The sequence below is a fragment of the Anser cygnoides genome, chromosome 5 (genome assembly GCF_040182565.1).
Source record: "Anser cygnoides isolate HZ-2024a breed goose chromosome 5, Taihu_goose_T2T_genome, whole genome shotgun sequence".
In the NCBI taxonomy this organism is placed as follows: Eukaryota; Metazoa; Chordata; class Aves; order Anseriformes; family Anatidae; genus Anser; species Anser cygnoides.
The window spans coordinates 53,124,353-53,268,531 of NC_089877.1; the positions used below are offsets into that span (position 1 = coordinate 53,124,353).

General features: G+C 37.7%; 1 long non-coding RNA gene across 9 annotated transcripts; it reads right to left on the reverse strand.

Annotated features, from left to right (window-relative positions):
* Positions 1–1,887: 1,887 nt before the first annotated feature.
* Positions 1,888–120,736, reverse strand: LOC106036140 (uncharacterized). Of its 9 annotated transcripts, XR_010831997.1 has the most exons (8): positions 120,260–120,736; positions 119,434–119,493; positions 116,491–117,627; positions 115,471–115,565; positions 60,586–60,691; positions 3,617–3,803; positions 3,104–3,205; positions 1,888–2,109 (listed from the first exon to the last, which is right to left on the reverse strand). It is a non-coding gene; the product is annotated as an uncharacterized lncRNA (long non-coding RNA). The 9 variants fall into 9 exon arrangements; XR_010832002.1 differs by lacking the exons at positions 1,888–2,109; positions 3,104–3,205 and having other exon boundaries at positions 3,220–3,803; positions 116,498–117,627; XR_010831996.1 differs by lacking the exons at positions 1,888–2,109; positions 3,104–3,205 and having other exon boundaries at positions 3,220–3,803.
* Positions 120,737–144,179: the final 23,443 nt, after the last annotated feature.

Consider the following 144,179-nt stretch of genomic DNA (forward strand, 5'->3'; position numbering starts at 1 on the left):
ACACAGGCAAATGTTGGCCTTCCTAAACAAGGTGGTTGGATGACATGTTTTTTTGTGTCAAAAAGAAGTCCTTCTTCCCCTCCAAATGGGAAAATGGGAGAGAGAGACAGAAGGAGAGAGAGAAAGAGAGAGAGGAGAAAAAATCCCTAGCATAAAGCAGTGTTAATACACATAGAATAAATTGATTTTGCCAAGGATAAATTTGTCTAGTGGAGCCTATACTTGAGATCATTCAAGTGCTCTCTTGAGTTATCTCATTGTATCAGTGTTTGCAGGACAGGGCCTTGAATTTGTTTCTGCCACACAAAGTTGATATATAAGAAGAAAGGATTTAATTGAAACATCTCGAAGGAGTTTTCAATAAGTCCTGTATTTCTTTATCAGAATAAACTTTTTATTATGAAAGAAGAATCAGAGTGTAAGGAGCCTTTAGTAGAGATCTTGATATAAAATGCACCTATAGTCTGAAATAAATGTGACTATAGTCTATAATAAATACTTTTTACTATTATTATTATTTTATTTTAGAGGGGGAAAGCTTTCTGAAGGGCAAGGCTTTGCTCATTAAACCTAATTTTTAATTCATATTGCATATTGAATTTTAGAAATAGTATTTGTATCATGAATTTGATGCAGACACACCATGAGTTTATGCAAAGTCTTTAGCTGCCAAAGACCCTGACCTGATAGAGGATCACCTTTGTTGGAGTGCTGTCTCTAAGCAAATTAAGGACAACTCATGGTTAAATAAACTAGCACTTTGGAACAAGAACTATGGAGTTCCATCTAAGGTTGTTAGACGTTTCTCTATGTCCCCATCTCTTCTTCAGTAAATATGCACCTGACTTACCTTTACCAGCATTTTAGCGCAATAGGGGTTGAACCCAAATCTTTTGTATAAGAAACTAATGCTCAGGTTCTTCCCACCTAACTTGAGGAAATTAAGAAAAATTCAGGAAACCCATTCAAGTGCACAGTATGCCCTGTTGTTCTTTCCTGACCTGAGCATCATGTCACTAGACTGGAAGTTGTCTCTTAGCTTCCAGGAATGGGAAGTCCTGGTAGCCAGGGTACCTGGGGCTTTCACTGCCTGGGAATCAGTGGCTATGACTATGAGAAATTCACCCTGACAGGCCAGAAAAAGCAAGAAAAAAATGGTCATCCAGGATTACATTTCAAGAGTCCTTTCCTACTCCTTTAAGTTTTCCTTTACTATGATATCACCCTTGCCATACCCAGGTCTGTACCTGATAGCGGTTACTGTGCTGTATATCGAGAACTCTATTAAAGTCAAAAGGGTATAAGGTATAAAACTGGGGAGAACAAGCCTGTTGTCTAGTCTCTGTAGGTAGATCTGCAGGAATTAATTATGTCTTCAGATAGCCAATTCATCTGACATTTGACAATAAACAATACATTTAGAAGATATGAAATATTACCTTTTCTTTGTTCATTTTAGAGGAAATGTAACACAAAAAGAAAAAGCTTTAAGCTTTTCTTAAGCTTAGTGTCCAGCCCTATCTTGCAAATTTAGCTGTGATTACGTGTGAAAAAAGTACAACTTATCTTTAGAATTTAGCTTTATTAAACTGACTCTCTTCTCCATCTCAGCATCCGTTAAATTATTGCTCTTCTTCTCCTCCTCAGCTCCCCCCAAAATACTATTCATTAAAATGTAGAGAATAAAATCTCTATATGTTCATTTTTGCTTATTAGCTGCACTTGGTGCCTCATCGTTTGCTAAATTCATATTTGTTGAACAAGGAGGGCAGAAACAATGCAAAATCAATCTTTTTTGCTTGGCCAGATAAACATAAGACACAATAAGAGAAAGAAAGGCACAGAGAAAGTAAGACAGGGAGAGAGAAAAGCAAGAAAACAGAAACACTATCCCAATGGTGATGGATAACTGAAGTGAACGTGTCAGGACGGTATTATGTAAATTACCAAAGCAGCTGAGCAGTGCACTGATGATTACAGAAGATGTGAACAATGTTGTGGTCCCCAGGTGCCACCATGCCTTGTTATTTTTTCTTCCCTCCAACTACCCTTGGGGTAGATTCTTCCTGACCTGAGTCCTTGAAAAAAAATCATCCAAGAAATGCGTTCCTAAAAAAAAGGTTAGAGGACATCTATGACATTTCTCTAAAGCAATAACTGCACTCTGTATGTTGCCGGTTTAATATTCTAAAAAAAATGCCTTTTACTTACACCACAGATGGATTTGACTTATCAAACACCTTGATTACTGAATGGGCTCAAGGTCAACACAATTTTAAACAGAAAAGGGAAGCTGAGGGGTGTGGGTAGAATTTAGCATTCATTAAACTATATTTTAAAGTTACTCTGTTACTAGGAAACAACTTTTCTTCCTCTCATTAGACATTCCGGCTGTCTTTGAATTTGTGTGTTTGTGTCTATGTTAATCGGTCTGTATGCATTTTCTTTCTGCTTTCGGTGAGGGTTGCTTTAAAGAACTGTTAATGACAATTGCACAGTGATGATTTGCTAATTAGTTCTCATTTGAAATTAATTCTTATTTGAGCTGAATGTAGACCCAAGGACCAAAGTCCCATAGTCCATTGATATGCTCACAAAATACTCAGACAAACATCTGGATCTTCTGTAGTTTGCTCAGGACTGAATCTTGGAAAATAATAAACCTCCATTGGCTTAGGTTATGCAAAAAAACTTTTCAACCTGTCAAGAATTTTACCCAAATACTTCCTTGCAAACAATGTTAGAAATGAAATAAAGCCTAAGAAAACATAAGAAAAATAGAGAAATCTTTTCAAAAAAAATCTAAATTTCAAAAATATTTTAAAACTATATTATTTTTATCAGGCTCTTAATCGATTTGCAATCTCTTTTCATGAGTGGATGAAATTATGCTATTTTATTAGCAAGGTGCTTAGAACATCATTCTACTTGACCTAGGTTAATCTGTACTGATTACACAAAGTGCACATTACAATCATTAAAGTTGCATGGAGTTTAGGTAGCCTAAGCCCCTTCTGTAGGTTCTACCCACTGAAGAACAACACAGGAGATTAGTTTCTTTGCTTTGTAGGTCAGTCTAGATGACTAAAATTGTTCATCTTACCTTAAAATTCAGCAGAGACATGCAGCCCTGGCCGTTCTTTGTGTTGGCACAGCACCTATTAAATCAGGCCCAATCTCATGTCTGAGTTCACTGGACTCAGCACTATCAATAATGAATAAGAATCATTAGTGTTTATTCCTTCAGTAGGAGTTTCTTGGTCTAAGTACTGTAATGTCTGCAGAGCAGTGTAATTCCTAGCACTGCTGTGGGCAGCCTCATGGGACTAACAGAGGAACGTGATAACTGACACTTGTACAGGTCTACATTTGAAATTGCAATTTGTATGTCATTATGTAATTGAGAACATGGGCCTTTAAGGTAAATATAGCAAGAAACGGGCATCCTTTTAAAAAAATATGTGCAATACAACAACTAATTTAATGTGTTTCATATCCCTGGAGACTATTACAAAGGCCTTTTCATGGCAGGTGCATTTATTTGTTTAACATGTGTAAGAGGAGGACAGTTCATGCATGAGGGTACGTGCGAAGTGGTGGAAGTCTAGAAACTCACTTTTGGAGTGAGAATTGCTTTTCAGGGGGCAGGGACAGCATGAGCAATGCAGAGTTTCTCTTGGATTCAATGCTGCATGCAGCTCTTCCAGGAGTGGAATTTCTCAGCAAGGTCAGTATGGCTTCTTTGGAGTCCTTTCTTGACTACCTTGGTTGAAGCCTCTGTAGTTGGCACCAAATATGTCATTCTGTTTAAATTCAGAACAAGGAAAAATAAACAAATGTGGAGTTAAAAAAAAAAAAAAACACCAAACCATCAAACAAAAAACTCAACTGGCTATGTAGAGAAATTTTATGTTGCCAACCATATCTCTGGCCTCATTGCTAATATACAGCAGTTTGTTTTCCCAAAACATCTTAAAAATACCAGGTGATAGGAATATGATTTTAATGGAAAAAATTACATTACATAATTGACTTCAATTAGTTTGTATTTTGTCACATTGCCTAGCTTTCTGTCTGGCTAGGCTCCTTCTACATTCCTGAACTCATTGGTGAACAGCAATATAAGCTATGACATAATGATTGCTTCTTTCTTGGATCTCTACTACATGTAATTTGGGCTTTATTTATTTATTTATTTTCATATGAAAATATGAAATATCTTGTATAGAAAGAACATGGAAACTGAGGTCTCCTTCACGTGACTTTCTCTGTGCTGTATTGTATAAAATCTCCAAAAACCCTTAAGAGCACAAGTCCTACTAATTGTTAATTGGGACATTCAATAGGACTTGAGCACCCACTTCACTTAATTGCTTTTGAGCAGCCAACACAGCTCTGAGAAGTGGCAGACATTTGTGACCAGATTTACTCCTATATCCTGGGTCCAATTTGTCAAGAGGAAAAGCATCACTTACATATGCCACTGACCCTCAATTGTTTGGATTTTTTGCAGAACCTGGGCTACCTATTGTTGGAGTTGTTCTGTTCCACTTGGCTTTTCTTTATAAAGATAAATAGATATAATTTATATATATATATATAGATTAATTTTCTATTTCTTTCATCATAAAGCATTTATTTTAACGTGATTTTTTACTGGCGAAAAAAATGGTACTTCTGGTGGTGTAATAATAACTTCCATTTGTATTGTACCTTTCATCTCAAGTGATCCCAAAGCACTTTACTAACTTAACAAGCTGAAACAAACAATATTAAATACTACACATAGGGATCACTTCACCCACCACTGCAACAACCACTTATGTGGTGAAACAAGCCAACTGTTTAAGGGCTCAGTTCTGCAAGGTGTTGAGCTCTATTAGCCTGGTACAATGCCCACTGAAGTCAGTGTAAAGTCTCCTAAATATTTCATTGGGCTCTGGATTAGGATTTATTACACTTTTCCATCAAAGCATTTAGAAACATGCTTAACTTGAGCACTCGAGCAGTTCCATTGACATTAATAGAGCTTTAAGTTGCTCAAAGTTGAGTGTGTGAATTTTTGAAGTAGGACTGGGTGTCTTACTGCTATGTAGTACAAATCACAGCAAGTACTTTAACACAACATAGAAAACCAGAAAATAAGAACTGAGAAACACCTTAACTTATTAAATACACTGAAGAAATTAGGTGGCAACATTTAAACACCCTTACTGAACATACCATCGAAAACAACATGAAAGAATAGTTAGTCCACTCCTTAAAACATTTATGTATTCACTACATGCCAGTAAGTTTATGTTTTTACCCCTGTGCTTTATTGGCAATGCTTTATTATTTGGAGACTGTAAAACTATGAATCATTTTGTGTTTGCAAGTCATAGATTCCTCTCGCTGTAATCTAGTAATTTGTTACTTTTCTTCCTGCACTGGTAGTTGGATTAATAAGCATCCCCTACATTAATTTATTAATTAAAATACTGTAAGAATTAATAGGCCTAAGAGCAAAGTGACTGGAAAGGACTATAGCAAAGCAGGTGGAGGAAAAAAAATTGTGGCAGCTATGTTTAGTATCAGACAGATCCTAGGATGCTACTTCTAAGTCCCAAAGACAGTAAGGTTTTGTGATACTAGAAAAGATAGTAAGTCCAGGTCAGAGCTGGGACAGTAATAACCCTTCTTCATAACCTGACTGCACCCTTCCATGTTAACATACTGTGAACTGAGCACAAGTGACAAAACCAATCCATCACTGCACCGCCAACACAAAGAAGAATAGAGAGGTTAACAGAAATTGATGACATCCCCGCTCGAATTTTACACTGATTCGGCCAGCTCTACGATTGAAACAGACAAAGATTTATAGTCCGAGCTAGGACGCTGGCTCTCCTTGATTGCCTTGATTTTTTTATTTTTTTTTATGCGCTTCTGCATATTTATTTCCAAGCTCATCACGGGCTTGTAGCATTAGAATGCTGATTTGATTTTACATTCCAAGAGGAGTAGACATTATGCAGCCATTTGCATGATGTGAGAGAAATCACCATAACGGTTTGTAATATCGGCGACCAAAATGATCGCTAATGTTCACCTGCATAAGCAGGATTGTGTAATTTTTTTATTTTTTTTTTGAAATTCAGATTTTTTCCTTTTGCATCTCTCTCAGTGAAAAATAAAAAAATAAAAAGAGGAAATTATTCCATATCCTGTGGATGAGAAATTGTGTTTTGTCATGCCTCCGAGGGCTACAGTGGTATTGAGCTTTTATGAATTCGTTTGATATCAGGGCTGAGCATTACGAGTTCCAACACAAATTTTTTTCCCCATGACATTATTACTGAAAGCTTTTATCAGTTCATTGTGACAAAAAATTGATTATTATCCTTGACATTTGATGGATAGCTTTCATAAAAGTACTTTTTGTGTGTGTGTGTGTGTGTGTGTGTGTGTAACTCTAAAGTTTTTGTACGAAGGTTCTATTTTCTGGAGAGGAAAAAAAAAAAATCAAGCAGCAACCACTTACTCCATGAAGCATTCTTGTGCCACTGCTATCTGTGAAAAAGTTGGAAGTGAAGTGACAATCCTGCTTCCTTACAGCTTTTTCCATTTAAACATTGGAAAAATGTACATTCACCTGTTTAGCCATAAATTTGGATTAGTAATATAGCTCTTCCATTACCTGAAAAGGGGATTTTGAAGTAATTGTGACAGAGGCATTGGTAGCCACTCTGTCATTAAAGTTAATTCAGACCTTTGTCTTTGCCAGATTCTAAGGCTTCTTTGGAGTTAACTATATTTTAAACAAACATTCAGCAGGTGTCTGACAGAAGAACAAAACTGCCTTTAAATAGTTTCACTCTTGCTTATTGCATTCTAGCAACAAGAGGCAATGGGACTCAACTCATTCTAAACAACGCCAGGAGCTGAAGCTAATGGTGATTCAATTACGGTCCCTCACAAATGGGAATATTCACCTCTGAGTGTGCATTAGTGTTGATGGGAGCTCTGTGCTTGCCTTGGGAGGAGAATATACTTTAAGAGAATGTGGCATAACAGTTTGCTTCTGGAGGAGTGGGAAATGGCTGCTCTCCCCAGTTGCCATTCTCAGTGATAGATTTGTAGGAGTCTTCCTAGGGACCCTTGCTGAAATGAAAGGTGGGAGGATAGGGAATTTTAGAGAAATTTGTGAAGACAGAAAGTCAGCCAGAGGCCAGACCAGATATTCGCTAAAGAAAACGGGCTTTAGAGAAGATACGATTAGTTATAGGAACAGATTTTAACCTTTTGAAACAAATGCTGTTAAGTGTCAGATCAATTAAGAAATAAAAAATAAGAGTTTTCTGAACTGTGTGCCAGTTTCAGACATTTGGTGGTTATTGAGACCAGGGAAGTCAACACTGAACAGAAAGAAGACAATTCAGCCTTGCTGTTACTGTTGCTCAGATTACAAAGTGATTCTTGGTGATGGACCAGGCCAAGGACAGTCACAACATGAGGGTGAAAGAGAGGAAGGAGGATGCTGCACAGCTGGGCTGAGAGGCCTCAGTCCATCATATAATCTGTGATATATACCCTTTGCTAAGAGCAGTGAATGAACGGCTGCAGTCCACTTAATTCCATCACCAGACTTTCAACTTCTCTCCACTCCCAACAAGTTTGTCCTGGGTGTAGGTTCTGGGCCAAGTTAACCAAATAGGGACAATATAAATGTCAGTAAGGCTGTTGGAAGGAAGAACTCTCCAGTGTATACTTTGCATTTGTTGTTAAAAAGAAGGAGGAGATTTATAACAATAATGAAACAAGTTTTGTTCCTGTATTACTGAGAGGAAAAGAAAAATTAACATTTTAAAGAAAAAATAGCTTAAATTAATTATGATGACATACTTCAGACATGAAAAATTGCAAAAATATTCAGAGGAATGTCAGACTAGAGGATAAATCTTAGAAGAGTGAAAAAATCTGTGACTGGAGAAAACTGATCGTTGCATCACTGTTTAAGAAGGATGAATGCTTTGGCTTTAGTAAACTGTAGGGTGGGTAACAGGATACAGAGCAATTAAGTCACGATGATATGGCATGAATTCAATGAAGAATTAAAATGATAATATATACACTGTCAATCAAAATAGCTTAATGGAAATAAATGTTGTCAAATAAACATATTTTTTGATCGAGTTTATGATTTCATTGACAAAGATTTCCATAAGATCTTTCATTTCATTATGATTTAAAAATACTACAGGTAGTGAATTCATTAAAACCTTTCTTTGTGGTACTTTTTAAAAAGGAAATTAATGAAAAACTAATTCAAATGTTATGTTTTGTTTTTGTTTTTGTTTCCTAGTGGCTTCCTTATAGCCTGATTCGACTCAGTCTGAGCAGCAATGCAGAAAAACAACATAAAATCATTCTTGTTAGAATTTGCAGACAAAATATATCAATATGGTTAAAAATGAGAAAGACATATCTGAAGAACAACCTGGGTATTACAGTAGACTGGACTTATTTGAGTAAGATTTATTTTAACATTTGCAATGGCAGTATTACATACCTAGGAACCAAGACTGCAAGTCACGATTTCTCTGTGCAGGAGAAATGCATTTTGAAAAGTATCTTTCTTAAAGAGCTGAAAATTGCCAGGGATTCATAAGATCTGGCAAAATTTATGATCAGTAAGCTAAGAGAGCAAATATAGTCCTCAGATCTGTGGCCAGAAAGAGTAAGGAGTTGATAATTAACCAATGTAATAATTTATTTAAGGATCTCATGAATTCTCCAGCTCTTGGTGTTTAACACAAAAAGATTTGAAAGGTATGTTCTGATTTACCAGCAGGCCTGATACAACAGATACTAAGGGTCATAACTGTTCCCTGTACTGCTGAGCTTAAATAACTTCTGAATCGTCAGCTTCATCAAAAGAAAATTAAAAATATGTGTTTTTTGTTTATGAAACCCATATGACTATGGGTCAAAAAGGATTGCATAAATTGAGAGGCCCAAATTAGGCACTGAAGGCACTGAAAAGTGCTATTAGAATACCTAAATGGCAGTTTCAGATCCAAAGACAAAAGTTCTTCTGAGCACTCCTGTCTGAAATGTTGTCAGTTACATGTGCTATTTTGGATTTTTCAGTTGTTTTCTTTTGATGATAGAAAATCAGGATTTTGTATGCAGCTTTAAGAGGAGAGAAAAAGAAAAAAAAAATAAAAAAATAAAAAAAAACAAGTTGGCCACTACTTTCCCTGTGTTAAAATGATTTCACACTCTGAAAACAGGAAGGTACTACTGTTGGAATCTTGGCTCCATTTGTCTGTGCACTTGCTACTTGTGGCTTTTTTCAGTTGGATTGTATATACCTGGTGGTTTATCCTTGGCAAACAGCCCAGTTCCCACCCAGCCGCTCACTCAATCCCACTGCTTAGAAGGACGGGGGGGGAAAATAGGATAAGAAAATTTGGGGGTTAAGATAAAAGCAGGGAGATTGCTTACTATTTACTGTCACAGGTAAAACAGACTCAACTTGGGGAAAAGTAATTTAATTTCTTGTCAATTAAAAAATATTTGGGTAGTGAGAAACAACAGAGAGACATTAAAACAACACCTTGTCTTCCCTACCTCCTATCAGAAAGGCCACCTCTGCAGTGTTCCCACTACCAAAAGATTGCCATGGACACACAACACAATATAGTAGAATATATACTAGTCTAACAAGTGTTCTAATATTTAAGTTGAATGTTGCTGTTGCATTTCTATTTTCAGTTACTTTGTAGTAATTATCCTGGATAATTTTCCAGTAGGAATAGAGAACCCACTTTTAACAAAACTTGATGGGCATGATTCTACCTGCAAAATCTGTTTGGATTGTTCATTTGAGCTCTCACAATGCGATGAAAGATCACACTTTTATTTCACTTCTCTCACAATGACTGCATTTGTAATAAAACCAATAAGACAAACAAAACCCTATCTTGGTTCTAGATATCATTTTATTTAAACTGTTAAATTGTTGCTCTATATATCGAAATGAATTTTGTAGAGCATAATACTAGATTCCTGGCTGGACCTTCCTGTCAGCAATCCATTAGCTGTAATGAATCTAGTAAGAAACTAATGTACTATCCATATTAGAAATGTGTCGAGACTAGAATATCTGCAGTATAAAAGCTTTTCAGGAATTTTAAAATTTGCCTGCCAGCAGGAGTGATTTCACAAAAAAGAAAAAGATGGTAGAGGACAGAGGGGAACTTTGGGTCATTCAGATGTCTTGTTTCAGAAAATTAGATGGATTTGTTTTGATTTCAATGTTTGAGTCTTTGTTATATTAGAGCACTTGTTATTCTGTTATGATTATAATATGACAAATTATTTCTAATTGGAAAGTCATTTTCCATGAAAAAATGAAATGTTTAAAATAATGTTAAAACAGCCATTTCAAAATTGTTAGAAGTTTTCCCTACATTTGCAAAAGAAATCCTAGAAATATAACTCCCATTTAACAAAGTATTTCTGTTTTGATAGGAATATTTTCCAGTGAATTGTAAATCCATCAAAGTTTCTCTGAATACTTCTAGTCTTTTTCTCATAAATTTCCATAGTCTTTGTTATCAGTTGCCAGTTTGATTAATTTGGAACACAAGGAACTAAGCTTAAAAAAAAGTAGGTTTTAATATTAGTCCTAAACACAGAAGCAAACAGAATACATTCATTATTTCCAAATTAAAGGTTTTTAATTTTGTTCGTTTGTTTTGAATTGGAAGACATTTAGCCATTTCAGGATAAATTAGCTAGTTAAATGAACTTAAAGTCATGCATTGACAAAATGACATTGTTTTACACTTAGTTTGATATCCATGCAGATCAAATGTGGAAACAGGTAGGAAGATACCAACAGCCTGAAATATTTTCAGTGAGAGGAATAATGAGTTCATTCTCACAAATAAAAATAAATCAAGTTTAAACTGTGAAGTTGGAGTCTATCCTGACAGAAAGAACAATAAACTAAAAAATAAAAAGATTGTTCTCCATTGCTGTGAGTGAATTACGCACATTACTCCAAAGAGATTTAGCTATAATCCACTTGTTTTGCACTTGCATGCCTAAATTTTATGCATCATACATACAAAGATGGATAAAATAATATTTCTGAGTTATAAATATGCATATGCAAAACCAAGTACTGTAAGATTGAATCCTCTCCATATATTCTGTAACAGGGAAATAAAAAGATGACAGAGAGCATCAAATTAACTTATTTTACTAGCTTCTCCCTCAAACACATTTTAAAATGTGCAAAACAATGTAATTTGTTGTGGCATGCTACTCCCTGTGTTGCTATTAAGCTATCCAGGTGATGCTCTCTTGGGAATCCACTCCGAACAGAGGCCTAATTCAAGACTGGATCACAACATCTGCACTAGACAGAATTTGTCATCTTCTGTCTTCAATCTCATTGGCTGTTGCTTAGCAACTGGTCAATCTCACAGAGTATTTGCCATGACAAATTAGTAGCGTTGTTACTATGACAACCAGCTTTGTTACTTAATTAAATTGATTTGAATCAGAATTGGCTTTCGGGGAAACAAGTGTGTTGTGTGAAGTAGTAAACACAGGCTTGCAGCTAACCATTCATGCTTTGATGTAGTAGTCCCTAAAATCAACACCGTCAGGACAAAATCCACAATCAAGTCCTGAAATCACTGACGGCAGATTTGCTCAAGATTTTCATTTCCTTTTCCAGATTTTTAGAGTACTCAGAACATATTTAGCAATGGATGAAAATATATATATATATATGTATATAATAATAGAAATAAATAAATGCATAAATAAATAATAATTCTAAAAGACATCTCAGAAAAACAACAACAACAAAATCTTAGGTTGCTCCACTTTCAAGATTAATACTTTGGTAGCATTCATAGGGAATGTACTGCTCTTCACTGATTGTGAAGCCATGTTGCAATATCATCGGAGAATGCACTGTTTCAGAGAAAAAGGAAGAGAAATTGGATTATGTGGGGTAAAGAGATAAAAATGGAATTTTTTGACAATCTTCTTCTTTCTGCCCAAGTGTCATTTTGACTACTACCTTGAGTGTAGCTTACCATAATATATGGCTTTGCCTCGTTGCAGAAGTGAGGGAAATCCCATCTTCTGATACTTTTGGGCCCAGACATCACAGAATTAAAATATGGCAAGCTAGAAATTCAAATTTCACACTACTGGTAAATTTCTTTTTACAGAAACACCTACACACTTTTAAATTATGTTTTCTACCCCTCTTATCCTGTTTGCAGACTGACAGAGACACCAGATTAACATATTTATATCTTACATATATTTAATGAATGAAATCTACACATTAAGTATGAATACAGCTATGGCAGATTTTAGATATGCAATCTCACTATTTTCCAGTTTATCTCTGTTTTATCATGGGTAGTGTAGGGGTGGCTGCTGTTGCTGTCCTTCCCGATCTTCTTGTAAATTTAACTGCACAACTCAAGTTGTATTTTCCTTATAAAATATTAAATGAATTGCTTGGAATGATTTGAGATTTCTCATTATGTGTGACTGATTTAAAGCTCGAATGTGCTGTTTTGCATGGATGTTCCAAAGCTTAAGCCTATGTAAACAATAAATGGGAAACATCAACCAAGTGGTGACTCACATGGGAAACTGCAAAATGTTGACAAATTCTAAATTACAAGGTGCTGTGTGGCCTTGCTACATTGCTTGTGTGCTATCTGTAATTCACACTGCTATCATTAGAATATGCAGACAGCCCACTGAATCTCTCTGAAGTAGATTTTTATTTCTTTAGACTTTATTAGCAGAGTCTCACTTTTTAATGCACTTGTTTTGAAAGTTTGTCTTTGTTCAGAAGCTTCTGGAAAAATAAATCATTTAAAGGAAAGAGGAAACATTTGCATATGTATTGCTGGCAGAAACAGCTAAGATGATCTGGCACACCTTTGAATGAATTCATTCAAAGCACTTTTCTCCTTAAATCTTTATATATATATATATATATATATATATTTTTTATATATATTTTTTTACCAAACTTAGTAATTGTGAAACATGATTTACAGCAATATAAAGGAAAGTTTCAAATACTTTCATATCTTCTCCCTGGTAAATATTATGCATTATATGTTTTACCCTGGTATAACGATTTCATCTTCAAAAATCCTGTACAAATGTCATATTGTCCTTCTCTTTGTTACAGCAGAATTAATAATAGGAACTGACATCTTTATTATACAGAGGGGGAAACTGCAAAGGGAAAATTAAGTCATTGTCACAAGTTCAGAACTCACAGTCATTGTTCAGGTGTCTCCTATGTACATCAACCTTAGGCTTCAAGTTTGACCAGCTAAAATCTCCATACAGTAAGCTACTTCCAAAAGCTGATTTTCAAGTATTTTTTTTCATTAAAAGCTCCTTTATATTTTTGTATGACTAGAGGATAAAAATAGACATTTAGGAGAAAAGGGCAACACTGATTAGTGTTTCCCTTTTGATATATCCCTTGTACTTTTCTAAGTCTGACTGCTGAAACAATAAATCATTGGAAATATGTTTCCTGAAGAATAGCACCAATGTTAGTAATAGAAAAGTCTACAGAATTAAAATGGAGAGGAAGTGTGGAGTAAAAGCATATTCAAGGGATATGTGCAAGTCTGAAACAGTGTAGTTGTTCAGGTAAATTGGAGAAGCTGGTAAGCTATGCCAAAAAAGTCAGGAACAGACCAATTTGGAAAAACAAGAAGAGATTATCATTTTTGCTACATCAGTGTAGCAAGCAGACTGGCAATGCCTCACCTGTTCCATGTTTTGCTACTTGTTTATACAGTCATCAGTAGCAACCTGTATCATCCAACAAATGTATAGCTTTGATAAGATAGTAATTTCTCTCCAGATGAAAGGAACACTTCAGCATTTTTTAGCTATTCAAAAAAGAAAAAGGCATCCATAGCGTAAATACTCTGATTCCTTCCTAGGTGTATTTGGCCTTCAGAGGTCATGAACTACAGAAAATATCAGGGGATTAGCAAGCAGAAAAAAATAGTAACTGAGGAACCTGTATATACACCATTCACTGCAGCATGGGGCTGTGAGATGCTGGTACAGAGTGGAGAACGATGCTGGGTTTAAACACACAGTTTCATTACTGCATCCTCTCCTGCAATATACATACAGGGGTATATACAGCATGCCTGATACATTCAGTGATGGTGTGGTCCCAGAAGCAAGGCTTCTGGCAGAAAAGCATCTGGCTACATGGCTGGAACTGAGTCCTTTAGTTTGGTGGCCAGTTCAACAACATAAGGGGTTAGGTCAGCCCAAGTGTGACTCTTACCAGTAAAATATTTGTCCACCCAAACTGTTTAAATAATACTACTTGCCTTCAGGCAAAGTGGGTAGGTACTTACCAGACTGTCCATTACTATTTTAGAAGCTTTGTTAAATTGTCAATACAAATACTTTAACTTGACATGGCCACAGCTAACGGATGTCACAGTTCTATAATGTTTTACTCTTTGTTCAGATCTTTCAGGGATAAGTCAAAGCAAGAATTTATACATATGGCACGTTGTTTTCAGTAGTTTGTCATCACTTATTACTGTTCTCTGTCCCTCCAAAGAAATAAAAAGATAGGAGCTTATTTTCCTCTTCAAGGTTAATGAGTGTTATCACACTGAAGATGAATGCCTTAAGATCCTTCTATGTTGATTAACTTCATATTCCAAGCAAGAAACTTTTCCTTTTGGAAGTGTTTTAATATTCTTCTGTAGCTGACCGTCCTCTTCTAATTCACTTTAGGAGATGATAGCTTACTGATACTTTATCTACCCATGCCTTAAGATTAAAGGTACAATTGGGCTATTGAAAGCATGTCCCTTCTTTCCTTCATGAGCAGTGACACATCTGAACCACATGAACATCAATAGATGCAGCAGGACTAATTCTGATTTTTCTTAAAGCTAGGTAGCTCTGGTATAATTTCAGGGAATTAATGTTACAATGTATCAAGATTCTTATCATGAACTCTACTGTACTAGGCAGTGTACAAACACAGAATAAATGTACAGAGTTACAAGTCAAAATTAAGATATTGGTCATATACATAAGGGGAAAAAAAGAAAACAATGAGATAATTGTTAGTCAACATGTTATGCTTCAGTCATTGCACATCACAGGATTAATGTTTGAAAAGTATCATGCTTAAAGAGTAATAAATGTCATTAGGGGTTACTTAGAGATAATAAATAGGTAAGAATAAGTTTGTACATAAGGATAACATAGTTAAAGGTGTGGGCTCTAAAAACACTTGTTTTAACAGAATAGTCAGTATTTTTCAGCAGGGTAAAATGGCAATTCTCAAAGCCAGAGGAAAGGATATTGTAGAAACTGGGACGAAACCCGACAACAGTTTTAACTGTGGATGGATAAGAAAGGTTGTGTCTCAGATAAATTATGTAGAAAGTAATTGGATGTGAACATTGAAGATCTGTCAGAGATGAACCAGCTTATAAACCTGAAGGACATGCAAGATGATGATGAACTTGATCAGAAGACAGAACAGAGAATTTCTTTCTTACAGTTGTTTGAGGATGAGTAAACCTGAGGTAATAGTTACATCAGTCTAAGTGAATGAAGTGACCAAGACCTGTGACTTAGAGGAAAAGAAGGATATCAAAGAGTAAGACATATGGTACCACCATAATAAGCTGAATAGAAGCGTGAAACAATGGACCAGAGAACAGATGAAAGAGAGGATTAGAGGAAACAGGAAAACAAGAGAGAGCCACGGAAGCCCACAGAATGCAAGAGTTCAAGCATGGGACTGATTATGCTGACAGGATGAGAGTGGAGTACTAACTCTGATATTTGACTAAGAATCCTTAAAATCTTTGGTGGCAATTGTTTCAGCCGGGAGGAAGAAAATTTTCCAGTGAAGGTAGAAGTAAGAATGAGAATAGAGGAACCCCAGACTCATGCAGTGATAATTTCTTTGAAAACCTAAGAAAAAAAAAAAAAAAAAGATCAAGATCACAAGAGCTGTGTACTGGAAAAGCAAGAGACATTATTAACAGACTTTCTAAGATGAGATAACAAAGTTATGTTTGCATACTAAGAAAAAGAAACATGGCAGGGAGGGACAGAAATTCATGGAAAATATAATGAAGATGAGGAGATTCACTGGAAAAAAAATAATCAATAAAAAATCATGGGAGCAGGAAGAAAAAGTCAATACTGGAAAATCATACAGTAATTCCAGTAATTCCAATATTAAACTGGAATATAATGGCAAGATTATTTCCTGATAGAAAACAAACAAACAGACAAAAAACACCCCCCCCCAAAAAAAAAAAAAAAAGGATTTTTTAAATTGCTTCTCAGTTTTCTAGAATGTACATGGAAAACCATGCCAGATTTGTATGCACCTGGCAGTTTAGGAAGAAATTGCTAGGGTTTTTCAGTGGTATAATTCAGATCATAATTAATTAGATATTTAATAGAACAAGTTTATGAACGTAATAGTGTAAGAGAAAGCTCAGTCTAGCACAGGTCTAAGTCTTGGCTGGAGAATCAGTAAGAAACTGGAAAAAGTGACTATCCCTCTTGTAAGACTTCATCAATTAGGGATTTTTTTAATGCTACTATCCTTTAACATTAAAAAAAAAAAGTGCCAATATCAAAATGCCACGTTGCTAGGTTACAAATTCCATTTCCTACTCCCATTGCCTATTTGTAATATAACCTTACAGTAACACACACACATGCATATATATGTAAATACATATGCATGTATATACACACACGCTTCACTATAAAGATACCTTGCATATCTACAAATAGATATCATATTTATTAGGGTAGTAAATATATCCAGGCAGACCTATCACCCCATTTGTATTTATTAATTATAGCTTTTTCTCCATCATACTGTACAAATATATAGAAGCTTGCAATTTCTTAATGAACCTCAATACTATATATTTTTTCCACATTCTTTACAAAGCACTTAATAAATATTGCATTATATCATGAGAATACATCTAAGGGCATACTTTCCTAACAGAGCAAAACAAAGGACAAAGTTAAGGTTGAATGCTTGACACTGAAAGGAAATGGTGTTGAGTGATGACGGATTATATTGCAGTTAGGAGAGGATGCGTGTTTTCATTCACAGAATCACAAGGCTGAAAATGACCTCGAGAGGTCAGCTAGCCCATCCCTCTGCCCTAAGGCAGAAGCAACTACACCTATGTCATTCCTGACAGTTGCTTGTCTAATCTGCTCTTAAAGACCTCTAATGATGGAGATTCTTCAGCTCCTAAATAATATTTTCCCAGTGCTTCCCTAAGCTTTCTGTTAGAAGACATTTCATAATGTCTGACTGTTTTTTGCCCCAGTTAAAGCTAGTCTAGTCAGTGGGGGATATGTTCATTTCCATATTTTTTTAGAATTTTTTCCTCTACAGTATTTTTTTTTTAAGAATAAATTTGATACGGAGTATTAATTTTACATCAGGGCAGGACAGAAAAGATCTATTAAAATGTTCTGTGTCTTTACAGTTATTTTAAGAAATTATTTGGAGTTGGGAGCATAAAGGTGAAGGATGATAGATTGATTTCTAGCACTTATTTTTTCTTTACTCTCATTGAAATAAACTTCTGATCAGTTGTGTGAATGTAGTTAGCATACATTCAAATGTGAGATAATTAGGAGAGGACACTTTATATGAAATGTAACATTTCAAAGCATTCGGGACAAGGGCTTCATTTTGCAGTGAGGTCTGTATCCATATCTCCAGCTGATACAGATCACTGCCCACTGGAAACCACAGAGAGCAAAGAGCACCCTGAGGAAGTGTTACACTTCACTGTCGCGGTCAACCAAAAGTCTAGCGGTGGTGACCTCATGTTTAACTTTTTAGGTTCCTGTGGCTGTAATTAACATCACAGAGCCTTTCAGCCTCTGAACAATGCCTTGGGAAACAATGACTTATAAAACACAATGAGTTGGAAAAAGCAACTCTAAATATGGAGGCGATGAAACAGACTAAACTCGTTTATCTCCTCATATTTTGCTGTTGTTTTTGCTGTTTGTTTGCTTGTTTGTTTTTGTTTTGTTAGGTGTTCAGTACCAAGTATCAAGTCTTCGCCTGATTCTTGACAATTCTGAGAAATGATAAGAATTAAGGCAAGGAGTTTCAGAAATCACATTATTAAGAAGAAATCACACAACATGGGACTGCACTAGCAATAGTAACTGTAAAACAAAAATATAAAAAGTGAAAATATTTCTAATTAACCCTTCCCCCTCCCATCAAGATACGAAAAATCCAATCGTTATCCAAAGAAAATTATTTTTTCAACCATCTCTGAGTAAAATAGAGTTAGGAAGTTCTTACTGTACCCATTCTCTTTTGAAATGGCTAATCTGACCCTGTCCAAAGATTTTCAGCTATTTTTTTTTATTAAAATCTTTTATTTTTATTTGCTTTGATTTTTTTTATCAGTTCATTCATGCCTAATATGCAAAAGTCTGTTTATTGCGTGGTTATTGGTTTGCACCATTTATCAAGGAGGTTGCAAAAAACAATATTCCCAAATGAACACTTTTGCTTTTAGGCCATATTTTTTTCAGTTATTTTATACACTAAACTCTTCTGATCTACATGAAAATAATGTAAACACAATGAAGTGATAACGTATCACTTAATGAAAGTTAGGGTACAGCTTCAATTTGATGATATCTCATTTACAAAGGATGGAGACTGAATAAGTAGCAGAGAAAGAGAAAGGAGCAACCTGAGAAAACTGGAGGGTGGCAGGGGAGTGGGATACTTTAGCTAGTGCCACTAATATTCATTCTCCAAACAAGCTGGGGGATTACTGATCTTATACAGAGCAGTGAGGGCAGATTTCTTACAGCCTAGAGGGCACACAAACTAGCTTGATTTTTCTTTTTGTTCCCTGCACAATCTGTATACCACAATCTAATCTGGTGTAGCCAACAAGATTTACTGTCATGTTTAAAATGTGTTTTAAACAGTGATTTACCATCTCTTAAAATAAATATCATTTGTAGCAGACAGTCTCTGGTTTAGTTCTGTTTTCCCTATCTGCCATGAGGATCCTATTTTCCCTTTAGTATGCTGACAACACAACTTCGTTAAGGCTGGTTGGTTCCATTTGCATTGGACATCTCTTCTGCATGTAGATTGATGAGTTTAATCAGCGAATCAGGAGAAAGACTTGGACATCAATCAGTGTCAGTTTTCTTTCTTTCTAATTTCTGATTTGTTACTTCTAGTTATCAGTGTAATAAAATGATGCCAATTTAAGATAAAATCTTAGAAATAATGCAAAGGTAGTGTAAAATGTTCAACTGGCCCAGGAGCTCTACTGCATTATGATCACTGATATTTTGAATAAAAGACACCGTATTTAACATCCAGGACAAATGATGAATCCATTGTTCAGAGTTCAATAAAGAAAAGACAATCTAGTAGTGTACTGATTCAATCGTGTATCTTCTTTTGTCCCATTAGTAAAGGAAAAAATAATCTTATGCATGTCCATGGCCTCCTAAAGAATGGAAAAGTCAGTTTGTGCATCAAAAAACAGCCTCTTTTTTTCTTTGAAAGTAATATACTTGGTACAGTTTCATATGCCCAGTGTAGATGAAATATCTCACAGTATTGTCTTATGTGTCTGTTTTCACGGGAAACTTTGGAAGTAGGAAATATGTTTCTCCATATTTTTTTTTGGGGGGGGGGGGAGGTAAAGTAAGACTGAAGTCTGGACACTCAAGATCAGAATGGTCGTATCAAGTATTTGGAAACTAATTCCAATCAAGTCAAATTAAGCTTCCCAAATTCCTCTAAGTATTGCTCAAGGTCCTGTGAAGGCAAAGAATCAAACTAGATCCCCCAGGCTAATTCCAAGCATTGCACTGTTCTTCCTTTGCTGGAAAATACTGCCTAATTTATAGACCTTTGCCAATAACAGATTATTTTCCTCACTGTGGAGAAGATGGAGCTGGTGTTTCCTTATTGCTAGACCACCTTTACTGTCACACGCTGGCATAAGGAGAAATGTATGGGGTACTCCTCCCATACCTACAGCTTAGAGATGGAGGGATAAGGAAACTGGGAGAGAGATCAGTCCTCCTCATGCCCTAGCATGGCCATGCAGTTTTGGTCCACAATGTGGGCCTAATTATGGAATTAGACTAGCATCCTTTTTTACAGGGATATAGACTAAAAAACAGTGTAGTTAGACCAATTATGCCTATACATCATAATATGGTAAAAAAAAAAATCAGCTCAAAGGCCAGCCACCCAAGAAGATAAAATGTCTCATATAATTACACCTCTTGAAGTATGTTCCTGCTTTTATAAAAGCTACTACGTGTTAATGGAGATTCTTCATTACTTTACACGCTAGATAGCTGTGGTTTTGAAACAGTAAGTATTGAGATTCCTCCTTCAGCACTGAATGTTTCTGATTTAGTTATTTACAACATTTTCATTACAAGTGACAATCACACACATATTTGTAATATCAGTCTTATTTTGTTTTATTTTTTTTATCTATGGCTGAGTTCTGTTTCCAGAAATATCTGAGGAAATACCCATTTGCTTGTATGTATATGCAGGCAATCACAGAATCACAGAATAGAATCATAAAATCTTGCAGTCAGATAAGCTTAAAATGGAAACCATTTGCCTCACATTTTCATTCATATTATAGTATGCAATGTGGCACAGACTGAATGTGTACTAGTGTACTTTGGATAATAATTTTTCAAAATTTACTTTCTTTTTTTTTTTTTAAATTCCAACTGATTCATTCATTGAGAATAATAAAGTCAATAATAAGTAACAATTATGTTCATGAAGTGATATGAATATCTGCACAAAAGCAGATGTACTACCTTGTTGATGTCATGTATTTACATATATATACATACAAATGTGGACAGGTAAATGTATGTATATATATTTACATGCATGTATATAGAAATTCACATATGTGTATACAAAACAGTCTTAGTACTACATACATTTCAATACATATGTTTCATGGAGAGACTGGGAGAGGATTCAACTGGTCCTTATTTAACAGTTATGTGATCATCCTTGTCTGGAAAGAAAATTACATGATTATATAAACCAAAGAAGCAATAACAGAAGAACAAAAGCAACCATCTCAAATGATAGAAATTAAGCTATTTACCCACGGTCGTAATGGTTACTGAGGAATTCCTGCCTATCCAAATGGCAGTGTAGCTATGCTTTGGTACAACGATATCTGGTATATACAGAAGGCCTGCAGATAGGATTTGTAGCCTTATATCCACCCTGAAGAGGCCTGAAAACATGCTGAAATGCAGGTCCATAGGACCAATGTTGTCTAGACAGGAAGATTTCTAGTAGTATCTGTTGTATTCCATGTGGGTTTATTTAGCACTTCTGCAGCCACAGAGGAGTAAAATTGGGATTTCTGAATGCAAAATGATTTGACAGTGATTTTTAAATATATTCAATGTGGTGATACCATATCACCTAACAGAGCAGTAGGTTTTCAGGTGCTCTGGATTCTACCTCCCAGCATCTGTCAAGGTTGCTTGATGGCTTTCAAGCTACCAAATGATATTATGCGTCTTACGTATGCACGCTGTGCTTTGCTATCTTCTCCAACTCCTTTTCTCATAGAGACAAAGCCAGATAGATGCTTAGGGCTCACTTCTACAGGCATTGAGCATTGCAAAGGCACTTAGTGTCATTTGAGCTGCCCTAGGATATTCCTGCCCAGCCTCAGCTGCCACTTCAGAAAGGCACAGGTCTCCTGTAGGTGCGGCATCCCATTTGACAGCCGTATGTGGATGCCTTAGGGTTTATCAAGCAATACTAGATGCTAGTGCATGGAAAAGTGAAATAAACCCTCCCAAAGATATGCTGCAACATCAAGTCCTGCAACCCTGGGCAGGCCCCTCAGGCAGCAGAACCCCAGAAGTTTCCCCTGGAGGGGCAGGGCAGGCTAGCTGGCTCCTGCAGAAGCTACGCTATGAGACTTTTACCACTGCACGGGGGGGCAGTGGGTAGGAAGTCAGTGAAGAAAGGCTGCCTGGGTCTGCAACTGCCATTAGAGCCCCCAGACTGCTGCTGCAAGCATTGTGTTGCAGTAGGCTTCCCAGAATGCTTTTGCAGTCAATTCATCGCTCAAGGGAAAGATTTTCCTTTTTCCCTCATAGCCTGCTTTGGAGACACTTATCACCCAGGCTATTCAAGCTGGCCCAGGGGTCCTGTTTAAAAACAATCAACTGCATAAAATATGGAGCTGACTGCACTTGTACCAACATCTAACTTTAAAAAAAAGAAAGAAACAGAGATTTCAGAGGAAGCCAAGTTCTTATTTTAGGGCAAGTTCATATGGAGTAGGCAGTACCCAAACTCCTTGGCCTAAAAATCCTTATTCACAATTAGCTGTATTAATTGAGAAGACACAGTTGTTCCGGAACTGACTACACAAGAACACCTGATCAAGTGAATGCAGAAGCTGGAGAAATCTCTAGGGATCTACACGTGGTTTTCACACCTCCCCGATTAGTAACTGAAGCCAGACCCTTTCGCTTGTGATAGATTAATCAAACATTCTCTCAGCCCCTAATTGGATGACAATCAGGTTCTCAGGGTATGCTGAATGGGGAAAAAAACTCTCCTTCCCTTATATTTTATGTGTCTTTCATTTCTGGCCTAGCTGTCTTTTTTATACCTTTTTTATGTGATTCATTTACTTTGTTACAGTTTCTTCTCCTTTAAATGAGCTGCATATTTTCACCCAGCATTACTAACTTCCATCAGTTTTCCACCGAAGACACAACCTTTTCTTCTTATTATAACAGCACAGCTTGCAAAGTGATAGTTAGGAATCAGATTGTGTCAGCACTCCCATTACAACCCCCCATTTTCAAGGAATCATTTTTAGTGTGGCCATGGAAATATACTCGAGAATTAACGCTGCTATCTAGGTCTTGTTCAAAGAGTGAATTTCTTTTTCCTCCACACAGCTGAAAAATAAAATATTTGACCACTTTTAAACTCCAGGAATATAAACAAATCAGCACAGGGGAGAATGTGACAGATTTATGAGGCCAAGGTTATTGCAGTGTTTGTCTGGCCAGTCCCTTTTCTGCCCCAGCACTTGCTAACATTAGATGCCTTATCTTCCCTCATAGTGGCTGTGCATCTAGACAAGGATGCATGAAGTTCCCTATGAATGAATGTTCAAGCAACTTCTGAGTTCAGTTTGCTCCCATGAAGAACTGAAGTTCTTGAATATTTATTCAAATTTTAGGCATTTCCATTTAGTTTTCCTCCTTGCTCACCAATGTCAAGTCAAGATGAAAGGAACATCAAGTTCTCTTTCCCAGACTTTGCCTGTTTGGTCTTTTGTTTGTTTGTTTTCCTTGCATTGATTGCTGAGGATTTGGAGCTGGCTTGAGATTATTACCTGAATTTAAGAAAAAAATAAAATAGCCTTCAAAGAGGTCACCCCCCTTATTAAATGAGTTTTTAAAAATATGACCACCCTTAATTCAAGAAGAAAGAGAGTGAAGGTATCCCCCAAATTACTCTTACTGCTTTAGAATTAGCAACTGCACTGAACAAATTTACTGAATGAATTTTGATTTCACAGTCATGCAAAATCACTTCTACCCACTTTCACGTTCTATTGCAGCTGAGCAAACACTATGAAGAAAAAGTGCCTCTAATTGTATGTGTTATTTATTCTGTCCTAATTTATCCCAGGAGAATTGAGGCATGTAAACTACAGTGCCTCTGACTACTGAAGTCTGCCTATACAGAACCTATCTGTGATACACAGTTCTGGCTCATATGCCAAACTCTAGCGATGTTCTTTGTCTGGTCTGCTTATATTTTATTTAGTGGAAGCCCCTTGTACCAGCTCCTGACTCCCTCTTGCGTGAAGCCTTAATACCACACTCACACTGTCTCACCTAGAGGTCTACCTAGGTCACCTTGGTCCTTTAATCCAAATCCTATTCTCTCTTCAACACCACTTTAAGTGTAAACATGTTCCTGTCTTTAAGGTTTCACCTAACCATGCTCCTCTCTTTTTTTTTTTTTTTTTGACCAGACTTTTTAGGTTATTTTTACACTGATGCTTTAACTATACACCTTTCTGCACAGTTACAAAGGAAAATCATCAAGCACCTTTTTCACCACTTTGAACTCATGTTCACGTACTTACTCTGAATTGATTCTTGCTAGAATTTCCCAGCTAACAGACAGACAGCAGTGATCAATTGCCTCCTGACTACCTCCCACAATCTTCCCCCCAGAAACATGAGTCTTCCTATAAGTTGGCTGTGAAAGAAGGCTGGTGTGTCAGTACAAATGTTGCACCAGGAAAACTAAGTTCTTCAGCCTGTTTTTCTGCATCACTTCTACCTTTCTGTAATAAATTAAATGATTTTCTTAACTCAGTCTGTAACACCATTTCAGCTGTGTGTATTCAAATCCATTTAAGAAGCAATTTCGTTTTTGCTGCCTGCAAGAACTAGTTCATAATTGTGTGAAGGTCATCCTACATGAAAATGTATTAATGAACCAATTGTGTTATTAAAAAGTATAGCTTAACAAGTACAATAATTATCCTGACCACTATGGCTGTATCTTGCACTCATCTAGACATCTTTACTCATTTAGGCTGTTGCTTCTATGATACAAGGATCTTTCTTTTGGATGTGATGAGTATATATCCAGAAGGCTGTAGGACATAGTTTACAAAACCTTAATCATCATAGTTCATCTTGGTAGTAATAGGGAAATTGTCCTAAACTAAGTTCTTATTCTCAACAGCCCAATAATTTTTTATCTGAACTTTACAATTGGTTTTATATCCAGTATTTGTCACCTTGGAAATCTCTTCTAAAACAAAACAAGAAAAGTTAGTTTGTATTCTGTAATTTTTAATTTTACTGTTAAATTTACCTTTTAAATGTCTTAAATATTATGTGGCTTGCTGATCTCAATTAAACACCTAAATGCACCTGGACTTATTACTGTCATTCTTTACAACACTGTTCAAGCACATTTAGTAATTGTGTTATGGGGTGGGTTTTGTTTATTTGTTTGCCTGTGGATATGACTCTTTATTTTAAAACAAAATTGAAAGTCTACTCTCAGACCTAATTTTTGAGACTGTTCATCTGCTGAGTGATGGAAAGTAAGAAACAAAGTCAAGTGACAGGAAGATAAATGCACTAATGTAAATTTAGGCCTCTTCAGTACCCAAGCTTTTCCCACGGAATCCAGTGTTGCTACAGATCTACTGTTGCATGCACGAGAGCAAATTTAAGAGGTGGTGCTTATAAGTTTCATTATTTGGGGAAATGATAATGAATTTTTTATCACAATCAAAAATATAAGACTAGAGAACAAATAAGCACATAGTTGACATAGGCAAAGACTTTGTTCTTCAGTGACTAGTGGCTACTGGAGAGAAAACATGGCAAATTACAGGAAGGAAAAGATGACCACTGAGCGGCTCTTCCTTGAGACAATCTGCATTACAGCGGCCAGAGAGGTCTTTTACATATCAGATGGTTAACTAAAAAATGAATGGCCAGTTTCTGGCCTCCTCAGATACCATAGGTCACCTTCTTTTGCTGTCATATTTGCATAATATCATCTTTGACTCAGAACTATCTAAAGACATAATTTGACTTCCGACTCCAACATTCCCAGGTGTAGCCTTCAGGGTATTTGCCATAGGTTATACTCATATTATATTCCTGTGCTTCTGAAGTTGACCTTTTAGTCAATTTTTACTCCATCTTATTTAGCAGCTTTGCACATCTATAACACCTCTCCTCCAAAGGTCTCAAAGGGCATTACAGCCATCAATAAAATAAAGGTGAGATTTTCAAGAGCACAAAGGGCACTTACAATGACTCTTCCACCTGATTTTCAATGAGACCTACACATTTATTTTTCACTTTTATACCTTTGGATATTTCCATTTAACACACCCGAGAAGGATGTGAAGAGGCTAAGTGTTATTATTCCCATTTGCATAAGGGGAAACTGAGGCACCATAGAGGTTAGTGGTCTAGGTGAGATTCACAGATGCACTTTCTTGGAAGAGCACCTAAGGGAGCTGAGTACCAGTCTGCTATCCTAACTGTTAGAGTACTTGTCTAGAGAAACCTTCCCATTTCCTTCTGTTGCCTCAATTCAGATGACATCCGTGACCTGAAAAGAAAGGACCCTTCTTTAAAACTATGCCAGTTTCTTCAAGTCCATTCTAGGTTCTCAGATCTATTTTTAAAGCTGACTCCATGGAATGTACCCCCCAGAGCCTGGAGCAAGCTTTTTTTCAGCTGTTCTAGTCTATTGGGTTCATATGTATTCAGGGCTTCAGGCATTTTATGTAGCCAGTTGATTAAATATATATTTAGAATTTTTTAATATGCATATTAATTACCCAATAGACTAGAATGACTCTTTAGGAGCAATTTCAGCCTATTGTGTAAAAGTATTATAAAAATCCTTATGAAAAATAGCAACTGCACATGCTTAAATGCTTCTCCTCTCCCTATGCCGGCCCCCTTCCCTTCTCCCTAACATACCAAAAACAAGTTGTATCATATCCTGGATTAATCACGATGAATTTCCATTATTGTATTGCATTGATGCAAAATCTCATCTTAAACTGGAATTTCTTCCCCTAGACTACAAACTAGCTAATGTCCACATGTGAAAATTGCTACAGGATCAGGACCCTTATAAAGTAGGAAATAAATACATCTTTATTGCTGTTATTCTTCTCATATATATATATATTTAAATGAAGGATTTTTTTTTGGGGGGGGGTTGCTGAGCACTTTTTTTATACACATTTCTCTTTCATTATAATTTGTACACACATATGAAGTGGCGGAGAGGGGAACAAGGGGGAACAGAACTGGACTACAGATACTGATAAGACCATAGGTATATCCAGACAAGAACAGCCAGGCAGAGAAAAAGTGGGGGGCCGTGGGGGATTGGTGAAAAGATTAGGAAGATTTTATGCCACCTGCCTCTTGCCCCAGACCTCTTACTCCTTCCCCAAATCTCTAGACTATGGTGCATGTTCCCACTTCACCCACCATGGACATGATTGACATGACTGTACGTGCAGCCTTTCCTGTCTAACTACAGGAATACTCCTGATGTATCCTTCCTGGCTATACCTCCCAAATACTGTATTTTTTTTCTCTTTTTTCTCTTTTTTTTTTTCCTCTTTTTTTTTTTTTTTTCTTTCACTTCTTATAGCCCTGTAAGTGTTTGAAGTTGCTTTGGGACAGCGTTTTACAGAGAACCAAGAGATGAAGAAAGGCTGGTTGCAGAAAAGCATTATAGGGTTGCCTAGATCCTAGCAAATACACTTCTGTTCTGCAAAATTACTAAAGACCCAACAATAAAGATCATCTTTCCAGCAAACAGGTAACAAGTTCTCCCTCTGCTCACTGAAAAGACTAACTTATAAGGAGCATAATGCAGCATGGGTGATTCGGCACTTAACCCATTCCTTATTAAATTACAGGAGGAAGATCCCAGCACTTTATACTTTTTTCTTTTTAATCCAGTTCCTAATATCACTTCTCAAATTATGTTTTTGCATATGAAAGGAAATTTCTTGGATGAGATGTAAATGCTACTCAGTCACTTGCAGCTGAAAAATGAGGTGCTGTGTACCTCCTCTTGGAAATCTAGTGAAGCATGCTGGGTTTAGTCTCAAACCAGTGTCTTGACATTCAAGAGTTAAGTCCTGCCTGCTGGCTTACACAAGTTTACAGCGATTTCTCAACTGACTGATCTGTTGGAAAAGCTTCAAAATGAATCCTGTGTTGTTTTAAAGCCCCCCTGTCTTTTTCCTGAGGGCAATGGGCAGAGCAGCACACTGTTCCCTAATACTGACTGTAAAAGCTGCACCCCAGCAAGTCAACTATCAAGGAAGATAAATGCTCTGTTAACCTGCTCTGCTGTTATTAAAGGAACGCAGCTGAAGTGCGCACTGATGGACCATGAAATCTAAGGAGAGACACAAGCCACTCAAGGTGAGAAATATGCGCTGGGAGGTCACACACCATCTTTGATGTTTCTGTGAAATTATCACACCATAAACTGACAGACTAAAATATTAGATTTTGACCTTTTAAGTCAATCATATCACTTTTTATCTTGAAGATCTTTCATTTGCAACTTGGTCACATATCAGAAAGTTTAACGTCCTTTTCGTGGTAAAAAACAGGTGCAAGCAAACTCTCTGGGAAAGGGTGAGCTATGAAAGCCATTCGTAATCTTGTACTCTTGCCACACTATCTCACTTCAAATGTGGTATGTATGTGTTAAGTTAAAGCATAAATAATACCACTTGTACATCTGCCTGAAAAACTTCGAGAAGATAGTATGCACTGTTTTTTTGCAGGCGTGTTCCTTTCTGAAGTGCAAACTAAAGCCCACAGTGAAAGAGACTGAATCCTCAATAAATAATTACAAACACTACTTCTCAAATAAACATGGAATCCAAGAAGCCACTAATCTGAGTACAGAATAAGAGTAGGCAAACACCTTATCTTTTATATGCCTGAATTTCAGTTAAGCTCATTGGTTGGAAAATACAGGAAACTGATTAACACTTCACTTTTTCTTTGACTAAACTTAAGATGGTTCAGCATCTCCTCCTATGTCCTTAAAGAACAATCAGTTAAAAGCATCTTCAGCATGATTAATTCAGATCTGTAGTATTAATATCATTGGCACCATGATGGTCTAAGATTACAAACAAAATAAAAAAATAACAATAAAAAACTCTGTATTCTAAAATCATACATTTTACAAGAAAAATAAATTATTTCATTATACAGATGAGATAAAGATATTAGAACTACATAAACTGATTGCTGCTAAATAAAAATTCATTTTGGGAAAATGAGTGTGCACCATTATTATGTTGTCTTATAAGAAATTGACACTTTCTTTTCCCGTGAATACCCAGGAGGAGGAAAATGATCAGCAGGTGGTGATGATACCCCTGTGTGATCATCACTCTGACCACTGATCTGCTATGTAACTCTCACCAGCTTTCTTCCCCCCTCCATGACAGGGTAAAGTTGTAAGGCTTCAATTGCTGTAAAATGGAAATTCTTTGATCATGAAACCAACCAGAGGTCACTGGCTTAGAATTCACTTATTTTATGATGGGTCAGTGACTCTGTAGACAAGGAACATTTGTCTCAAAACAAAGCCTATATTCACAATCTGTATCATGATGCTATAATGTAATGTCAGAATAGGAAGAACTATGTTATATATGTTGTGTTTTGTTTTTTTTTTTTTGTTTGCTTGTTTTTTTTTTTCCTTAGATATCATAGCACTTTAAGGATCCTTTAGTCTCTGACTGAATTACATCTGAAATTACACAATTTCAGACTTGGAATGAAATCTTGAATTTAGAGGGGAAAAAAGGGAAATTTATTTTTGTTGGTGGCTCTTGAGTAACTAAAAATGAAAAATTATAATATAAATTTGATGGTTACAGTATAATTAAGAACACTGAAAAGGGGAGAGGAGGGGAGAGGAGAGGAGAGGAGGGGAGGGGAGGGGAGGGGAGGGGAGGGGAGAGGAGGGGAGGGGAGGGGAGGGGAGGGGAGGGAGAGGAGAGGAGAGGAGAGGAGAGGAGAGGAGAGGAGAGGAGAGGAGAGGAGAGGAGAGGAGAGGAGAGGAGAGGAGAGGAGAGGAGAGGAGAGGAGAGGAGGGGAGGGGAGGGGAGGGGAGGGGAGGGGAGGGGAGGGGAGGGGAGGGGAGGGGAGGGGAGGGGAGGGGAGGGAGGAGAAAAGAATAGCTATTCCATAACTTAGATTTCATTCAAGAGTGGGGACAAATGATCAACATGTTGATAGTTCCATAAGTCTCTGTTGGATAGAATGACATATAGGACCCACCATGAATATTTGGCAGATGCCACCACTAACCATTATGTGCCTTCCAACAGGAGTCAGAGACATGCATTATAGGCAGGAATCCTACAGCACTGCCCTATCAGCAGTTCAGAACCAGCAGATCAGTTCAGAATCCAAAATAAGGTAGTTCTGTTTATTTTGGGGTTAGCAGCACTCTATATACTTTGTAAACTTGTGATCTAATTAGGTGTGCTTTATTTTTAAACCATTTAAATTGGCATTATTTGATCAGCCACTCGGTATTCACTTTTCATCATTCTTTCTTCGTTTCTCGTGTTTAACTCTCCTCTAGTTTCTGTGGCTTGTGGGCTAAAAAAAAAATAATAATATATATATATATAATTTAGACAAATATCTGCTTTTCATAAGTTTCACAAGAGTTTGTTTTCCATCCTCATTTGAATTTTCCTTCATGGCTTACAGCATTAAATGCCTTCCATCTCATACATGATTCATAGCTGCCCACAGGACAGTCCTGAGTTTTCCCAACTCCTACTGAGTGATTGCCAGTGTCCTGGGACTGTGTGACAGCACAAAGCAGTAGATTTGTCCCTTCCCAACAGGTCTGCAGCCTACATTCAGCAGCAGCACTTCCACTGGTCACGGCAGGGGTGGGTGAAATCTAGCTGCTGTTGAGACAAAGAAGGCTAGACTTCAGGGAAACAAGGGTGAGTGCTTGGCCAGGCAAAGCACTTGCATGGCTTACAGAAAAAAAGCAGAAGGTCAAATGGTGACAGAACCTAAGTTAGAGAAGTCATGGAAGGAGGAGTTGAGGCACCAAGTTAGGCACAGGAAAAACAGGCAGGAAGGAGGAAGGTGGAAGAGAAGATAAGAAGGAAGGGGACATCACAGCTCCTGAATATTCAGGGACATTTAAAGGAACTGACAGAGAGATGACCAAAATATTTGTTGGCTTGAATTTCAGGCCCTATAAAACCTTAGGGTAGCCTTGTTGGCTTGTAAGTTCATAACACACATGCATTGTGGAATAATTCCCCTTTAAGGCAATTAAAGTTGTCTATGCAAGTATCAAATATGGCATTCAAAAGTGCTATGTACTTTTGAAAACTGTGATCAGTGAAATCATTCCTTTGTTGTATCAGGCTTGACACTGAGACAAGGTGCTTGGGAATTCATGCCGTGGTGTCTTCCCCATACAATGAATGCACACAGGCCTTGTCAGTCTGACTCAGAATGGCATGAGCTTTGTCATGAGTGAGGAATGTTGGATGTTCATCTCATAGGTGTAAGCCCAGGTGTGAAATTAAGTGAATAATGCACCTCATCACTTTGAGGCACCAGCTTTAGGCCTCAAGTGTAGTTCCATGATTTACAGCGGAGGCTCAACTCCACTGACCACAACAATAGTCATATATACCTTGCTATTAAATTAAAAAACAATGCAGAGGAGAAAAAAAAAATCAGCTTTCACCAACAATTTCCTTTCAATAGATGAAGAGAAAATTCTTTTTCTCTCCCAATCCAATCCATAGGTACTGTGTGAATGGAAGTAGAGATGAATGGTGGATGGCATTGCATTCTCCATCTGATCTGAGTTCAGGGACAGGAAGTGTGAGTCCTTTTTGTTTTGAGTTTGCTATTACATCTTTAGAATAGGATCTTAGGTGCTACAGCCATAGATCCTGGAAAATAAAGCTAGTGATGAAGAAACCTGAAAGCCCATCTGTTACATACAGATGTCACATATTGTACAGAGATGAGAGGCTTTGCAGGGTGTACGTCTTTCCTTTAAACTAGCGGGAGGAGTTTCTTATAATTGAGAACAGATGGGAAAAAGAAGGGAAAAGCACCCAAATCATCCTGTTTACTGTCATTCTTCAAGAAACATGGTTTGTAGTTTGCATTTTATTCGTGTACCTGGGCCTCTACCTGACAGTGTGTTGTCCACTGTTTAATAACAACAGATTTTTACAGAAACTCCCTATTTTAAGACACATGAGAAACTCCTAATACACTGTGTAAGGTGCATAAGTGTGGTTTCACAGGAAGTGAGCTCTAGCACAAACTAGGAAGTGGTTGATCCACCCTAAGCAGGGAAACCTTACAAATTATTACTGTATTTCTATAAACTAAACTATATGAGCTTATTTTAGCCTCTCTAATATGACCTTAGATTGGTGCAGACAGCATTAATAATGGATTTAAATTGTAGGAGAGAATTTCTAGTTTTTTCAATCTGTTTCCTTGTGGACTTCTGTCCCCATTGTAAAACCACGGAAGCCACAATCTCATTTAACAATACTGTGCAAATAATTGTTATTGCACCTGTGGCTTGTTTCTCAGAGATTATTGCAGACAGTAGAGCAACTTCTGACTATAATCTCTTCTGTTCAAACATTTTGGTTTCAGCAAAACTACCCCAAGTTATCACGTACTACATCAGGCACAAAAGCTGTCATTCTGTAGTGCTGGAATAGATATCTTCATTAAGAGTCAAATGCATCAAGCTCAAGGGCTGGGTTAATAGACGGGTGAGGCACTTACAGTGTGCAGTAATTAAGGAATGTGCAAACTCAAAAAGATTCTCTCCCTCTCTTCCTCGTTTATTATTTAAGCACAGTTTTCTGCCTTCTTCAGTGCAAAATAGCCAAAGCAAAGCTATGCTGTCCAAGTGAAATCCACATGTGAGAACCAAACTGTTGTGTAGCTTTTCAACACATTAGCCGGGTGTTCACAGTGACGTACACAAACACACACAAAGAGCAATGGGTTCATGACAATATTATGTAGTTATCTGGTGGCAGGTAGGACACTGGAATGAACTATCATTAGCTCCTGCCATCAGTGACACCTTCTCTAGCTGCACCAGGGGCCTAGCTCTGCATGGGTGTTCATATTTGAAGACATCGTGGTACGCGCTGGTGAGCATGGAGAGTACCCCATCACAGCCATACCACAAGGAGCCGTGCTAGATTTGCTGCTGGAAGTTTCCCTTCACACTGCTTACATCAGCTGAAAATAATCATACTTAATCCAAACAGGAAATGGTTTGCTCACACCACCACAGCCAGCATGCAGGGCAGGGCGTTCCTGTCAGTGCGGAGCTCAACAACAAGGTTCAAAATAAAGATAGAGGAAAAGATATGATGCATCACCTCAGGTGCAAATATATGTGTCAAAAGAAAGCAAACGATCATACTAGTTCATTGCAAAGTCTACCTGTGCAAATGTGGCCATAGCCACTCATGCTCCATTTCTTCACGTGTTGTAAGCCAGGTTTTGTCCTCTGCTTCTGCAGTAGGGAGCATCCTGCTACAGGATGGGTTTTGAGACAGATACCATGAGGTGAGGTGGGTAAGCAACCATTTGCAAAGCAATCAAGGTTTGATTACTAAAAAATAACCCTTAAACAGTGTATCTGGAGTGAGGACAGATACAGAAATTTTCAATAGTTATCTGCATTTCCCAAATCACCTTCAAGTCACCAACTACAGCCACTTATCAGGATACTTACTATGCACACTACTAAACCTGTCTTATGTAGACATGTCCCTGTCTACACAGGCTTACTGGGAAGATGAAGGTCCTAACTCTCACTTCATTCTCATTTCAGTGTGATTGCACATCTTGTTATTCATGGACTGCATGTATACAATTACAATACAATATACAATACAAGAAACTTTTTTTTTTTTTTTTTTTTTTTAATAAATTGAGATGCTTAGGTACTTATGTAGGTACATGCCAAGCTTTAGGATCCTTAGTAAATTTTCTGCTTTGTAAATCCTGTAGAACAAGTTCCGCATCTACTAAGACCACAGAACCTTAAAAATCTCTATCTCTAAGCTACCTCAGAATTTAGGATTTCATAATCCTCTGAATGTGCAAACTCCCAAACTCTTAGATACACATGAAATTATAGTCTTTCTCAAAACTATGGATGTTCTGACAATCTAAAGGACAAACATTTCTGCTTTCTACTAGGCACAATCAAAATAGTTAAAGTCCCTGACCAAGCAACTTTTCTTCCTTTTGATAAGCAACTGACTCAAATGTTCTCTATGTCCTGCTGCCTGACCGTGCTCATTGTCAGTTTTATTCATGGAAGAAAGTGAGCTTTAACATCACTGTTAATGAGAGAGCTCAACTGCAATAATTCCCTGCATGATCAAAACATTTAACAAGCTTTTAAGACAAACAGGACTATAGATCTCTGTTTACATACACTAAATTAGGGATCCCTTTTTTTTTTTCTGATCTACATAAAAAAGTTTTTTAAAAGTTAAAGTATCTTCTAATTCTGTGGGAAATGCTAGTGTCCATAATTCTTCTGGTTATGACCTGCTTTTTCAATTTTTATTGTACCCTTTGAGTCTTCTTTATCTCAGGAAAGATTGATAACAATGGTTATCAATCAATGGGTTTAACAATGGGGTTAAATATTACATTTTAATAGCAAATAGAGCTGTATTTCCCCTGCCAGACCTAATGTTTATATCCACACAGGATTCTTACATAACGATTTTAGCATTGTTTTTTTCATGTCTTCTGTTTTCTCTATAAGATTTTGTATTGTCAAAGATGTTTAAAAGTGTTCCTTCTATAGATGGAATGAAATTTTACATTATGTATATTTGTGTGTGAGAGAGAGAGAATAAACTAAAAGAGTCAGGAGTTTACTGAATTAGCTTCAGAGACAATATCTATGCTTGCAGCCCAGAAAGCCAACTGTATCCAGGGCTTCATCAAAAGCAGCATGGCGAGCAAGTTGAAGGAGGTGATTCTCATCCTCTGCTCTTGTGAGACCCCACCCGGGGTTCAGCTATGGGGCCTACAGCACAAGGACATGGAGGTATTAGAACAAGTCCAAAGGAGAGCCATGATCAAAGGGCTGGAGCATCTGTCCTATGAAGATAGGCTGAGGGAGTTGGGGTTCAGCATGAAGAAGAGAAGGCTCTGGGGACACATTATAAAAATCTCCCAATATCTAAAGGGAGCCTACAGAAAAGGTAGGGAGGGACTCTTTGTCAGGGAGTGGAGTGATAGGACAAGGGGGGATGGCTTTAAACTAAAAGAGGGTAGATTTAGATTAGATGTTAGGAGGAAATTCTTCACTCAGAGGGTGGTGAGGCACTGGAACAGGTTGCCCAGAGAAGCTGTGGATGCCCCATCCCTGGAGGTGTTCAAGGCCAGGCTGGATGGGGCTTTGGGCAACCTAGTAGGAGGTATCCTTGCCCGTGTCAGGGGGTTGGAACTAGATGACCCTTAAGGTTGCTTACAACTCAAATCATTCTATGATTTCATGATTAACTGAATATATTTGTCTGATTTTATTGCCTGTGCTTCAAGGGAACTCTATTTCTTGGCATTTTCATTTATTCTGGAGAATCTTAACCGTCCTCTAATAACTCACTCTGTTCTGTATCCCGGATAAAGCCCCCTTGAAATCATTGAATCCCTGGTTCAATACCGGTGAACATGGACCAAACTGCAAAATTCTGTTTTTATTTACATTGACAAATTTTCTATTTAGGATCTTTATTTTATGAGCTTTCTCATTGAATAGTTTGATCTAATTTAATTGTTGTTTTTTTTTATGTATATCATTTGTTTATTTTTCAGTTCTAATGAGAAATTTTATATTACTCATATTTAATGATGAAATTTCAATATGTGGATGGCAACATTGTTGTAATTATTTTATGATTATTTTAACTGTATAATTTGGACAATGTGAAAATAGTTTTGTCCTAATTCTTTTTTTTTTAAAAAAAAAAAAAAAAGGTAGAAGCAACAATTTTTCATGCTTTTTTTTTTCTTTATCCAAACAGTCATTTATAGATATCACAGAAGTGTTAAGTTATGCCCTATGCCCTTCTGCATTTTAAATGGAATTTTAAATACAAAAATACAGTCACACAGCTGCAGAGGTGGCTGAAAATAATATATTTTTTTGTAATTTTTCAAAAAATTCATCTCATAGTTTTCATCCATGTTGTCATTTCAATTACACTTTCCAAACATTTTCAAAATTCATAAAACTTCATTCAGCTTTTGTATTAGTTGACATTAAAACAGAATAGTTCCATTTTGCTAGTTTTTGGCTATATGTCGCTATATTGTACATATAAATATGTAAAAGATATGCATATTTTAAGTAGAACTTAGCGTAATCATCTTTTTAAAGCAATATTTTAAAATTGTTCGCTATTCTGTTTAGTAACAACACGTCTCTGAAGGCATGATTTTTTGAGGTGTATCCAGAACCATAAGGTCCTTATTTAAGAAATCCAAAACCATGAGACATTTGGGCAAATCTTAGCTGAGCCACTAACCTCTTTGAAGTCAAAAAAGAAACATCCTTTAGTGACATCACTTGTCAGAGCTCTTCTGTACTCAGTGAGTAACATTTTATACGTTTTACTGCAGACTATTCACCTAGGAAATATCTTTGTCAGAATATCCTCTTCTCTGTATGCACACAGATTTTCTCAGAGCTGACTATTGTTTAAATGTTGAACACTAAATGCAATGTAATTTAAAGCCCAGAAAGACATTGAACAGAATATGACTGAGCATCTTGTGATGCAAGAAGCAGAGGCACCAGAATGATATATTACCAGTGCAAGCTTTAGACATAGACCAAATAGTTGCTTTTTCCCTTCCCAAGCAGAAAAAGCTGGGTGTTGGCTTTTCTGGAGCAGTATGGCCCCATTCCTACACCTCTCTGCTCAGAGGCTGCTGGAGGACAGAAACCAGTGGGGCAGGCAGAGTGGAGTTTCACTTTGGAAAGGATGCAAATACTTGTGAGGGGGGAAGGAAGCTGGAGAGAATGTTTGCTGAAAAGCAAAGGTATATAGCTGTGCAGGGTGAAGAAATGAAGGGAAATGAGGGGAAAAAAAGATGAAGGAAGAAGAATCCTGTGCTTTAAAATGTTCTGAGGAAGGGAAGGCTGCTGGGAGATGTGAACCTGAAAGAGGTGAAGAGAGAGGTGAAGAGAGCGATAAATCCTTGCTGGCACACATGTACCTCCAAAACTTCCATAGCTCTCTACAGTATTTAGCACTATTTTAACAATTTCTAAAACTTTACTCGGGTACCACAACAAAATCAATTTTACAGTCTAAACAGGAAGAAAACATGCTCTTTTGTCTGAGTCTTTGCTATGACAAACCTCAGCTTAGCCTGCACTGTGAACAACCTGGGAACTCTGCTGCAGGTCAATGCCTCATTTCTCAGCCTACCCTTGGTGCACTCACAGAAGCAAAACAATACTTAGTGAATAAGGAAAAGTTCAGGAAGAGAAATCACTGCCAGAAGAATTTGAGAGGGAACAATCTGCAGTCCTCCAGAAGAAATACTGTGTGATTTTCTGGGTGGGAACATGCTTTCACCTCAAGTACCTATATTCCCATCTAAATTCCTAAGATCTCACCCATGGATTTAAAGACATAGGCATTTATATGATAAACAGAAGGAATTTTGTCTGATACAATGATAGATCAAATAACAGTTTCAGAACCCTATTTTATAATATTGCATTCACTGATGGATAAACTGTGAGGTATTGAAGAAAACAATCAAAGTCCAAATGGACTGAGATTAAGAAACAGAGGATAGCAATTTGAGAGTCTTGTTTTCCATCTGCTCATACCAGAAGGATAAAAAGGAGAAGGTAGGGATCATGTACACTAAACAGTCAAGCAAAGGGTCAGCTTACTCATATTAATGCATCTGAGATTAAAAAACAAAATTTAAAAAGAAAAAAAAAAGTATGGATGTCTTTGTTTTTAAAACCAAAAAGGCAGATCTGTTTGAATAAATAACTAGTAAGTAAAATTCTGCTGTTTTTGTTTATCAAATCAAACGTGGTTTTGCAAAGGCATATCCAGTAGCAGTTAAAAAATTTTTAAAAGAGAAAAAAAAAGAAAAAAAAAAGATTTTTAACCTAAAAATATTTTTACCCAGAACCTCGTATTTAGTTTAACAAAGCATCAAAAATTGTAAGAACAGCTTTTTGGTCAGGGACCTTTACTATTTTGGTCATGCATGGTGCAAAGCAGAAATGTTTGTTTGTTAGATTAGCAGAGGGAGTGCAACTTTACTGTACCTAAGAGCTTGGCAGTTTGTACATTAGGGAGGTTTTGATGTCCTAAGTTCTGAGGTAGCTTAGAGAGAGATTTTTTAACAGAGCCCATAGGACTTGAAAAACAAGGGGGCCTTGAGATCAGAAACATGAAAATGGCTTTAAAAATATCAAATGTTTACCATGAGTTGTTTTTTGTTTGTTTTTCCTTTAAGCTCAAACAATGAAAATATTCAGAGTGGGTATATCTGTTATGATGAAGACCCCAAACCTCCATTCTGGTAAAATTACATCAAGTCGAAGTTTAAACTGAGTCTCCCTCTTTTGCACAATTGCTCAGCCTGAATCTAGCTGGGATAAGCAGTGTCTTATCACCAGTTTGACTTGAAACGGGAAAACATGTGAAAGGACCTAATTTTGCCACTCCTTAACAACAATGCAGTTTAGCTCTGTCAGCTGAAGAAGATATTCCAGTAAAACAGGATTAGTGAAAGGAAATTAGCATTTTTTTCCTACTAACACGTTGCATTTTGGGTTAGACCCAAATAAACAGCAGAGCTCTTTCCCAGTTGTCCTAGGTTGTACAGATTTGACGTTCATGGTTTTGAAATCAGCCAAAGCAGTTTTAAAGTTTAGCATGCACTCTTTTCACTGTATCAAATATATTCATAAACTGAAAAGATCTGTGAGAAATGAGCAAACTTAATAATATAAAACTTTCCAGCAGCTTGAGGTCAAGAAGACAATGGACATAGTTGATATAAGTAGCTTCATTACTCTCTCATAGATGGCTGTTATCAGATATGGGTCTGATAATAATTATGAGATTTATCAAAGAGCAGATTGACATCCTAACAGTCATTATTTTCATTTCATGTTCAGCTGGGAGCCTCTGGAATACATATTGTTAACCTCTTTTTTTTTTTTTTTCCATTATCTCTCTCAACTCTATCCTCAAATTATTCAGCCCCTATGTATGCTTTTGTGGGAAAATCTTAACTTCATCTGTATAGCAGATGATGCAGACAATTCTTTTGTGTGTGTGTGTGTGTGTGTGTGTGTTTTAACTGGTTTTAATCCAAACAAATCACAAAATTATTATCTATCATCAGCAGTTGGGATGGAAGCTCAGAAAACAGATGCATACTATAAGTTTGTGTTACTTAGCGTAAGCTGGGCAATGATCTAAAGTAAACCTTCTTCTCACGATGAAAATAAATGCACTTTTCTGTTCTGCATAGCAGTAAGCACTATGTCTTTTCTTGAAATACTGCAAAGCATAACACAAAGTGTGGGCTTGACAGAAACTCTATCACTTTTCTCCTGGGCCTCAGGTGCTTGAAATGAATTTGGATTGTTTACCAGAATACAGTGTTTTTTACAGTTACAGGGACATCTACTTTCTCAAGTACATCCCTGGTGTTGGTTGGAAGGCAATCTGGATTGTTTCTCCCTCTGCTATTTTTTCATTTGTACTAGGCTTTACAGATAGGTGTACATGGTCCATAGTATAGATCATTTGTTAATGTAAGCCTCAAGTACCTGCTCCAGGCTAACAGGCCTCTATTTCCTCCAACATGACCACTATTTTCTCAATCATGTGCTGATTCTACCCTAAGGCTGAGTTAAAACAAACAAATAAAAACTTATTTTTACAACAGGGTAGGGATCTCTGGGTTTAGGCCAGAAGAGTGTATAGCCGTTGTCTAAGTCAAAATCCTCCTACCTAATATGGCTGGGGATGTTTTACTTCTGTAAAATAAATTTTATATCTGATAAAGAGTGTGAGATAGGTTGATTGCTTTGGAATTTAAATTAGGAGTTGCTGTGAAGCCTGGAACATCGCTTTATGAGTGTTCACTGAAGTTTACAAACCCATTCAGCAAAAGTCGTGGCTGGTGAGTGAAACTGTGCCCCTCAGAGCTTCAACCCACTGCTGAGACATGAGGAGCTCTATGAGGCACACAGAAGCATTTAGTAGAAATGTTGCTGGTATTAATTACTAGAAGAAAACCAACTTGCATTTTTTAGGTTAGATCGTAAACCCTCCAGCTGCTGAACACATCTATAGGTATCTTCCTACTGCATTTATTTGCCTCCTAAAGTAGCACAATGCTGAGAAAATGGCAAGAATTAAAATGAACTAAAGTAAGTTCTTGCATCTGGATGGCAACTGAGAGTCCAGATAAATAAAGTCATGAGGGGTTTTTTAAAGATTCAGCTTCTGCAGTTGTTTATTCAGTGGCAGTTTAGGCACCAGGCAAACTAATTGTTTCTCTCTAATGCCTTAAATTAAACTACAGACATCACTGACCTCAGGGTAAGGAAGAGACTTTTACCAAACTTGCAGACTCCAGAAGTGAAAAGAATTCCTTGCTGCTGCTGTGAAGGAAGCTTTATGCCAGAGTGCCACACTCAACAGGAGTTTCATGAGAAGGAAGGAGGGGAAGGGGAGGGGGAGAGGGAGAGGGAGAGGGAGTGATGAGGGGAGGGGAGGGGAGGGAAGGGGAGGGGAGGGGAGGGGAGAGAAAAAAAAAAACATTGTTTCTAATTAGGGATTAATTCTGGTTTATTAGAAGTAGGTTCAGAACAAAGAAAAAAAAAAGAAAAAAGAAAAAAAAAAGAAAGAAAAGGAAAAGAAAAAAGAGAAAAGAGGAAAGAGCAAAAGTTTGTTAGAGATCCAGATCTGTCCTCTCACTCCCACCCTGCACTGAATTTTTCAGTCCTTTCCATCCAGCTTTTAAAGCAATACAAATGAAAAATCTATTCATTTTCACAAAGCAAAGCTGTCTTCTTGCATCCCCCAGTTATGGCTGATATATGTAGTAAATGACACCAGAAACCCTGCTACTCGGCGAGGGGTAGAGTTTCTCGGTCTCCCCAGAGTGTCCCCGTCCTCCTCCAATGAAAACGCAGGAGCAGCTGAGTGGGATCTGCTGCCTTTCTGTGAGTGAAGCCAAATATCTGCTTCAACCAGGCAGTTTTGTGTGCCGTCCTGCAAGCACTCTGTGAAAGAAGCCCCTAGAAAGGGAGTCAGGCCCAGATTCTAGATGTAAGATAAGATGCTTAGATAAGAGCATAACCTTGTTTCTGCTGCCCACTTGATGATCTTACATAAGGCTGATCCTCTCACTTAACAGTGATGAAAATTTCATCAACAATATTTGTTTTGCTTTGCCAAGTCATGACAACCTCAATTGGAGCAGAGCTAGAGAGGCTTTTGGGTGATTACATCAGTCCAACTGGATGTCCTCTTCTCCCCGTGATGGCTCTTTCTATGCCATCCTTTGGGTATTTGATCTTCCTATCCGGATTAGGGCAGCTGAGGAGTGAGAGGAAATACAGAGTAGCTAAAACATTTCTAAAGAATCTGCCCACAATCATGACTTTCATTCTTCATTCATTTTTTAAGCTGTAAGTAAAACATGCTCTAAACCACATGGCAGTCAGATCCAATTTTGCTAGGTCTTTGTTGAAAGCTTGATAATTCTGATGAATGCAACAAAGAAAATGCATTATATAAAGCCTACCTTCCTCAGAAGGGTCTGCATTGATGGTCAAGTGATCTTATTTTTCTTTTCACTGCTATCAACAGTGTTTCCTTAATCTTTTCTTGTACTTAGATATTATGCTCTGTTAGTTCATTTTAGAAGTTCCATTCCACAAAGCATTTAACAGTACTGAATATTTAGCTTTTAATCAACGGTTTATATGAGGGTCTAGTGAAATACTGACACGTGGAACAGAAGGTAACAGAAGGATTAGAGACATTTAGATTTCTTTCTTGTAAACAAACCAGAGAAATAATGATTTGTAATGAAAAATGAATGAAGTGATAGTCATCAACATATATTTTAATTTAGTGTTCATCTTTAAAATTGTAATTATCTTAAAACTGAGTGAACCTCAAACTCATGAGAAGGTGTAAATGGCAAATGAGAGAAAGAGAATGAAAGAGAGAAGCTGAAGAAATTTGCTTCAGATTTCTTTGCATTATTCTTTCTTTATTTTTCATTTTATGTCTGCTTTACTAAAGAGATGAGACTAATATGGTCAGCCTTATGTCTGTTCCTGCACAATAACCTTAAATTAATCGATTGAGAATTTCAAATAAATTTGAAAGATGAGGTGAAATTTGAAAGATAATTAAATTCCTACAACTTTTGTGAAAATTCACAAATAGCTAGGGGAAAAAAATACAAAAAGAAATGCCTCTACTGAAGTAAATACGGGTACAACTCAGCTATTATACCTTCTGTCAGAAACAATCAGCCAGCCAAGGAGTAGAAAAAAAAATAGGCTAGTCAGTCAGGGCATGTATGTTCATACTACTGCAGTTACTGCATTGTCACGGTACACAGGTGCATTTATTGCAGGTAGAACAGGGAACATTTTTAGAGTACAAGTGACATGCATTCTTAGGAAAACAGGTTTTAGTAGTTCAGATGCTTGCAAAGTTAGTCTTCTGTCTTCACAGCAGCACATCTGAACATTCTTCTATAATAGAAATCTTCTATCATATCTTCTATGATAGAAACTGGATTTTTCTTTTACCACAGTGCTTAGGTTTTCATTTGAGTCTCTGTGAGGAAAAGAGCCATTTGTAAACTTGCATCCCCAAATCTGTGCTTCTGTTCTTACAGAGAATTCTGTTTTTCCTAGATTTGATTGTGACACATGAGTAGCTCTTATAAGGACATTACAAAACCAAATTAATAAGTGCTGTGTCTTACAAATCACTTGTCACTGTGGACATCTGGACGGGGTAAAGAAAATCTAGTTCTATAACCACATTTTTAGAAAATATTTTCCTCAGGCAAAGCTTTTTTGGAGCTCAGATCTGTACAAATCACAGTAACTGCAGTGAGTTGCACCCACTCTTAAGCTCCAGAGTTTGATGGGCTTATATTTACAGTTATCTTACACAGTTGTTTGAAATAGCCATTGACTGGGCTAGGTGACTAATTAGGTTCATTTTAGATAAGTTAAAGAGGCTCAATGAAAAGCTGAGGTAATGGTTAAAGTATTAAAGAATGGGTCTTACAGTGAAAGGTTCAAGAAGCTCAGTCTGTTCCATTTATAAAAGGTTAAAGGGCCTTTTGTTCACAATCAATCATTCCTTTACATAGGAAAAATAATAACAAATTACTTTAATCTTAAAAAAAAAGAAAGAGAGAGATAAAATGATCTAAAGGTTGAATACTGTAGTTATGTTACTGAGACAGAAATAAAGAATGCTTTTAAAATGCTGAAATAATTAGTCACTTCACCAAAGACTACTGCTGAAATACCAGATACTGACCTGCACCCAAATTAACAGAACTGCCTGACAGTCAGCTTTGTTGAACTCATGCAGTAAAATACTATAGGTTTAGCGTTACTTTATCAACAAATCCAAGAATATTATAAGACCTGAATTTAAACGTTCACATTACCACTCTCTTCACAGGCTGTCCACAGGAATATTTTTGCATTCACTTTGGATTCACACTTTACAAGACACATAGCTGATCAACTAAAAGTTTTACCCTTAGTTGCTTCTGTCAGATAATCACTAATTTATTCCCCCCACTCATTTTCCCAGACTTCCATCCCCAGAGCAATAGAAGAAAACCACAATAGTCGAGGAACTTCATGCATATCCACATCCTCTGTAGGTGAACTGTTACTACTAAAATTCCGTTTCCTGTCCTCATGAGCAAAAAGTGTAATAGTCTCCTGAACACTAGTTGGCTGAGACATAAAAGCCCAAAGGTGTGTCCACCTTATAATGCATTGTGTTTTTCTTTTCTTTTTTTTTCATTTTTTTTAATGCAATGATGACCCCAAGTCAGACAATGGGGAAAAAAAAAAAAAAAAAGAAAAAAAAACAGTCAGCTATTGCCTCTGCAAATTCACCTCCATGAGGCAAAATAAAAGCTGGAATTAATGTGGTTGTTGCCTCTACACCTGGTCTCCTTTGAAAAGACTTTTGGTTCGATTGCTCATAGCTTCTAGACAAAATCTTTTCCCCTCATCCTAACCCTTGAGATATTCCTTTATTTAGAAATAAATCCTGCTTGGCAAAACATGGGTCCTGCACAGAAAGAAAGCAAGAAAGGACAGAAGCACCTCCCCATCTTTCTGAAAGCGAAATACTCTAAATAGAAGACTCTAAGTGCAAGGAACAGGCTGTAAGTAGTATTGCTGGTGGCTTCCCCTGGTCAAAATGAGATTGTTAGGGGACTGAGATCCTAGTTATTAGAAGCAGTACCTAAGTTCTTAGAAAGCATATATTTATTTTGCCATCATCATGCATCTTTTCCATTCCTACTCCTGCCTCTACCTGTAAGAGACATGTTTCTGCAAGAACAATTCTGCTACAGGTATAAACATTTTGGCCTGCAATCCCTTAAGCTTTTGCCACATAACAGCATTCCCAGAGATGATGCAGAACACCAGCACTACCACTTCGCTCCTGCCACAAGCAGGATTAGGAACAGGACACAATTTTCCCTAAGGGTTAATAATCATCCTACAGTATGGCTTATTTTTCCTTCTCTGAAGCTGCCATTGTTAGATAAGCAGAAGCAGTAGCTTCTGTTTGCACTGAAATTCTGCACTTCTGTAGCTGTACAATAGCAACAGCAACTGAGAGGCCATGCAAGGCTCAGTGTGTGCAAGTGTGACTGTCTTCCTCCACCCTGCATCTCTCTTCAACCTCTCCTTTTTCTCCATTAAAGGAAACGTGTCCTGCAGCCAACATAACCTATAAAGCAACGTACTTTTACTTTCAGTTTTTAAAACCAGAAGTCAAAGCCACTACCAACTCCCATTTTGAGTGTTTGTATCAAACAGAAATATTATACTAGACTGGAGACTTGCATGTCTTTTTAAAGTCATAATGACTGCCATTATCATTGACACCACAGTGTTTAGGTATCCTAATGTAGAACCATAGAGAAAAAAAAAAGAAAAAAAAAAAAAGCAACAGATCTCTGGCTGTCCTCTATTTGTTAAGCCACTTACTTCCTCTGTTAAAAGACAGCCTACTTGCCTACTTCATAATGCCTAATGCCTAATCAGCTCTGACCCCAAATCTTTTACAGATTAAAGGTCCTATACCTGCAAAATGTGCCACCACCCTTCCTGATAAAAGTCCCCAGCCAGCTGCTTGCCAGATGTCAGTCTCTCAGTACAATAAAAAGGACCCTGAATTACTCTACTTTCATTCTCTTTCATGAGCAAGCAACCACTAAGAAATGTGTTTTATAGGTACGGAAGTCCGGCTGTGAGGAAGTGGCTATCAGTCTCCCACAATGCTGTTGAAATTGAAAGACCAGCTTCCCTGTATAGCCAGAATAAGAAGGACTGACCAAGTGGAGAAATATTCCTATATGGTAGTTGGGAATGTGATGAGACAGCACAGAGGGAGATTGGCTCTCCCAGACACCCAGGAAGGATACAGGTGCTCGTTAATGCACAGGAGCCATCTCTACAATTTTTAGTCTTGCAATTAGGAATCAGTGAGTCCCCATGGAAATATTTAAAAAAAGAACTGAAACTGGTTTTAAAACTATGAATAACATGTCTCTTGTCATGCTCCTGAAGAATGATTTCTGTTTGTTTTTCTTCATAACCTAAAGTTACGAGCTTAGATACATTCTTTTTAGACCCTAGACTGTATTACAGATCCCACTATGGCCTAGGACTTGTGAAGGTTGGACCCCCAGAAGGTCTAAAATATATTTTTTGTACTCCCTGAAGTTTCACTAAAGCCACTCTGGTAGCACAGGTAATGTCATGCTTGAATTTAAGGAGGTTTGATATTTTTTTTTTTCCCAATGGTAACTATGCATGATGTAGTAGCTTAATGCTAAGTAAACTAAATGCTGTGTCATCTCTTTCAATCAACAGATTTTTAAGGTCATATATTTTTTTCTTTTTATTATTTTTTCTGTTATATGTAACTTAAAGACTATAACAAGAAAGTCTGCATTTCATTTGAGAAATCCTTCCTTCCTATAGCATGAACAGATGATGAGAATAAATTTCTGACAAATCAAGATTTCATTATATTCATATTTTTAACACTAACATTGTTGACGTTCTTCAGACCATCATATTAATTATTTGTAAAAGTTAGTAAATATTAAAAGTCCTCTTCTACAAGCTGTCTGTTAAGTTCAGAAAATCACATCTTAGAAAAAGAACAGGTTCATTTCTATCAGTTCTACACCTATTTAAAGACTGTCATATGAGTTTCTAGACAAATAGAAGAATTATTTTTGATTGTATTAATAAAGTAATTTCAAAGTGTAGACTTGATAAAGTATCTTCCATTTAAAATACATTTGTGCCACAAGGTAAATTCAGGACGGGAAAGGATTTTATATTCCTGGTTTACTCACAAGTATAACTAAGGCTCTGATGCATCAATACAGAGCTTAGAAAATGCTTAATAGTGTCATGGATTTACTGCTCTGCTTACAGTCTGGCTTCAACCATGTTCACTTTTTCAAGGTCTTCATTCTCCAAGCATAAGTACAAAAAGCAGACATGCTTTGTTCAACTCAAGCAGGGCTTCTGCAGAGATAAAAACTACCATTAGACATCTTAATGCACATAGTTTAAATGACAAAACCAAAAAACTCAGTTCAACACAACTGTGTAAACTGATGTCCTTTATTAAAATACAGGCATGGGAGGACTCTGGAATGGGTAAAGACTAAATTATTCTTCTCGCCAGATGAGTGATCCTTTCAAGTCTAGGTTTAAGTTCACCAGTGCAGCAATGGGAGTGAGCCATCCCTGTACAGTACCTCATCTAAAGACAGATAAATCTTCAGAGCTCTGCAGGGAGACCAGGTGCCATGGTATATTTTATCATCACTCTATAAACCATGCTCTGCGTCCATGCCTTTATAATGAGCACAAGGACATGAAGACGAAGAGCCTTGCTGCATATGCATCATGTAAATCTATCAGTTTCATTGCTAAATTTGAGCAATTCTGCTAAGGTCAGTCTGCGTATCAGCGTCTCCCTATTCCTCTGTGTTTACAGAGATTGAGAATGAGCTTTCTGTTGTCTGTTATGGAACACAGTATATTCAAATACATTTTTATCATCTGCTATGCTTTGCAATAGAAAAGTATTCTGCACAAGAAAATCATTCTGTCCTTTCTTTCTTTCTTTTCTTTCTTTCTCTCTCTCCCTTTCTTTCTCTCTTTCCTTCTTTCTTCCTTTTTTCCTTCCTTTCTTTCCTTCCTTCTTTCTCTCTCTTTCTCTCTCTCTTTCTCTTTTCTTTTCTCTCTCTCTCCCCTTTTTCTTTCTTTTCTTTCTCTCTTTTCTTTCTTTCCGTCTGTCTCTTTCCCCTTCCCTTATAACTGTTCTTCCTTCCTTCCTACCTCACTTCCTTCCTCTCTTCCTTCCTTCCTTCTTTCTTTTTAAGTGGTAGAAAATGTTACATACTATATGTCTGAGCATAAAATGTCTAAATATCTCCTGAGCCTGAATATTGCCTCAGCCTTGTCTCTCCCTTACATGGCACAATCCCAAATGTGATCCCAGACTGATCAGAGAGTGAGAAATAGCTTACAAAGCAGAGGCATTAGCAGAAAGATACCAGGGAGGATGAGTTAACAAGTCAGTCTAATCTGAGAGGGAAAAGTCATAATGAAAAAGATACTATGCTTCTTTGAAAAGATGTGTCACCCGGCCTCCTGCACCGGGGCCGACAGCCTGCCGTACTCCACACCGTGTGCTCTGACACCACCTCCGACTGCTGCTGACATCCTTAATGTCAAAACTTTTTTAGACTGCATGTGGAAAGCAGTTGATAATTGGAGTTTCTATGAACCTAAAGCTAAAAAAAAAAAAAAAAAAAAAAAAGGAAAAACTCCAGGAAAGATTGTTGTCAAGATTTTTGCTATCCTTTTTTCCTATTTTTTTTTTTAATGATTAATATTAGTGGTATGACTTGTATGACAGATGTTACCACAGCTCCCAGTTATAGCAGGCCAAATAGCATAATTTCATTCATGGGAGACTTAACAGTTATTGAGATAGATAGATAGATATATAGATAGATAGATAGAATCTCTCTCCCCGAAGCTATTAGGATTTCTTTTCATTCCACATTTGACAAAAAATGATCCTTTTCAAAATCTGTCATGATAAACTCCTTGTGTTTGAAGACCCACTCTTGGTTTTCCAGGGGCTTTGTTCGCAGCACCATGCTCAGGTACTGGGATGGATACTGCGACAGGGGCTGCTTCCCTAGGTACAGAGCCCTGGATGTGGCCATAACCCCAGCAGCCCAGGCTAGCACCTCTGCAGGACAATTCTGAGCACTGTCAGGTGAAGGTAACCATACAAAAAGAGCTGCGTGAGGCAGTGTAGATGCTAGCTGTAGAAAACTAAATCTAACTGCAAATCTCTAATCTAGACACTTTTCAAACTGTATGTGTATTTTTTAAGGGGTGTGTGGTGGGATGTTTCTTCCCATTACATGTTTCATTTAATGAGATAGATGAACACCAGAGACCTCGGTAGAAACAGCTTCCTTAGGGTAGCAAGAAATCTTACGCTGAAGCTACATTGTATTTTATTATCAGACACAAGATTTTAATTTATTTTACTGTTGCTTAAGTGCCCAGGGTCCCATTCTCAAGGGATTTACTTATTTATTCTAGTCAAGGATAACTGAATTCTTTGGTGATATCTTTGCCCTGTGCCCCCTCAGTTAAGTCAAGGTGTTTACTTTCCTTTGTTTGCTTGTGTATCAGCTGAATACTTTTTAATCTCCATCATCTTAGGGCTTTTTGTTCGAATCTTCCTGAAGTATGACTGTCTTCCTGCTATCTCTTTCAGGAAATAATGGCTACAAGGCCATGCAAGGTAGCCATGTTGAGAGACTTGGTAAGTGCTCTGCACCACTGCAAGGATAAAGCAGGCTGAAGGAAAATGGGAGAGCAGGAAAGAAACGGCTCCTCACCCAGATTTAAAGGGGTGAGCAGCTGCCAAACCCAGATGGGCAGGATGCTTCTTGCCCTGGCCAGGGTAATCCAACTCCTGGGACAGGATGGGAGCCGGGAAGATGGGATAAAGGAGTCGCAGGGATTTTAGGTGGAAAAAAGAACAGTATTTTGGATGCCATTTAAGAGCTAAGTAGTACCAAAGCACATGACTGGACCCCCTTTGCTTTATCTGAAGTGGCAAGAAGAGACAGAGCCTTGAAAATAAGAAATAGTTTTGAGTAGGTGACAGCCTGAGTTAAGATCCGTTTGCTGATTATAATGAGCCTGTGAAGTACACCTAAAAGAGCCTTGAGTGTACTCCTTAGTTATATTGGCTCTCTGCAGTGATTATCTGTTTGTCATCTGTGCCTATTTTGGAAAATTATATTTTAGTTACTGCAAGTTAGTCAGCAGCTTGCACAATAAACAGCTAGTCACAATGAGAGTGTCAGACTCCTACTGGGTCCAGTTACAGAAATGTTTCCACCAACAGGATTTATAAATGAAGTACACAGAAAGCCAGCCTCTTAAACACAGGGCTGTGGTAAGTCTGTTCAGTGCCGCAGTGGAAGGAGCAATTGTTTGGAAAAGACTAGACAGAGAGTTGAACTGGAATTTTCTGAAAAACTGTTTGGATTCTGGAAGTCTGGGACGGGGGGAGGTGGCAGGAGAGGGACCATCAGTTCAGGAACAACAGGAAGGATTATTTTTGCATCACACAGCTCGAAGGAAAGAGCATAGCAGAATAGCAGGGAGGTAGCAATATGATCCAGCGCTGTTTCCAGGGAAAGCAAGATCTGTATTTCTCTTCCATGTGCTCCCAGTACCTATCACTAGCATGGTTTTGATCCATGAATCAGTCTTTTAGGAACTGCTGCAATACAAATGAATCATTGCAATCTATTCTGGAAAAAAGATGTCAATAAAATCCCTGTGATATGACTGTTATCTGCTTATTTTGGCCTGTCACATATTGCATTGACTACTCTGGAAGTGATTCATCTAATTCAGAAGCCAGTGCCACTAACTTGAGATTGAAACATTTTCCAAGGACTGTGAGGAGATGGAGGAAGGAAGACTGTGCCTGTGTGTGCTGATGGACTCTAGATGAGGGAGAAAAATCCTACTGAAAATAGGTGACCTGAAATAATTTTCAAGCAGTCATTTTGTTAACATCCCTCAAAAGTGCAACATCTTTCTTAAAGATTTCATCTGTGCCACATCCTGTTAATAACACCATCTCATTACCACAATGGTAACAGTCACTTGATGCTCATTTAACAGAAATCTTTCAAAACAACAGTATTCGATTTTCACAGTTGGCTCTGTATGATACAGGTTAGCAGCTTCTTAGCTCTGCTTTCTTAGCATAATTACATAATTTAGAATTACTCACTTGTGTTGATCTTTAATATAATCAAGCATTCAACATTCATTTTGGATAGTTTCGTTGTTGTTGTTTGTTTGTTGTCATTAGCAAACAGTGAGCTGCCATGAACATTTCTGCCACTGGCTGACAGTATCATAGTGGCCGTGTAAGAGTCAAGGTGAAGTGCAACATCTGTACTAGTTATGCCCGTCCTTTGAACAACCTGGGTTCTCACCAGCACTCACATCTGTTAAGGTCCAGTCTTATCCTCTGAAAGAAGTAGCTTTCATCCTTTCATCAGGAGCAGAATCGACATGTTTATAAACATAATGATTTTACATACAGCAGATGAAGGGATAAATTCTACCCTGGAATACGTCTTGCCAAGCTCCTGCAGTTACAGTTTGTGTATATATGGAGGATGGTAAATCTGAGCCCTGCATATTGAAGTTCTTTTATCTCAAAAGTTTTCCACAGGCAGAAAGCACTCTGACCACCAAGAAAGTTGCCCCACATCTGTGATGGAATTCAGCAGCTGTTTGCATTTTTGTGCTTAGTTACCTGGCTACACCCTCTTGGAAATCAAAAAGGTTGTTCTGGGGTAACAGAAAGCAGAATGTTGCCTGTAGCTTTTAGCTAGTCCAATCCACTGTGCAAATATCCCACACACAGTGGTTTGAGAAAAACAGGAAGAAGCAAGATAAGCCAAAGCCTTGGTGACTGTAAAATACACCTTAGTAAGTCCCTAACTGATACTGTCTCTTATCAGATGAAATACCTTAGTATTAATTCCCTTTAATTAAATTCATACTTGATTCTCTTTCGTGTATATTTAAAGGTACTCTTCACTGTGGTGTGGTGCACTGAGAGTTACAGAACTGCTTAGAGCATTGAGATGGGCATTGAAATACGTGTTACAAAAATGTGAATAGGGGTGTATGTATCTAAGTATACACAAACACATTTGCATCCATACAAACATATCAACATCACATGCAATACAAGACTAGACACTGTGTAGATTTACTGACTGCTAATTTTACTCTCTCAGGACATTTTCTGCCTCTTTTAGTATTTAATGTGCTCTTTTATGGATGAGGTCAAATTGCATAATAGCCTGCTGATAAATTGTAAGGTGCCTGTGAGGCAGACAATCTTTACCAATAATTACCAACTTTTGACACAGCAAATATTATTAAAAGATCACAAGGCTAAGGAGTGACATGACAATGCTGAAAGAACCACAGCAAAGGCAAGACACATATAAAATTTGGATTTTTTTTAAATTCTTATATTGTGCAGTGAGGTTTTGTGAAGCATTGACTGTTTCTTGTCTTCCAGTCACAATGTAACTTTTTCCATTGTCTTAAGAAAAAAAAAAAAAAGACTGGAAGATGCAGGAAAATTGTTTGCAGATCTGTATGCTACCTGTCACTGACAGATCAAAATGTGCTTAAGATCTTTTTATAAATATACTAAATATTTTTTAATGTGTGAAGGAATAACTATTTATTTTGTTAAGATGCATCCTATCCAAATAAGACCACGACTAACAGCACACTATGTTTTCCTGTTCGGTTGCTAAAGCAAGTGAGTTACAAAAATCTCATTTTATTCATCCTTGCCTCAGCAAGGTATGTTCTGTTGACTAGATGGACTAGTGGTCCTGATCCTGGCAAACTTTCAGAGAACTATTGTTTCTAGATCAAAATTTCTCAGTGTACCATCTCCTGCTACAACTACAAAAGTCCCATGTAATGCTATTACAAATTATAGAAAAGAAATTATACACATATTGCTGAACAGCAATATGATAAGCAAACCAATTCCACTTCTAATAGCCTCCACAATAAGTCAGTATTATGTAGAAAGATTAATCATGGTTAAGGACTATTATTCTGTGGCCAGAAGACCATACTTATCACCATCGTTTGTGGCTGTTTTTAAAAGGGACTCTATGATGGGCCTGGCTAAAGCCTTATCTTTGTGGTTTGTGGTCAGATGGGCCAGCTGGAGCACCGACCAGAATGTATTTACACACTCAGAGCAATATCTGGTGAGATTTCCTCAAAAACAACAGTTAAACCAGCTGTTAAAGAAGCAAATGAATCCTAAGGTTAAAAACAATATTTGTGAAAATAAGACTGTCCCTGTTTGGGAATGGGAACAATCTGGATCAAATATGAAAAAATATAAAAATATGATCCAACTCCATTATTCCTTAGCACACTATCAATTCACTGTGGCAAAGAAATAAATTAGAAATATAAAATTAGAAATGTGCAGCCAGCCTACAACCCATCCTTTTTTTTTTTTTGACAAAATACTTTTTGCTAGACAATACCACTTTACAAAACTCAGATCTTTCCTCAGTAGTTTATCAATTTCAGTGGAACTGCTGCAAAAAAAAAAAAAAAAAAAAGGGGGAGGGGGGTTCTCAGGGCTGAAAATGGAACTGTAAAACCTGCCTTACAGAAATGTAAGTATGAGATCTTTCACCTTGTGTATTGGAGCTGTGGGTTGAAATTCCAAATGAGGGAACTCAGAAACTCTTAATACGGATGTAGACAAACGGTGAAGTGACCATTACTAAAAAATCCCACAAATTCTTTAGTATTCACTCTGTTAAAATACAAAACCAAAATAAATTATCCCAACTTGAGATTCCAGTTTTTTAGTCATCTTTAGCATGTACCTCCCAGTAGAGATTTATCTTAATGCCAAACTGATGCTTTTGAGAAACCTGCCCGCATCCTGAAGAGGAACTTGCTTTCTCATTGTGCAGGCAATCAAGTCTGCACCTCAGCATCTGCGATTCAGCTTTCTCGAGGAATGCTGAAAAGTATTTGTCATCTTTGGTGGCTCTTACCAGGCTGGATGTTTTAATTTGTTTTGAGCTCGTAAACTTGCCTGACTCATATTTAGGTGAACACGCATTGCAAAATAAATATATATATAAACAAAGAGCTCCTGTCACCCTGACTTTGACAGGAACTTTCTCTGCATGTGAATGTGCTGAAGGCCCAGATTTTGGAGAATTGAGGCAATTTCTACCTATGAGAGGATTAGCTCATCCATTTTAGATACCACTGAGGCTCATTCTGGAGAATTTCTGAAATAAATCAAGGCTTTCTGTAAGTCCATCAAAATAAACTGAAGCAGTAAACACTGAAGCAGATATTTCAGAACACCTATGCTCAACACTGAGGGCAGTCAAAGTGGTTTCAGGCAGCAGTGTATTCCCAGGGGCCAACATAGTTAAAAGAAAGCAAGTCTTACTGCCAGCATACCCCAGTTGGCTGATTAGCAACCATATAGTCTGCTTTTGTGCTTATATCATTTCATCTCACAGCCCGTTTTCTGAGGGTGCTGGTCAGTGTTTACTGTACGTTGTGACACTTGGAAAACATTTCTTTGCAGGGAGATAATTGTCTACAAATCCCAGCTAAATAGTAGGCAAAGAGATTTCTGATGAGCACCTAACAAATTATTTAAGGGATTCCTAGGATCATGTTTAAAAATTTGAAGACTAATGCATCTATATGTGTTTCACATGGCCAGACACATTTTGGCATAATAGTGCAACTCTGTAAAATCTCTTCATCTTTACCTGATAGAATTCAATACAACTCTGTAAGTATTATGATTATCTTTTACAAAATACCTTGGGTATATTTGCTATATTCGTATATGTCTGTGAAAGAGAGAAGCATATCTATGCTCAATAGAAGTTGTATTCTGTGAAGGAGAAGCAAGCCTTTTGTTTCAGCCTTGTGTAAGTATTGGCATGTAGCATCTGTGCTCTAGGAGAAGCCCTGAAGGGGCTGTCCTGATGGGACAGTGAGTCAGAGAATTCCCATCTCCTCTCTCATCTCCTAAGGGAGTCATTTGTTTTAGTTCTTTACTGATTGCAATTAATTTGCCTCCTCTACCCACTTCCTGCCAACCTGCCTGCCCTTTGCACAGAAATCAGAAGACTGGGCTCCCCATCCGTTCCCACTGCCTGCCACTCACCTGTGGATATTCTCACATATGTGCCTGGCATTCTTTATGGGCAATGGCAACAAAAGATGGTAGAGAGGCTACCAATGCAGATAAGAAAATAGGAGATGCTTACGACAAGAAAGGACATATTTTGCATTTAAAGAATCGGCACTGCAGATGCTCACATCAGCTCAAGCAACAACATTTACAGAAGGTATCCTTTCACAGAAGGAATGTCCCTAATGAGACGTCATTATACCCATTTTACAGATGGATTTCAGTTGCCTGAAATTCCAGGATGCCTGAGGTTATATGGAAAATCACAGAGGTAACAGTTTGTCTCATCTTTTCCTTGGTTGGAAATGTAGATACATTGGATGTAAAATAAAGGTGTAGTTGTTCACGTGCTGTGTGGTGGTTCTAGATAGGTTACCTTTTGAAAAGCTGCCAAAGTACGCAGAAATTATGCCAAAGCTACTGACAATATTAGGTCCAGGAATCCTTAATCCCAGTCCCCCTAATATTAACTACTACCTAATACTCCCTCTTGTGTTCATTCATACGTTGCTCATGGCTATGTAGCAGAGAGATTCATCCTGAAAAACTTCCAAAACTTCTGCATTTTAGTAAAATTAGAAGAGGTCACTCATTTATTAAAGGGAGTAAAATGACCCATCCCCAAACCCTTTGGATAACTTTAGAATCATGGGAAAGTCAGTAAAAGGGCTGGTTCCCTACTCTTGGGCACAGCTAAGGAGACAAGCTATATATAATAATGACTCTGGGGTCATTATAAAGATGGTGTCCAAAAACTAAAAATACATGAATGACAGCACAGGAAGAGGATACGGTTTGCAAAGCTAACTTTTATTCTCTAAATTAGCACAGTAAAGGCTATAGAAAGGAAAGAGAATCCAGCATTTTAGGAAATTATTTATGAAATGTAGATGGGCCTTCAGTTGGGAATAGGGCTGGGCAAAATGTTAGTGGTTCTTTGTTCTTGCAGCTGGCCTGTCGAATTACACAGAGCCAGCACAGTAAATAATACTACTATTGTCTGCCTGTGTCAGAGACAGACAGAAGGTACATTTGGACTTGGTCCAAACACCACAAGGGCCACTCATAGCCACAGTGTCCAATTACTGCTTGCTTGACTATAAAATGCACTTTTTTGCTGAGCTAATTTAAGAACAGCAGCTTTTAATGGGGTTTGTATTAAAAGGGGACTGCTGCACTGGCTTTTGCCTGCAAAAAAAGTTATAGACTGTACAGGAAGCATGAAACACATACACAGTGAAAATAATCAGAGTATGATAACGTTTGCATAGCAATAACAACAGAGATAGCAATGTCAGTGCTTTGCAAAGGAAAAAAAAAAATCAAGCCCTTCTTGAAATAGCCCTATGCAAAACATTAAAAAAAGTGCACTATCTAGAATGGCGAAACAAGTGCAACAACCCTAGTTCTCTGCAGATGCACACATATTGCATAACTTCTTTTAGTCTTTCAAAGAATAACTGACCACAGATTTCACAGTCTTTGCACAGATACTTTTCTTCAAATTTCAGTTGCACTCATTTTTGCTCTCACTGCCAAATGGTTTGGAGAGCAGTAAACTCTATGATCCATTTTGCAAATGGCCAAAAATTATTTGTATTAGAAATAACATGTTTTAAATATATTTATAGAAGATTATTTCTACAGGAGAAAGATCCCATGGGATTAGTGATTCAGAAGCTCTCCACTCTGCAGAAAGTGCATATCAGGGCTTTGATTTTCTTTGCCTATCTATTAGCTAGAGATAAATTTAGGTCTCCTGTTTAGAGCAATCTGCCTACAGTGCACAAAAGATCAGTAGTTGTCAATGATCTATGAAGACTTACTGTGTTTCTCTCCTCTGCCATGCTGACAAGGTGTTAATTTCTTTCTTGGAATAGCAAGTAAAAAAACCCCAGCAAACTGATAAATTTAGGCAAAGCTCAGGCAAGGACCACATCGCTTTTTAAGGCTTCTTGCTACCACTGTTCCATCATGGGAGTTTTACAAGTCTTGCATAAGAATCAATAACAGAATATAATTATTCTCTAACTTTAAAATCTTGTTCCCTTCTGTGTTTTTTATATACACACTTGCACATGCACACATGCTATAAGTGTTCACAAAAGTATTTTCACTCTCAATTGTAGAAGGGTTTTAAAATATCTGCCACAGGTACAGAAATATTATCAATCAAAATGTTAAAGCCTTCATAAGCTCTATGTAGGTGAGTTCATTCTCCTTCTCTTTTATCTATGAATGTCTTGCAGAGTGCTTCATTTGGAGAAAGACCTAAAAGCCACACTGGGTAACAAGAAGGGATAAAAGGGTAAACCTGTCTGTTCATATTTGCCAGTCTTCAACATGGAGAACACAGCAAGCATTCTGTCAAGGAAAATGAGGATATTCTTTTTTGCTTCTTTGAATCCTCAAAAGATGCATCTTCTTTGTAATAGAAAAGAAGTATCTCAATACTTAAGTCAAAATAGCAAACTTTTCAAAGGCCAGAAACTTGGAGCTGGTCATGCGACTTGTGAATTGCATACTGTAGGTTTGTTTGATATGGCATAAAACAGAGAGAACCTGAAAAATTTCATCTTCAAAATGATGGATATGGACAGTCCTTTCTCCACAAAGCAACCTTCAATTATTAACAGCAGGACTTGTGCTCAACAGAGTAAAAAAATCTTCCCACTATCTAGAGTGAAGCTCCCTCCAACAGTCATGGTTGATTCTTTCTCTTATCTTATACAGAGACATTAATTCTTCCCTAGCACATAAAACTACTCACATAGAGGGAACTCTTCACCTACAGAGAAATATTCACATACACACTGTTAAAGTCAGGTTAAGGATGTCACTTTCCCTGATACACTCACATACAAAAACAGAGAGATTCAGTGTTAAAGCACCTGTTTGTTCCTTAATTCATGCTTTTGTAGGAAAACATATTGGTCTGTGGGTTACATAAGCTGACTTATAACACCAAGACATTTGTGGTGCTGTGAGTGAGTACGAAGACTAAGGATAGTATCCTCATAAATGAGGTTAAAGGAATTACTCCCATGCAACTAGCTGTGAATCCAGTCATTAGGATTATATGACAAGTTAGTTTGTCCTCGTATTTTATTTATTTATGGGCTTAAGAAATAAAGAAAGATTTTTTTTGTCTGTGTTAATCTTGTTAGTTAAATCTCAGGTGGAGCTCTTATTCTTTTCAGATACAATATTCAACAATTCCTGTGTATAGACTATCTAGTAATGTAAATGCCACTCAGTATGTACCAAGTCCATTTTCTGTAATGTCAAGGACTATGGTACCACGGGGGCCCCTTAGTATGTAAATTATTGACACAATAGAACATAGTAACTCTTTTGAAGTCCTTATGTTTTATTGTGTCAGTGTCTAGTTGAGGACTCTTTAATCTAAGGATTCTTGAGAAGATAAAATCTAATAGTTCCTCTGGAGCTATAAAGGTCTCTGATGTCATAGGCTATTTGGACACTCCTTATTACAGTATAAAGATTATTAATACACTGTGTATAATGACTTTGTGACTCCTTTGTGGTCTATTGTGTCAGTCTAGAGTTTTATAAGGCTAGTCATCACCATGGTATGTGAGTCTTCACCACAAATTTAAAACCAAAAAAATCTTCCTCTTTCTTTCTCTTTGCCATCCACCTTGTATGGATACAGTAACATTTTGCTGGTCCATAGATTTAAAAACAAACAAAGAAATTAAAAAATCATAATTAAAAAAAACAGATATAGTTTAGTGTATAATTTAGTTTAGTGTTTAGTATAGTGTATAAAGTAGTGTTTTGAAACACTTTACAAGAAATTTGAGTCAGACAGATTCACTTTGCATTTAGCTTTAAGAGACTGTGGTGGCCGAACATATTTCATCTGATGGTGTCAGTGGAAATTTGCCCAGTATAACACTCTTTCCAGGCAAAGCAACTTCACTCTCTAATTCTTTTTATGGAAATTACTTGCATCCTTGTCCGGGTGTCCATGTCTGTGCATGTCAACATGAATGTTTTACTACTATTAACTGTGTGTTTCCCTCCAGATCAGACACCGAGGAGAGTAATAACTAAAAAAGGAAAACCAAATACAGCAATTTGCATTTCACACTGATGATCTGCCTCAAAACCAGAAGCTCTGAACTCTGTTCCATCTTATAAGCTGTAGGAGCTCTTGCTGCATTTCCCCAGTGAAGCTGGAATTTGCATAGCTATGGACTCACAACCCTTGGCTTACCCTATCCTAAATCTCTTTGGGACTGATACTCAGCTGAGAGCCAGGATTACTAGGATTTAAATATATATAAAATGCAAAAGTGGGGAGGTGCAGCAATTTCTACAGCAGCTACACAGGGTGAACTTCCATGATGTGTGACAACAGAGCCTCTGCCATTTCTCAGCTGGAGAGATATAGGGCAGGACTTTTTCATTAGTCAATAAGTGGACCTGTATGTGTATAAAACTGTTTTGTTTGTTTGTTTTCCCTTTTCATTATTGTTGTCCTTTACTCAGCTTGCACTCTGAATGTATACAATTTTAAAATGTTAATGTCTACAAAATATGTTCAATTTTGTGCTGATTTTTTAGTTATTTTACCCAGGATGTCATCTGAAAATACACAAGCATTACTAAGAATTTATTATTTACATACTACCAGGTGAACACATTATTCTATGTGCTCCACAAACAGACAACCAAAAAGACAGTCTCAAAGATCAGCAACAACAGGACAAACAGAAGTGGCAATACTAGCCAGCAAGACAAGAGATACCTGGTATGAATGCATCAGCAGCTTCCCTGGCTTCATGTTTTCAGTAGACATTAAAGCAAGTGCCTTCAAGAAACGTCTTGAAAGAGCACAATGTGAACACCTGAAACACATTAACCAGGCAGGAAAAGCAGAAGGAAGGACATGTGTTCCACTTTAAATAGCAATTGATGGGCGTGACTTTCTGGGCCAGGGACAACATCCCAAAAGAGAAACCCAGGAGGTAAAGGCAGCTGGGAGGATTTTTGGAAGTCATGAGAAAGAGCTTACATTTGACTGAGCATAGAGAAATCTATTGGCAGGATCCAAAGAAAGAGGGGACATGAACAGTGCGTTCATTTCAAAAATGATCTCCAAGAAGCATTTTAGGTGAATATTGGCCTTGCAAGATTATATTTGTCAAAGCCAGAAACACATATGCTGCATTTAAACAGAATGCAAAATAATAAGAACATCAATGAGAGTTTCACTGTGTGAATAGCAAGGAGCGGTAATAGTCTTAAGACATTATGCAAAAAGTGTATGCAAGATTTGAACCATACAGCTAGAGGATGAGGTGATCACTTCTTTTTCTGTGTAAGCCTTTTGTGTTTTGCAGAGTTTGGAGAGGGTGCTAAACAGAGTCCTTTTTTTGTGACCTGCAAAGCCAGCAGTTTCAAACTGCTGAATCTTTTCTGTGTAGTACTGAGAATCCAAGGTGACAGTTGCAGTTTCTTTTCAAGAAGAGCTGTGCACAGTTGCTTTGGGAAGCAAGGAGTGTGGGTGTCCATTGTGATTCCAAACTTAAGACACTTTTCAGCTGGTAGCTGAAGCACACCAGCAAACTACTGTCTTATCAATATACGATAGGAACTGTCAATGTCTTTTGCAAACATTCCTCAATATAACCCCTGAACCACTTCCACTTGTATTATATCCACTTAAATATGCACACCGCATATATAAAAGCATTAGGAAGTTAGTGTTCAGTCACAGAGCAAAATTGTCATATTATGAAGAAAATGAGTAAAATCCCTTTGAATATTTTTCAAGCCATTTAATGGCACTCAAAGCATTGTATATTTGGAAAACTTCCAAAGCAGCAGCATGCACACACTGCATGTGCTTTAGTGTCCATATAACCCTTATTTCATGTGCAAAGGTCAACAGATCTCTTAAAGTTGTTAAAATTCAACATATATTATACGCATATATATTTAGGTTATTTACCTGCTCTATATGCTGGCTTTAAAAGTTTTCTAGTTTTTAAATATTACCAAATTTATGATGCATCACCGAAGTTAACATCAATTTTACCTGTCCCTTCTTTGTCAGGGAAGCAGCTGTCCTTGAGAGCAGTTCTGTATAAACTCAAATTCTATCTGTTTGTTCATAAACTGCCGGAGCCATCAGAACCAGGTCACTTACAAAAATAGAAAAAAAATAAAATAAAAATTGTATCCTTCTTTCATGACCAGAAAGGTCATGAACCAAAATAGGTTCAGCATTTCTTCAAAATACTTAATTTTGGATTATGCAGACAATTTGCTAATGGGTGGGAGTGGGGGGTGGGGTGAGGTGGGGTTTGTTTTTTTGTTTGTTTTCCCCCAGCTGGATTATGCAATACTTCATTTTTCAAGATCCCTAGATTCAGTGTGTGATAAACTTGCTTTTTCTTACTTTATTATGAACAATTATCCTCTGGTTGAGTTAACAACATTTGCTTCCTCTCAAGCTGTGCTTATTTTGATTAAAAGTATTTTTCAATGGTAGACCAAGAACTAAAAGTAAACTTGTATAACCAATGTATAATTCAGGTTATGCACAGAAGTTAAACTTGCAGCTCTTTGTCCCTGAGATGAGGAAGGTTGTCTTTTAGTAGTTTTGTTTCAAGTCGTATAGCTTTTTCTGCTCCAATATTTTATTTCTTTGGTTTAATCTGAATGACATGAATCATGTCACTACTAAAGGTAATAACTTAAATGAAGACTGGATGAACCAATCACACCCAAGACAAACCATTCCAACTCCTGACTCCTTTCTTTTCTGCTCCTCCTTAACTTATAACAACAAATCTTTCCATTTATAATTATATTTTCTAGTTTCTCATACAGAAAAAGAATATATGAAACTGATAGTCCAAATTATATTTCCATTCCAAGCAGAGGCCAAACCTCTTCTAGACACTGAAAGACAGATTGTTGAAGACTCCACCACAGTCTTCAACATATCACCATAAATTCAAGGGGGTTGAGACATTATATGAGGTGCTCTCTCTGAATCAAACCTGTTTGAATTCTGGACCATATTTGGAAGCCATGGCAAAGAAACATCTTCAGTCCATTAAGCAGAAGGACAACCTAAGCTGATTGTGTAGAAATCCATCATTGTCAACAGAGAAAACAAGCATTTCTAGGGCAAATTTATTTACTTTATTTTAAAATAGCTATCTCAGACCTGAGAAATGACACCATAAAGATACACCCTTCTCTTTCATAAGTGTAAGAGGCCCTGGAGTCCAGATTTGGATAGTCCAAATTTGTATACCCACTTTTTAGAAAATTGAAGCAGGTGAAAAAAGCTCCACTTCATACCTTGTGGGCAGAGTAACGTCAATTCAAACCAATTCAAACCAAGCCTTGTGTGCTGCTCATTCCTTATCTTAACCATGATAGCCTGCCTGGTGGACCACTTAACTTTTAGAAAAGTCATGTCTCCTCTTTGTTAACAAAACAGAAGTTAGCATATATCTGGACCTATTTTTAGTGGAACATTTTTCTTCCAATGCATTCACTGGTCTACTCAACAAAACACTTAACTTTAGGTGAACCATACCATCTATTCCTGTTCATCAAAACACTTGATTATGTAGGTGAAGTTAGGCTGGTGCTGAGTTCATCACTGAATTAGAGGGTCAGGCTACTTTTTCAATGTGCCTATTCATTGACTTGAACTTTCACAAGGTGAACAGATACATGTCCCTTATGAAAAGTAGCCAAGATATCTTCTGCATTTTTTCAAATCTCCACGCTGGGGATGCTCTACTGCAGAAATGCTCTAATGAAACCCAGTTAAGTCTCCATTAAAAGATTCTCATTAACTTTCACAGGACTGAGATAAGATCCTTGCTTACCAAAATCATAAATCAGTTCAGATAATCTTGCAGAAGTTGCAAAGGAGAGGAGAGGAGAGGAGAGGAGAGGAGAGGAGAGGAGAGGAGAGGAGAGGAGAGGAGAGGAGAGGAGAGGAGAGGAGAGGAGAGGAGAGGAGAGGAGAGGAGAGGAGAGGAGAGGAGAGGAGAGGAGAGGAGAGGAGAGGAGAGGAGAGGAGAGGAGAGGAGAGGAGAGGAGAGGAGAGGAGAGGAGAGGAGAGGAGAGGAGAGGAGAGGAGAGGAGAGGAGAGGAGAGGAGAGGAGAGGAGAGGAGAGGAGAGGAGAGGAGAGGAGAGGAGAGGAGAGGAGAGGAGAGGAGAGGAGAGGAGAGGAGAGGAGAGGAGAGGAGAGGAGAGGAGAGGAGAAATACCCCACAAAATCATACATTGCAGGAGGTGTGGATTAAATAATAACAAATTATCAAGAAGTCTTCTTTTCTGGCAATGATAGCAAGTTAAAAGAAACCAGCCAGTTAAAAGAAAACTGAATAAATAGTTTAATTGCATCCAATCACCTACATCTTAAAATTAAACTTTTAAAATTAGTACACCGATATGTTAATAACTATACATATAAAATTAAATTAATTGTGGATAATTAAATTAGAATAAAATAATAGTCAAAATAATGGAAGATATGTGCAAGCAAATGAAAAACATCCATTCTTACTGCATTACAAATACTGTATTTGCAGGAAGAAAACCCACTAATGCTATAAAAACAAAAACTAATCTTTAAGAGAAAAAAAAAAAAGACTGTGCGGAGCAGTGTATGCACTGGAAGAATTAAACATGATTAAGGGTGCTGGCAGCTATGAGACTTCACAAATTTGTGGGAAAAGGCATGCTTTTATAACATTGCATGTTTAAAACAGAATATCAAAAACAAACAGAAAACATATCTCAATTTTTTTGATTGAAAACATCTGAGTGTTGTGGGCTTTTAACACCAATGAATATATTTTCATCAGGTAACCCATGAGATCAAGAAAAACATTAACAATTTTCAATCAAATCTACTTTGTAGACACAAATTTATCCATAGAATGACACAATAAAGCAACCACACAGTACACAATTTTATAGTTGAAGAAATGTAAACTTCCGAATCCTTAAATAAAACTTCAAAACTATAAAGTATCCCAGAGACACAGTTCTGCATGTGTTGTAGAATCTGGTAAATCATGTGGCAACACAGTACTCTGTCCCTTCTTCACTGAACAAGGGTAGCAATACATAAATATTAGATTAAGAGAAAAAGGCCCTCTGATACCTTGGAAAATAAAATTAAAAAAAAAAAGGCTGGGGGGGGGAATTGATATAGTGCAGCAACTTATTCAGTCTTTGAAAGTAAAGAAATATTCTTTCATTTGTCAGTTTTGAATGCAATTATTCCTATAATTTTTATTTCAACAGTGCCTTGGGGTCCTAAGTGAGATCAGATCCCCTTTGCAAACACAGTCAGAAAGTTCTTGCCTCAAAGATTTTTCAGTCTAAATAGACTACGCAGACAAAGGACAGAAGCACTGTGGTGTGCCACAGCAGAGCTGCCAACAGATTTAAGGTTTCTGCCCCTATATTTGCAACTTTGACCAGGTTGTCTCAAGAATAATGTTCTCTCACGTTGAACTGCAAATATACATGGCAGTATAATACTGAAATTTAATGTGAACCATGCCTCTGGTGAGAGCCCGTATTCATACACATGAGCAACATAAGTTTCACATGGTCATAAGCATTTTCAATTTAGGAAAAAAAATAGTGTTACAGACTTTATCCTTTTAGCATTCAGCCCTTATAGCTTGTTTATAAGCGGCTGCTGAATCTCAAAATGACACTTGGAGCTCAGAGTACCAGTAGCAAGTAGAGATTTGCTTGCAAATAAAGCCAATTGATTCCTAGGGGGTTCTCTCTGAGCACTGTATAAGTCAGTCATGTTATGTGGCAAAAAAGCTTGCATATTTACTTACAAATGGTTAACTCCATAAGTTCACACTTGATCAGAATGCAGTTTTAAGAGATCATAAATTTTTCTGTCCAACATGTAAGTTTTCTTATAAGCCACAGCTATATCTGATACTTTTGTTTTGTTCTTCATAAAACACATGACAATAAGAGTGACAGATTTTTCAAATTGTGTACAAAAAATGCTTTATACATTATTAAGGACCAAATAGTGACACTTCTCTCACTCTAGAGTCTATGGCCTCACTGAAAAAATCCTCAAGTTAAATTCAGTAAACTGTTTTGTGAATATGACTTTATATGAAGCAAATGTATTATAACCTACATTTGTACCAGTTTTACAATTAGTGTTATCCTTTCCATATTAGGAAGACTGGCAAGATGCATTTCTGTAAAGTATTTCTGGTACATAGTGCCTTAAGAACAAAGCCTATAAAGTTCTAAAGCGGACCCAAGGAAAGGATTTGCAAGCTGAGAAAATAGCCAATCAGCAATTAGGAAGTCAAAGGCTGAAAACACAAACTACATAGGGTGGCATACCTTGCAAGAAAAGCTTTTTTTTTTTTTTTTCACTTGCCTCCTTAGATTATTGGGTTTAATTAGGTGTCTTTGTTAGCCACAAAAATTTACTAGATTTCATTAAGGAAGTCCCAAAATAATCCCAAAAACACAAAACAGGGAAAGGCATATCTCTGCGCCTGAGCTGTGCACTGTCAGCTCCCACTGGTTCCAGAAGGTGATCAGAATCTCGAAAAAGATAATCATCACCTTGCACGAATGGGACTTTTCACTGGAATGCTGAGGCTGGCTCTCAAGGAGTCAAAATCTCCACCCAGGTTACTCCCTGAATTCAGCCTACAGCTTTATCTAGAACTGGTTATTCCAAACTCAGCACTGGAGGATAAAGCCTCCCTTTTTCTTATTTCCCCTATTAAGTACTCCTGTGTACTTTTCCCAGACTAAACAAGCAACCCTGACCTGCAGCCATTTACTCTAACACAAACAATTAACTTAAAGCATTTGTCCTAACACGAATTCTGGCTCCACAACAGCTCAGCATTCCTATGGGAAACAGCCCAAATTAATAACAGCCTTCTTTCTGCAATACCTGGAGTGCCCTCTCTTAAAAGAAAAAGATAAGAACACTTTTTTTTTTTCTTTCATTTTTCTTTCTCCTTTGGACTAAAACAATTGTTTTTAGACCTAGAATGGCCTCCTACAGAACACTTGTGATATCACTGTATTGAATACAGACATCATTTATGTCCCTGTATCACATTGCTGTTTTCCCTAAGAAAACATGAGAGTTAAAGCATTCATTTGATTTCCAATATAAGAACCCATTTTCACATGCTCTCACTTGTTATTACATTGTTTATGTGGATTCTGTCCAAAAGAGATGTAAATGAGATGGGTTTGTTTCCCCCCACCTCCTTCAAAATTTGAGACAGGTCCTTTTGGCATTTCAAATCATATCATATCGTAGCAGATGATAAAAGCCATGTATTTGTTCCCATAATTTTGAAAACAATTTCAAAATTATTTTGTTTCTCTAAATAAGTCTGCTTGCTTAATCACATCAGTAGCATCTGCCAGGCCCCATGAGATGAGCACAAAGCCAACTTCTGTGTATCTCTGAGGTGCTGATGTCACTGAGAGAGGTCTTCTCCTTCTGAGCACTCCTCGGGTGCACATGAACTCACAGTTCAATTGTAGGCTCATGAACATTGCAAGAGCATTTGTGTCAGAGAGTGTCTGGTCTCCACTTCCCCACTGTAAGCTACAAACTCTCTGTCTTCTCCATTAAAGCACATTATAAAACTACAGATATGAGAATCCTCTGCCTTCAGCTATCTTCAAATCCCTTAGTGCAGCATCAGCACTTTCTTCTTCTGTGCTTCTACTGACAAATGAAATGTCCTCTGCACTCACCACAGAAAAATTCAGATTTGTACCATTCTGTTCCCTCCCTTGGTAAAGCCTAAGAATGACCACTGGCATAGGGCAATAAGAACAGGTAATTCCCTGCTTCTTAGTAGAATATGCTTGTCTTGCTCTTTTTATTCAGATGCTACCAATGAAACTCTTCTGGCTATCAGTCTGTTGAGGTAAGGAGTGCTTAAAAGCCCAGGACATGATTCTGTGAACTTTAGGCTGGATTATTCTTACTACTGCTCTGAGTTCTACTGATTTCAAAACCTTACAATGTCCACATAGCATGCATTGCAGCTTTTACACCAACACCTACCAGTGTGGTCCACCATAAATGGTGAAAAGAGCTGAGAAAGCACCTGGAGTTCCCCATTATGTGCTGAGATGTATGCAGGCTACCTTTCCTGCAGAAGGCTCCATTTGCCATCATACCATCACTCAGCCATGACACAAAACATAGTGTCATAAAGGGCAAGTCTCCCTCCTCAGGTGGAAGGCCAAGAATTAGACACTGGGGATGGGATCTGGGAGCAGTTCTTATTACGTGTACCTTCCTCCCAAGACCACAAAGTAACAGGGAAGAGAACTCACTTGTGAACCAAGACCTCATTGTTCGGGGTACGCAACACAGGCAATGAAAACTTTAACAATGTGCATCAAGAAGGTTTAAAATGAGATGGGTTGTGTAACTCAGTCACAAAACAGATGGAAAAATTAGACTTAATCTTCAGTTCCTTGTTCAGAGTTACTTAGGTAAATTCCAGGAAACATCAGAGGAGCTTCTGGAGGTAACAGTTTCCAGTTTGGCCTTTTGTTGTAATTGCTACTGCTACAGAGTTACAATAAAAATGTAAAATAATACGACTCCTTTGGTGGTGTTAATTCAGATGCCTGAACTTCTAGAGAGTTTTTCCTCATTTTCAAAAATCCCACTATACATACCCTATATAATACAGAATGTTTCCATATGCCAACTAAATACTGCTTTGCCAGACTTTGCTTTTGTGTCTCCTAATACCTTTAATTTATCTATATAACCTTAAGTTTGCATTCCCATATATGTGTGTGTGTGTATATATATAGTTTTTTAATTCAACATATTAAAATCCTGCTCCAGGCTTCTCCTGTGATCATCCTCTTCCCATTTATCTTTCAGACAGCAATAAAAATATGTAAATATTAGCCACAAAAACTGTATTACTGTAATGTTAAGGATGTGACTAACACCCGCAAAACGCCAGAGGTTTCAAAGTCAAGGCTGCATGTCAAGCCTGACTCTTTCAACACTCATGTTAAGTAAAATTCAATTAAAAAAGCTCTGATGAGTTGCAGATAAGACTATTTTACTACCACTACTACTTGTAATAGTTGAATTATGGGAATGCTCGTAACATCAGTAATGTCCATGTACCATGGGTCAGAACCACAGCTTCAGCTGAAATGAAAACAGACTAGATTTGAGGGAAGCTGCAAAAAATGAATAAGTAGCCGTCACCCTATGTCTTTGTGATTCTGCTGAGCACAGGGTCAGCAGAAAACAGCTTTTATTTCCACCAATTGTCAAAAACCTCAGAAAAACAGAAGGATCAGTAGTGGATGGGTGAAAGCTAGCAACATCTTTTTACAAACTGAGGCTCTGCACCACTAGGAGGTATTCACTGGACATGAGAACAGCATTCATTTAATGGACAGGATAGCTTGATAGGCAAACTTCCCCAATACATTGTACCAAAGCTTTACATACAGGCAGTGAGAAGAAATTAGAAGCACCTGGACTCTTCTGCATAGAAAAGACTTAGGACTTGCACACCTGAGTGTTCATTTACACCCGTGCAAAGTAAGCCCATATAAAAGGTCTTAATGCTAATAAGTGTGAGTGATAAAGTGCAATACTCTATATAGCTATCTTATATGCTTTACAATATTAACTGATTACGCCTCCCACAGAACATTTGCAAGTATATGTTATTATCTGCAATTTACAAAGATGGTTTTAAGTGACTTGCCCAAGGTTGCAAAACTAGATTGGCTCAATCAAATATTCTATCCCAGGCAGTATATGACAGTACCTTGCTGGGTAGAGTAGATGTAATGGGAAACAAAATTCTGCTATTCTCCTTTCTATTTTGAACCATCTCCAAATCCCTCTGTGGAAAATAATGGGATTGCTTAAGGAATGATATGTAAGAAACTTTCTAGAATAAAACTAAAGGAGAATCTTTCCCAAAACAGTAACCTTTGAGGCTAGGTTGATAATTAAAATTTGATTTTCCAAAATATGCTACTGATCTAGCAGACCTATTATTGAATTTTGTTCAGGTTTAAGTAGGTGAGCAGCATTCTTCTTGATGAGGTGAGCCATATGAATTTTAATTTTCCTAAGTGGCTTATAGGTAGATTGAAAAACACACTTCCTTCTTCCCTGGAAAGCAACTGTAATCAACACAGAAAAATTGCTGAAAATATCTGTAGATAATTAAAAATATAAAGCTAGTGAAAATGCATTGTTTCATTTACTCTTAAAGGAATTACCAATATAAGAGGTTAACACTTATCTGTTGTTTGCAATTTACTACAAACTGCCCTCTTCATTGGAGGGAAAGCTTTGCAGAATCAAGCCGAAGATAATAATTTATTGCTTTTTATCAGCCATCTTTGAAAATCAGGCCCCAAAGTCCTAATTAACTAACATTAGCGGTTTAGTACCTCTTGGAGCAAACAATATCAGATCTGAATTACAAATGGGTAAACCTCTGCCCCAGACCTATGTTCGATCTCTGATAAAGAGTGAAGTCGTAAAGACAATAATGAATTAAAGTAAGGTGGTTTTTTTATAAAGTTCTCTTGTGCTATGAGTTCTTAGTGAGAAACAGACTTTTTTTTTTTTTTTCTCTCTCCAAAGGCCAATGTAAAAAGGTAGCAAAAAGCAGGGAAAATTGGATTTCAAGTAGTAATAATTATCCCTCTATATTCTTTATGTTACTTTTGATATTTGCACTGTGGAAACACTTCTAGTATAAAGGAAAGCTGAACAATGATATGTGGAGCAAACAACTAATTCAAAGCAGTCACATGGAAGTCTGTGTCTAAGAGTCAGCAAATTGTAGGCACTACTAGTTTTTTGCTGTCAGATGCAGAGAATAGCAACGTGTTCTTGAAAACTGCTTTATCTACAGAAGGAAAAGAGGCAGCAACACAGGTTGGTCCATAGATATTAGTGTTCCACCACTCTCTGCTAGCCCTCCACCTAAGAAACCCCCCATTAGCTGGGCCCAATAGGCTTGCAGGGAAAGGCAGAACAGTGACATACAGTCTCTATCTATCTATTCATAATTTGTTTATTTATTTTAATACTGCCTCATTTTCAGCAGGAAAACTCGTATGCAAATTCTCATTTTGATAGGTGATTAACATTTAAATGTGGAGACATATATGTAGTAGCAACCAGGTATGGACCAGTAGCTATGCAATCACTCATCTCACAAAAGAATATTATTACAACAGAAGGACTTTTGTTATCAGAGCTCAGATGATACAGCTATAGGCCTGTAAGCTATATCAAACAGAAGAGTTATTCCATCAGTTACAAAACAGTGTGTTAATTTGCCTTGAAATATAAACAAAATATATGAGGGAGGAGTCAGTTTGCAATGACTTCTTTTAAATTCCTTCCCCAACAATCCCACACAATGCACAGTTATTGGCATTGTAGTGGATTAATCTTGTCTGTTCTCAAACCACAATAAATATCTTGGTCATGACCTTAATGAAGTACATAGTTCTGATTTTGATCTTATATTAACTTTTCACAAGTCAGGAGTTCCTCTTGATTTAAACTAGTATGTAGGGAGATCAGAGTCAGACATTTATCTAGAAATCTGCTATAGATTTCTCTGGGCATAACTCAACACTGCACAAAGATATACATGTTGTTGGGGGGGTGGGGGAAATGTTTTTGTGTTTTGTTTGTTGTTGTTTTGTTTTGCTTTGTTTTGTTTTTCTGGCAACAATTGTGGTCTCCTTCATAAAAGGTTGTGAGAGGACATAGATTCAGACATGCTGGAATGTAGTCTAATCTCTTCATTTTGATCTTTAGAAAATAAAGATGTCTTTATTTACTTTTCTTTTTTTATACACATTGTCGTTCAAAATATAAATGCTTTAAAAGAAGCAGAGAGAGGTTGGAAATCTACAAAAAAAAAAAAAAAAGAAGACATTGTTTTAATTGTCTAATCAGCTCAACCTTTGGGAGAACAACCCTAACCCTTGGACAGATGCCAACAACTGCCATTTAGGTATTTACATATGTTTATCCTCTCAGTCAAATGTCTTTTGTCTTAGGTTTGACATGGGAGTACAAATGTTCTGACCCCTACAAGCGGTTCTCAAACATTGGATAAAAGACTTCTTTTCCCCTTTTCTAAAAGGATGAACACATACTTTTACCCTCCCTTATTCTTCTTTACCAGTTCAGTTTACGTGTGTGACTAGAATTTCTCAAAGGGTGGACTTTGCAGCTAGGCTAAGTTAACCCTCTACAAGTCTATCTGAAGTCTTCAACATATGCTTTTACTTTCAAAATCACATATTTGTGTTAATATTTCCACATATAATATACAAAACTTAGGTCCCTCTTAGAATTTGGGGGAGATGGTTGTGAGATCTAGAAGTATATCTGGAAAGAAATTCCACGTAAGTACATATCCAGGGGCTTTCTTCTTAAAAATATATTTTATATATATATATAAATCACTATTGTTCACTGTGCCTGGCTTTTTGTGTCCACATGTAATTCAAGACATAGTTAAGGCAGTAAAAAATAATTATCGGAAATGGCAGCCTTTGTGATCCTTCTATTCCCTGGCATCAAAACTGGATTTTTCTGCTTAGGTACACCGCCTTGCCACTAAAAAAGCCATCATTTAAGTAAGTAAATAATCATAACTCTATTGTGGTTTTAAAGAACTCAGTGAATATCATGTTTCAGCAATCACTGATGTTTTCTTCAGGTTTGGTATGAAACACAGCAATAAAGTTATCTCTCAGCTTTATAGAACCCAAACTATTTGATGGTGTCTCTGTAAGATCAAATGGAAATTAAAGTCTGCGGAGGAAGTTCAAATGAAGCTTCCAGCTAGAACTGCAACATAAAAAGCTCAAAGTTAATTGACAAACTCCAGGCAGAGAAAGAAGCCTCTAGGCTTGGCTTGGCTGTTCTCTCAAACTACAGCAGTCCCAATGACTGCTTGGCTTTAATCATACATCTAGTTGGAAGGAGGACCAGGAGGTCTACCTGAGCTCTGCACCTACAGGCTGCGTACAGAGCCTGACAAAAGGTAATTTTGGTGAGGTTTTCAGGGTTACTCTCTACAGTCAGTAGGTCTCACCTTTCTGTCTAGGGAGGAAAGAGAGATGTTTCTTCCATTGGTAACCAGTGAACTCTTTGCAAACTTTGCCAAAGTTTTCACAGGAAAAGCTACCACAATTTATCATTTAATTTTCATAAAGAATCAGCATGGAAATTTATTCCCGGAGAAGATTTTTTTAAATCAAGGGATACTAGAGAATATGGTCCACAGCACAATAAACCTTCTTTATTAGAGAACAGTTTGGAGCTGAGTAAAAATTCCTAGCAAGAAACTTAGCTGACAGACTTTTGATTTGTTTTGTTTTGTTTTGTATTTTTTCCAACTCAAATGTTGCTAATGTAAATATATAAAAATTTTCATTTCTGATTTCATATTTACCATGATGTTGAAGATGTCAACGACAAGTGCTGGCCAGACAAAACCCATAAAATTGGTGTTATAGTGGAAATGTGGTTTCTTACTACAAGATCCCATCAGTTTCACTGACTATCTTTGAATTCAGAGAAAGCAAAAAGTACAGTTAGCAGGGTATTCACCCTAAACAAACCAGTGCCCTAGGATCTCTCTGTGGTCCAAAATAACAGGAATTTTCATTCTCCTAGTTAAGAGTCACACTCCTCACCAGACCATTACAAAAAATAGAGTTCTCAGAAGTCTAGGTAATATGCTGGAGTTCAGTTTGTGGTGGTTTGGTGTTTTTATGTCTGTGTGTGTGTTTGTGTGTACGTACTGGTTTTTTTTTTTTTATTATTATTTGAAATTTTTGCCAGGAAATGAAAGCTAATTGAAATGTGGAGTTACTTCTGTCATTTAATAATTAGCAAGCACTCAGAAAATATATTATTCATTTTTTTTTAAACATAAATAATTAAGATGTAATAATGACACTTTTATAATATTTCATTCTCTGTGAATACTCTCCAGGATTTCCTTACATCCTAAACCTTCACTTTGCTCCCAGCTAGTAAATGTCTTTTCTGCAACATTCATTTTAAGCAAATGGGGCAAAGGGATCTCAACTTCCTTCCCATTTAAATATCTGTGAGAACATCCTTAAGAGCTCCCCCTTTCCACCCCCCCTATACATAGAAAATTAGTCCTTTTTAAGTAGCCAGACTTTTAGGCATTCTTATTATGCAACTAGAATGAGTTACAACCAGAATACATCTGAAATTTTTTAATTTTTTTTTTTAGCATGTAAAAGCATGTAAGCATTAAACACCTATAATTTTGGAAGCCTAGAGTTTACAGACTAATGAAACGGGTTATGACTAAAAGTGACAGGTCTATGTTTCAGTTAAAGATTTTGTAGTTTGTTTGGCTTATTTAGAAATTAATATTATATAAAGACACAGCTAGGCAGAATTCCAGGAAATCATGTTCTCTTACTTTATGATCAAAGATCCCAGTCCTGCAGACAGCAACTGCTGGGTATAGTCCTGGCATGTTCCAGTCTCCTCTCTCTTGCACCCATGTAAGGCCATTGAACCTGAAACTATGGCCTTCTTCATGCTGCAGTGGCAGCATGAATATACAGTGCTTCAGAGCAGTATAATAAAGCTACAGAATAAATGAAAATAATCCCAACCACTTAATAATTTTTTTCCTGATTTATACTTTTGTAAATACAAGGAAATCAGGCCCAGAAATACTTTCTGGGAGTATTTGTGGTTGTAAACCCTTTAGAATTTATTCTTCTTTTTTCTGATAGTATAAAGCAGAGTTAAAGCCAATGCAAATGTAATTTACGTTAAGAAACTTTCCTCTGTCAGTCTTATGTAAGCATATATTAGCATAAATGGGAAGCACAAAAACTGCAAGTGCAAGCTTTACTGTACTATGTCATGAATCAACTGTATATTTTTGTTAAGTTCTCTTATTCTTATTTTAAAATAACTTTTTAGTATCTAAATTGAAGCAAGTAAAATCAGTGGGTAGAATTGCCCACTAACCAAAGTGCTTGAAACTCTCCAAAGAGTGCTGAAAAACACCAGTAAGGATTCATGAAAACTCCCCCAGTGGAAAAAAATGATAATAATAATAATAATAATAATAATAATAATAAAAATGTTTGGACAGGGGATATTACAGGGTCTGCTGCTGCAAGGCACAAAGAGCCTAGGAAATCTGACAAGAACATGCCCAAGTTGAATCAGTGAACCATGAGCGTTAAGGTTAACAAGAACCAAAACCAGAGGATCAGACCACTGTGACCGATAGCCAAATTAATGCCTTGCAAAAAACAACAAAAGGAGGCAGTGGAAAAGTTTGTCAATAATCTGGTATATCAACTGAATGATGACTGCAATCTTGGTGCAGCTCTGTCTAGCCCAACCAAATGGTTTGCTTCACTGATGCCAGCTACTTTATCAGGTATATCAGTAACCATATCAGTTGTAACATGTACAGAATTGCTGAGATCAACAGAAACCCAGCTCTTGGAAAGAGTTAAAACACATGATTAGACACAGGGCCAAAATCAAAGGGCTTTCTCCCATCCTACGGGTGGTGCTATCTCAAAGTATAATCTCACCCTGGGGTGGCATAATGCTATTTATCAACTAACTTGCCTATATTTGAGATGGGCAAAACAGAGACTTCTGTTTAGCATGCATTTAAATGCTGCCAAGCAAGAACTGTGGCCGTGACAACTGTCTTGTAAAGTTCCCAATAGGAAAACAAGAAAGAAATGAATCAATGAATGTAAGGTGTGTGAATGTGTGGACACATGGTGTCATATACCCCCTGCCATAAACACTGAATGGGAGTAGGAACAGAGAGAAGGAACAAGAAGAGTTGTAGAACCGGGTGATCTAAAGCTTTTACCCACTTTTCTACATCTGTGCTACCTCCCCAGCAAAAGTCTAAAGACTGTCTAAATTAATTGGTCTGCTAGTTAGTGATACATAACTATGCCAGCCATGACTGATTTACAGAAAAAAACATAGTTCATTCTCCTCTTGTTCTGGTCTGATCTGCAGCGACAGAAGGGAAAGGAAACTGTAAGAAATCCTATGCCTTCACATGTTACCATGAGATGTGCCTCATGTTACCAGTTATATTAACTTTACGGTCAGGTTCAGCACAAAGCTCTCAGAATATCTCCTTTAAAGGTGTGTGTTGAGAAATAACTAGCAAGACTCCAAACCTTTCGAGAACCCCGTAAGAATTTTGCCTGAAGAAGACAATGAGTGGAGTGGGCAAAGCTGAAAAATCAAAATGCATGAAAGGTATTAGTATAAACAGTACCTGCTTCACCAAAAAAAGAGAGAGAAAAAAAAATAATTTTCAAAGTACGTTGGCATATTGTGTAATTTGATGCCATAATAGGTCACTAAGTCAAATACCATAAGTGGATTTTTTTAAAGGGTTGTATGTTTCATGACACCTAGCAACATTTGAAGCTATCTGAACTAAGATAATGAGGATAATCAAATCTCATGCTTCAGTCTACAAAATGAACACCTATAGTAGTTGAACAAGGATTTTTCTTCCATGTGCTAAGTGCACAGTGGTTAGGTCGATTTATTTCCTTGCAAAGAGGAAGATTTCCTTTTCCTCTGCTGCACTGGATATTTCCTGTGCTGAGAAGAGGATACCAGCTCACTGTGCCAGGTATGCCAAAAACTATTTAGAAATCTAACTCGTAAGGAAAATCCACTGCATGTGAATTTAAGCTAATACATTTTATCTTGCAAATGGGGCAGAATAAGAGAGCGTGCACAGTTGGTTACAGCAAGTCAGCTGACAGGCACTAACTTGTTAAGCTGCCGTAATGCAATCTTATATCACACTGTGCCTGCATCCTGAGGAGTGGGACAAATAGCTGAGCATGCTAAGATGCCATGAAGTAAAGCCATTTTTTTGCTGCATGGGCTTTGTCTTTTTTTTTTTTTTTTCTCCACACACTTTTTGGATTTTCACAGACTGCCTACAATGTACAAACAAGTCCTTTTGTCATTACTTTTTAAAAGCTGACTGCTACGTAATTTTGGAATCTTCCTGTTCTTCTCCATTTCTTCTTATAAAAACCTACACAAACAAACACACTTTTATGGAGATAAATCCCAAATAGCTATATTTCTTTCTCTAAACTGTCTGATAAGGTGAATATTAAAACTCAGATGGAAATTCTCCTTTTGGTGAATTCTCTGCAAGTGTTGGAAATTCTTCGCACACATGTCCACAACATCCGCAGCTCCACTGACAGACCCAGGTAGACTGAAAGAGCAATCAGGATACCATCTGTGTTTGGCAGAAGATTTCTAACCACTTTGCTGCTTTCTCTCTCTCGTCTCCCTTAGTGTGAAGAGACGGAGGAACCCATGGAGATTCGGTGAGAATTTAAACAGAACATATTGAAGGCTGCACTGACAACTGTGGATTCAAAGCAGATGAAATATGAGTGCTGGAGCAGCAATGGTGCGATGGATTCAAAAGAGATCTCAGAAGTGGCTAGCACAGACACCAGCTATAAGGGCTCAGCATGCTCTCCTCGTGCTCCCACATCCCCAGCTCTACTTTTGTATGCAAGGTTTTACTGTTCATAGAAGCTCATTGCTGTTGATACTAACATGAGCAACTCCCTAAAGTACACAATGAAGCAAACATCATGTACCTTTAATGAAGAGTGTTGAATTCATCCACTTTCTGAAAATACACATATTTCTCTACCTATTTTCATTTACTTTTAAAAAGGTGCCAATTTAAATAATACAGAATGTTGTGGTTTTTTTCTTTTTTTTTTCCTGTTGTCTGTCATGCTAGTATCATGCACATATAATCCTCACATTTTCCATAGCTATGCACGATTACTTTATTTTGCATAACTAAAAACTGGGTCATGTGTTTTTGAGTTTCTTCTGGACAGACTTGGTCTAGATGGACACAGATCCACTATTGTCACTGGAATGATGATCTCTGCTACCCCAGACCTGAATATAATACTCTGCCTAGGAAGATATTATCTACAGAATTATAGGAAAGAGGAGAAGGACAATAAGCAGATGGAAAACCTTATATTCTTTGTAGCTTTCTAGACACAAACTTTTATGTCATGCCAGTAGGACATTGGTGTTGAATTCAAAACAGATATTTATTTATTTTTTAAGGGGGGGGGGGGGGAGGGGGGATGAAGGGAGGAGGAAGAACGAACTTATTTTTGTAATAGTGAATTACTTTTCAATACATCTGCCAGCCTCAGAGTATCATACCACATACAAGTTAACATTACTGCATTACTTGGCAAATATATGCACATAGCTTGTATGTGTGGTCTTTTGCCAAGGCTTTTAGGGCTGAAGAAGACCAGAAATTTAAACAAAATGTCCTGCAACCCAAATCGGTCATGATATGTCCATTAATTTAGAGTCTTTTGAATTATATGATTCAATTTGTCGTTCTGTTGGGAAACACATACGGTTTGTGTGATTATAGCTAGAAATGTGACTCTGTAAAAGAGGCCAGAAAACAGTGAGCTCAAGCCAGTTCTTGTTCTGCTTCCTCAGCAAAAATGTCAAACAAATTCTGATTGCAAAATTTTTATTGGGCGTTTTGTTATTTATTTATTAAAATATTATAGGTCAAATTGAGATGGGCTGTAAAGAGATCAGCAAAGCTCACCAAACTAATAATAAAAAAATCAAAAAATGTACTAGGGATGTGGGCTATCTAGCCCAAAGTAATGCTTTTCTTTCCAAATAATTACTTTAATAACCTGTAATATCAAAACTCCTTACTACCCTTAAGGTAGGAGGAGAGGGGTAAAAGACAGAGAACAGTTTCATTTTTGAGATACCTGCCTGAATTTGCAGAATGGATGACTTGAGAACTTATCAGTTTGCTACAGTGCATAATTGATCCAGACATCTTAACACTTAGGATGCTGTTAAGTATTTTACAGGGAGTCAAAGAGATACAATACTGTCCCAAAGATGCTAATGTCTCCGTGAAATGCGACAACCAATCTGAAAATTACGGAAAGTAATAACGACCTTCCAAACATCATTTTCAGAGTTGTTTTTTTTTGTTTTTGTTTGTTTGTTTATTTTCCTTCTGAGATAAATTAAAACACTATAGCCTGCTTACCTCATACTCATATTAAAAGCAAAATTTTGAGGTTGCAGCATCCACAAGGTTGAACAGGTTTTAAACCGCATTCCATTTTAAATTTATTTATAGATAGATGGGAGATTGTTAAATGATGTTGCACTTATTTGAAAAATTGGCCCAGAGTGCTGTAATCAGAAATTACTGAGAACTAAGTACCTTTGAAAATCTGCTCTTTATTTAAGTACCTATGTGGGAGTTGAGCTTGTTAAAAATCATTTTGGTTGCTTAGCAGATGCAAAGGCCAAAAACTTCACTGAGATTTTACAAAATACACGCTATCAAAATTGTCTGAATTAGTGTCTTTGAGGTTTTTTGATTTAAGAACCCCTTAAAAATCTTCCAAAATAAATGGAACCCCATTGTGAAATTAAGTTTATGTGCAACAGGTGATTTTTTGTTGTTTGTTTGTTTGTTTCTTAAACTTCTCAGAGTCTAAGAAAAACACAAAAAGTATTTGGACTACATACTGAAACAGGTATAAATCAGAAGTTACGAGTAAATGTTCTTGCAATGGAAGAGATCAACTGTGAAATTCTGCAGAAATCAGCATATCTCAATGCATTCAATGATAACATGGCAAAAGGGATAAATGCTGGGGTGATGAAATATTATATATGTAGATACATATAAAGTGAAACATTGAGAAAAACATTCTTATATACAATACTTTACTACTCAGTGGACAAAGCTTGCATTTAAAATAGAAAATTCTACGAAAAATATCTGCTCAGTAGTTATTATGAAAGTAAATCAAGTGTTCAGTATCTTTAGGAAGAGACTGGAGAACAAAAAGGAAACCTCATCATACCACAGTATAAATCCAGGATTGGCCAATTCCTTGAGTTTTCAGGGTTCAGATTCCAACCCACAAAAATAATATGTTAAAATGGTAAAAGATTATGACACAAGTCAGAAGGATTTCAGTGTGGAATAGCTTTTCTACAGGAATGCCTGAGGATGTAAGAACTATTCTGCCTGGAAATGGGGCAATGTAGGGAGGACATGGGAGAGGTCTACAAAATCCCAATTGTCCTGGAGATGTTGGGTAATGACCAGCTATTTCCTATTATCTTCCTGTTCAAAGGGCCTTTAAAGAAACCACCCTCTAAACAAACAGAAAGTGTTTCCTTATGCAGCAGATAGCAGCCTTGTGGAGCTCCTTGCCAAAGAAGGCTGAAAAGCATTTACATGGGTTCAAGAGATGGAAGAAAGACCTGCCAATTACTAGACAGGGATCAGGCTCAGGAAATCCTTTAACATAAAAAGAATCTTAATTTGAACATAAGAGGATTCTTGAGGCATATGACAGTGGAAGATCATATATGTTTCCCATGTCTTCTAGTATGTTCTTACATTTGCACTTACATCTACTGTTTGATAAAGCATACTGTGTTGAACGCACCCTTAGAATGACCCACTGTGGATTTATTTATTTATTTACAGTCTATTAATGCAACAAGACTCCACTTAAGACATTCCTGATTGGTCATTTGGTGTATACAGTGTGATACCCAGGAGAGTGTTGCAAAACCATATTTGTTGAGAGTATTGTGAAATGTCTTGTGTCAGATACCAAAATGAAAGCAATTGCAGTATCGAGCTTTTGTTTAAGCATAATTTCTTTGAACAATAAAATAATAGAAGAGTACAGAAAAGAGTGAGAGGTGTCTATTGTTAATATAAAGCATGCTTTATTGGAACTCCCATGGTTAGATACCATAGCAGTACATTTCATCTCACAGACTATGATGGAAGGAGCTAATACACCATACAGAAGAACAATTAGTGAACTAACCAAAAGGTGTATATTACAATGCTTTTGTGCAAAACGTGGAACTTGGCACTTCACAGGGAGGTAAGAACGTGTCTTTGTATTTATTAGGTGCATTAAAAAAGTCAGTCTCGAAAAAACATCTAGGTTTTCCTGTCACCAGTATAGTAGGCAATCAGATGGAATACAGCAGAAATGTTTCTAAATAATATAGTTGTTTCTGAATAATTTCTCCAATTTACCCACTTTTCAATGAATTTCAGAATAACTACCAAAGTTGAATAGCTATGGGTTTCATGTCATCCCTGTATTGATGCAATGGCAGCTGCATAATACTGCCTGGTACTGCAATATGTAATTTAAATTAGTTCTTAAGAATTTACTAATATAACCCTTTGTTTAAGTTCATGGGCCAGCTTCACCCCTGATGGCAACCCAATAAAAGCACTGAATTCGAATAATGTTAATATTACGCGTTGATTTAAAAATGTTGACAGGCTAGCATTTCAGACATCAAAATCACAGAAGTTGGAGAAAGAGCTCTGGAAATGTCAAAAATGAAGAACTGCCAGTGTTCATTGGATTACCAGCATTTGCAAACCACTACCCGGTCAACAAGAGGCAATATGAAGAAATTTGTGATCAAAAGAAATCTCCTGGCTTAATCAGCTAAAATCCTATATGGCTAATGGCAGAAGTTCTTTCTCATGCACTCAAAAATACTTGATAGGTCCATGATTGAAAATAAGTTTGATTTTTTTCATTTCATTCAGATTGTGACTTGAACAATTCTAAATTGTAAGCAGGCTGGGACAACAATGATAGAGAGAGAAATTCGAATAATCTTAAACTTTGAAATGTCTGACCTGAGAATTATATGGGAATGCCTTCTGCCTATCCCCTTGCCATCTCACAAACATGAGGTTACAGATTTACAAAGGAACTTGAAAAGTTTGAGGTTAAGTTTTCAGCTGGCTCTGATGTTGTTCAAGTTCAAAACTTCTGGCACTTCTCCCTTGTCCTCATTATATCTCACTGATCTAGATAGCAGGAAAAAAGATATATTACCACACTTGAACACACTGGAAAAGGAATGTGTATTTGAAAATTAACCTTCCTTTGAAAAACAGTAGTAAAAATTTAGAGGATAATCAACTTAAAAACACCAAATTATTAATGTTAACAAGGTTGCATCAATCTCCAAATACCATTGCATTTTCCCATAAATGATAGTGTCTTACTTCATTTCATCATGTTGCCAAAGCATTCTGAACTTAGAATTAATTGTAATATTTCAATTCCTTGTTAACTCGGCATCAGTTACTGGAAAAAAAAAATCAGTGCTGCAAAGTTGTTTTATCAAAAGAAAGTGAGACAGTCATAACACACACAGATATAATGTATATATATGTGTTTGAATTGTCATAATATATATATATTATATACATGTGTGTATTTGAATTGCCTCAGTGAGGAAGAATAACATGATGTGCAGAGAAAAGGGAAGTAACAAACATGGTGGTTAACCCACACACTAAGAACACTCTGAGTGTTCTGGCTAATTACAGAGAAGCCAATTGTTTCATCTGAAAGATGGCTCATTATTTAAGTATACTCAGAAAATGGTTAATTAGTTTACTTAACCAACTGTACTTTACTTCGCCTTATTCTTTGTGCTCTGAATGACGTTAAATGTATTTTACTTAATCCATGCAATTGGATTCATTTCCCTTTAATTTTGTTACAAAATATCAATGTGAATCACTGAAACATCTAACTACATATCTCTCTTTGGGGTGAAAAATAAGCAAAGGAAAGAAAAGTAATTTATTTTAGCCTTAATAAGCTGTGGACTGATGTTTACAATAAATCAGCCACTATTACCATCCTTACTAGTTGTGAACGAGACAGAGCAGATGTGAATACATCTCTTCTCTTCTTTTTCTTACTCTTAGGGGCTGAATCTTACTTACATTCTTCTAAAATGAGCACATGTGTTGCTCAAGCGGGTGTAGAACAGGACTATTTTATAAAATAAGTATCAAGGCCAACGGTCTTTTAGTTCTTCAGGTTTGTTTTCTTAAAAAGAAGATGGATGTTCAGTTTCCTTGCAACATTTAAACAGACGTGACAGTCTATAAACAGCAGGAAAAGTGAAGAAAAGATCCTTACAGGTTAAGTGTTTTCATTCAACTTGTGTGTAATATCCTTATACAATAAGACAGTCCCTTAGAACAGAATTGTAGCTACACAAACCCTATTGGTTTCAGTTTACAAATCTATTTGTTCTTGATTTTCTGCAGATATGGGAAACAATGGTAATAATAATAATAAAAATAATAATAATAATAATAATAATAAAGGCTTTTCTGAAAAATCTTTCCAGAAAAAAATAAAATAAAATAAAAATCCAAGTAACACAATAACAGTTAATATTCTGGTCATACAGCAGACACAGTTTGCATTAGCCAATGTGTCTGTACTGCAGGTGTCAGTCATGAAAAATATAGAAACTAAATGGGGAAGAATTCTTTTTCAAAATTTCTTACTCTAACCAGCCTAAGAATATTCAGAACTCACCTTATGTTTCTACAAGATTACTTCCTAAGTAGTTACATCTCTGGAATTACACCCAGGATGAGTTACACTCTCAGCATATTTTTAGAAAGTTTATGAGAGCTGAGAAAGGCAGAGAGGAGGAGTACACAGGAAAACCAAAAATATTTTATGCTTTTGCAAGCAATTAATTCCACAGTAGAAATGTCTGAAAAGGGAAAAGGGCTGGATAGCAAACCTGCACGCTAATGCATACCAATATTTTAAAACTACACAACGTGCTTTTTTATCCAAAGATCTTTACAAAAATGAGTATTTGTTATTCCTCTTTAGAGACATTGTGTTTTGCTAAAGGTCACTCAGCAAGCTGAAACATGAGCAGAAGTGAGGTGTTCAGTCTCCTGTGTCTGTATCCTATCCACCACAAGGCATCATGGCCCTGCTAAGATGAACAGCTATGAAGAGAGGCTTTTGTCTGATTAGTCTTTTGTCCTGTCAGGTTCACAAAACCCTTTGCAAAATTGTAGTTCAAGGTCCTCTGATGTTTACCTTACATATCACCACTTTTTTTTTTTTTTTTTCCCTGAGATTTTTATAACTCAGGCATGAAAAATTTGCTCCAGGGTGAAAGTTGGCATGAAAGTGTCTCCAGTCAGGAGTACAGTTGTGTTTTATTATTATTATTATTATTTTATTTTTATTTATTTATAATTACTGTTGTTATTTGGGGGTTTTCTTTGGTGAATACTAACTTTGGGGAAAAAAAAAAAGAAAAAGTGAAAATATTTCCAAGTGCAACAAGACCATTTTCTCAAAACATTACACAGTTACACAGGCAGAAATGTAATAAAAATAATGTCATGCCTTAATTCAAAATTAACCCACTCTTAGTCACTCTGTCTTCTTTTCCACCTGAGTTAAGTAGGATTGGAAGTAGGATTCTGTTTTTTGTGGGTTTTTTTGTTTTGTTTTGTTTTGTTTTTATATTGCTGTTAGTTTGTTTTTGGTTGGTTGGTTGGTTTTGTTTTTTGTTGTTGTCTTTTTGTCTATTTGTTTTTTTGTGTGTGTTTTTTTTTTGGTGGTGGTGTTTTTTGTTTGTTTGTTTTAAAGTAGTCTACTGTGGTAAAACAGCAATGGCAGGAGTGCTGTGAGATCTTTTTACTCTAGTGAGTAAAGTCACTAGAACTCCCAGTTCATGATGATTTGGCTGAAGTTCTGCCAAAAAGGACAAACATTCCACTTCCCTCAAATTAAAAATCAAGTTCACCTTCAAGTGGTGGGCCCCACCATAGCATTAAGGAGGGTACTAAAATTTGCCCTTGCTCCACATTGGCTGTGGGTATCCCAGAGCATCACTGTATATCCTTGGGAAAGCCACTAAAGCCACTCAGCTCAGCCATGGGAGATGTGCTTTGCCCAGGGTTGGGATAGAAATAAGTTCTACTCTGATTTAATATTTTGTGTGTTTTTGACTGGGTTGGTGCCCAGGCTGCCTCAAATTCACAACCATTATTACAAGTTTCAGATGCTCTTTCCAAACCTCATACTCCACCTCTCTTGCAGACATGGTGTGAATGATAAGAGACAGGCTTCAGTTTTTCCAGTGAGGAAAAGGGCCTTTTATTAAAGCTTCTAATATGGAAAATATCCTACACGCAATGCTTTAGATCACAGATTAAACATGCTTTATATGATTACTTACTCCACCAAGAAAAGTGAAGTATGCATTACCAGAGGAAAAACAGAGTCCCTGTACCAAAGAGGTTAAAATCTGACCTTACACACTTGCAGTACTGGCAGCACATGATTGTTTTTTGGTCCAGGTCTCAACTGCACAAGCAAGAAATATACTCCGACACTTTTTTACACACAAAAGGGATATTTTTCAATGTAACAAATGTATCTTTAAATAAGCAACCATCGGACTTCCAAAATTCAGGACTTCATACGAGGGAAGTCTGGCTTCAATAGTGATAATTTTGGAAAGAATTTTATGTAATGTACGGGAATATGGATATTTAGGAATTCAGGAGAATAGGGATGTGTTTCCGCATTTCTGAGATATTTATTTTGCATTATGTTGTCCTATTTGACTGCTGTGCAGACTTAAGATTCTGAAGGTATCAAATCTCCCAAAAAGTACTATTTTTTTTGTACATAAACCTCTTAGCCTATCTAAAATGGGGTACAAAATATAACACCATTGAATAATGGTGCTGTCAAAATTGAAAGACATTTTTCCTCATAAAAATTATATTTCTGCCCTCAACAAGACAAAAGACAAATCTCTATCTTAATTTTAGTGTCCCTGAATAAGAGTCTAAAGATTTCCCATTCTTAAACTGTCTTTTGAAAGATCACGTGGTGACAGGCCACACCAAAATGCCTACAGGGACAGCCAAATCTTCTACCTTTTCTTTGCCCGAAGATTACTGCTTTTCCTCATCTCGTCTTTCTTCATTCCAATGCCATAGGACTTATCCATCCTTACTTTGTCACAATGGCTCTTGCAAATCCTTCTTGGGACCAGCTTTTGCCAAGTTAAAGACTATTTACTCACTGCTAGAGTACATACAGAGGGAGATTTTCAAGTAACTTGATATTTACAGAGCTGGAGCACCTTCCAGCGACAATTGGTTAAAACTGTATGATTGTATAGTGGTCTGAAAGAAGAGAATTAGTTTATTACAGATAAAAACATAATAAGTTGTACAGTTTTAACTTTATAACCAGTGTTAGAGTTACAACATAATTTCCAACTGTGAAAAGTTGCGAGGCAGGAAGAATATGTAGGCCCATAAGAGAGGATAAATGAAAATTTGTAAGGAGATAGTAAGAGAGATCCTTATCCATTTCCAAAGATGGTAAAGTTATTACATTGCTAATTGGGACAGATTTAGGGTAGCCAACAAGTATTTTGAGATCAGCTTCAGTGAAATGAGGATTCACCTAGGCCCCTATTCTTCTCAGCAGGGAGCTCTGTAGCTGTTCATGCTTTCACAGATTACAAAAACAAAGCTTTTTAATATGTGTATTTATCATCCTCAACATCAAGAAACAACATGAAAAAATCCTTGAGATGCTGATAGCTTTGCAGTGTAAAAGCTTACTGGCTTCTTCATATTTTTCCTGCCTAATAACTTTGGATAACTTCCTGTTTACTGTCAGTGCATCTAATGCAAATGTCAGCCTGGTGCAGCACTGACATGATATATGCATTAGACCACACACTGATAGCAAAGAGAAAGTTACTCGATTCTGACAGGACAAGAAAATTACCCACAAGCAGTAAAATATAGGGTTTCCATGTGACTATGTTCTGCTTCAAAACCATGTATCACATGGTGATAACATAAGAATTAGGAAAATGTGAGAGACGCTGGAACTGCAAAACCAGTTATCTGGTCCCTTTGCCTGTATGTGCCCTGCATTAATACACATACCTGGTTTAATCCCACTTACGTCCTGATGAGCTGCTGAGTTTTATTTTATGTTACTGTGCATTGTTTTCTACCACAGTCAGCCTGATTGCTACACCCCTTGTGCATTGTCTTTTTTCCCTTGCAGCACTAGGTGACTGCACCTTTGATGCAATTACTTCTGTTTGCAATGGCTTTGCTGTTCACCTACCCACACACACCTTCTGGTCACAGTGCCTGCACTGCCCTAAATTTACTTGCCAGACTGAAAGAGGTAACACAGTCCAGAGGAAAAAAAGAAAGGGGGCAACAAATAACTTACTCTCAATAATAATAGTTTAGTGTCCTCCCCAGAAAAATGCAGGATTGCAGTGATTTAAGACTGAAATTCCTTGCAAAATTGTTGAGATTTTAATTGGATCTGAAGTATTCAAATCACCAACCCGATGAAATTAAGGAAGAACAAAATTTATTATCTACAGAGTAAACAATACAGTTAAGGTATTCCACATGTTTCCTAGGCAAATTCTGGCATTTTATTTAGTTAATGTGAGTTACTGAAAGGTAAGTCATTGGTTAAAAGTCCTGTACATGTATTTTTGCCTTTACTGTGATTTGCATAAATGCCGACTGTGCTACCTGAAAGCGTTCCTGTCCTGATTTATGGGTGTGTTTGTATTGCTCATATCATAAATCTTCTCCTCTAGGACACTTCTGTTCTGGTATTTATTGACCAAAGACAATTTGCGTTAAGAATGTTTTGAGATCTTGCCAGATATGCACTAGGGGATATTTGAGAAAACATTCAGTACTCAAGTGAATGAATCTAGGCAAGTGTATGATCTCACTACCCAGATAAACATTTTGCCATAATATTTTAGTACGCTATTTTATTAAGAGAAACCTATGTCTCCATATACATCTATTTACCATAGAGTCAATTCATTTAGGCCAAATAAAAATAAGTGCTGTAAGAAGATAATTTAGGCCAGCAGCCTCAGGTTGGAAATTACAGTTCACTGAGAAAATCTTCAGCAGGGTCGGATCTTCTTTTGCTAAATCTAGGTTGAGCCTAAGTACCACCCCACACTGAAACAAAGTGCCCAGACATGCCCTTTGTGCCCTATTTCTATTCTAAGAATTTTGTTTAGAGATAACTTTTTTTTTTTTTTTAAACCAATTATTATTATCAAACCTGAAAATACCTGGAAAGCTTTAATTGAAACAGGCACTTTGCACTGCTGGTTGTTTCCTCACAGTAAAGAGTTAATGAGCAAAATAAACAGTCCATACAAACAGTGGGGGAATTATGTTAAGAGAAACCGAGGCACAGGGAGATTAAGGGATGCATGTGCAAGGGAAAGCCACTATGCAGCATTGGGTGGCACAGGAGGTCATTTCTCCATGCCTGTCCCACGACACAGCCCTCATAAGATGTCTCCGCCTGGGACTTGGGGAAGGCAGCACAATGCTGGAAGCATAAGCCTCCGCTGTGAGGCCTTTTGTGGCTCCATGGGGGCTGAAGCCACCCTTTCTCTCGGGACTAGGCACCTATCCTTTGGAAGGCAGAGGGAGAGGGAAGAGGGCAGAGACTCCCTGTGTTGTTTCCTCTCCCCTCCTGCCCACCCTGCCTCAGGCAAGGTCTTCCAGAGTCTGCTTAAGACTCCCAGGGTAGCTCTGCCCACCCATCACTCCGTGCTGAAGTTCTCAGTCCCTCCTGCTGAAGCTGTTTCACCTTGCAAGAAACATTTAGAGATTCATTTGGTCAAAGAGAAAAAGCAAGACCGAGCATGAATCTCTATCCTGCTGGTTAGGGCACTCACCTGGAAGGGAGGAGACCTGGGCTCCAGTTTCTCATTTCAGTGAATGTGGTTCATATCAAACAGCCATTGGATAAAATACTTAAGTAGTCATTAGAACAGGGACTGCAGCCCAGGTTTGCCCCCTCCCCTTCCAGGTGAGAGCCCCGAACCACCAGAGAGTCATGCTCAGTCTTGCTGTCTCCCTATCTCCCTATCTCCCTCTAATGAATCTGTAATTATTTGATGCAAAGTATAACAGCTTCCACAGCAAAGATGGGAGAGCACGCCTCCCTGGCTGCCCTCCCCCTGTTTTCTGGGGAGACGGGAGATGTGGGTTCAAAGGCTCTCTGGCAGAGCAGGAAACTACACCGAGGTCTCCCTGTCCCGGCTGGCAGCGGGAGAGGTGGCACTGCTCCTCCAGCGGCTGTGTTTTGAGCGGAGCTGTGAGGCATGCTCTGAGATCACCTGGCAGACTGAGCCCCTGAGGAGACCACACACAAAATAATACCTCATCTGTAGATCCCCATCCAGCCAGGCATGAATTAGGTGCTGAGCTACCCGGGACTAAGATGCTTCGTGGCAGACCCACCAGCAGAGCTGGAGGCACGGGGGGTTCTCCACAGTCAGGTGTGGGGAGCACTGGGATGGTGGCAGAGGAACAGGGGTTGGAAGGGGCTCTGCCAGGACAAAAGTGCCCACATCCTTGCCTGAAAGCAACCCCCAGTCATTTGCCAAAGACCACACAGGGAGCCTGGGGAAGGAGCGAGACCTGAAGAACAATCTCCTGAGGCGCAGCCCGGGCCAGGGCAGGCAGGCACCTCTTTGTTCTCAGGCACTCCTGTGCAATCGCTCAAAGACTACCGGTAGCAAGAGTGGACAAGGCAAGCTGTATATCACCCAAAAAATTGCAGCTAGCAGCCACTGCCATTTCCAGTGGATATATGTAATTAGCAAAACATTCAGTAGACACTCCTGAATGAAAAGCACAAATAAAGCTGGTGAGTTCCTGGTGGAACGATTGAGTTATCTTTCCAGAGGAAAACAATGTGTCTGTGTGTAACCTTTTAACTCTTTTTCTCTTTCCTCCTCTCACTCTTATACTGGATAATTATTTATTTTGTAGCTTAATTAGCTAATTATGCATGTGTTATGGTGCTTTTAAGCAGAAAGTCACTTTGTTTAGTTGTTGGTGGTATGTGGCTTTTGTTCAGCTTTTGTGATGTCGGTTTATAACATAATCATCCCTACTTGCAATGGTCTGAGGTGATGAAGTCTGTTGCTGATGCTAATATTTTAATTATCAGAGTAATGTTTGAAAAAGCACTGTAACTGACAGGGAATGCCTTCACGTGGGTAGAGGGTAACCAATGAGTTTGCATAAGCCCCTGACTGCCTGTCTGTGAGGTACAGTCACACTGTTTCCCTCTAGAAGAGCACATTTTGAGGCTTTCCAGAAAGGACTAAAAGGCACTGACAAGAGTTCACCAAATCCACTTATGAATTATTTTTTCTGGCAATCACTGTTGTTTTTTTTTAAAATAAAAGGACTTGAACTGGATCCCCATCCCATCAGCTCAGCAATAATGGGGTCTAGGCAGGACTGTTTTTTAGGAAATATACGCAAGTGGAAGCATATTGCAGGGAGCAGAGGCAGCTTACCTTGCAGCCTGCTACATCTTCACACAACAGCACAAGTTCCACCTGCCTTCAAATAAGCACAAGTCTTGTAAGTGCAGGCCAGATGCAGAAGGCTATTGCAAGAGTTAGTGACTCAATATCTTACCAAATGCCCTTCCATAAAAGCAGCTACAGTATGTACCAGTGGTTATTCTCCACACCTGTCCAGCCCTTTAGTTTGTCTTATTCAGAGATATCCAGCATGGTGCCCTGTGCCAGCTCTAAACCCTGACAAATGTCTCTTGTTTGAATTCAGTTGTCAGACATAATGTATGCAGTCACAGACCTGCAGTAACATTTATTCCTCCCTCTACTGAAAAGATGAGTAAGGATCTTAGGCTCATTTCCCCAGTGGTAAATTCTAGCCATCTCAGTTAGGACACTGGTCTTCCTCAATTCCTTATCTAGTCAGCTGAGCTGCTCACAAGCACTATTCTGAGCATGTGAATTAGGTTCTCCTGAGAACTGCCCTTTAAAAAGCCTATCTCATGCAGCAACTCTACAGCTACTATCTTACATTCCCCTTAACAGTGTTTTAAACTCTTTTTTATACTCACAGATTAATACTCTACACATTTCTATATGTTAATATGTTAAGAAACACACTTTCCTATGAATCTATTAATTTGTCCACTAGAAACTACTCTTGCTACCTAATGAATGCAGAAGGGAAAAAAGTATAGCTTTTGAATAAGTCCCTTAGAAACCATAACATGTACAACAGTTCCTACATGATCGGCTTTGAGACTGAAATGTTGCTTATGTTTTTAAGCTCACTGACAGTTTTATGATTTAAAGGCATTTTTTCTGCCTCTTTCCCACCCTCCCATTCACGTATTCTTCACGGTGGTGCCTGTGCAACAACACTCAGTAATAACCCTTTTCCCTAAGGGATCAAGGAAGGAAATTCGACAAGTCACTGCCTCTCCCCTTTCTTTCTTTTTTTTTTTTTTTCCCCTCTCTCTCTCTCTTTTTTTTTTTTTTTTTGTTTGGTTTGGATGGTCTCTGAAATGGGCTGGAATGCAAATGGAAGATATTTGGCAGGTTGACATTTGTCTGCAAAGCTAGGCACTGAGCCAGAAGCATGGAGCAAGCTGGAGTGGGTTTACATAAAGTGGGAGCAATGGTGCCAGAGCACTCCAATACATTTTCCCCTGAGACACATAGGCAGCCCACTCAATACTTCATTAAGGGTGAAATCCAGCACTATTTGAAGAGCCTTAGGAAAAGGCCTATGTACCAATTAAGTTCTCAAGGCCTCTGCACTGGTCTGAATTTCACCCAAAATAAGAACTGTTAGCTGAGGAAAAGATGCTATTACCCAGATTACTGTCTGCTCCTGTGAGGAAAAGAGACTGTTGGCATATGGTTGGAAGCAGCACAGTCCTTCTACACAGTCCTTCATAGCTGCATCCTTGCAGCATGTTTGGTGCAGACTCTTGTCTGTCCATGAAGACCTCTTACAGTGTGAGAGAGTTCAAGAAAGGAAGAGGGCAGGATATCTCCAGGAAAGACCTTAGAATCTGAGCTTTGTTAAAGTGGGAATACAGGAGTCACTCCTACAGTGATGGGATACAATGAGGCTGACTGTGGTGAGGTGGCTCAGAACAGCACCTCAGAATCATTTCTTCATCTATAGATACGTTGCAAAAATACACGATTAAAAAAAAAAAAAAAAAAAAAAAGGATGGCCATAATACGGCATTTACTACAGACAAGAATTATCTGCTCTCCCTTCAGTAGGCTGGAATATAGTTTTTACTAGAGAAGAGGTTAAACTAAATTGTTCTCTTTTCCTTTTTTTTTTTTTCATATATATGTATATATATATAAGGCAAACAGGCATTTAGTAGCTCTCTATTGCAGTAGGAAGTTAGTCTTAGATGGAGGAAATCTTTCTATTAACAAGGTCAACGCCATTATTTTGCATGGGTTACATGAACGCTCATTTGTTTGCATGCAGTGCAGAGAACACTGCATATTTTAACTTCTAAACAATGGGGTGGCACAATGTCAAAGAGACACAGAGGGACAGGGGGAGCATGGCGAATGCTTGTAATGCCCCAGAGCCTTTTCACAGCAAAACAGTGATAATACAAGCTAATGGTTTCTGTAATATGAACCAGCATAAGGTCAGTTTAAGACTTTTTTTAGCTTCCATCAGAGGGCATCTGCTCCATAGATAAATCTCTTTACAAAGTGCATTAGATTGAAATGTAGAGTTGAGTACTGAATGCTGAAAATACGTTTTTCAATTAAAAACCTCTTCACACTACACAGAGATGCCAGAGAAGCTGAGTGCAGGGATAGGGACTCACCAAACAATTTGTGAGATCAACCCATCAATTGAATATTAGCCCCTTGATGCACATGCTTAACTCCCATTAGTGGCACTGGGAGTAACAAGACTGTACCAATGGAGAGAATCGACCTCATAGTCTTTACACAAATACAGATGCTTCCCATTGAAATTAAGGTGCTTTTAAGAATGTGGGGTTAACAAAAATACAGTCTACACAATGCAAGTGAATCAAATGTTTACATTATATAATTGCTTTTGCTTGCTTTGACAAGGAAAATTAGCTCTGTAAAGTGCCAGTTCTAAAATGCATACTTGAATACACTTGATGAGCATAAGATCCCTGCACACCTAAGGCTAGATTGATAAAAAAAACTCACATATGCAATTGAGATATTTTTTTTTTCCCCTTGCAGTTGCTGTCAGGAGCCTGTGAATTGAGGCAGTAACTCTGTAATTTGCAAAAGTGTCAAATGAAAGGAAATATGCTTTAGCATGTGGGCAGGATACATCCAGCAAGAGACTGATTGGAGAAGAGAATAGAAGTAGTCTTGCCGCAGGTCAGCAGTTGCATGGTCTTCAATCAGGACTTTGGATTTCAAGGTCAGAAAGAGTTATTGCTATCATCTAAGATACATTGCAGGACTTAGGTCTTTCTCAATTTAAATGCTTGAAAACACAAAAAAGGTTTTCTTGTATGGAGAATCCACTGCAGCACATTATAATTACTCTCCCTATCCAAACAATAAACAAACAAATAGTCCCACAAAATGTGTACCTTTAAAAGTTTTCATCTGAATTTGTCGGCTTTTAAGAGCTGGATTTTATCATAACTTGGGTCCGCTGAACTGAAGAACTCCTCTCATCACGAGAAATGATTGGTTTTTTTTATTATTATTATTGTTCTCTAGTCAACAGCAGAGGGAGAGAGAGGACACTCATTTGGAAGGTGGGACACCCAAGTTCACTTCCCAGTTTTGCTTGAACTGGAGTGGTGGAATTTGGGTTACATTCCCACCACAAGACAGTGGGTCACGCTGGAGGCCAGAGTAACCTCTAAGCTGAGCTAGTTGTGTCAGCTGATAAAAGCATTTTCCAGTGAAGGTTGGAAGATTTTCTACCTGGATGGCCAGTAAAGTTTGCATAAAACTCCTGTGAAGTTGTAGGTTAAGTGGACAGCAGTAGAATTGCACTCACCATCACAGGCTTTTGAGAGCAAGTAAAGTCAGGGAGAGGAAGTAGAGTCATGAGCTCTATAATAGTTTTAGTATCAAGGCTACGTTTCACTGTGAGGCAATGGCTTGTTTTCTAGGGCTGCCTACAAACACTGACACAAATGGTGCAAATTGCAAACAATGAGTGGGAGAAGTGTATGTACAACCTACTGTATTTTCTTCACAGGTTTTGTGTGTGCCTATTTCCTCCGTGATGTTTTGTGAAAGCTCTCTCCAAGGTGCCACAACCTGAATATTATTTGTTGCTTTACTTGTAATGTAATTCCTCAGAAAGTAACAAAATGAGGAGAAAACAAAAACAAAGGCTAACAGGTCCCAGAACATCAGGAAATTGTATTATTGTTATGAACCAGAATGCAGGCTGAGCCAGGTATCTTTCAAATTTGGGGGACTCACAGAGCCAAACACTGGTCTGACACACCTATGCAAACCCATTGCCCTCAGTGGGATCACACAAATATGTATAGAGAGACACAGTCCACTGAGGGATTATTTAAGCAGATGGCTAAATTTTGGGGGTGTACTGTTTGCCTAGCACATTACAATTCTAGCAAAAGGGATTTGTGTTACTTTTCTTATCAAGTTATGACCTGTATTTTCAAATGTGGGTGCTTACAGTTAGGAGTTAAATAAGTGCCCTGGTTTCCAGAGCCACTGAATACTTAACAATTCCACTGCCTGTTTTGTTGTTGTTTGTTTGCTTTTTGTGTTGTTTTTTTTTTTCATTTGTTTGTTTTTGTTTGTTTGTTTGTCAAAATGCTTAAAATATCACTGGGTTCTGCAGAGATTTATGAATCATCAGGGATCTCAAAGATCGCTTCCTTAACCAATACAGCTGTTTAAGGTTCATCTTCAGAGATACAATTAGGAATTGATGAACTGGGTAACTTTCCCACTCACCACTTAGGTTCATGGGACAACAATGATCTAATATGCTGGTGGAAAGAAGAAGACCTACACCTTTACATCTGCCTTTCCAGAGTCCCTACTATTTTACCTCCACTCTAATTATGTCTATTAACTTTATTAAAAGTCTTACGGTCACAGAGCATAGCACAAAACTCCAAGAAATCTGATTAACTTATTAACAAAATACCGGTCAAAGGTTAACTCACCTTTGACGGGTATTTTGGACTAGATAGCCTCCTGATGTCCCTTCCAATCTATATTATTTTGTGATTCTAGTTAAATCATATGCACTATGGTTACGAAGATGACTTGGGGGAAAAGTCAGAAATGTTTGCTGAATAATGACACCTCCTGAGCTACTAAGAAGTTTTGCAAACCCCAAGTAGACATTTAACTTTGTAAGGCCAAGAGAGTCAACAAAAGGGTACTCAAGGCCTCCAGAGAACTATTAATAAAAAAAGTGAGATAGATTAAATCATTCATAGGGGAAGGTGGGTAGGAAGAGGAGATGTGAGAAATCTTCCAAGTCATGGCTGTGGAAGCAAGAGCTTCTATCAAAGATGGCATAATACATTGATCAAGGCAAAACATACCAAGGCACAATGAGCTGAACTTCAAAGGCATCAATTGCTTTTGAGCTCAGAAGGGAAAACCTTGAGACCACTGCACTGGCCTGAAATCAAACTGGAAAAAAAAATGCAGTAAGGAGTGGTGAGTACTATCTCTCCATTTATTAGCAGATGTGGATAACTGAAGAAGGTAAAGGTCACAGTGCTTCTCCAAAGTACTCAGCAGTATGTGAGGCCAGGACAACCAGCTCTGAAACATAAACCTCTGCATAGGAGAAACAAGGTTATTAAGTTCTTCTGGATGCAGGTAAATGTAGATAGAGAGGCAGCTGCAAGTGTTCAGAGGGGCTCTTTGTTCCCATATACAGATATGATGGGGCAGTTCAGGTTATAAAAATATATGAAGTCAGCATCAAAGCATGAAGCTGGAAAAAGAGAGATTTGCAATGTGTTTACTACTCCATTTGCTCACGTGAATTTCAAGCTCCATGCTCAATTTCCATGCTCCATGTTTATGCTACTTAATGTGACATTTTTCATTAATAGAAGGCCAATTCTCATTCATTTTACTCGAGTTAACAGAGATTGTTCTATTAACAGATGCAAGAAAAGTGTGGCCTCATAAGTTAGCAGAAAAGTCAACAGTTCTATATTTTGCCTTCTGCAGCTTGTTCTAGAACGACACCTGCTCCAGAACTGATGGTCATTAGTGATGAGGGAAGGGAATTTCACAGACATGTTCCTTCAGAAAGAAAATACAAATGTTTTCATTTGGGGAAAAAAAAAAAGTTCTCTTTTCCATCAAGTATTTTACCATTCATACTGATAAGCTATGTTAACTGAATCTAAGCATGGTACCTAACTTATTTTTTTCTCTTTGTATAGTTCTACTCTATGAAACATTCTATTAACAGAGATGCAGCTTCTGTCTGAGAATCATATGACGATTAAAACACTACAGATCAGGTTTATACTGTTGAAATATATGAACTCAACCCTACATTAACCTAGAGCTTTTACAAAGTCCTGGAAGTCATGGCAGGAATCAGACAGATGTAACCTGACTCCTCTTTACTTAGATTTCCATGGAAACCACTTCTCATTACTAGACCAGGTCCCAGATTCTTTTTTTTTTTTTTCCTAAGATACCAAGGTCAAACCATAATTAATGTTTAATCATCAGTACTGTTTTTATTTTTTAAATAAAAACACAATATTCCTTCTAGCGGGGGAAAAAAAAAAAAAGTAAGAGAGTAAGGTGTTTACTAACATATATTTATAAGCATTTAATACCTTCATATCTAATAAAATAATGATAATTTCTGCTAGGCTATGTTATGCATGCTAAGTACCGTTACTGATCCGGTCCATGTTGAGACAGCTGACATGTCACAATTATTTCTATATCTAAGCATATTTGAAATTTAAACTCAGAAGAATTGGAAATATTAAGAATGCATAATCAAGGTTTAAATGTACAAGGCATAAGTGGTGGAAGCATATATTCCCCTCCCAACACTCTTGTAATATTCTTAAATAAATCTTTTACTCAATATATCTGTTTGGTGACACACAATTGATGAACATAGTAAAGTCCTATACACATTTGATTCATATATACATTTTGTTATCTTTCCCTTACAGGTAAGTAGTGCTTGTGTCCATCTTTTCAAAAAAAAAAAAAAAAAGAATATATATATATATATTAATACAATAGACATCATTAAATCCACATTTATTTTTTTTGCTCTGGTTCAAAACATGTTTAGATATGCCTTCCAAAAGAAGTAACTCAGTGACAAATATAAATACGTTTGGCCTGTTCTCTTCTGAAGAATCAATTAAAAGTTTAATTAAACCTACTGTAATCAAAGAGGGAAGATATCATCTCTCTTCAAGGACTTAAGTGGGAATTTTTTGTTTGCTTCTTTTTCTCTTTACTAGAAATCTAACTTTCAGAGGCATCTGACTTTTAAAATGAGACATTTTCTTTGTCAGATTAAAAAAAAAATAGGATGAGGCAAGGGAAAGATTCTCAATAGGTGTAAATTATCTATGTTTATTTAAAGGTGATGCAGAAATATTAATTTATATCAATGGGGAATCTGACACAAACACTATATACTTTATCTGGGAAACATTCTTGATTTTACAAATTATTTAGTCTTATACGTGGCGTTTTACACAATTAACAGACTTGTTTCATACAGTAAACGCTGTTGTTTTTCTTATTGGAAAATGTATTGGTTGTCATTGTTTTGTCATATATTGGAATTCATTATAAGGAAAAAAACAGTATCTTGATATAAAGGAGTTTGCTTTATTTCTTTCACAGCTATTAAAGAATCCAATAGTGATAAGGTATTTGGAAACCACACAGTCCAAATAATATTAATATGCAGAGGTGGGAAATGAACATCAAGTTACTCAAAATCAACACTGTCCAGGCAGAAACTTGCATCTCACAAAATAAATTACTTGTAAAACTAAATGTCTATATGAAATATTAAAGTTTAAAACCATTCTGTATTACCCATTTTAAATACAGTCACCCAACTTATGCTGCTTCTTCTCTAACCATATCTGAAAGTGAGCAGGCACACTGCATCAATCAAAAGAAGACTGCAGTGAGAAAAATAATCCCCCATCAAAGCAAAATACATAAATACATAAATAAGGCCAGTGTTACACAAAATATCTGCAGTACTGAAAAGTATTTAAATGAGCGTTTAAAAACTTAGGGGCGTTTTTCTCTCCCTCCTTCTGCCTCCCCTCCATCACACACACACACACACAGCCTGCACTTGCTTTATTTGGCACCTAAAGAGTCTGGTTTATTAGGCAAATATTTATGAACTTGACTTTAACCAAAATCCTGTTCACAGCTGCACCTGAGAGTTACTCCAGCCTTGGATTGGAGCAACTCTTGGGGATCAGCAAATTGTTTGCACAGCCACGGAGGGAGAATTAAAAATCTTGTTGAATCAGGATTAGCAGTCCACATGAGGAGGAGAAGGAGAGCTTATTTCCATAAGCTCTTCATCTCCCAGGCTGCTTCTCAACTCTCTGTGGCCTGCAGACATGTGTGACCCAAAACAGAAAAAAGAAAAAAATAAAAAATAAAAGAGAACGTACGAGCAAGACAGAAAAAGAAAAGAAGAGAAAAGAAGAGAAGAAAAAGAAGAGGAGAAAAAGAAGAGAAAAGAAGAAAAGAAGAAAAGAAGAAAAGAAGAAGAAAAGAAGAAAAGAAGAAAAGAAGAAAAGAAGAAAAGAAGAAAAAAGGGAAGGGAAGGGAAGGGAAGGGAAGGGAAGGGAAGGGAAGGGAAGGGAAGGGAAGGGAAGGGAAGGGAAGGGAAGGGAAGGGAAGGGAAGGGAAGGGAAGGGAAGGGAAGGGAAGGGAAGGGAAGGGAAGGGAAGGGAAGGGAAGGGAAGGGAAGGGAAGGGAAGGGAAGGGAAGGGAAGGGAAGGGAAGGGAAGGGAAGGGAAGGGAAGGGAAGGGAAGGGAAGGGAAGGGAAGGGAAGGGAAGGGAAGGGAAGGGAAGGGAAGGGAAGGGAAGGGAAGGGAAGGGAAGGGGAAGGGAAGAAGGGAAGAAGGGAAGGGAAGGAAGAAGGGAAGAAGGGAAGAAGGGAAGAAGGGAAGAAGGGAAGAAGGGAAGAAGGGAAGAAGGGAAGAAGGGAGGAAGGGAAGGGAAGGGAAGAAGGAAGGAAGGGAAGGGAAGGGAAGGGAAGGGAAGGGAAGGGAAGGGAAGGGAAGGGAAGGGAAGGGAAGGGAAGGGAAGGGAAGGGAAGGGAAGGGAAGGGAAGGGAAGGGAAGGGAAGGGAAGGGAAGGGAAGGGAAGGGAAGGGAAGGGAAGGGAAGGGAAGGGAAGGGAAGGGAAGGGAAGGGAAGGGAAGGGAAGGGAAGGGAAGGGAAGGGAAGGGAAGGGAAGGGAAGGGAAGGGAAGGGAAGGGAAGGGAAGGGAAGGGAAGGGAAGGGAAGGGAAGGGAAGGGAAGGGAAGGGAAGGGAAGGGAAGGGAAGGGAAGGGAAGGGAAGGGAAGGGAAGGGAAGGGAAGGGAAGGGAAGGGAAGGGAAGGGAAGGGAAGGGAAGGGAAGGGAAGGGAAGGGAAGGGAAGGGAAGGGAAGGGAAGGGAAGGGAAGGGAAGGGAAGGGAAGGGAAGGGAAGGGAAGGGAAGGGAAGGGAAGGGAAGGGAAGGGAAGGGAAGGGAAAGGGCTTTTGCAATGACAATGTATTCGCCTTATCCCTTATCTGCTGGGCAGGGTCCAAGCTAGCCTTCCTGCCCCTTCAGTGGGACTTATTACCACCTCCCACCCTTGGAAATGCATACCGGTGTCAAGACAGATCCCAACAGTATGTCTAAGCCTTTGTTCCTGCCTCAAGCAACACTGCCAAGCGGGTTAAACTTTGTGGGGCCATGTTTATTTCTGCCTTCTGATTAATGGTAGCAGAGCTGCATATGCTGTCTGAAGTTCCACATCACTCTCATCTGTCAAGCCGCCTACTTACCTATGCCTCCCAAAGTCTGGACAAGAGCATGCTCTCTAATCATTAGGGATCCATTAGCTGCTTGGTATTTGCATGCACATCAACAGTGTTTAAACCCAAAACAAAGTGCACAAATAGAGCATGCATCAGTGTCTTCCATGCTAGATGAATGGATAAAGCTGGATGGGGTTAACAGCCTTGTATTTAGCCTTAATCTGAAACTGTGCAATAATTTACAGCTTCCTTAAATTTGTTGTACTGTGAACTCTCCTGAATGTCCATGAAGAGAGGTTTCAAAGCAGCTGCAGTGAAAGACAGCTACCAGAGCAGGGACATGAACTTCATTTCCCCACTAAGAACAACAAAAAAGCACATTGTCCCTTACTGAAAAGGTAGAACAATACCAACGTCCAACCAAGGTATTCTGAAAAAAAAAAAAAAAAAAGAGGTTGGGATGCTTGTAGAAACTCCATCACCCACTCAAGCTCCTTCATGACCACAGGCACCATTGGCACAGCCTCCTCTCTTGAGTGCAGCTATGATGTTTGAAGTGCACCAAGATTATTTCTAGACAAATCAAACCACAGCCAAACAGAGAGTATACATATGTAAGTTCTATTGATTATCAACAACAACAACAAAATAGTGGTACAACAACAAAAAAGTGGTATTACGCATAAAAAAAAAAGGAAAAAAAAAAAAAAGTTGCATAGCTCTGCATAGCAGAATCAGATTCAAAACGACTGTGGATATCTGTGTGAAACCAAACAGAAGCAAGCCCTGCTTTATACATATACATTTCTTCTATTTGTATTTGCTGTCCCAGTAGAGCCAAGTGAACAATTCTTTCAGTATTAATTGGAGGTTATATAGCTCAATCTCTAATATAGTGTGCCCCAAACCATATCCTTCTCTGTGATAGTTTATCTATCAGCAGGTCTTCTAACAGCTGCAATTAAGTAGAAACAAAAGCAGAAATCAATTTGTGAAGTGCTCGAAAGAAGAGAAAAATCACACGTCCTAGCTATGCGGTCACTTCAATCAACCATCCTTTTAAGCTACGTTTGTGACTCAAACTGAAGTTTGAACAGCTCAGGTTTGTTGACTTTGGCAGTCTCAGTTGTATTCACTAGAGTAGCTTGAAATTTTTGAATGAAAAATGTGTGTGCAAATGTTGCCCATTTTCAAAACTTTCAAAACTTGATTTATTTTTTTAATACTGCAAAAGCACATTAATGTACTTATGATTTTAAAGACAGCTCTTTTTTTTTTGCTTTTTTCTTTTTTTTTTTTTTGCTTTTTTTTTTGGTACACGCTTTTCTTTTCTCTCTCCTACCTCAGAGAAGCTGCTTTTGCTTGTTCCTGAATTGCTCATTTGACATGATCTTTTCCATCACAGCCCCTACTGCTGCCAGCACTTACACATTTGAAGTCCATCGGAAGATCTCAGGTGTGGCTGTAGGACATTTTAACCACTACTGAAATCTTACCGCTCCTAGACTGCCTCAGGGATGGAAATCCTTAAAGTCACTTAGGCAACCTTTCACACCTTCTACATTGCAATTGCTCATCCAGGCTCTCTCACAGGTTGCTGCGGCTGTGTTACACTTGCCTAAGCTACCACCCTCCTAGAACTGCATGAATCTGGGTGCTCCTACTGTTGTTTCCCCCAAATCTGGTGGCTCCTACTGGCAGGAGACATTAAGGCCCTTCTGGGAGGTCCTTGTGACATTTTGTCCTTTTACTTGGCATAAAGCACCTGGACTGCAAGAGTGATAGTAATCTCTCTCTTTTTTTTTTCTTTTTTTTTTTTTAACTTGTCCTTCACATCCCATATCTCTTAATTTCTTCCTGAAATCTCACCTCTTCAAACTTAGTAACCAACAACAGGCAACCTTCCCCACCACCCCTCCAGTTCCTTAGCTGGCCTTCACAGTGAGAAAGGCAATGGGAATCACCTCTTCCCCTTATTCTCTGCAGTGTAACTTCCGTTTCCAACACCAGCGTTTGCCTGATGCTGCTCAGGGAACCTCCACAGACTTGGTTCACCCCTCCTCCAGCTTGCACAGCTGATGTTCCTCCAAACGCAACCACCATTCAGCAAAGCAGCTGAGACTTTCTGTCAGTGTGTGAAATGAACCCTAAAAGACACTAAACCCCAAAGTTGTTCAGCTGCCCATATTGTTTTCTTGGCAGTAGCACCAAGGTGACAAGGAGGTTGCTCTCCTAGTCATACCTAAAAGAGATAAATTGATAGATAATGCAGGGTGGGTAAGATCCACTTCCCAGAGATGTCTTCAGTATGTTTTTGCAGATGTTTTTTTTCTTTGCTTTTGTTGTCTCTAGGACTGGTGCAGTGGCACATTGCATTAGTGCAAACTGGTGCTGATGCTCAGAGGCTGTGCCCACTCTGTCAGGATTCAAAATATTACCACAATCCGCAAGTAAGCAATAAGATATGACAAGGAGTGTGATACAGTAACATAACAATGTACCTCGAGGGACACCTGTGAGGGAGGAGGTGAAACTGAGTGTATTCAACTGCCCAAGGTGTGATTTTTATCTCAAACTATAATGTAATAAGATGTGATAATAAAAAGGCACAGGACTGAAACAAACCATGTCTTTTTTAGAATGTCAACCTATTTATGTGGTATACTATAAAAAAAAATTTTGTGCAGTTTCCTGCCTTTTAAACAGACTAATTATAAAATCACCTGATATAATTTACATCAACAAGTTTCTTTAAAAATAAAATAAAATAAAGCCATTAGCCATGGTAGCCCTGGATTATAATTTCCTCATGTGGGTTCTTCAAGAACCAACCCCTTATGCACTCAAAACTGTTTTGCAATTATCAAAGACATGCTAGAACTGGGCTCAGTCATTTGTCTCACTTTATGTATCAGGGATATACCAGCACCATAAAAGATACATAATATACAATCAGTTCTCCCCTTTCCTAATAAGCCCTCTCCTTTCCTGTCATTATTCCACAAGTGTGTTCCCAGTGCGGATACTACATAAGCCTCAAACCCTCCCACAGCATTAAAAAAAAATAAATAAAAATAATAATTAAAAAAAAATTAAACTCACTTAAGGAAAACTAAAGCACAGTAACTTACAAACTCTTTGGGTATAATTTCAAGGGAAAGCATGCTCCATAATTTTAAGTTTTTATGCACCTACAACACAAACAATATGTAGAAAATATTTTTAAAATATGGCACACCCAATAGATGCTCTCAAAAGACTTGAAAGGTAGAAAATTCATTCTGACCTGCTACCAAGTAACCTCAACTCTTGGTGACTCCAGTCTCAGAAGAGGTGTCATGTTATTTCGTGGTCAGGTCACTAAAGATTGGAATACCTTGAATAGCAGATGGTCACTCCTGCTATCAGAGGTCTCTTAACAAATCTCAGGGCTCTGTTCATTTTCAAATTTTAATTTAAGATTTCTCAGTATAATCAAATTGTATTTTAGAAAACATGTTCAAATCAAATAAATAAGCATGATACAGACAATGTTAGAAATATCTGTACAGAACAAGCTGCGTTTATGGACATTTTGTGGGGGCTGTATATAAATAAACCCTTTATTTCTGTTTTATCAGTATGACAAGCCTTTGTATTTGTTTTCTCAAAAAGATGTCATTGACTGCATTTCAAGAAAAGAGGAGGAGTCTCACTGATTTCGACAAATAAATTCCAGTTATGACCAAATGGAAAAAATAAAAAATAAAATAAAATAAAATAAAATAAAATTAAATTAAATTAAATTAAATTAAATTAAAATAAAATAAAATACACCCACAACTAACCAAACAAAAAGCTTAGAGGTCAAATTGAAGTACAGAAAATAACCACTGGAGGCCTTGCTATGATTATATGCAGTACTTATTTAAGCATTGAGATCCCACTGAATTGAAAATCTCAGCTCCGCAAGTATCTGTTCCTGTTATTAGCCATGCCTCAAGCCACTTTTTAAGCATGTGCATAAATGTAACCCCATGAACAGTTAAGTCCCATTGATTTCAGTGGGAGCACTCACAGCCATAAAGCTCGCAATGGTGTCTTGCATTGGGGCTGTTGTTAATTCTTCTTGCTGGTATTTTATGATTCTGGCCTGTCTAGTTTAGCTTGTGACTGACTCTTCAGCTCAGCAGGAGAGAATCTACTGTTCTTATTTGTGCTCTTCACAAACTTCAACATGAATTACTCCCCTTGCTCTCTAGCTCAAGTAAGTTGGTGTACCTGCACAAAGTAAAACTTTATTTCTCCATTTTTCTTTCACTTGCAGGGAGGGAGCCTGTTTTCATGACTCACAAGTTCAGCAAAGCAGGATTATATCAGTCCTTAGATGGGAGACCTACCTGGTGAAAAGCAGCCAGAAAGTGTGTCTTAGTGAAAGGTACCATTACTTCAAGACAATAATAAAGTTGTGTTTCCACCTGGCACCATTTCCATCAGTTGATTGTGGTATAGGACGTGTCAAAAGGAGAAATAAAACTGAGGTTTCGGCTATTTTCCACCATTAAAAACCTCATAGAAATTTTCACAATAACATCTCCAGTGTTATGTCTGGTTTCAAATTGAGATAATTGCATTCTGCCTACCTCAATTTCTTTTCTGGGATACAGTTGGATAAACTAACACTTTTTTTTTGCTGCCAGAATTCAAATGCTGTTTAGGGGTGCAATCCACTTTTAAATAATTGTAGTTCTTCTCTCCAGAGAGAGGTTCATGTCAATTCAGATACTGCAAAGGTAAATATTAGAACAGTACATATAAATAAATAAAGGAATTTCAGGAGTGGTTGAAGTTAATCCTATACACACGCTCCCACACAAGCACATGACCCTTTGAAATGAGAGGCAGTATATGAGACACTACGTTGTAAGACATTGCAATGTTATTATGCTTTGTATGAAGGATGCTATATAAAATATTAATGTATTTCATTAAAATGACTCTTAATGTCAATATGTAGTGTGACTGCACCATGATTTCTTATGTTAGTAGATGCTTTACTAGAAGTTATAACTTTACATTATTCAACCACAATAGTCTCTGTAGTAAATGTATTGTCTCTGTTATCAACTTACTTATGCCCCATGAAAACCATTGCTATGGTGATGAGTATTTTATGTTACAGTATTCACATAATTATAAAACTGTTCTCTAGCAGAGGCACTAACGTTATTTTCAACAGCAAAATCCATTTTCAAAATTAAAATATATGCAAATAATTGAGCCATAACCTTCAGCAAACATTATTTTTGATTGATAATTATTTCTGCGTATTAAAAACATTGAGGTAAATGTAAAAGTTATTGCAATGGGTGTTTAAGAGGGCTTATTTTTATAACACTATGGCAATGTATACCTTTGTTGTTTCCTGATGGACTACATGTTGTTAAAGTGGAAAAGTTACAATAGAAATAAAATTATCCTATTTCTATATGAAGCATAAGATCATGCAAAAGAAAAATGCAAGGTCTAGGTTTATTAAGCATTTATTTGTAAATAGAACCATCCCTTGAAAAATGACATATTTAGTTCTCTGATTTTATTGCCACTTCCATGGAGCTCAGTGTTCTTCTTCAAATCATTATGATTATTATACTCGGTCTGAGAATTTGATAGCTACTGTTTCAAAACTTGATCACAAATGTTTCAGGATATATATCAGATTGTACAGAAGAGATGAATAAGATTCAGACTACAATAATGTAGGAAGATTTTAAAAAAAAAAAAAAAAGTGAAAAAGTGAAGAAAAATGTTCTTGCCAGTAAGTAAAATCAGTCAAAACAGAATTGAGAATCTGGAGTTAAATTAGTGTTATGAAATTTTTAATGGAATGCTAAAACACACACACACACACACAAAACCACCACCAACAAAAAAGCAACCCGACTAGCAGAGGAAGCAATATTGGTTGAATCCTATATAAAAAACTGTCAGTAGGAAAGCAACAAGGCTAACAGTAATACAACTGATATTGAGATGGCTAAACACATAATACCAGAAATGCCTGAATGAAAAAGAATGGAACATCATTAGATAATAAAGGGTAAGAATAATGTGTGTAATGTTGTACTTTATTTTTATTTATTATTTAAGTGGGAAAAAGACAGAGCATCTGATATAATTTAATATCTACTGTTATAATGAACGTGATAGTGATATTTAAAGTTATCTTAAAGTCTCTTTTATTCCACTACTTCTTAGTTTGTTCTTCTTTTCCTCTTATTTATAAGTGCGTTTTAATAATTGCACCATTCATTTTGTACAGTATTTTTGAGATGCATGTTTATAAGAGAAGCTGCAACATATCAATCAAGTAATAGAGTATTGTACTGATGATTATTCAAATAGCATCATCTGTTATTAGCCTGTGCTTCCTGTAGGTTAAGCAGGGTTTCAGTTTAATAAATCATTTAGACATAATCTTAACTTTAAGCATGTGCTGAAGTCTGTCTGCAGTCATCCAAATATTTAGGCATATGCTTTAATTGGAATGAAGTGTGTATGGAGGGTTAAGCAGATGCTTTGCTGAACTGAGTCACAGATCCTAAAACTGTGAGACTGATCCTTGGTCTATTGAAGGCTTTCAACTCTGCTGAATGTTAGTTCTTTTATTATGTGCAAAGCTGTCCAGGAAGGATGAGATACTGACCCCAAAATGAATAACAGTACATTCAGCCAGTGTTTTTGCTCATGCCTGCTTTGAATAGAAATAGGATAAAATTAATGTATAAAATCTGCCATATTTTGGGAAAAAGTAAAAAAGGTCAAAACTAGGAGGACCTGCATTTGGATACTGTACCAGTTTCTGCCTTTTGTCTGAACATTACTGGTGTCAGTTTAGGATAAGTAAGGACTAATTCCAGACTGCTTTGTTTTCTATTTACTTAGGATTTTTATCCAATGTGTTGTATTTCTGAAGCACAAATACTGGCATTTGCATCATTTCTTTAGGAAACAGAGGTAGAAAGGAACTCACGTAATTATGTCCAGTCTACTGTGAATGGAAACAACCAGGTCACATAAGCCTGTTAATAAATTTATCAAACTGTTGGTTTAAACATGATGAGGTTGTTTTTTTTTTTTCCTTCATTGCCCCTTCTTTAAAACTGTTCCAGAACTTCAGTCTTCGGCTAGTTATAAATCTTCTCATTTCTGTCCTAGATGTGTTTACAACCAGTTTTTACCCATTTGATCTTATGCCAACACTGTCTTGGATTTTAACCCGTCTCTAGCTGAAGAAACAAAGTAAGAATTTTTAAAGGAGACAAAGGGATTGAAAATGTGAAAATATGTTATATTGACACTTTTAAAAATTTAGAAAACAGAATACGCCTGCATCCTGACTTTTGGGAACATTGTGCCATTTTTGGTAGGACCCATCGAAATATAAAGCAAATATAGTTTTACCATTGTGTTGAAAAATATATTGGGAAGTCTTGAGCACACTGGCAAGAACAAGAAAACAATTGAGAATTTACACAAAGAATTAATTGCACTTAAACCAAGAGGCAACTTTGACATCTTTCTAGTCTGCTTAACAGTTATTTTGAAAAGCCACTGGTCAGAACACCCTCTCTGGTGGTACACTTTGTTTCTCATAGTCAGAAAACTAAAGAAATCATCCTCCAAAATCTTCAAGGTTTCTGGATTCCACCAGTTTAAGGCTATTTACACAAAAGGGTTCTGTGAGGGCAAACTCTATCTTGCTCCTATCACTGAACAGGTCACATAACAGGGATTCTCAACTACACCATCCATTGGTCTTATCCCAAGCCTGTAGCTCTCCTGCCTTGTAGTGTCAGCAAGAATTCACAGGGGAAAAAAAAAAAAAAAAAAAGTACAGAAGTTCAGTTCCTGATAGAAAAGGAAATATTTTCCAAAAGAGAAGGGTGAACGCAATACCTTCATATGATCATATCTCTTTTGGTCACAGAAACATACATGTATTCCTACATATATAGATAATTTTCAATACACTACCTATGTAGTAATAGCAGATTTTTGTTTAAGACAATGAAAATGTATAATGAATTTTCAAGATATGTAAAGCAATACAGTATTGTAAATGCTTCCTTAAATTGTAACTCAGATTTATAGGTTTTGATTTAAAAACTCTTGTAGAAAGATTAAGACCTTTGAAAAATAAAGTAAAAGAAAGTCTCAAAAAGCTTGAACACTGGTGGGAGAGAGTGGCATAAAAACTGGAATATTTGCATTTCACTGGTCCTGTACCAAAACAAATAAGGTCATGGAGAAAGACAATACAAGGCAGCTTGAGACACTCGCTAAGAACTTAGCCTTTTTGGACTACCAATGCTATTGCTTCCTGTAAGTGAAGATTTACTGTTGGAAATGCATCCAATTTTGTTGGAGTAAGGATCATAGGAAGACACAACTGTTCCAAATGTTTAAAGCCTCTGATAGGACATTATGAATCTCTAAGGATATCTTCCAGATAAATAAGCTTGTCACATTGAACTCTTATCCTCCTTTTCAGGCTGCCAATGAATCCTGTAAAGTTAGTTCTACTTTCAAAGCATAGGGAATAAAGTAAAAATATCCCATAAATATTAAGAATTAAAAATGCTAGTGCCCAATCCTATTGATTTCACTCAGAGTTGAGGGCACTCAGCACCTTGCAGGAGGCTCTTGCAGCATCAGACGATCAAGCCCTTATGCAAAAGGAAATCTTTCATTGATTGCTCTTAACTATAAGCAGTGTCATTTCAGAGGAAATAGCATAGAATGTCAAATACATTACACTTTAGGCTCACTCTTGCAAACATTTATGCACAGGAGAGCATTTACACAGGTGAGCCGACTTGGTGAAGTCTGCCAGGCACAGGGAGCTCCTGCCTCTCTCACCTAACTGCCCATGGAGAACTGGGCTGCCAATAGGCAGATTTTCTCCACTCCCTCATTTTTCATTGCAAGGCACTTTGAAGCACATGAACCGGATGCACAGTTACTCCCTTACAAGCAATCTCATAAATGATTCCTCTCCCTCACTTTCTAAGTCATTTCATGCACTTACTTTCCTTTTATTAGCATGAACTTTCCAGTACGCCCAGCACCTGTCCCTTTAATATAGCACACAGGGTTCTTTCCCTCCATACTGTACATTATCCTCATTAACACATATCAGTCAAAAGCACTGTTAATTAAACTGGCAAGATGATTACACACGCCTCCATGTGCCCCCTCAGAGCATCCGCTTGCCAAGATTTTTTTCTCCCTCATCTAAAGTGGGTGGAGAAGGCCTTGAGTAAACCAGAAACTAATGCTTAAAAAAAATATCCCAGTGCATTGTTCTCTTTGAGCAAAATGGCTTACACATCATCACCACTGTCCCAAATAAATACATGCAACACTGACACCAGTCTGTAAAACTAACACATGCATATCTGATCCATACACACGCTGCATACAATGACATTTCCTTTCAAAGCTCCTTTCCAGATAGAAGACTCAATGCACTGACCTTGAAGTCTGGATTAATGGGGACATCATAAATAATTGATTAAAGCAGGGCAAAACGCAACAGGTTAGGTGGGGCTGGGGTGTTTATTTTTTTTTTTATTTTTAAATCTGAATGATTTCCCAGATTTTCTATTCACTTCCACTTGTTTGTGACATTTCTGATAGGAAATTCATTGGCTTCCAGCAAACATTTCCACAGCATTTCAAAAGTTATAACCATTTTTGCCACATTGCCACAGAACTCTTAAGAGAGTTTGCAATTCTGTAATGTGCTTTGGATCAAGCTCTCTTCAAGAATACTATTGGAATGACAGGGCTGGAGGGTACAGCAGTGTAGTATAAATAAAGGGAGGCAGTGGTGATCCCTGAAGCAAAGATAATGTACTTTTCTAGTACACAGACAGGCCTGATAGCTGCAACATAAGCCATCCAACCATCTTGCTAGCAGAATACAATTTTAAGAAGCTGTAAGAAAAAACTGTCTTGCAAGGAAGGAGGTGAATTTACAGAAACCCATCACTGAGGTTAAAAATATTTACTCCATAATAGAATATGAATACTCAAGCTCCTGGGAAATAGGACTGGAACTCAGCTGACCACTAATAACTTAATCTCTAACACAAAGATACGCCCTTGAATACTAAAGAAACAAATTAGGTGTAGATCAGGATAGTAAAGTGTCTTCCTTATTCCTTGTGAATTTTTCACCTGAATTTTATCTTCCCATCCTGTATTAGAACAAATCAAAGTTTTGAAAAAGTTTGTGAGCTGATGCAAAATTAAGGAAAAGGGAAGAACAAAATAGAAGTTTTAGCTGAAATGATTTTGCAGTGTTTAGTTCCAAACTGTCCCTTGGAAGCCAAAAGGTGATTTACCAAAAGTTGAATATATGCTTCCAGCTGAATATATATATATATACACATACATATACATACATATATATATGTATATATACATAAATATATTTGATTTCATTTCTTTTTCTATTAGGAAATTCTCAAAAAATACCCTCTTCAACAAATATTTCTTAGTTTGAGTAGTCTGTATTTTCCATTAGAAATAGTCATATTTTTTTTTTTCAAGCGGACCATACATAGGTCAGTAAATGTTCATTTCTTCTCTTTGAACTTCAGACTTCAGGATGAAGAGAACAAGACTCTTCATATGACATAAACCAGTATTCTCATCCAAAATGCCAACATGCACAGTCCAGAAGCATCCTACATGCTGGTTCAGATGCTAATAGCAGTGCTTTTGAATCCAAGGTTGTTCTGTGACAGAATTTCAGCTACTGTAAATAACTGATTATCAATTTTTAATGGAAAATAGTCATAAAAATAATATCTACTTTAAAGCATTATGAAAATTAAATTGTTAATTTATTATCTAAAACATTGAATTCTGATAACTTAATTTCAAATTTGGTTGCTAGCACTATTTGGTAGCTATGTTCCAAGCTCTGGAATGAAGCCACCTTTGAGTAATCCAATTTCAGTAGGAGAGAGGAAAAACACTATGTGCCCATAGTGCACATACATGTGCATAAATGCACATACATGTGCATACATGCACATACATAGTGCACACATGCGCACTCACACACTGATAGTATAGGGCCTCATCATATGCAAAGAAGGTAAAGGAAAACTTCCCACAATATAGATTAGAGCTTTACATCAGTGCATAATTTACAGCTTGTTTTTTCTGATACTTTAAATCTAGATGCCTGATTCAAAGGCTCAGGTGTACTGAGGACACTTTCTCAAAGTGACCTTGGGTTATTTTTGGAGTGCAGGCAGAGTTTGCTAACCGTTGCTTCCAGTACTGTCCTTGAAGTTCCAGTCATGACATTTTCAGCCTATTTGCAAGCAGTAAGCATGCACTGAAACCACTGCTGGACCTGATTCCATCCACTTTGAAGTCAATAGCAATTTTTACATTGAGTTTCAATAGACACCTATGATGGAAGGGGGGCTGATGTTGCAGTTTAGTTAGCACTGCCACTTGTTGCAGAATCTGGGTTAAAATTCAACAACTGAACTCTTTTCTCCTATATGATCCCCTCACATCTTGTCTAAAAAATTGAATGTTACATATATTATTCTATGGACCGTTGTAGATCCACACAATTGGCAGAAAAGCATATAGATGTCACTAGTATCATTTTTAATGCATTTTAAGAACTTAGAATGAAAGAAGTGAGAAACGAGGAATACATTGGGGTTCTTTATGTTATCAAAAATTAAATCTCTTATTGTGTTTCTGCAAAAGTCAAAATTAGGCGTTAGATGTTATTTAGAAAAGAATATTAAACCAAATCTGTCATTCTTTCTTTTTTCCTGCCACTACAAATGTTCACATTTTACATGTTTTTTGTCTAGTTAAGCAAACACAATACTTGTGCGGAAGCAGAATTTTTTAGTTGTTGGGATTTCTTTTATAGTTACCATTTGAGAAAGTGAGTCAGTTTCAAGAGTATCTAAAAATATCTATATATGTTCCTGTACTTATTAGCCTCAATAATATGCATGTAAATATTAAATGGTTCTATAAATGGACAAATAATATATTCCCCAATTATCCCCAATACGAGTACAAAGTACAGGTAAATTTATTCAGATGTGTCTATGTACCTAAAAAAAGCCTATGGTATTGATTAGCTGTTATTTTATCATAGACTGAGGCTGCTGCTCTTTGGAGGAATAAAGCATAGAGGAATAAAATAATCCATATGCCAGGGAAGTTTTCAAAAATATCTTCAGTTCAGTCTTGCGTTTGTATGTTGCAAGGACAAAAAATATGTTCTTCAGGAAGATCTTTATGATTTTGGTAGGAATATGTTATCAGGAGCAAGAAAAAGCAGACTCCAAAGTTGAACAGCTCTTGCTTCCTCAACAGTTAATTCATATACTCGAATTTCGCTACAAGCAAACTTCACAGTGATTTCCCTGATGTTTAAGCATGCCTGGGCTTTATTTTACTTTGGTGTTGTTTAATACATAAGCATTTATACTTATGATATTGTAAGAAATACTCTGCTGTGTCCAGATGAAACATACTTCCACAGGATAGCAACAAAACCATTTAGAAACTTAGCATTTAAAGTTTGGATGGGAACACAGATCCGAACTGCCCAACTGTTTATACAATAATCAGTACCCACTAGTAATCAAAATACTGTCTCTGGCTGAAGGTATCCTCCTTCAAATGGACTTCACTGTGACACATCAGTATACAGCACTCATACAACAGTATTGTAGTTTTTACTTACATGGAGTGACCCATTGTATCTACGCATTTATATCACAGCCTGTATATATGTTTCCTGCTAGTCATGAGGAAGGTAATTAAAGAAAGTGATGCACTAAAAAATTAAATGTCTATGTTGATGAAATATCTTTGTGCCTAGTACAAAAAGGACCAATTCTGGTCATGTACAATGAGTAGAAAAATCAGCTTGCTGAGGACAACTTAAGGCTTGGGTGAACACTCCTAGAAGTGATCCAGCGAGTAATGAGTATACCGGAATTAGAGAGTAACTGACCTCTGATTTATAAATCTCCCCTAAGTTTAATGTCTATGTCACACAACAACCCAGAAGTATAGGAGAGGTGATAGAGTGCTCACACCATTGGGATAGAATCATAGAATAGTTTGGGTTGGAAGGGACTTTAAATCATCTATTTACAACACCCCTGACATGTGGAACACCTTCCACTAGACCAGGTTGAGGAACACCACTTGTTACTGATCTCCACCTGAACATTGAGCCATTGAGAACTCTTTGAATGTGACCATCCACCCAATGAGTGGTCCATCCAAAAAATCCATGTCTCTCCAATTTAGAGACAGGAATATAATGGCGGACAGCGTCAAATGCTTTGCACGGGTCCAGGTAGATGACGTCAGTTGCTCTTCTACTATCCACCAATGCTGTAACCCCATTGTAGGCCACCAGATTTGTCAGGCATGATCTACCCCTAGTGAAGCCATGCTGGCTGTTACTAATCACCTCCTTATTTTCTATGTGCCTTAGAAAAGTTTCCAGAAGGATCTTCTCCATAATCCTGCCAGACACAGAAGTGAGACTGGCTGGCCTGCAGTTCCCTGGGTCCTCCTTTTTTCCCTTTTTAAATATGGGGGCTATGTTTCCCCTCTTCCAGTCAGTGGGAACTTCACCAGACTGCCATGACTTCTCAAATATGATAGATAGTGGCTTATCAACTACATCCACCAATTCCCTCAGTACCCGTGGATGTATCTCATCAGGTCCCATGGACTTGTGCACCCTCATGTTCCTTAGATGGTTTCAGATCTGGTGTTCTCCTACAGTTGGCAGCTCATCATTCTCTCAGTCCCTTCCTTTGGCTTCTGAGGTCCAGGCTATGTGAGTCCCAAGCTGATGCAAACAGATGCATCTCCCTTCTATGGCTATTTTACACAAGATATCCTGATTTTTATTTTATTTTATTTTTTTTTGACCCAAGCATGCAGAAGAAACCCCTCTGACTATCACCAGTAGGTGATGGTTATGTTTGTAATGACTATGTTTGACTACATTTGATTGTTGGGAATACACCACAGTTTCAAAACACATAACAAGAGTAGGAAAAACAAGCTAAACTACGTAGTGGTAGCCTGTGGGAAGCAATGGAAGCAGCAGGTTTGATATAAACCCAGATCCAACTGAAAGTGATTTATAGTTCCCTGAAGTATACTGCAGGAGGTGTAAGTCAGCCTGACCAATTATTCTTCCCTCAAAATCTACCATAAATGTGTTTACATGATGACAAAAGCCTCTAATTTTTTCTGAATTACAGTTGGGAAAAAACAAGGCGGGAGGGAGAGGAGGGAGGGAGAGGAGGGGGAAAAAGATAGAAAAGGAAATGTAATAATCCCACCCAACAGGAATATTCCAATGACTTCCACAGGAAAGCACATTGGAAAGTAGTTTTGGAAACATGACAGAGGGATATGAAAGGACTTCAGGCATATAGGCCGTATCTACCATCTGCTAGATTTTCCATTTTTACAGGGCTTGAAAAAGGCACTCGCCCACTTGCAGTAATGAGTGAGAAAGTCTCTGAAGAGTGCAGGAAGCAGCAGAGTGAACTTTACAAGACTGTGTCTATTTCCTTGAAATGTTCAGAGGCTACTCTGAAGACAGCTCAAGTCTAGGTTGGTGGAAGAGACTTCCCACCACTCTAAGTATGAATTTCATGTTACTAGTACAAAAGTGACTGTGCAAATAAGCTAACAGATGGAGTTTAAGTAAGAGTACTTTTCATTCCTTTTTCTGGAGCGTCTGGTTCTAAGTGATGTAACGACAGGACACTAGAATTACTGGGTCACTACTCTGATTTATTACAGCAGTCACTTTAATCCAAGCAGTTTGAAGACTTATTAATATGACAGTGACTGTGATAGCAACTGTGTTCAGGTTCTGAGTGAGCCAGCAGCAAACAAAATGTTTCTAGAGACACAGGTTAAGTTGAATCCCATCATAGTAAAAAGCTAATAGGATACAAGCACTTTTCTCTTGCTTTTAATAAATCTTAAAACCTCCTGCAATATTGGTCACACACCCTAGGCCAGAATTTAGTGAGAAAATTGTACCATTTGAAGAGAAAAAAAGATATACACAATTTTCTTCCCCAACTAATTTTTATTCAGACACTGACTAAACAGTGCCAAACTAGAACTGTGTGATACCTTCCGTATAATAATAGTACAGACGGGAAGGGAAAGTAGAGGGGCCAAAAGAGGTTTCTCATAGAACTGGTAATCTGTAATGCAGAATACTAATTTTCTTTGATCCTTCCATTAAGGATCAGCTGACGGTCAGTTGGCTGAATTTAAACTATACAGGCTGTGTTCTCCAAGTATGTACGATCTTTTCAGCCACAGTTAGGCACATGGTTTGAACAGTGAATGTAGCTAACCATTGGAAAATGGGAGATGGAGCTGATTTTCCATCACATGAAATTCTTCCATTAGTGTAGTCAGTATTTCCCCTGCCTCCTACTCTGTCAAAAAAAAAAAAAAAAAAAAAAAAAAAAAAAGCAGGTTTTGATGAATATTTCGGTGAAATATTCTATCTTTTGTAAGATCTTAATGGTTCTTCTGGTCTTGCAGCCCAAGCCCTGTCTTGCACACTGAACTACTTACTAAAGGGTATGTTGAGGTCTACCAGGCAGTATAAGAAATGCCTCTCATACCCTTGTGTCCCATTTTATGGCCAATTATTTGGTACATGTATTAAAACTGAAAAGGACAGGTGCATAGTCAGTCCAAAAGGAATAAATCAAAATAGAATGGTTGGAAATTCACCAAAAAGGCTAATTTTATAAAACACACACAACCTTCATAAACATTCAGAAAAGCATGAGTTTTGACCCCTGCAAGACTTGAACTCGTCAGCGTTGTTGGTTCTTCCTATGTACTTCATCCTTATTGAAGAGAAATGGGAAATTATGCAATCCCACCACGTTGTTCAATAAGTAGAAATATTGTCATTCTCTGCCAGTCTCCAAGTAAAGTTTTTTATTCTATGTTCTCCTGACTGTAAGAATGGTTCTTACCATTCTTAAAAACAAAAGTCATGCAATGTCATCACGCTGAAATAATTTCTGTGTTCTCTGCAATTTAAATGGCTGAACCACATCCATTACACTGGCTAGGAAAAGTCACTCCTTAGCGAACCTGCCAAGTCTCAATCCTATGCATTTATCTGTTATGGAGATAGAGGCATCTATAGACACTGATTTATTTTTTTTCCAATGTATGCACACAGATAATTTTACTATAGAGTGACTAATATCGCTGGATCATTAAAATATTTTTCAGTCAGTATATTCATAACTATAACTAAATTTGTGCATTAAATTATACTGAGTTGCTCCAGAAAGCAGCCTAGCAGTTTCATGACAGACAGAAATAAAAGGCAATGAAATTATGCTGATTTTTAAACATAATTTTCCAGTAGTTTAAGAAGAATAAGTTTTTCATTTAAAAAAGCCAGCAGGATCAGCAGGCAACTAAGTTCTGTTTTAGTTGAAAATCAGTGGGAGGGAATATAAAGCCATATTTTTTTTTTTTGTAAACGGAACTGGAGCAGCAGCAAAGCTAACAAGTTGTAATCAGCCAAGATTTTTTTAACATATCGCAAAAGAGGTACTTTTTAAAAATCCATAGCGCCCTAGTGCAATATTACATAGCACATTTGCTTCAAGTAGTTATTCTTGCAGTAGAAAGTATAAAGAAAGAAATATCTCAAGGAAGATAGAAAATAGGATTGTTATAGCCATATACAAGTATAATTTAGGTTATTAGCTTATATTTGTAAAACCTTTAATAACCAACTACTTTATGCTGTGCTCCTTCCGAAATTTAAATTAAAAAAAATATATATATATATCCATCTGATGATATGTAAATACTCACCAGCCTAATGTCAGGAAAACAACCAAAAATCCTTCCAGCTCTCAGCTCAGCATTTCTCAGTAGAGTGGAAGTAGTGAAGTGGGCTTTTCAGCTTACTACAAAGGTTAAAAAAACAGATCAATGGTAAACCAACTGTAAGAGAGAGCTCTGGAGAAATCATTACTAAAGATAGTCCTCCTAACCTCCCTTCCACAAATGCCTCCATTGACTTTACTGAGCTTTGGATCACACCCAGAGTGATTTGTTGCCCATTGCTCTGTTAGCTGAAGAGACAAAATCTCTCAAACAGGCAAATCCTTGGTCGCTAGGACTCTGAGGACTAGTGCCAGTAGAATAAACTATCCAGAAATTTGCTGTCTGCCAGGACACATCCAATGAATAGCCATGTTCAAGCAGATAGCAAAATTTTGTGCTGAACATTTGGTTCAATTTCCAAATGGTTTCAAGGGCCTACAGAACTTTATATTTTACAGGAATTAGAAACTACACTAGCTGTTACAAGCATCAGAAACTGTGAAAGGATGGTTGTCTTAGAGTAATGCTTCAGGCTTTGCTGTTTGCTAGACTGTACCATCTTCATAAAGATTCGGATTTTTATATGCTGTTTGAAAGGTTAACAAATCTGCTATGCTGTAAATGAAAACCTCTCCTGAAAACACTTTGTCCCTTTCTATCACAACAATTTTAAAGTAATACATATATATATATGTAAAACATCAATATAAGGGGAAAGTTACATATATGGTCACAAAACAAATGGCTAGATATTTCTATGTGTATTTAAAATATATATTGGATGAAAACAAATTGTAGGATGAAACCTTTTCCTAAGAGAGGAAGGTAAGAACCAGGAAAAATGAAAAGCCCTCCTTAATATTTTATCAGTAAAATTAAAGGACTAAAAAAATCAAATATTACTAGGACGTTAAATTACAAGACAATGAACAATTGTTTCAGCTTCTTTTATAAATCCCTTGGAAAACCTATTTATAAGGTTTAACTTTGGGTTATATTACATACTGCTTACAGCACTCTCCATGGTACAAAAGGTGGAAGGTTCCTGAAAGATGCCTGATTTACATACAGCAGCATGATACCAACACACTAAATGGTTGTCACATTCTGCTTCATTCCATTATTGGCACTACTATGATATCACTGGTCAGATTCTGATCAAGACCAGAGTTTTAGCATCTCTGTCTCCTTCTGGAAAAACTGACCCATCTGCTTGCACAACCTTCACATATCCAAAACTATTTGATCTAGATTATGTATTTCTGTTCAGGTCTTTCTTAAATTAGTCTCCAACAATCTGACCATGCTTTTTGCTCTGTTCCCAAATATGTCTCTGCTGAAATATGACCTGGCTTTTTGGGGCATCACCTATACAGTTTAGAACATAATTTCTTTCATAGGAAAGGCAAGATTATCAAAGATATCTATTGTTGAGTTTCAGTCACAGAGAGGTCAAGAAGCAGACAGATGACCTCCAGATTTTGATGTTTAATTGACTGCAGCTGTTATATACTCTGGAGGATAATTGGCATGTAAAAGAGCATTAAACTATGGGTACTCTGACTCCCTCACCCTGACAATAGCATTTCACATCATTAAGGTGGAAGAATGACCTGCATGGCTGACCAAACCAAGCCTCAGGTCACTTTAATAATTAAAAAGACAGGTAAGATCAATAACAGCTAACTGTAGCACTTCATAACACAATAGCTGGTAACATGTAGCATAACTGGCAATAATAACCTCATATTTATTAAGGGTTGTTGAGATTAGGAAGAGCAAGAAAAACAGAGTGAAGTGCAATTGCACACATTTGTTTTCCGGTCATCAATATTTAGCATGTTATGGAATTTCAGTGACTCATTGATTGAACGTGTAGATGTGTAATCAGCACACAGATTTTATTTAAACATTGATCTTTCAGTCAAAAGCCCCATAGACCATCTCCTTGAGAATTTCTGACTTGTAGAGGCAAGGCAAGAAGTGCCATAACTACTGATAGACTGTGCTCCTTTCTATGCTGCTCACAGGTAATGATGATTCCACAGACAGTGCGACTTCTTTCCAAGCAACGTACTGCCAGGATATCCAAAAGTAAGATGGGAATCCAGTACTCAAGTAGCAATAGTAGGTATGCCTCTACTTCTGAGAAAAAAAAAAAAAAGGAAAACAAACAAGCAAACAAAAAAAGACGGTTCAAAACAAAAAAAAACTTTTTCAGATTATTAACTGCTGGACCTTTATTAGCTGTGAACTGCTTTTCCACTTCAAGTGTCATGCAGTCACCTGATCATGGACACAGTGATGTGTTCATAAAAAAATTACCGAAAATCAATTGGTTTTCCTTGATAATGCAAAAAATGCAGTCATCCTATAGAATGGAAGGCATCTCTTATGACATAATTGGGTTTCAAAATAAATCCAGATTTAAAGTCTCTTTAGGAAGGTTTTTTAATTTTAAATCTAAGTAACTTATAAATAATAAAAACAACTATATGGAAAATGTTTAGAAGGTACATGTATTAAAAAAGCTAACACAAATTTTACATTCCTGACATTTGGCTCTTCAATGCATACATCCACTGGTTATGCATATCATTTCATCCACATTTGGCATAGATTCCACTACTGTGGTTATTCTGATTTAAACCATCTTCTCTCCTGTGCTTGTAGAAGGTAAGTCAGAACTGCGGTCAACAACGCCAAGAAAGTAGTCACTAGGAGACCCAGGAACCTGCTTGTTCTGGGCAAAGAATTCCACCTGTTACCCTGTTCTTATATTCTTTGTTTAGCCTGCTGGAGTTGTCATGACAATAACCTCTTGCCATCAATTTAACCTTGGTTTTAAGTTGCTTGTTGTTGAGCAAAAAAAATCATTGTAGGCCTGTAAATGATACCCCTCAAACTTTAGCCTTTGTTGGCTGACAGACCTCTTGAAACACAGAACACAGCAAAACTACATCAAGATTAGAGAGCAGAACTGGTGATAACTTTCAGTCTTATTATCTTAATAAACTTTCTGTACTTGATTAGGCTGGATAAAGAAGATATAGATCAGTCACGATAGCTGGAAAACTACAGATAAGCTGGTCATCCTTTCAAGATAAAAATGCCCATCTGTTCTAAGATTGTAATCAAGAACCCTGTGCTGATATTTAGTCTATTCTTACATGGCCTCTAGCTAATTAAATACTAAGATGAAATCCACTGTTAATGCTTTTTCTTTTCATTTAACTCACTTTATTGTATCTAGTCCCTGCCCGGAAAATATCACAGCATACTAAAAAACCTTACAGAAGGTTATAAAAGCCACTTACACCTTATCGTCTCATACAGTGGAATGGCTAAGGAGCAGCAAGGTTTATAATTCACTGTTCTTCCGTGAGAACAAGAAATATATATGTACTGCAAATCCAAATTCAGGGGAATTCATACTTCAGAGTGTTGTATCTAACGTACAAATTTTTATTTTTGTTTTGATTTTTTCTTCCAGTACTGCTCTTAATATTCCCACTGTGGATTCTTTTCTGTTTTACTTTGTAAGGCTTTGTTTTAGAAATATAGGGGTTGGAGGTTTTGTTTGTTTATTTGCAAAGTTGTAAAAGAGAGATTACCATCACATTATTCATCCAGGAGTGCGAATGAATAGGAATTAGGACTGAAAAGGACTAGGTGTGGAGGCGATTCTCTGTCAACCTTCTCTGCTTTGCCGAGATATATTTGAATGGTTTATGGAAAAAGACCATAATCCAACCTTTCCTAACTAAGGTTGCTGGTAGTACAGTATTGCTGACTCTCAGTTCTTCTGTCACAGGGTTACTTCTGAATACACCTGGATATATAATTATTTCCATGTTATTTTCTTACAATACAAATTGTATACACTTTATAATTATCTGAAGTGACTTCTAAACTTGAAGCACACAAAGCTGTTTATAGCCTATGTACCTGTGGTGGTTTTATTCAGCTGGGCAGCAGAGCTCCACAACTGCTCTCTCACTCCCGCTCCTCATAGGAAAAAAGGGAGAAAATACAATGAATAGGGCTCAAGAGCTGAGATAACAACAGGGAGATCACTCAACAACAACCATCAAGGGCAAAACAGACTCCGCATTGGGAGATTAATGTCATTTGTTGTCTATTACTAACAAGACGAAGCTGTGAGAAACTAAAAGCAAACTAAAAACACCTTCACACCCACCCACCCACCCATCCATCCTCTTCCACCTCCTCCCCCAGAGCAGCACTGGAGAACCGGGAACCGGGGCTGCAGGCAGTCTCTAACACTTTGTCTCTGCTGCTCCTTCACAGTCACTCTCTGCCCCTGCTCCACGTGGGGTCCCTCCCACGGGATGCCATCCTTCCCGAACTGAGCCTGCAGGGGCTGCCCACAGGCCGCAGCTCTTCAGGAACTGCTCCCACATGGCTCCGTACCATGGGATCCATCCCCCAGGAGCAAACTGCTCCAGCACGGGTCCCCCACGGGCGGCAGCTCCCCCCAGACCCCCTGCTCCTGCGTGGGCTCCTCTCCACGGGCTGCAGCTCCGGCCCGGGGCCTGCTCCTGCGGGGGCTCTCCATGGGCCGCAGCCTCCTCCAGGCCACATCCACCTGCTCCACCGGGGGCTCCTCCACGGGCTGCAGCGTGGAGATCTGCTCCGTGTGGGACCCGTGGGCTGCAGGGGGACAGCCTGCTCCACCAGGGGCCTCTCCACAGGCTGCAGGGGAACTTCTGCTGCGTGCCTGGAGCACCTCCTGCCCTCCTGCTGCACTGACCTTGGGGTCTGCAGGGCTGTTTCTTACTCCTCTCTCTCCCAGCTGCTGTTGTGCAGCAGGTTTTTTTCCCTTTCTTAAATCTGCTCTCACAGAGGTGCCAAAAACGTTGCTTATTGGCTTGGCTCCAGCTAGTGGCCAGTCCCTTTGGAGCCAGCTGAAACTGGCCCTTATCTAACATGGGGCAGCTTCTGGATTCTTCTCACAGAGATCACCCCTGCACCCCCCTGCTACTAAAACCTTGCCACGTAAACTCAATACAGTACTTCTATTTGATCAGTTAGTATCTATGTTGTGTGTTGAACTCAGAAATATTATGGGGTATATCTTTATTATATAAAACATTATGAATTTATCTCTTTACAGTTTATATTCATGCAAGAGCTCTGTGTTACCTGTTTAACCATCTATTAATAGATCACTTCAAGCCCACATTTTTAACCTTAAAACATTTGGTCCACAAGTCAGTTCCATGTTCCAATAAAGAGATTAAAACCTCTTTTTTTTTTTTTTCTGTAAGAGAAAACTAAAATCGAAAAATGTATTCTCTATCACTTACATTGTTTACTTGTTTTGTCACTACTACCTCTGCTGCTAGTACAAATTCCACTGGAATTCGACTATTCTTCATTGTATGGTACCATCTATTTCTGGATTACCCACTGATTTTGCTGTCTGATGGTTTTGTCAAAACTACCCTGAGTGATCAAGAACCTCTAGTCTTGTAATGTTCTGGCTCTCCTAGTTTCTCTGTTGCAAACATAATGTTTATTAATTCCTCTCTTCAAAATTACACTAAGAGCTTAAGCATTTGCTCCCCGAGGTTTGTTTCAACCACTAATATCATCACAAACAAATTTCATATCCATTTTATCACCCCCACATTACAGTTGTTTATCAGGTCACACTTTCAAACAGCTGTCTCTACCATGTATTCCAACTTAACTTCTAGCTGTGCTTAACTACACAATTTTTCTCTCTTTCTCAGTTCCTATGGCCTCTCTTTATCTTAGCCCCTGCTATGCCAGGTGTTTTCCCCACATTAGTTCCAGACCTTCTAGGCATACATGTTTCTGTGTCCCCATCACCCTTTCAGGAGGAGCAAGAAAAAGGGAAAAAAAAAAAAAAAAAAAAAAGCAATTTCCACGCAAGCCTTTGTACCCTATTTTATCTTAGCCCTACAGGCAAGCAGACTTCTAACATAGCTTTAGGAGCTTCTTGCATGCACCTTCTCTCAAGAACATCTCCTGCTCCCTCAGCAGTGAACCCAAGCCCAAGATAAGCCTGCCTGCTTTGTTCATTCCTGATTTCCCCTACTTTGTATTTTCTTTCACGTTTCTTTTCTTCTTGTACCAATTTTATTTCTAATTTTAATCCACTGTCTCAAACCCACCAACAAATTTCGCACACTTCAGATTAATTCATTAGCATCTGTGCAAGCATACTTACATAAATTTATCTTAAAACATCAGAACTGTCTACATAATAGAAACCTTACTCATTTATGAGTTCTAATACAGCATTTATTATCACATCATTCATGAGGTTTATCTTGACAGAAAAAAGAATGAAGTAATGACCATACATCATTGTAAATTGCTCTGGTTTGGTACAGCTAGATTTTATAAGTATCAAGAAGTACGCATGGAAACAGGAGATCCTGGCAGAATATGGCAGTATTTCAAGTGCATAAAAGATGATTAGCAAATTGCACTGCCAGTTGTGTTCAGTTGCCACTGAGCAACTTAGTTTATTTCAGGCAGTGGATTTTAGGTCAGATATCAGACCACAGAAGACAATGGGACCAGCTATTTCTGTTTCTCTGTATATTGAATCACTGTCATTGTTATTCTGGGATCAGTGCAGAAATATTCCTCCATGGACTTTTCTTCTGCAAAGATCAAAGTCCATCCCTTCTTTCCTAAACATGCTCACAGACAGCTCTTTTCCATTGCCTGACAAAAGCCATCACTGGCACCAGTGCCAAGCATTTGTGAGTAATCCTGTCTGCAGATACCCAATGTAGAAATTCATACTTCTGCTTTTTATAAACACTGCTTCAGCTACACCATATGAGCACAAGAAATTAGTTTCAATATAAGAGTGGGTGTTGTTCAGTTGGACATACATTCACCAAATTTTTTTAAGATTAGATTTAACTTCATCTCTACTTTTCAACATTTTTCTTGAGGAGTGTGGTGGACAGAGGGAAGACAGAGTGGGGACAAATTGTTCTCAACCTACAATTAGGACCCACAGGAAAAAATAGGCTGTCCTATGTAACTTAATATTTGCTTCCCACAAATAAATTCAAATGCACTGGAAAGATGCAGATGACATGCCACTTTCATTCATCTTAAGGTGTCAGGCCAGACAACTCCATGCCTGCTGATTAAACTTTTATCTCACAAACAGCCCCTCTATCATTTCTTGAATGTCTTAGCCTGATTTAGTTTTTAATGCAGATTCTTCTTGGGTGTCTTTTGTTCGTTTGTGGGCTTTTTTATCACAGCCTACCCTCAGTGTGAGAGTAGTTTCTACAGAATGCCTTCTTTTTGCAATCTCTATACCTACATTTTCTTCGCAAAGGTCTAAAGCAATTCTGGGTGCTTTAGTAAAAGTAGCAAGCAAGACTCCAGTCTCAAAAAGCTTTCAACTTCATAGGACAGATGATAAAATGAAAAATTGTACTGGCAATAAGACCAAACTGGCTAGGGAAAGACTGCAGCAAAAGCATTGCCATTTCAGTAAAGTACCTAGTTACATACTTATCTGTGAGCATAAGCTTCAGTGTTTTGACACACATGTTTTTCAGCTATTCAGTTCAGACATACAACTTTTAGACACTAGCATGGATCCTTTGCTAAGCAGTCATAGAAATTTTAAAGGCTTTTGGAGAATTCTCTTCACCAAGAGAATTGGTGATAGAAATTGAGTGTATACACTGATGCCTTGATTTCTCTCATCTAATTTCAATTTTGCAATGCTAGAGTTTAATAATCTGTATGTCTAGGCTTCTCTGTAACTGGTGAGAGAGAGGGGCAGTTCAGAGGGAAATTCATCATATTGTAAGGCCGCATGTGCAGAGATTGTTTAAATGAATCACCTTCTAGAGCTTATAGGCTCTCTGATTTCAGAGCACATCTTCTAGAACCTATGCAAAGTACACCAACACCTGTCCTGAAACTTCATTCTGTCTATCCCCACACAGTTCACTAGAAGTTTTTCTGCTAATAGCCTCAACTCTAGTTGGAAATAATAGGGAAAAGAACAAACATTCTCAAAAGCTATTTGCATATACAAATTAACAGTACAAATTTTTCTTTCAAGACTTGCACACAAAGAACATTATTATTCTTATTGAATGATGGTGCTGTAGGTTAATATTTGCCATAACCGTACTTGTTAGTTTTCATTCATGTGGTGTCAAATTGTTACTCATAGTAATGCCCTAAGTGAGGGCACTGTGAAATTGTGCTGCTCCTTGAACGAGTGCACGAAGCACACAAAGGGCACATCACCTGAATGATCTGATGATATGAAGGTCCACCTCCTGCCTGGGTCCCATAGGCTCTGGGAGAGCCTCAGAGGATATTCCCATCAACTGCAAACTGAACAAGGCCATGCACAAGGTATGCAAAGCAGAGGAAACGTCGCACAAATACAGTGTGGTCCCTCTTTAGGTTTTAGAAAAACAAATTCCTTTTAAATGATGAAAGAGCAAAATCTTGGCTAATGAAAGAAAAATAGAGTAATGTAGGAATAGGAGATATAAGGCACGGAGACACTTGCAAAGAATGAGGTGTCAGGCCTGGTATTACAAGGACAGTACAAAGGGCAGGTAGAAAGACATGACAATTGACAAGTGTAAGCCATAAGGGTGTTTTTAGATACCAGAATGTAGAAGATAATCAAAGGTTTTTTCTTACCAGAGCAGACTTCAGCCCTGCCTAGTCTATTGTGCTACAGCTGTCAGTGCCCAGCTGTAAGATGATTAAGTCCTTTTAAAATATAATTTTAGTCACTGTGCACTTTTTTTTTCCTTTTTTTTTTTTTTTCCTTTTTTTTTTGACAGAAGGTAAAATTCCTTCCTGACCATTGCTGGTACTATAATCAGCTTATGTCCTGAAACTTATGATTTGATTATCCTTATTATCTTGGCTTTCATAGCTATAAAAATGTTATTAGTGATCATAAAAGTATCTGCCCCTTTTTACTCAAGTCAAATTATTTTACTTGGCTACCTCCTGTGGCAATGTACTAAGCAGGTCAAATATATATTGCATATCCGAGCTTTTGCAAAACTTTATGGTCCACAAATGAGGCTTAAAATTTTACAAATCTCATGAGAGCAAGGCTTCCCAGTGATTTGATAAGCAGTTCCTGCTCACTTGAGGATTATTAAGGTAGTACAAGGATGTTTCATGATGCTGTAGTTATTTCACTGTCAGTTTTAGGTGAAACCTTGAGATACTGAGGTCATGTGTTTGTTTAAACTACTGGAGGGTAAATCCAAAAAAAATCAAACTATCCTCAAGCAACTTTGATAACACTCTTCATTTTACAAGCCTGCAGATATAAAGGCATGTTGTAGTTGTGGGCAAACGCTGCTCCTGACAATGCATGGGGTGAACTCACTGACTTGGGCCACTGTGGGTGTCAGACTACTCACCCCAAACCTGAATTTCACTGGCACTTGCAGCCCTCCTGACTATAGAAATTTCTGCAGAGCTACAGGAAGTGCCCCCCATTTGGACTGAGAAAAAAATAAAACCTGACAGAGGAACTGAAATATCAAAACAAGACTTCTGTGGGGCGACTGAGAAGGCATCCTCCTGGCATGCCCGAGCCCCAGCTGAGGCTGCACAGGGGCTGGCAGGGAAGGGTTAAATGCAGCGACAGAGGAGAATTAATGGTCAGTGTCAGAAGCATCCAAGAGGCCAACACCCCGCTGGGCATAAACTTGACCTCGCACCAACCCCGGCTGCTGTTGAGCCCTGGGAGTCAAGGCCGGGTCCGAGGCGAAGTAAGGCAACCCAGGGGCGCCGAGCTGCTGTGGCAGTGACCTCCGGCTATGATGGATCGGCTGGCATCTCTGCACGCTCCACTAGGGCTGTGGTCGCCGGTGAAAGATGTATTGATTACACATTAGTCTGCGAGGACAGGCTGGCATCGCCGGCTCCGGAGAAACACGGACCTACTCTCACACGTTATTAGGTTTGGCATAACTCTAAGAGGACACAAAAGATGGTTTTATTTTACCTGGCAGCCATGACATTCACTGATATAAAGGATATAATCACAGAAACTGAGTAAGATATTAATGTGGAATTTTGTACAATAACTCTGGGAGCTCCAGGCTGGAAATATATACACTGCTTTCTAACATGTCACCATTTAATTTAGCATCTGAAACACTCTATCCATGCATATTTTCTCAATTTCTGTCAGCTGAAACTCTGAAATAAGGGAATTAAAAAATTCTGAGTACAGTGACCAAAAATACCAGAAAGAAATAAGATTTTTAACTGCTTAGTTAACTTTGCCTTATGTTTATGCAAAACAAGAGGTTTTTTTGAATTAAAAAAAAAAAGGCATGGACAAAAGGAGTTTAATTATCCCTTTTCTGGAATGTTTATTGTGACTCTGCTTTATTTACATATTTCCTTTCAATTATGAAGCCATTAGTTAAGAAAAACTTGTTAAGCATCTACAGAATTGAATGTGGGTGAATGTTAACAATGACAGTCTTCTGCATACTTGCTGAGTTCCAGAAAAACATGTGGGTTTAGAAATAAAATATATGATCTCTGTTCCAAATCACAACTCCCCTGGCATCAATTTAGGTCTTAATATCAGCCTGAACTCCTACATGATTTTAGAGAAACACCATTTAGGTGAAAAATCATTTAAGAAATTGCTATCATTATTTGAGAATAGCAATAAACATCACTCACGCTGTTTACTTTATCACTCAATTCTCTGTGCGGCTTGTCAGTGCTGGCCAAGGCAAGGAAAACATTTAGTTAAAGAAAGAGGAAAGTCAATTTTTGAAGCTTTGTTTAGGCACGCAAACAGCACAGATGTCTGTAGAGCTTCTGATCGGGGCTGGTCAAACTGTGGCTCTTGGGCTGCACCCACCTGTGAGAGGTTGGGGTGCATGTCCTGAGCCTCGGTAGCACCACACTCGGCAGCGCACCGCTCCAGCCAGGGCAGAACAACATGTGTGCCCTGCCTTGTCTCACTTTAAAAACACCTTCCCACAGCTAGGAGCTGGTTCCTGAGCTTCCTGTGCTGGGAGACACAGATCTGACTCCCAGCCATATAGGAAGTTTGGACTGCAGCCACCAGGGTCAGATCAGGCACCCCCAAATAAAGATCCTTACAGGACACAGAATGAGCAGGGGTATCTTTTTTTTTTCAGCTGCTTTTTGTTCTATTTCTCAAGTGATAAGATATGCAGGAACCATTTAGAGGAGGGCAAAATAATGCAAGTTAGATAAAAATATTCTGACCGGATTCTGCTCTACCTTACAGTCACTCACAGTGATTTAGTGAAAACAGCAAATAAAGGACCAGATTTGCAGAAAGTTTGAATTATAGCTAATTGTGTTAAGTTAATTTTGGTCTTATTGAGCCTGTAGCACATTTTATTGATTGTAAACAGAGTAAATTTAAAAGCTAAACCATAAAAGCCTCAAGTCTACAGAAAGAAACATGATATGTATGCTTACTAGCAGCATATCGCTCATTCTAATTAAAACAAAAATACTGTGCTAATGACACAGAGGCCTGAGATGGTGTTGTTCAGAGATGGTGAGATGTTTGCTTTTGTCTGAATAACACATCTGAACTACATCATCAGCAAATGCTAAGAGAAATCTGAATTTGCTGGAAGGAGCATCCAGTTGTGTCTCATAAGGATCTAAGCCACAATAACATAAGCGTGAAGGAAAGGCTCCCCACACCCTGATCCTTCTCAGTGCGGGAGATAATAACTGTAGCCTGCTCTTGAATAAGATATCTCATGATTGTCTCCAAGTTTCCTACATGTTTCAAGGCAACGATTCACTTAAAGGTTATTATTTATTCAAAACCCATTTTTGTTTTGTGCTTATGACAGAACTCTTTAACACTACAAGGAGAAAGCTCTTCTCACTTTCATCCTGATGATAACTTTTGCAGAGACTAAACTTGTGGGAACCCATCAATTTCAATAGGTAACCCAATCAGCACTGAATCTGATCATATGGAGTACACAGAGATGACAATCATATGACTGAGATTGAGGTAATCACATTCAGACTGCAACAGATAAACTGGCCTAATGGATCACAGGCTGATTTGAGAGCTATTGATAACATTGAATATGCTACACTGTGCAAAATAAAAAGAAAGTAGGAATCACTTCTCCCAGTACATACAATAACATTAATCCTTGTAAAACAGACACATTAAAGTGTTATCAACCACTTCTATTTAGGGCATTACATAGCACATAAGTGGAATATGTGCCTAAATTTCAAAAATAATAATAATGTCTAGTGACACTAATTTTTAATTTAAAAAATAATAATAGCAATGGCTCCCCAAAAGAATGGACTTATGCAAACATGGAAACTGACAATGTGTTTTGTATAATATCTGGTTATGCACTAAACTTTTGTTTCATTCTTGTGTTGTGATCTATCACCTTGTTTCAGACAAATGGCACAAAAAAAATCTCATTTACTGGTGGAAATGTTATTTTTCTGAGACAAAGGAAAAGTTCCTCTTCTGAGGTCCAAGATTGTTGTACCACACACACAGCAACAATCTACCTAGGTCATTTCTCTTGTTGGTGGGAGAATGGAACATATTTGTGAATGCTTGCACTGAAGCAAAACTAATTGAAATGATACTGCAGCGATCAAGCTAACAGCACCACAGAACTCAGATTTCAATGAAAGTTTCTCCTTGTAAAAATGGGAAACACATATGAAAGGCATAATATAAATGAGAACCTCCCGCAGCCTCCAAAAAGTAAATAGACTACAGCAAGCAGTAACAAACCAAGCCCATGTCTAACCCTCAATGCTACTGGAGCTCCAAAACAGGAAAAATAATTCTATCTAAATTTCTCTGTGTGAATCAAAAACCATGCTAAAAATTGCTAATGTACAGAAATCAGCAAGTGGGCACTGACTTCAGTGTTCACACTGAGCCATGCTGAGAAGCACACAGTCTAACCCTGCACAACAGAGAAATTTCGCAGGTAGCATCTCCTGTTGTCCCACACATGGGACACATGCAGGGCACCCATCTGAACATAAAATAAAATAAAATAAAATAAAATAAAATAAAATAAAATAAAATAAAATAAAAATAAAATAAAATAAAATAAAATAAAATAAAATAAAATAAAATAATATAAAATAAAATAATAAAATAAAATAAAAACACAACATGATCAATCCTAGCAAGCCAGTCTGAGCTCAAGAAAAATGAGGAAAAGATGCCTAGGGAAATTTGCATGTCCAACTACCAGATGTACTGAGCTGAAAATGAAATTCCCAGTGGAATTCTGCAAAGGCAAGCAAAGTGTGACCCGTCTGCCCCCAGTTTGCAAGCATGTCTTTGACCTGAATCAGAGATGGTTAGATCTTTCTGCTGTCCATATTTTTATAATGTTTTAAAGAAAACTCCTCAAGGCCCTAGATGTCAACAAACAGTCCAGGCATTTAACAGGTTCTTCCACAATGTCTCTCATGCTAGATTGCAACATATGACAGTTAGCCACAAATGGCCATAATTAAAATATATATAAGCACGCATTATAATATACGTTTATATATAACCCAAGAATGAAATGCCCCATCTCCCACACCTTGTATCCACATTGTTGTTACATTATCAAGTGATTTTAGGAATACATCAGAAGTACAAACTAATTAGGAAGGTTTTTTTTATTATGCTTTATTTATAAATTTGATTATAATAATGTAGAAGCTTTAAACAAGTTCCTAGTCACAGGTAAAAAAGAAGCTCTGAGAGATAGAGGGGTCTGGGGGAGTGAACAAGTGAATTATGTCCATAGAGGACAGAGGCATTCTGCCTTTAGTAATGCTGAGGGAACAGCAGTCAGCAACATTTTCAAACAAGATCATGCTCTCCATGGTACCAGGATGCTGAGACTGAGTTGAAATCAAGGCTAAAAATAATAAATAAAATAAAATAAAATAAAATAAAATAAAATATAAATATAAATATAAATAATAAAATAAAATAAAATAAAATACAACACAACTTTTTATTTTATTTTTTCATGACAAATAACTACACAGTGTAAGGAAACTTCTATTTGCAGGTTACAATGATAAAAGTTTCTGTTAGAGTACAACCGAGAGCTCCGTACTTAACTGCTTCAGATGTTAAGTGTTGTTCTCATCCTTTAAAATATAAATGTCAGTAGCTAACCTGAAGGCTATCTATAAATCAAACCTGCACTGTATAAAAACTGTTACTTGTGTCCTAATGGGTCAACCAGAAGAGATGCCCTCTCTAAAAGAGCTGGATACCAGATTCCCCTTTCATTGATCGAGGTTTCAACTCTGGATGCTTGAGTTTATGACAAAAGAGTTCACAACACTGCTGGCAGGAAGTCGATAGTTTGATAGATACCCTTTGCAGTTGGTCCTGTCTCTAGCACTTTAACCATGCTTTCACTCTGACAGTTATTACTGCTGCAATAAATTCTTCAGTAAAACAAATAGGCTCTCTGAAAATGTATTAGCCCAGGCACACTATTTCACTTAATATAACTACAAGTCTTAAACAGGTAACTACCGCAGTAAATAGGCCGATATATTTAGAAAGAACTGTGTGTGTGTGTATTTACAGTAAGTTACCTGAAGTTCTCTTCAGATCAAGTTGCACGGTATTTATTACACCTTAAGGTTATACTTTTAAAATTCACAAAGTAACTGACAGTTGCGAAGGCTTTAAAAATATATTTTATATTATGCTGTAAGAATTCTCCCACAGCTTTCAAAATTGCATGGGTGAATTTGAAGCCTATATCCTTACAGTGTCCCCTAGACCCTTCTGTGCTGTTGAAATATAGTCTGCATTTTACTCTCATTTGACCTTAATTTCTGCTTATCTCACAAGAAATCTCAATGCTATTACCATTTTCGTACAGAATGTTTAATAGTGAATAGCAGCAGGTTCTGTCTGAATTGGGTGGGGAAACAGATTGGGTCAAGAAGGCCTCACTGGGGTCCATCAGAAGCAGCAATTCACTGGCATACTCTCTCCATTTAGTAATGTTACACCATCTCGTTTAGTAATGTTAGTCCCAAAGAAAATTTCTGTACGTTTTGGAATCCGGTTCTCATCAGGTCATTGCATAGGTTCATCAAAATTGTTTTGTGCATTTCCATTAATAATAATGAGCAAAATGAGAGAGTCTTCTTTACTGTATTTTTGGTTTTCTTCTATGTTGTCAGGTTTCACATTTTTCTGTGTGCATTAATTAGGCGTTTTCATTAGACATGAGGACAAGATTAATATCAAAGGTAAATTATTAACTGCTATCCATATTCTCTTCCCTTACTCCACTTTCATAGAGAAACTGTCTACATACAGAACCCTTCAGCACTCCTTTCTACATCCAGAGACTTTGTGTCACTTAGGCAAGATGTCTTGAGACATCTATCCTTCAAGATTAAATGCATCCCTTCTGAGTGGCAGTTGCCACAATTGAAGTAAGCATTTACTGCTAGTGCTCAGCCATGCAGCTAACTGCTCTGTAGCTGGCTGTGGCCTCTTGAGGTGTAGGACATTCATGGGGGAACACTGGTAATTTTGTTTTACCCTGCAGGCATGCAGTTTCTGGCTACATTGTGAGGAAATATCGTTGAGTCCATGCTGAGATTGCTGTGCCTGCTGCTCAGAGCTCTCATGAAATGAGCTGAAAGGATAAGAGCTCTCTTGACCTTTAAAGTCTACTTATTTGGGGTGATGGATCTCCCAGACATTTGCAAAATAATAATAATAATAATTAAAAATAAATAAATAAAATCTTAAGACCATTAAATAACAAGTAAGGATAGGGTGAAAAAAGTGATCAAAATTCCAGTTATTAAGACAAAGTGAAAATCTGTGTTTTAGCAAAAGCATAAGTGAGTTGGGAAATAAACTTCATTTCCAGTATTTTATCAATAAAAACTCTTAAGGATCTCCTTTTTCTTCTCATTCTATTCCTTTCCCATCAAAAGTTACATTCTTTTCACTTCTTTGATCCCCATTCTGTTTTTTCAGACCTGCCCCCCCCTTCTTAACAGGGATCAAATCAGCCAAAACATTGGCTTGGTAGTGTAAGCAAGTGAAATGATGCAGAAAAACACAGATCCAGTCAAGATCAAGTATAATCCCTGGGACAATATGACCAGAAATCAAAGCAAATTATTATAAATTATTAAAAATAAATAAATAAATATTAACAAAGGTCTCAATGTCCAGGGTTCAACCTGTTAATCAGATGCAGGCTGGCTAAATGGTTTCCTAAGAACAATCTTAACTTCCCAAACAATGCTTCCCCTCTGTCTCACCAACACTTTTTTGTCATTCCCCCACACCCCACATCTCTGCAAAGATAGGCATGATCCACCTCTCATGCAGTTAACTACTTATACACCAAAGCAGAAGAACGTTTAGCCAGTTTAACCACTTCTGCGTCTGTGCACTGACTCAAACCCTGAAAATATTTATTTATTTATTTATTTGTGAAAGTTTTGAAAGAGATATGCATGTAAGAAGTTCTCTGAGAATATAATGCACAGGTCCAGCTGGTCGAACATCTTGTTGCTCTTGACAGAGATGCACATTGAGGAAAAAAAGGACATGGCCCTAGAGAGAGAGGAAACTGTGTGCGTTTTGTTTTGGTTTGGTTTGGTTTTTTTGATGGTTTTTGTTTTTGCTTTTAATATATTGATCAAACAAACAATAAAATCTCCAACAGTGACATGGAAAGGTCTACAACACTAATATATTTCTTTTTTTTTTCTAACAGCAGCATTTACGGTTACTGTATTTCACAACTGGTAATCCATTTGGATTCAGCAAGGTAGGATTTGTCTTTTTCAATCTTGGTATAGGACAGTACAGACCTGAACAGAACTACAAATATTTTGCCCCCTTTTATGTTTACATAAATAATGCTATTGTTTCTCACAGCCTATAACATGTACACTGTCATGACAGAGTACATCAGACAGAAAGAGTGGAAGGCACAATAGAAATCCATTCTATAATAATAATAAGGTTGAGTCAGGGATAATCATGCTTTGGTCCTTTGGTAGGACCAAAGACCTACCAGATAATGCTGCCTGTTTATCATTCCATTGGGCACAAGTCTTCTTGAAATCATTAAGTTCCCCCTTCCTCATTCTCAGCTCTGAATTATTCCAAAGGGAGCAAGAATGACAGATAACAGAACCTGGTTAAGAAATCATCCAGAGAATAGAAATTATAGACTCCACCAGGGGAGAAGAAAATAAAAATGCCTGATGGCACTGAACTAAGAAAAGGGATTTTCTCTAGTCAAGCTCAAGGTCAAGACCCATAGTAAAGATTGGTCCCACTCTAGAACTGGTGATTCTTAAACCTGTGAACCTGTGGCAGAATTAGAGGAAGAATGGAACAATCTCCACCGCCCCCAAAACAGCATTTTTGAAGGATAATCTCCTGTGCAGCCTATGATGCTGTCTTCTGGTGTAAAAAAAAAAAAAAGGGGGGGGGGGGGGGGATGACCTAGAATAGTGCCAAAAACATTTGTTTCATGGCAAGAGAACGAATGTGACTGTACAAAGAGGAAAGGGTGTCTGAATCACCCCACGATTTCAACTTGGAAAAAAAAAATCTAGCCATTACCAGATGGCTAAGGAAGACAAACAGCAGGGCAAACAAACATACATGATAGTTCCAGCTAATACTTTCCCAGACACCAACTGTTTTCAACATGGGGCCTTCCAGAGCTGGATGTGGTTTCTACATATTTAGCGATCTTCAAAGGATTTCTCTTCCATAAACTTGTCCAGTCTCTCTTGAACCCGTCTCAACTTTTGCCATTTAGGAAAAGAAACAAGGAACAAAGGACAACTGTTCATATGCCTAAGACTGGGACAAAGGCAATCTGGGTTTGATTTTGCATTCTTCCTCCAGTTTACCTGTAGTTTTGACACTGATATCCAAATTCACCTCACCAAAATCAGAACCACTCTAACCCCTTCATAGCACACTAGAGAGAGAAATCTATTGTCAAAACTGATTTGGACCTTGAAAATGATGAATACAGGCCATAAACTGCCATATAACCTTCAGAAGAACTCCCAGAAGTTCTCTCCCACCCCATTACACATAGACTACCCATCAGACAGGCATCTATAAAAGACCAATACATTACTCTCACTTTAGTTTCATGCTGAAATCACTGTGCCAGCAAGCTATGGCAAGCTGTGATTCAGGAGATTCAGAAAAATTGACTGGGGAAGCAGAAGGCCTCAGAAGAACTCTAGTTAAAGGCAAAAGATGAACTTCCCAATCCAGGTGAAGAGTAATGACACCTACTCCAAGGCTGAGGACAGACCATATTATGGTAGCTCCAGACACATCTCAGCCCCTCACTAGAGCACCAATACACTGTTCATACTTTTGTCTCCAGAGAAGAGGGTACTTTCACAGTACCTACCACCACACACAACAGTGTGGGCAACAGGAATTTGAACTGAAGGGATGCAGTAAGGAGAGAGTGTGCTTTGCTTATCTATCACTGAAAATGGAAGACTAAGTCTTCAGTAATGCTGCCACTATTCTTCTTGTCTATTTAGGTGTATAATCCACCAAGACTTAGACATAGCTCTAGTTTTGCATGTTGATATTAAGTTCCTTAGAAGTGTATACTGTGTGTATTAGAAAGTATGAGTAGTCTTATATTTCCGTCTAATACCATGCAAGATCTGCACCTTAGAGTGTCAGGCCTTTTGGACCAATTCTATAATTTGTTTTTCCATATTCATGTTGCTTGAAACAATGGATTCCTAACGTCTGTCACAACTGCTACAATATATCAAAAGGACAATACTGCATCCAAGAGACTTGTAGCTGCAAAGTAATGGCACTGGAAATTCAATCGAATCATATGAATGGATACATTCTTCACACAATGACCATGGTTTCCTTAACTATCCCCCTCCCCCTGCCCCTGTCCCCCCGCCCCCCCCCCAAAAAAAGAAAAAAAAAGTACTTCATAACACAGAGCAATACTTGGTTATTCTTTTCATAATAACCCATCTTTGCTTAAAGTACAAAATTCCTGATGGATTCAATCTTAAGGGCTTGATATATAGGTTTAGTATTTTCCTTATTCAGCTCTGTTTATTCATACATGCAGAGCCAAGCTGGAAGAAGACAAGAGGACAACTACTGAACTGATTTTCCTGTCACTAATATTTCCTCTTGTTCTTGTCTGCATTTGTCCTTCTTGCAGAAGGCCCTTACTCCCCTCCATGCATTTGCCCAGGCTCACTAGAAGGAAACAAACTTTGCTGTTCACATCAAACATCAGCCTATTGATTTTTCTTCTATTTCTACAAAGATTTCTATATTCATAGCACTTAGCTGAAGAAAACCGGACCTTGGCTCTTTCCCTAGCCACACTGGACACATATTTGCTGACATGTCTTTTCAATTAGACTAGCCAGAGCTGCACAGAAACAGGAAACCACTCTCAACCTCAAACCAATCCAGACACCGGAAACCAGGGATAGACAGAAGCGAGCTGCAGCTTCATTAACAACAGTCAGAGCAGAAAAAAAAAGCAGTACTTGCAGGACAACAGACCTTCTGTTGATATATGCTGTACTGAAAGACATAAACCCATCAGTTATCCTTCTCACTTTGCTGTCTTAAGATTTGTTTCAGCACACACAGGTACCATTAGCCAACAGTGAGCTAAGAGTATGTCTTTACTGAAGTCACATGCATTGAAAAGTTTACTTCAATGAAGGGATGTGCAAACCCCTTCAGATCCTCCTAGCCGTGTAGCCAGGACATTAGGGAACTCTGTGTGGAAAAAAAGATATCCTGACACCAAGGAATATACAGCTGCGGCTGGGCAGCTGTCAATTAAACTAGAACGTCTCATACCTAAGTTCACTGAAAAGTAGCAGGGAACACATTACATTGTCTTCTGGTATGTACGTATATGCTGTGAGATGAACAGAAATACTTGGGGAAAAATCTTTATAATTCTTATGTCATCTCTAATGGGTTCTTCAATCCAGAAACTGAAGCTGGCATTGTAACATTTCAAGATACTTCCTGTTTAAATAATGTTCAGTTTCAAGCTAACAAACCACCTCACTAAAAAAATAGCCAAAAATCACTACACTGCTAACTCTTTGCTGAAACAGTATTTTTAGGGGAAAAAATATATTTATGTATGTATGTAAAAAATACATATTTAAAAAAAAAATAGTGTTCCTGGTGGACTGTAGATCTGGCAAGACTGTTGAAGTCTAAAAAGAACAGATGTCAGTGATGATACCACAAAGTAACAGAGCATGAGAAACAAGTTTCTAAGCATTGCTAAAGAAAAGCAGAATCTACATAATGGGAATAATGTCATCATTAACGACATCCTTCCAGTTGACATTCTTCACACCCACTGCAAAAGAGTGTCATTTATCAAGATATCAGGAGTGTCACAGCACAGCTAGCCCAGTCTTTGGCTCTGGGATCTGGATGTCTGATCCCTGATTGCCTTTCCAGTTATGCTGCTCTGCAAGATAAAAATCAGCTATTCTTTTACTGACAAACATCCAGTCAAACAATCAAATATTTTTCTACTTGTAAAGCAATGAATGCTATTCTTTGCTTGCTGATAGGTGCTCTTTTGTAATGTAATACAAACCTGGTACCGAAAGCAGAGAAGGTTGGAAGAATATCCTTTTCTTCACTGGCAGCCATCAATTCTGTGACACACCCTATACAAGACACCGAAAACAGCACGTGTCTCCCAGAAGTCTCCACCATTCTGCGATAAGAATTTCTCTGTCATCAGCAGCTATGGGGAGCTTTAGCTGTTCCACAGGACCTGGATATAGGCCTAATTTCATCATTTGGATCAAGATCTCACAGGTATTAGAGATTAGAGACCATTCATAAGGACCACATTTTTTCTGAGATACGTAGTCAGACTGGCATCTAGTGGGATTTTGAAATGTGCCCAGGAGCCTAACGATTTCTGACCCCCCCGCCTTCATTGTTGATCGACAGTTTTTGGTGGCTAAAAACTTCCAGGCAGGCACGTGGTTTTGATTTGTAGTCAATCTTCTGCTAGCAGAGCAATTCTAAACTAAAGATTCAGTTCTTGTTTCTGTCGTGACTTATTTTTTATTTGAAAAAAAAAAAAAAGGCTGTTTTGCACTTGGACAGAGCTAGGAGTGGCAGCTGAATGTGGTAAACAGGAGACAAATGCATCAACTAGCAGGGTGTTTTTTTTTTTTAGAAACTTCAAGTATCACTTGCGAGAAGATTTGGCACAACATGTTTTTATACAAGTACCACGTGTTGGACAGTTTGGTGCAAATATGCTCTCAGCAGACATACAGAGTGACACTAAAATGCTTTACCTCTCATTTCATTAGGAAAGTAGCCCCCCAGATAACACGACAGCACTGATGTTGTTGATTATCCGGCACCAGAATTTTAATTTACAGATTCACAGATTCACAGATTTCTCTAGGTTGGAAGAGACCTCAAGATCATCGAGTCCAACCTCCGACCTAACACTAAGTACTCCACTAAACCATATCCCTAAGCTCTACATCTAAACGTCTTTTAAAGACCTCCAGGGATGGTGACTCCACCACCTCCCTGGGCAGCCCGTTCCAATGCTTAATAACCCTTTCGGTAAAGAAGTACTTCCTAACATCCAACCTAAAACTCCCCTGTCGCAACTTTAGCCCATTCCCCCTCGTCCTGTCACCAGGCACGTGGGAGAATAGACCAACCCCCACCTCTCTACAGCCTCCTTTCAGGTAACTGTAGAGAGCGATGAGGTCGCCCCTGAGCCTCCTCTTCTCCAGGCTGAACAACCCCAGCTCCCTCAGCCGCTCCTCGTAAGACTTGTTCTCCAGACCCCTCACCAGCTTGGTCGCCCTTCTCTGGACTCGCTCGAGCACGTCCATGTCCTTCCTGTAGCGAGGGGCCCAAAACTGAACACAGTACTCGAGGTGCGGCCTCACCAGAGCCGAGTACAGGGGCACAATCACTTCCCTCGACCTGCTGGCCACACTGCTTCTTATACAGGCCAGGATGCCGTTGGCCTTCTTGGCCACCTGAGCACACTGCTGGCTCATATTCAGCCGACTATCCACCAATACTCCCAGGTCCTTCTCGGCCAGGCAGCTTTCCAGCCACTCATCTCCCAGCCTGTAGCTCTGCTTGGGGTTGTTGCAGCCCAGGTGCAGGACCCGGCACTTGGCCTTGTTGAACTTCATGCAGTTGACCTCAGCCCATCGCTCCAGCCTATCCAGATCCTCCTGCAGAGCCTTCCTGCCCTCGAGCAGATCAACACACGTACTTAGCTTGGTGTCATCTGCAAACTTACTGAGGGTGCACTGGACGCCCTCATCCAGATCATCGATAAAGATATTAAAGAGGACCGGCCCCAGTACCGAGCCCTGGGGGACTCCACTAGTGACCGGCTTCCAACCAGATTTGACTCCATTCACCACAACTCTCTGGGCCCGGCCATCCAGCCAGTTTCTAACCCAGCGAAGCGTACGCCAGTCCAAGCCACGAGCAGCCAGTTTCTTGAGGAGAATGTTGTGGGGAACGGTGTCAAAAGCCTTACTTAGGTCAAGGTAGACCACGTCCACAGCCTTTCCCTCATCCACCAAGCGCGTCACTTGGTCATAGAAGGAGATCAGGTTCGTCAAGCAGGACCTGCCTTTCATAAACCCATGCTGACTGGGCCTGATCGCCTGCTTGCCCTGCAAGTGCCGCGTGATGACCCTCAAGATAATCTGCTCCATGAGCTTCCCCAGCACTGAGGTCAAACTGACAGGCCTATAGTTCCCCGGGTCTGCCCTCCGGCCTCCGGACCCCAATTTCTATAAAGACTTTTATTGAGATGACCTGTGTCAAAGAATGACATTAAATCCTATTGGTTATCACTGGTTCAGTGAAGAGACAGCCTGCAGGTGTGTCAAGTTTGTTGAGTTTAAGTAAAAATGTTGAGTATTTTGATGATGGTTCATCTACAGCAGCAAATTAAATAGTAAAGAGGGAACACGTTCATAACTAGAAGCACATTTAGATCAGAACATAGATGTTAGGTACATACAGAGAGCATCAATTTGCACATTACATATTTCTTCTAAGTCCTTTATTCAATTAAACATCTTTCAATTGCCAAGAGACAGTCTTCATAGGATGCTTATGTTGAGAAATAAAAGCAGTTAGTTTTTATTTTATATTTATTCATAACACTTAAAGTTGCTTTTGATTAGAAAAAAAGTTCATTCAATGGCTTTTTTTTTAAAAAGTATCAGTTTGTGTTTGTGTCTCTTGATGTGGGATGTTATATTAAATTATTCATTTTTACAGAATGGAAATTAATTATTGTGTATGAAATCCCAAACACATATGGTCACAGTGTTGGTTAGATCTGCCTCCTGCTATGCTTTAGAGATTCAAATTTGGAGGTAGCATGTTATTTTCCATGCCAAGACCACCTATGGTTTTCAAGATATAAGTATCTGAAAATTAGCATTTTCACACTGAGCACTTGTTCCAGCTTCAGTATACATTGACGACTACCATCTTATAACTACATGTACTAGAAAGGATGTTAGCAATCTATAAATGTAATTTAAGTTCTGAAATTCACTGACTGACTGCATTTCTACATCTACCTTTAGTACTACGTAACATCAATCTCTTCTTTTGAAATCCCTTAGAATGTCTCTTGACTGATAGCAGTGATTGGCATTAATTAATTTCAAGGGTCAGTTGTGAATGATTGGTTTGTCATGGTCAAGGACTGAATTATATACGATCAGGAGAGCGTGCTGAAATGGTCAGTCATTCAGTGAAAATCAAAGAACATAAGTTCAGATGGAAAAGAATTCATGGCTCTGTTTATGAATGCAGCCAAGCCACTTTACATCTGAAATTAAGGGTTTTCGGAAAAATTCTATTTCTTTTTGCAAATGTCAGGGAAAGACCTACTCAGAAGATTCAGAAAATCTATTATTTATTATCTCTCTATATATAGGAAAATCAGATTGATTCATGTTATTATATAACAACTTTTAATTTCTTAACTCTTTATTAATACATCTATAAAATATTCTATCAAAATTTAGGAAAGGAGAGAGATTCCAGTCTAGCAGCAAAAGATAGTGATCACTGGTTTTTACTTTTTTTTTTCTTTTTTTCCATTTAAATGCTTGCCATTATGTTGATTCAACTTCGCATTCTGTTTTGTTTCCCCTGCAATGTGTAACTAAAATGGAAGTGAAAAGCAAATAATATAGTCAGGGGAGCAATACCTTCTTCCAAGAAAGGAATCACTCATGATTTTTTTGTTAACTTACATACTGATAAAGATCAACGTTGGAAGTATTCTAAACAAACACATCAATGAATGTTCATTGCATGCAGCTTTTATAATAGTATAGTAAATATCTCATCTCCTACATCAGCACCTAAGGAACATATGGAGTAGCCATATTGGGGAATATCATTGTAGAGAAGTATTTAGAAACCTGCTAGATATTGATGGCAAAAACAGTAACCCAATTTACTCACCCTAGCTTCTGAATTGGTGGTGGTGAAGGCTAACAAGTATTCAGTAAAAACATAAATATATATTTTTAAATATAGTTATGGAATTTTCTTATTTCATGAACCTTACGAGTTTTCCAGGCACAGAAAGATATAATAACATTTATCAATCTATATAAGCACTTGGTTCATTACCAGAGAATATCTAACTTTTACTGCAATACTAAATGTTTAATGTATAGCAATCATATATGGACCAAGCATCAGACCAAAAATCAAACCGGGTAAATTTTAATTCTCTACAACTCTTTTGCATTCAAATTAGAATATATTTCTAAGAAAACTAAAGCCATGACAGTGCAGAAAGTCTTGATATTCCAGTCAACTGGAAGAGTACATAATTTGTTCTTATTGTATCATAAACATGAAAGATGGCAGATAGAAAACAGGATTAAAATTTATTTTATAGGATGAAACTAAACCTTTGGCAGACAATAACAGACTGATGGGCTAGAATAGACTTTGGTCTAGACATCTTGGCTAAATATTTCAGGGCTTCTCAGGGCAGTAGCTCATTAGACAGAAAATATTTATTTTAGTGACTAGAGATTTAACTGTAAACTAAGGTGTAAAATATATACCTGTTATTTCCAACCAATCCACTGGAAACATTAGAAAGCAGGCAGAGATGAAAAGATGGAGTGCAGCTGTGCAGAAGGAACACACAAACCATGGTTATGGACAGTCCCATTAAGTACACTCCCAGAGCTAACTGTGCAAATTAACACAGTCTACATCTCTATGGGTTCATCAGCAGGACTGTAAAAGCAGGACTAGTTGATGAAAGAGTAATCATTTTCATCAAATGTAATAGTCTGTCATACATGAGCATGCTAGCTTATGAAATACAGAAGGGAAGAAAAGAAAGACAATCCATCGTGAGTGTTCTGCTCAAAAAAAAAAAAAAAAAAAAAAAAAGAGGCTATTTTGCATCTGGTACATATCATCTAATCACTCAGGCAGATAGATCCACAGTACCAGCCAAGCATCCCTGGCAGTAGGCACCACTACTTTTTGGCATTGTGCTGTGACTTTATGAACTCCATTAGCGGTACGTCCCAGGATCCAGGGCTCGGCTCCGCCACTGCACCTGCAGGGAACTTATTATGGTGGCAGCAAGGACTGCAAGGCCAGGAACTGGGGAACATGACTGTGTAGAGCATGCACATCAGAAAGCAGCACCAGTTCTGCTTCCTCTGTCAGCAACACAGCTACCTTACCAGGTGACTTTGCTCTTGTACCATTACCAAAAACACCACAGAGAAACAAGTATTAAAGATAAAGCTAGAAATCTTGGCTCCAGCAAGTTTTTGTTTGTTTGTTTGTTTGTTTTTAATCAAGAGGATTTGGGACAGCTATTTAGCTATTTGTAAGAGCTTTTTCAGGATCATGAAAGATGTGACTATGGATCTACTGAGGTAAAGTGATTTTTCACAGTCCATTATTAATACTGAACTCATCGCTACTGGCTGCCCTGATATTATTCAAATTATTATGATATCAGTGCTTTCTTTTCAGATGTAGATGAAAAATTCAAGAGGATTCCAATTTACAAATCCCACTAATCTTTATTTAAATGGGCTTTGTTTGTTTAATAGCAATTCTAGCCTTCATTGTTTCTGAGCAAACTCTGAAGATGAGGTCTAAATGCAGTCTGAAGTCTAAAACCAAGTCTAAAACCAAATCTAAAACCAAGTATCTTGTTGACTATAAGACAGTCTTATAAATTTGGAACTTTTGGGCATAGTAATGCCACCACTAATTTGTCACAGAGATTAGAGTAGTCCAGTGAAGTGCAAAATTTCTCATCACATCTCTCTCAGGTAGCCACAAGAATGGGGCCTCTGACAGTGAGTGGCACATCAGTGTTCTCAGGAATGTCATGGTACACATATCTAGCATTGTTTGTAAAAAAATAAATAAATAAATAAAATTATAAGTATGCTAAATGCCAGCTCTTCCCATCTGCTCCTCAAATCTAACGAGATCCAATTTCTTAAAGTTGTCGAGGCAAAAGTGGACCTTCTGTATTTGTAAATTAAAATGGATATTAATGGATTTCATTTTATTAAATTGTAATTTTAAATTAGGTCTTTTTTTGTTGTTGTTTTAAAAACATAGGGACCATTGTCATTGTAACAGTGTCGTAATACAGGTGCATTTCATAACACAGTTACATGGCTTTCATTAACAACAAAGATGGGAGTGTGTGTTATTATTAATGCAATAGCACCTAAAGTCCTAGCCATGCTAAGTTCTCAAACAGGCTAGGTTCTGTACGAATATAATACTTCCAATCTGTGTATGGAAACCATGCCATCAGTAATCCCACACATTTAAAATATTCAAAAAATTCTGTTAAAGACTTGAAGATGAACAGTAACGCTAGCAAATACTGAATGAAGAGAATTTGCAATATTGATTGCAAATCATCTTGGCCATCAGTGATAAACCAAGTAAAGAAAAACTAAAATAAGCAGCGCTTTGTCCATAATAAAGTCCTTGCTTTCAAAAAAGTTTGGATATCATCCACTGCCATGACATCACATTAGACAATTTTACTCTTGATAGCTCTTAAATATGATCTAAAATAACTAAAACTGACAGTAAAGTTACTGCAGAATGCTCTGGTATCCTTTAAAATGTACAGGAATGCTTCCACTGCCTTTAACGGAGACCTTAAAGCAAGGAAGATTTGATCAAAACACAGGAATGTTAAAAGTTAGGCTTGCTAAACAGTTAAAGGTAAGTACTACGGATTATGAGAAACCCTGGTGATGGACATATTAAAAATACCTGAGACAAACAGAGAGACAGAAATAAGTTGTAGATGAGTAACACGGTCACATGGCATCAGTCCACAGGTGATGCTATTAGGAGACAGCCGGTACCTGGAAGCATGTACTGCATCATACGTTTTTAGTTGTGGGTTTGTTTCTTTTTGTTTGTTTGCTTGTTTTGTTTTGTTTTTCAGGAAATTTGGTGTATTTCCAAACATTGGTGGAAAGCAGAAACAGAGAGAGTGGGCCAACTATCCACACTTCTTGTCTGATCCCTTGAGATTAGGATTAACTATGATTACCAGTTAGGATTAATTATGATTACCAATATGATTACAATTATGATTATTAATTTGGTATGTATACACGGACATAAATTTACCAAGGAGAGTACACCTTCTGCTACAATAGGTATATCTTTTTTCCTGATCTTTTTTCCTTTCCTCAAGAGAAGATAACCCAGCTTCAGAGACTCACAATACTAGAGAAGCAGTTTAATAAAACGGCAAGCTCTGCAGGAAGAATGATCAGACATTAGGTAGTGATCAAACTAATGATTACACAATGCAGGTAAGTGCAGAACTATCAGTACACAGCTGACGCAAGTGTTGCAAAGAGTCTACCCATCCACTTTCACTCTATTTATTTGGGGAAGAAAAAAAAAAAAAAACAAAAACTAATAGAGATGGTGCAGACCAGAGCTACCATATCAGCAAACTTAGGGGGCAACAGCCTGTGTTGAAAAGTAAAATAACCTACAATTTGCTCTGTTAGTACTTTGTCAGCCAAATAGAGAGCAGAGTGTGCAGACAGTTTCTAATTCCAATACCAGCAGTTTATGGCTAGCAATCAGTCAGGAAAAGACAAGGGTTGAGTCTATCTTCCTTTACCCAGGTTAATACAGTTCCAGGACAGGGAATATGAACTAGTATTAGAAATTATTTTATTGAAACTTTTTTCCTTCTGTATTTTTATAGTGATTGTGCTGCCTTGAATAGAATAGTCTGTTTATTAACATGCTCACTAAAATGAAGATTTCTCCTAACTTACAACAGACAGTCATTGGGCCCTTAGTATATTTCTATGATTTTTATATTATTACTGCATCCTACCTTCAATGTAATATGCATTATAAGTTTTGGTTTGTTTGCTTTTAAATCATGACCAACTGACTTTCATTTTCTGATCAGAAGAGCTTTAAAAGTTGGACAAGAGGAAAATTTTGTCTTAAAACCTTCAGTGGCCAA